The following is a 144,179-nucleotide window of genomic DNA, read 5'->3' on the forward strand; positions in this document are numbered from 1 at the left end:
CTGGTGGGAGTTTTACAGGGATCTTCAGAGGGCTCGGTTTGCCCCAGGTATTTTCTAAGCAGAGAGACAACTGTGATGTGTGATAGATTTTGTTAGATTCCAAACCAGTGAATTAGCCAACTGTGCCATCTAGTGCTCTTAATTTGTAATATGTTTTGTGTGTGTGTGTGTGAGTGTGTGTGCAAAGCCTATTTAAAAATGGTGCTATTGCAGGGGTGCAAAGGGTACACATGAAAAAATGTATTTTTTTTCCTTAGCAACCATAGATAATGATAGTTCCCCTTCAATTCGAAGACGACCACCAAAACATTACATATGGAATATGCCTGCCTATTAGTAGGTATTTTCTGAGCTCTATATACCAGAGCTGCCCTTCCTGTGATGACGTCCTCTGTCCCACCTACAGAGGGTTTAAAACCATCATTCCACGGAAGCCATGTCTCTTTTTGCCTCTCAAGATGGTAAGATAAGACCCTCTGTGTTGGTATCTGAGAATATTGTGAAAAGAGTTTTTGAGTCACTGCAGTTCCCTTGCCTTTCAGGCTGAAAGATGGCTTGCTGCTTTCACAGAATCAGTGACTCCTGATTCAGCCTTTTTCTTCTTTCTTCTTCAGCAACTTGCGTGCGCTCGCGTTGCAGGCTGCTGCTTTCCTATCTGTGGTACATGAGTCGACTGCCTGTGCTGTATTGATTTAAAGGAGTGAGTTGTTGTCTTTTTCCAGCCTTCACTCATATGGGAGCACGTCCTCCACCGGGGCTAGGCTCTGCCTTACCCCCGCTGTCGAGCGACTCAGCTGACTGCCGAGTGGCAGTTTAAATATATATAAAAACATATATATTTGTTGTTGTTGTTGTTGACTAAATACCCTTGCTGGCACATCTGCAGTGCACACGCAGTATTCCCGCTTGCCTGTGTTGTGCAGCAGCTAGGTAAAAAAACCCAAAACAAAACAAAAAAAAACAGCAGGCCTTGTCCTCCACAGGCTGTATTTTTACTAGACCTGCTGTAGAGTAAACCTGCCCACCTCGGTACATCGGGCCTTCGAAAAAATCAACAACAACAGCAGTGTGCTCTCCAGTAATATTGTTTGTATTGTATTATTTTGTTGTACTCCGTCCACAGATATGCCCGCTGCGGCTTCGGCCTGTGTGTCCCCTGGTATACGCTACACGCTGACCAGGTGCGTGACTGCATGTGGTTAGGACAGACAGGCATGGCTGCATTAGCTGCCCCCCGGTGCTTTGGTACCTCGGTGCACGCTCAGCCTGTGGTACTTCGGTCCCTCAGTGCATGCGGTACTTGGTGCACACAGTGTGCATGGTGCTCAGTGCACTCGTTGCACACGGTGCTCGGTGCACACAGTGTGCATGGTGCTTAGTGCACTCGTTGCAGACGGTGCTCGGTGCTCTCAGTGCGCATAGCGCCCCGGTACGTACAGTACCCGGTGCACGCTGTGCTCGGTGCTCACAGTACTCGGAGAGCACGGTGCTCGGTACGCAGGTGTCTAGTACCTCGGTGCACGTGGTGCCTCGATGCCCTCTGCTTGTAGACGGTGCTCCACTCCACTGTAGGCTACGCGCTGGCCCGGTCGTGTGACTGCATGTAGTCCAGGCTAGACACCGTTGTCCAGTTGCTGTGAGAGAGACTGTGTAAAACAGCACTCTCTCGAGTTTTCTGGAGTTCCCCTGCAATTTCATTGCTGGAAGTTGGCTTGCCACTTCCCTGGAATCAGAAACCCTGCTTCTGTGAACTCAGCTATAAACGCTGCACAATTGCGCTGTCTTTACTCTTTTTCTTTTCACCAGCCTACATCGCTTTGTGATTGCAGTCTGCTTTTCTAACCTCAACCGCTTGCTGTTTTGTGTTTTCCTCTGCTATTGCCCCCATGCCCCGCTGTGGAATTGACTCCGCTGGATTGTCTCGGCCCGCCCTCTCGGTGCGCTTAAAAAATTTAGTTCACCCGCGTTGCTGTGGTGTCTGTTGTATTTACCCTCATAGCTTTGCTGTTGTGTGCGTGTATGTGAGGTTTTCTTTTACTGCCTTGCAGTTGAAAATAATTAAAATACAAGCGCAATTCTTCCACCGGGACCCAGCTCTGTTGTTGAGTGGAATCCGCCAGCTTGTTTCAGCCCGCCTACTCGGTAAAAAAAAAAAAGAAGAAGAAAAAAGCAGTTACACGCATTGCTGTGGCGTCTGCTATTTTACCCTCACAACTTACTGTTGTGTGGGGTGTATGTGTTTTTTCTTTAATGCCTTGCAGTTTAAAAAGAAAAAGTAGTAGCAGCCTGATTCCTCCACTGGGACCCAGCTCTGCTGTGTCCCTGTGACAGGTTGTGAGCGGTGTAGTGCAAAGGATGTACAATGTACAAACAGAATTCTCCCAAAAATAATTATTTTATTATTACAACAAAAATAGCACAAAGTAATCCAAAATCAAAAAATAATAATCCACCTTTCTACCAGCGATGGTATCAGGGTAAAACAGAAAGGGTCCAGTCTCTGGAAAATAAACAAAAACGACACTCCTCAACCACGATCCTCCGTGCACGAAAATGTGCTCTTCTCCTCCAGGGTTTGTGGTGCGTGCGCTGTGCTGTGTTGTGCTGTGCGGTGAGGGCGTGCTCTGGGGTTTGTGCTGTGTTGTGCGGTGAGGGTGTGCATTGGGGTTAGTGCCGGCTTTGTAGCTACAGCCTCCCGTCCTCCGGCTCCTCTGCAAAATACACAAAACAAACACGTAATAAAAACAAAACACAACAACTCCGGCTGGTCGTTTAACCTCTCAGCGCAAGGGGAGGTTTTGACGTAGCTGCTTCCCCTTTGTATCCAGCAAACTCCTCCCTGCAGTCAGCGCGTCGCCATGGTTTCTCCAATAGAGGGCTGCCCCGCAGCTGACCGCAATGGAATCGTCCTGAGTACTTGCAGCTACGTGCCCCTCCTAATATGGTCACCTTCCGGTTTCCACCTACCACCGAGGGGTCGGATCTAGGAGGCAGCTTACCTTCCCCCTTACACAGCGCCCTTTCTAATCGGGAGGGAGATTTACAGCATCGATCCTTTCTCTCTTTATCACAGTCCCGTTGTTAAGTTGAATCAGCCGGCTTGTTTCAGCCCACCTACTTGGCATGCTTTGTCACCCGCCTGGCATGGTGAATGTGTTTCTACCATAGCTGAATTGCTAGTGTGTAAGCCTCTATTTTTTGCTATTACTGCCGTTGCAGTTAAGAAAAAAAACAAAACAGTACATTTTTCTTCCTGCCTAACACGCCGCAGCTCCTTGAGCCTGTGCTCCACTCTGGCATACGTTACACGCTGCCACGTTGTGTGTCTGCACGTGGTCCAGAACCAGGTTATCACCACGCTGCACAGTGTGCTCCCCTGTACTGCTCTCCTGATTGCCTACCACAGCCACTCGAGCCTGTGTATCCACCCTGGTGTATGCTATGCGCTACCCCGAGCTTAGCACCACAGCATGTCAATAACACCTGCACTCGGTGCCCCCGATGCTTCGGTGCACCAGTACTGTATTCTACCTCACTCAGTGTCCTCGGTGCGTCTGCAGCTTTGGTGCCTGAGTGCTTCAATACACAGCTGAGCCGTACGCAGCGCTGGGAGCCCCTGGTCAGGCAGCAGGCTCAAGCCCTTGCTGTGGCCCCAGCTCAGCCGATAACGCTGGCCCCGGAGCTGACCCCGCCTACACCGATGGTTGCCCCGGATGTTACAGAACCGGATTTCAGCTTTGCTGAGGAGGACCATGATGTGATTATGTCGCAGCCTCATGGGAAGTTGGCTCCTTCCTTCAAAAGCAGCCCCTACCTCCCCTGACCATTACTTTGGACCAGCGGTTGAGGAATTGCTGCAGCGCTCCCACCGAGAAAGTATATTTATATAAGGTTGCCACATCCAGTTATTCTGGGCCGAGACTGGCCAAAATTTAAAGAATTAATGCAAATAACGTAAACGTGGCAGAAAAAAAGAAAAAGGAACGAATTGGTGATGTTTTTCCTTTTCAATCCGATATGTGTTCTCCTATTTTCCGTCCTAGAAAAACAAATAAAGAGAGAAGGACCAAAAAATGGGAGGGAGCATCAATGAGATGAGGCTGGGGTCTGGTGGGAGAATGGTAACAAACGCCAGTCAAAGGGGGTCAGAACGCAGTGTGACCGAGAGGACGAGGTTACTGGGCCATCCAGGGCAGAGGCTACTCAATATATCGAACATGTGGCACTCAAGCACGGACATAGTGTGGGGCCAAAGCAATGACCCCTCACTAGCACTAGAACCGCCACGGTAGTCATTTTGATGGTTTTCAATTTTAATTACTCTGCGTGTGTTAAAGATCCACGGTTGTCTGTTCTTGACCTTTCCTAAATACATGTATTAAATACCCTGACTGTGTTTGAAAGTCAGAATCACAAAAATAAAAAAGTTATAAGCACTTCTACCTAGAACCGCCAAAAGTAGTCATTTTGATGGCTTGTTACAATACATGCTTTTATTGTTAGTATAACCGATAATACGCTATTTTATTATATGTATACAAGCCAGTTTGTTATCTCTACCTCCACTGAGTTTACAGCAGTATGTATTTGAATAGAATATTGCTCTTGAAGTCTAGATATGTGTTATCCAAATGTCTATTGTAATCCTATCATTCCTTGGAGAACTGCCATCATTTTCATATTGAAGCTGTTTTAAAATGGACCCGACAAAATGACTACCACTAGTGCTAGTGCACGCTTGGGGACAGGTCCAGTCTATTGAAGGTAAGGATGTTAAAGGCGCTGGGGCGCTAGTATTCACTTCAACAGTGTGGAGTAGTGGTTAGGGCTCTGGACTCTTGACCAGAGGGTCGTGAGGTTCAATCCCCGGTCTGGGACCCTGCTGTTGTACCCTTGGGCAAGGTACTTTACCTAGATTGCTCCAGTAAAAACCCAACTGTATAAATGGGTAATTGTACGTAAAAAAATAATGTGATATCTTGTAACAATTGTAAGTCGCCCTGGATAAGGGCGTCTGCTAAGAAATAAATAATAATAATAATAATAATAATAACTCCAGATGTAAAAATGAAACCCCTTCCCAGGTACCAGATTTTGAAAATAATAATAATAATGTTTTCAAACCTGTAATTGCTATAAAATGTTAACATATGATGAATAAAACACAAATAAATCACCTAAACTGTGTTTTTCATTAACCCTTTCCTGTGTACTACATACCGATATTCAATCTAGAGATAAAAACACGTTTGTTTTTTTTTGAACAACGAAAACAAAAAAGCTGCTAATAACGATAGTAACAATAATAATCAGTAAACAGTAATTATCAAATAAAAATCAAACAACATCAAAACGTGTGCCATTATCGACTTGCTCTGTGCCATTTATTGAAATGTTCAATACAACAGAACCCTGGGTTGCCTTCGCAACCACTGCACATATTTCTTGTGTCTTTTCTTTTGTTTTCATTTTCGTAGCAGACCCTGTGCCTTTTTTACAGTCTCTGCTTCCCTTGTGTTGGACACCGTGTAACAATTATTATTTTTTTTTTTGTTCCTGGGTAGTAAGTGTTATTTCCTAATTGCTTATGCCTCAAAAATATAGAAAATGGCTATTATTCCCCACAAACTTTGCTTTTGTGACCAGGACAGTGATATTTTGAAATTTACCTATTTTCCAGAACATTCCAGATAGATTCAGTGCTGAGTAAACTTGGAGTAACTTCTAGAACTTTCTAGAACTTTCCAGTAATATAAATAGTAGTATAAATACAGGGGCCTTAAGCCCACCAGTTCAGTTTAGTTCCAGCTGCCTAAGTGGATACATATCTGCATTTTTCTGAGATGGCATCAAGAGGCTGCAAGCATCCGGCAGACGCATTTTGCTATGTCTGCGGCCAATTTATCAAGACAAGAGCGAAAAAGTACTCTGGGAAGCATCTGCTAAGATGTGTGAGGCCTACAAGGCATATTTCGGCATACCTGTCGGGGATCAAGACAAACCCTGGGCACCTCATTTCACCTGCGAGCACTGCAAAAAAACTCTGGAAGGTAAGATGGACAATTGTTGGACAAAAGTTAACAAAAGCATGTAACTAACAAAGTAGAAACGCTAAAAGAAAATGAAACTGAAATCCAGAGGATCGCTCTATTGTTGCATTTCTGTTATTGTTATTATTAAAAAAAACTGTTCTGGTTTTAAACATCATTGTATGCAACAGTAACTCCAAAACTATTCTGAATTGCTCTTTTTCATTTCTTCATTTCCTATCTCTGCGGTGTAAATACCTGTCTGTATTTAGACACAGCTCTCTCTGCATCAACAGAGTTTATTGGAATTGACACACAGCGCCTAGCTAGGGATGGGTCTGTAGCTGGACAACATATCCAGAGACTAACAAATAAAAACGTCAAGTCTCTGAAATTACTGACTATGGCAAAGTGGTGAGTGGATACAGGTGAGTGTACAATACACCTAGATTACATTCAGCACAAAACCATCATAAGTGGATTTTATTGTATAACAGATTTTTAATTTACAGACTTAGCCGCGGTGCCATGTCTGTGGCGCACTCAGTTTCGGTTGCGGTTGACCTATCTTCAAAAAACCCACACTGCTTTAAAATAAACTTAATACCTTTTAATCTTTTTGAATCCCTGTTCCCTTTCAATTTGAAGACGACCACCAATTACATTATACCAGAGCTGCCGATAGGCCCCTTCCTGGGATGATGCACTCGGCCCCGCCTACCGAGGAAATAAAACTGTCACCCCAAGACGGTACGATAAGGCCTCTGTGTTGAGCTGAGCGTATTGATAGAAAAGAGCTCCTTGAGTCGAATCGAGTCGATTGTATTTCCCTTGCATTCATGCTGAAAGCTGGCTCGCCGCTTTCCCAGAATCAATGAATTTGAAAAAGACTGAGCCTTTTGCCTTTCTGTCTTTCAGCGGCCTCCTCGCTTGCATGGTAGGCCGCTCTTTGTTATCTGTCTGTCGTGTGTGAGTGTCCTGTGCAGTCACCCGCGAGTGGTTGTCTATTTCTTTCTGAGAGTACACAGTTCCTCCACGGGGCTAGGCTTTGCCATATCCCTGCTGTTGAGTGACTCTTCCAGCCGTGCTCTCCTCCATGGGGCTAGGCCTTACTGCTTGATACCCACTGCTACAGTGCTAGTGCACGAACGCACAGTGCTGCATGGTGCGCGGTACTCGGTGCTGCATGGTGCATGGTACTCGGTGCGCACGACGCTCGGTAAGCATGGTGCACACGGTGCACAACGTACTTGGGGCTCCAGCTGGACTGCAGCTATCAAGGGTTGCCTCTCACTGTTTCAACAGGGATCGTAGGTCACCCTCTTATTGTGCCAGAAACTATTGGGTCTGATGGCCGCAGCCATATTGGCCATTCAGCTGGGTCTGCTTCGCATACAATGCGTTCCACCTCAACACCAAACGCGACAGACACTGTCGGCTGGCTGTGTCTTACGTGTGCTCGGCAGCCCTACGCCTGTGGAGAACGACCTCTCACCTGCGCGAAGGTGTGCAAATGGGAGTAGTGTTAAATTGCCAAGTGGTGACGACAGACGCCTCTAACTTGGGTTGGGGGGCTGTCTGGGAAGGCAGAGGAGTACGCAGATCCTGGCCGGATCGCTGGACATCCCTGCACATAAACATGCTGGAGTTGCAAGCAGTCTCCCTTGCTCTCCACCACTTCCTCCCGGTGCTGAGCGGTATGCATGTGTTGATCCGGATGGACAACACGACAGTGGTGGCATATGTCAACCACCAGGGTGGCCTACGGTCCCTTCAGACTATTGACATGGGTTCAGAGGAACTTGCTGTCTCTACGGGCGATGCACATTCCTGGTGCGGTGAACTGGGCAGCGGACCTCTCCAGGAAGGGTCTGCATCCATCAGATGGTATTTTGGGCATTTAGTTTCAGCTGCAGGAGTCTCCACCGAGCCTGAAAAAGTTTTGGCAGTGGGAAGCTGGGAAACTCTGACCTCTGTAAAAGGGTTGAGGTCATTTCTTGAGTTTGCTAGTTATTACAGGAGGTTAATTCATGGCTTTGCCAAGGTTGCAGGACCATTGCATGACCTGGTGAACGTCTGCAATAGCCAGGGTGTCACTAAGCTGACCCCAAGTCGTTCGGAAAGCTGTGGGCAGTTGACTGCAAACGAGCCTTCATGGAATTGAAGCAGTGTTTGACTAAAGCGCCAGCGTTAGGTTTTGCTGACTACAATAGACCTTTTGTAGTGGAGACTGATGTCAACCACCAAGGATTAGGTGCAACACTCTCGCAAGAACAGGGGGGTGGGCACCAGGTAGTAGCTTATGCTAGTAGGCGGTTAAGACTGACAGAACAAAATGACCGAATTTCAGTAGCATGTAGTTGGAGTTGCTAGCCCTTAAATGGGCAGTGTCAGAAAACTTGAAGTTACCTGATAATGTCTAAATGTGTTGTGTTGATGGACAACATCCCGTTATGCCATCTGCAAACAGCAAAGCTGCGGGATATAGAGCAGCGGTGGGTAGCTCAGTTAGCTCTTTTTGACTTCATTGTAAAGTACAGACCCGGTAGGAGTAATAGGGCTGCAGACGCGCTGTCCAGATATCCTGTGGGGGGAGAAGCACAGGGGGGGCGACCCGGATGAAGGCGACGTAAGCTTGTTCCATATTGAATACAGGGGAAGCACTGTAGAGCCAGAATTGCGTGAAGGCCTGTGTTTTACTTTAGGTGTAGAGCAGATGCAACTTGTGACAAATGAGGGTTTAAACGGTCAGCAGATGGCGCCAGAGGCACAGACACCAGCTCTACCAGGCTACTCCAAATTAGATATAAAGTGGTTTCAGAACTCATTCAGCTTTGAGTGAGTTTCGGAATTACTGGAATGCGAAAAAGAAACCAAAAAGTATGGAAAGGAAACAAATCAACTGCACTACTCGTTTGCTACTGAAGCAGTGGAGTAAAATCCAGGAGCGAGATGGGCTGCTTTATCGGGCAGTGCAGAATACTAGGTCTGGTGAGAGGTGTCAGTTGTTGTTGCCTGAGTCTCTATTAGAAACAGTTTTAAGGAGTCTGCATGATCAAATTGGACACCACGGAATAGAAAGGAGGTGTTTCTGGGTAGAAATGTGGGGGGGATGTAGAGAAGTGGGTTAATCAATGTCACCGCTGTACCTTTCCAAGTTACCACACCCACGTACACATGCACCGATGACCAGCTTTCAAGCCTCCCGTCCACTAGAAGTAATTGCCATTGATTTTACTATGCTAGAACCAGCTAGTGAGGCGGAGGGGTAGCGCTATACATCAAAAATAGTTTTGAAGCCCAGGTGTTAAATCTGGAAGAAAAAAAAAACTCAATATGGGTCAGAATAATGGACAAAAATTCAAAAGGCATAATAACAGGGGCATGCTGTAGACCGCCAAATTCAGGCACGAGCAAAATAATCTGTTATACAATGACATTAGAAATATGTGCAGCAAAGGAGAAGCCATATAATGGGGGATTTCAACTTCCCCCATATAAAATGGGAAAACCCGGTGGGGAGCACGACAGACAAAATTGAAATAGTGGAAATGACAAATGACTGCTTCCTAACGCAATTTGTCAAGACACCGACTAGAGGGGAGGCATGCCTTGATTTAGTCTTTTCAAATAACGAATACAGAAAACCATTGGCAAACTCAGACCACAACATGGTCTCATTTGAAGTGCTTTTTAAAACCCCAAAAGTAATGACTAAATCTAAGGTTTACAATTTCAGGAAGGCAAAATATGAAGGAATGAAACAGAGACTAACAAAAGTAGACTGGGGTAAAATAGAGAAAACATCCACAGAAATAGGATGGGTGTTTTTTTAAAAAATGTAGTACTAGAGGCGCAAAACAATTACATCCCAAAAGTAGACAAATCTAAATCTAAAACAAAATGGCCAAAATGCTTTAATAGATCAATTAAAAAAGAAATTCAGCGAAAAAAGGGACTTTACAGAGCGTTTAACCACTTCAACACCATCACGGACACCAAATGAAAACCCACTTACAGTACCATGCCGTATCTGCGTATGTCAAGTTTCCCATTCTATTCTATGATCGGCTTCTCAGACTAGCGTTTCAGGTTTCATTCTCTAAGGCAGTGCTGGAACTGTGGAATGTGCAATGAAAGTCGGGGGAGGGTCAGGTGACATTTGTATCCAATTGCGTGTCATGTAGCGATTCCAATCTAGCTGTGGGCATTTAGAAGGCTGAGATATATTGCAGGAAGCCATTCAACTTTTACAAGTATATACTGTTTTAAATTATTACTGTTTTAAATTATTATTTTTATTATTAGTTTTACTTGTTTAGTTGTAGTTTATATAGTTTTTAGCGAAAGCTAAACATGGCAACTTACGTGGTTTTTCTATAATGAGCAACGGGAGTGAAGTTGGTTCGGAGGATTTCGATACCAGCAACAGTGATGCTGACTTATCACTCAGCGATAATGATGAAGAGGATGTGGAGCCAAGAAAAATACAAACTGTACAAACAGAAGAGCATGCAGCTACTTTACAGGTAAGCCAGTTGCAAACGGGAAGCTGTTTGGTTTGAAATGGCAATACTGTCAAAACATAACTCTGGCAGCCAGATCCATCACAATGCCTGTGCAAAGTAGCTGTGTACACGCACTTGTGACTATCCCTCCAACACAAGGGAAGCAGAGACCATAAAAAAAGGTACAGGGTCTGCTACGAAAATTAAAACAAAAGAAAAGACACAAGAAAAAATACTGTTATTAGCAGCATTTATGTTTTCATTGTTAAAAAAACCAAAAAAAAACATGTGTTTTTATCTCTATATTGAATATGGGTATGTAGTATACAGGAGCATAAAGGGTTCATGAAAAAAACAGTTTAGGTCATTTATTTGTGTTTTATTCATCATATGTTAACATTTTGTAGCAATTACAGGTTTGAAAACATAATATTATTATGGAAGCTGCTATGGAAGCTACTAGAGACTGGAAAATGCTGGCAGATGTTGGTCAACGGCTTATTTTTCCACCTGAGATTGCCACCACTAACCTTCGACCAGATATTGTCTTGTGGTCTGGATCAGCACGCCTTGTTCACCTGGTAGAGTTAACAGTGCCATGGGAGGATGCTGTAGATGAGGCGTATGAGAGGAAGAAACTGCGGTATGCTCAACTAGCCACTGAAGCGGAACAGCGAGGATGGAGAGTCCGGGTTTACCCAGTGGAAGTGGGTTGTCGAGGATTTGTGGCACACTCTACAACCCGGTTTCTCAGAGACGTCGGATTCAGTGGCCAGGAGTTGCGTTGCACAGTGAAGAACTTATCTGAAGCAGCAGAGAGGAGCAGCAACTGGCTGTGGTTGAGACGGAAAGATTCTGGATGGGGATCTCAAGCACAATAGAAAGAAAAAAATGCAGATGTACAGGTAAGTAAGCTGGGCTGAGTTGAGTGGGGGATGGAGGGGGGTGATGCTGGGACGCCAGAATCACCGTCGAGCCCTCTCGAGGTGTCGTGGGCTAGTCGACGAAACACTGAGGATGGAAGGTGCCCACTTGAAGACCCCAGAGATGTACCCTACTTAGCTCAATCCAGACGGTTGTCATTCTGATGCGCTGGGGAGGCCGCACTGTGGTTGATCCCCGGAGCCAGCATCGCAGCAGTTGTGTGTGCTGATGCGCCAGGGAGGCAAAATAAGCTGATCCCTGGAGCCAGCATTACACTTCAGCCATTAACACCAGACAGAAGGATATCTACATCATCATATGGAAGGAAACGTAAATGGATGGAGACACATATGGATCACATTAGTTTACTGTAAAACTACGTCTTAGTTGGTGCTTATCTTGGCGAGAGCCGAGTTCAAATCAGCATGAAGTTTTAACATCTACTCTCGTGTAATGGAAATCATTATTTTCAAAATCTGGTACCTGGGAAGGGGTTTCATTTTTACACAGAGATAGTACTTGGAACTACAAACACAAGTCTAAAAGGAAGTTAGAAAGGCCAAGAGAGAGAAATGAACATTGCTAAGGGGGTAAACCAATTCCAAAAAGTTTTTCCAATATTATAACAGCAAGAGAACATTCAAAGAGGAGGTAAAATGTCCAAGAGGCAAAATTATAGACGAAGAGAAAAAAATAGCAAATATATTAAATGATTACTTTTCACAAGTTTTTACAAAGGAGGATACGGACAACATGCTCCACATGTCAACCTGTTCCTATCCAGTTTTAAATAACTTTAGCATAACAGAGGCAGAAGTGTTAAAGGGACTAAGAGCTCTTAAAATAAACAAATCCCCTGGACCGGATGAGATCCTCCCAATAGTACTCAAATAAATGAAAGAAGTTATTACAAACCGCTAACCAAGATCACGCAACAGTCTCTTGACACAGGGATTGTACTGACAGACTAGATAATTGCAAACGTAATACCGATCCAAAAAAAGGGAGACAAAACCAAACCAGGTAACTACAGACCAATAATCCTTACTTCTATTATATGTAAACTTATGGAAACTATAATGTGATCCAAAATGGAAAATTACCTATATGGTAACAGTATCCTGGGACACAGTCAGCATGGTTTTAGGAAAGGGAGATCGTGTCTAACTAACCTGCTTGTTTTTTTTGAGGATGCAACATCGACAATGGATAACTGCAAAGTATACAACATGGTTTATTTAGATTTCCAGAAAGCTTTTGACAATGTCCCGCATAAAAGATTAATTCTCAAACTGAACGCAGTAGGGATTCAAGGAAATGCATGCACATGGATTAGTGGTTAACATGTAGAAAACAGAAAGTACTGATTAGAGTAGAAACCTCAAAATGGAGCGAGGTAACCAGTTGTGTACTAAAGCGATCAGTATTAGGTCCTCTGCTATTCCTAATCTAGTGGCAAACACTGTTGCAGCAGCAAAGATCATTCAAAATGATCTAGACAGCATTCAGAACTGGGCAGACACATAGCAAATGACATTTAATAGAGAAAAGTGTATGGTATGCAGGCAATAAAAATGTGTATTAGAAATTTCATATGGGAGATACTGAAATTGAAGAAGGAATCTATGAAAAAGACAAATGACCAATTAGCTTCCATTATCATACACCAAGGACAGGGTGTTACTTCAGGACACTATGTGTCTGTTCTTGCTGTGGGTGCTACTGGAAAATGGGTACATGCAAATTATGCACTTATTGAAGTCAAACCATGGCCAAGAAATGCAAACGACATGTATATGGGCTTTTATGTAGACATCTAATGCTTTAGAAATGCCTTAGCCTAAGTTCATAACACCACTATATCAAGGAGAATAATGTTTTTTTCCAGCATTAAAATGTGTTAGTATACCACCCTTTAGCACTGACATGCATATGTACCTTTTGAACCATTCATAATATTGTAGTTTTGTACCTACGTAAATATCAATATATCAATACCTACCAAAATAAACATATTGTTTTCACCACTGATGCAACTAAAAGAATACAATGTTTACACTTTCAATACTGTCCAAAAGTCCCTTCTACCATTATTTTACTTTCAAATCTTTTCTCATTTCTCTTATATTACTCTACTTATTACTCTCTTGTAATATCTGTCTGTCTATTTACCATACATTCTCGCATATCTTTCCCTCGCTTTATTCATTATTTGATGAAGTAAAAAAAGAAGTGATATCTATAACAAAAAACAAGTTAGAAAAACGCAACAGCCATTAAAGTGGTGATATCAAACACAAAAGCCCAAGTTAGGAGAAGCAATTGGGGCAAACTTGTCAAGAATCAAGCAAATAGGCACAATTGGAAAGGTGCTGGGGCCCAACATTCACACAATTGTTGCTTCTAACTTGGCTTCTTTTTTTCAATCGCTCCACTTTTGCATTGTGACCATTCCCTTATCAGCTCAAAAGTCACATCTGCAACAAAAAACATTGACAATGCACAACCAAAAAAAAGGCTCCAACACCCCAGCCCTGGATCTGCAATGCCTGCCCCATCAACTGTCACTTCCCATACACTTACCTTGCATTCTCATTATCGCTTGCACTCGTTGCCATTATTGGTCTTGTTCATCATCTTCATTGTAGGAAATACACTGCTTCATACTCTTTGAGGTATTCTTGTATGTGTGGGCTAAACGTGTGTCCATGTGTGCCCTGATCTACCTGTGCCTTACCTGCATGTTGTCCATGTGTCTTCCCAAAGCATACTTGTCTGCGCCTGTGATGACGCCTCTCCCATTCCCTGTCTGTCTTTCTCTCTGTAGTAGTGCTTGTAAGAATAACCAAGAACACTTCAGTCTGTGTTGAGCTCTTTCCTTGGCACATATGTGTCTCAGCATCTTTATTCTGGTTAAACCCAACTGATAAGGGAATGAGCATTTCAAAGTAAAGTGGAACAATAAAGTGGAGCGATCAAAAAAAGAAGCCAAGTTAGAAGCAACAATTGTGTGAATGTTGGGCCTCAGCACCTTTCCAATTGTGCCTATTTGCTTGATGCTTGACAAGGTTGCCCCAATTGCTTCTCCTAACTTAGGCTTTTGTGTTTGATATCACCACTTTAAACGGCTGTTGTGTTTTTCTAACTGTTTTTTTACATTGACAATGTTTTTGTTATAGATAGAATACTGTAGGTTATATTCACATTAAAAAACATGCATTGCAAAAGGCAGTCAAAATGATTGCTTTGGCAGTTCTAGGTGGGCAGGATTATAACATCCTTATTTTCGCGATCCTGTCAGGGTATTTAATACATGTATTTAAAAGTCATAAATGGACAACCGCATAACTTTCAGACACGCAGAGTAATTAAAATGTGAAAACCTGAAACGGTCAAAATGAGTGCCGTGGCAGTTCTAGTGTTAAAGTAACACTGTGTTACACAATTATACATTAACATAATGTAAAAAAAATAGTGTGTCACCCCCCTTCTAATTTGTGCTTGTCACTTTCCTCTGATATTCACATACAGCATTCATTTAATACCCAGTTCCTTCACAAATGAACTGCTCGTCAACTCTATGGTTATGCAATATAAATGCGTGGGAGCTGCAGCTCTCAAACTATGGTTTGTATAAAACCCTTCAATCCAGCTTCCTACAGTTCGGCTCAGGTGGTTAACGCCAACTGGTTGGTCACAATACCATTGATTTTATTTCACAGTATGCAAACGCTGCAGATAAAATGCTTGACACTTCCTCCTTAGGTCTGTAAATAAAAAAGAGAAATGGTTAAGTGTAACTTTTATTGTACAAAGATGTACTACAAATACTTACAAGGGGAAAGACACACACAGGGGTCTTTGATGTTCTATTTAAAACTAAGCAGATATATATTTTAAAAATAAAACACATTATGTAGCCACATGTAGTTTTCATAAAGTCATACCTCACATCTGTCAGGACTGCTACTGTTCTCATATGCAATTACTTGCTCCCAACCTGGAAGTAAGGTTAGTGGTACATCTTCACAGGACCATAGTTCACACCACTGATTGTAGCTAACAAATAATTCCATCAATGTTACATGTTGTGCACGTCCATTTGTTATATGCAAATGTGCAGTTTTGAAAGAAACACATGTTGAACATGACTAGGTAGCCCATTCCATACACTCACCACTCTGTGTGAAGAAGTGTCTCCTACCCTCCTTCCCAATGACACACAACCCCTCCTCCAATACCCCTTCATTCTTAAAGCTCACATACATAACTGTTAGAACCCTCTCACACGCACATCAAGCAGGGGAAACCCCATGCATTGCTTCACAAGTCGATCATTAATCTGGGAAGAGCAAAACATGAACCTAAATGAACAATTTATTTGTTAAATGTATCAGTGTTTATAGAGCAAAACCTTTACTTGAAATTAGTTAACAAAAGTTACATATTAATAATGACAGATTACACAGGGGATTATTTTAAAAAAAAGTTGTTTCTTCTTATTGATTTCTTGGCCCCCTTAGTTCTTCAATTTCATTTAAGTAAAAAAAAATACTAATTGGAAGAAGAGCATTGACCTACAACGATAGTAAGTTGAAAAGGTAAGTACAGTTTGAAGAAGGATTCAGTAATACTCTTACTTTGACACTGAAAGAATGTGTTTAGGCATTGTATTTGTGCATTTATATATTTGTGTATTTATAAATTATGTAATAATAGTTTGTCAGAATAAATTCAATCTACACTCAGTAGTCTGTCCAGAACTCCATTAAGGCCACATTTTGCTGATCCCTGGACTGGCCTAATAGTGGGGTTTTACTGCACAATTATTAGAACCTCAATCCATGCACCTTCACTGATGTATTCAGTTTCTTAAATTCTCTATCCATGCATCTGTACACAAAAATTCAAATAACACAATTGACCCTCCACATATCATAAGCATGACATGTAACAGCTCTGCACGTCTTCCTACCTTCACGCATCCTCCATCTGTGCACATTAAAATACCATGCCCAAGCTCACTGCTAAGCATCCATGTAGTCATATCATGAGCCTGCACATTCATATCATTAGTCTGTGCTATTCCACATCCACGAATCAACCTCTGCATATTCATAGTCTAACCGGGAGTTCACGGACCAACCCCCACATATTCAAGTCAGTGTCCAAATATTAGAATATTATTGACAGGAATCCCGCTTCATAAGCAGTGTTATGGAGGCAAAATCTGCAACACACTGCACTACAACAGCTCCTAATGACCAGGCACCTGGTGAGCTCAAGTGGACACTTGCAATCTGTGTTGTTCAAAATTGAGCTGAAACCCTGTTTATTAGAAGTGAAAATGGGGGGATGGGTAAAAATCTGCAGTTCCTCGACTTAATAATTGATCTGGAGGTGGAGCCAACAACAGGCCCCAAGCATATAAATAATAAGCACTACATTCATTATATCAGAAGGAAGACTTTGATAGAATTGGAAGAGTTTTATACCATTTTAGTAACTTGAACAGGACATCAGAATGGCAGACAATGTGTACGAAAATAAAACTGAACTAAGAAACATGATGAAACAAAGCACCAGGTAAAATCTCTCTTTTTTTTTTTTAAAGTGTAAAAACCTCCTTCCTCTGTGAGCTTTTGAGGGGAGCGGTGTCACACTTGATTTTGATTATTATTTTCATTATAAATGTCCTGTGTATTTATCAGTGTTTGTTTAAAAAAAAAAAAACAGGGTAATTAATGCAAATAATGAATTCTGGGAAAATATTGAGACTTATATTAGGGACGTTAAGATGTTGCTGTTAACCTATAAAGCCCTAAATGGATTAGCACCTAGTTATTTGCAGGAGTGACTGACCCCATATCATCCAAATTGCAGTCTTAGATCACTGGTTGCGGGGCTATTGGCAACAAAATTAGCACAGGAGAAAGGGCTTTTTCATACAGAGCCCCAAAATTATGGAATGCCAATGCCTTAGTTCATCAGGGAAGCTGGGACTGTTACAGTTTTTAAGTCAAGACTGAAAAAATACTTTTATAAAACGACTTTCTTATCTTAGTGGGGTTTAAGGTAACTTTTAAATTTCTGCTTTTTAACATTTTTTTTTAATGTTTTATTTATTGTATTTAATATGTAGCAGTCATGTGTTGACATGCCTGGGGACCTTTATACACAGGTATTGTGTTGTGTAAATGCTTTTTATAATGTACTGTACTTTCTAAATGTAATAAATAAATAAATAAATACATACATACATTTTGGGGAACAGACAGAAAAACATCTCACCTGCTTTGCTGCAAATCCCAAAAGCAGTCAGACTGTTTAAAGCTAAACGTCACTGAATCTGCTGGGTCATCCAAACTTTAATCAGAAACAGAAATGGAAGTACGACTCCTATAGCATAGCAGTTTCACCCATTCCAGGTTTTATTACGAACTTGATTCGCCACAGTGTGGAAGTACTGTAACAAGTTCGTATGTGTCTTTGTGGCAATGTGGCCACGCCCTTGTGCGTAGTGTGTGTTATATGTTGTATGTTACGTGTTGCGTGTAAATGTTGGTCTATAGAGATGGTACACGGGATATAAACGGGTCTGTGTTTCACGTGTATTTAAAAATGTAGATTTGTATTTAGGCACGAGGATGGCACAGATCACTTCACGTGCTGGTTAAAATGTAATGGGTGGTCATGGGAGTACACTTAATTAATTCACGTGCAGTTGTACCGAGATTCCAATTGAATGATTGACTAGCAATCGAGTCTCGGTACAACTGCATAAAAGCAGCATGTTTTCACTCACTCGGGGTTGGGTGTTTGTGAGTGGAGAACGGGTGTAGAGAGGAGGAGAACTGAAGAGAAATAAAGTAAATAACAATTGCTACAGCGTGCTGGAAGTGCCAGCACGGTACTTGTTTAAACGTTCGTCCACTTGTTTTGTGTGTTAGTACGTTTTGTTTGTCTTTTTATTTTGGCGTGAAGTGCCGTGTCCTGTTTTTGTGTTTGCTTATTTTGTTTATTAAATGCTGAGCACAACCAAGTGCTCAGCTTCACCAACCTCACTGTGTCTGTCTGTTTCTTCCGGGTCTGACGTGTCACCACTCAGCCAACCTTGTGACAGTCTTATTAACCTCACAGTAAAACCAGGACTGGATCAAACTGCTTTGCAATGGGGGTCTTATTTCCATCTTGCCTAAGGTATTGTTAGATTTTACTTTATTTTATTATTTCTTTGACCCATATTACCAGTATTTATAAGTCACTCACAAAATACTTAATTGTATTTGATCTCAAATGAAAAGTGCACATCCTTTTGTATCTATACAAACTGTTTGCAGACAGTGTTATTGGGAAGCATGTCTATAGGAAATGCCATGCATATACTTAAAGCTTTGAGAAGCAGAGGAGCCAATCAAAACACTGAGCTTGCTTGCTGCTATTAATGTTTCTAACAACAGCAATCTATATGAAAGCCATAACCTAAAAATCCCAACACAAAATTAGATCAATAAATAAAATCCTGCTTTTGTAAGTAAAGAAAAAGCTTTGTATTGTTTGAATTTGAACACAGTTTAAAGTGAAACATGCAAGGCTGTCGTCCAAGTGCAGAGAGTAGCTGATGATGTAAGCTTTGTGTAAACACAAAGTTGAAACAATTAAGGACATTCAGGCACAGTGGTAAGTTGTTGAAAGTTGGTATTGCCAATAGTATTTCCAATGCACACGTTTTGAGATGATTAGTCATTTTCTTTAACCCAACATGGTATATCTGGGAAAAAAAATGAGAGAAGGGCTTTCACAGCACCTGAGCTGCACAGAGAGATGAGTTTAGTTAAGTGTCTGTTTATGTGCCATGATTAAAACACATCTTTTGTTATATGAGACCGGACAGCATATTTCTCATTTGAACCTGCCACCGTTAACAGCAATCAAAACACACAATATTCACTTTTATTTATTTTTTCCCCAGGAGTCATCCAGACCAGAAAGACATCACATCTCACAGGTGAGCAGTGTTCTGTTTGTATTTTAAGACATCACATCTCACAGGTGAGCAGTGTTCTGTTTGTATTTTAAGACATCACATCTCACAGGTGAGCAGTGTTCTGTTTGTATTTTAAGACATCACATCTCACAGGTGAGCAGTGTTCTGTTTGTATTTTAAGACATCACATCTCACAGGTGAGCAGTGTTCTGTTTGTATTTTAAGACATCACATCTCACAGGTGAGCAGTGTTCTGTTTGTATTTTAAGACATCACATCTCACAGGTGAGCAGTGTTCTGTTTGTATTTTAAGACATCACATCTCACAGGTGAGCAGTGTTCTGTTTGTATTTTAAGACATCACATCTCACAGGTGAGCAGTGTTCTGTTTGTATTTTAAGACATCACATCTCACAGGTGAGCAGTGTTCTGTTTGTATTTTAAGACATCACATCTCACAGGTGAGCAGTGTTCTGTTTGTATTTTAAGACATCACATCTCACAGGTGAGCAGTGTTCTGTTTGTATTTTAAGACATCACATCTCACAGGTGAGCAGTGTTCTGTTTGTATTTTAAGACATCACATCTCACAGGTGAGCAGTGTTCTGTTTGTATTTTAAGACATCACATCTCACAGGTGAGCAGTGTTCTGTTTGTATTTTAAGACATCACATCTCACAGGTGAGCAGTGTTCTGTTTGTATTTTAAGACATCACATCTCACAGGTGAGCAGTGTTCTGTTTGTATTTTAAGACATCACATCTCACAGGTGAGCAGTGTTCTGTTTGTATTTTAAGACATCACATCTCACAGGTGAGCAGTGTTCTGTTTGTATTTTAAGACATCACATCTCACAGGTGAGCAGTGTTCTGTTTGTATTTTAAGACATCACATCTCACAGGTGAGCAGTGTTCTGTTTGTATTTTAAGACATCACATCTCACAGGTGAGCAGTGTTCTGTTTGTATTTTAAGACATCACATCTCACAGGTGAGCAGTGTTCTGTTTGTATTTTAAGACATCACATCTCACAGGTGAGCAGTGTTCTGTTTGTATTTTAAGACATCACATCTCACAGGTGAGCAGTGTTCTGTTTGTATTTTAAGACATCACATCTCACAGGTGAGCAGTGTTCTGTTTGTATTTTAAGACATCACATCTCACAGGTGAGCAGTGTTCTGTTTGTATTTTAAGACATCACATCTCACAGGTGAGCAGTGTTCTGTTTGTATTTTAAGACATCACATCTCACAGGTGAGCAGTGTTCTGTTTGTATTTTAAGACATCACATCTCACAGGTGAGCAGTGTTCTGTTTGTATTTTAAGACATCACATCTCACAGGTGAGCAGTGTTCTGTTTGTATTTTAAGACATCACATCTCACAGGTGAGCAGTGTTCTGTTTGTATTTTAAGACATCACATCTCACAGGTGAGCAGTGTTCTGTTTGTATTTTAAGACATCACATCTCACAGGTGAGCAGTGTTCTGTTTGTATTTTAAGACATCACATCTCACAGGTGAGCAGTGTTCTGTTTGTATTTTAAGACATCACATCTCACAGGTGAGCAGTGTTCTGTTTGTATTTTAAATAACGAATTGTTATGCAATTGTATGTAATCCACAGCCACTTGAATGATTTCAAACACCATAATAGCAATGGGAAGAGATTTATTCTGCACCTGGGGTAGAGCCAACAACTAACCCCTAGCAAAGCTCATACACAAATTACCTGAACAAAATATATTCTGTAATTTATATAATTTCCCTTCTTAGCACAACATACCTGGTCTGGAGAACCACTTAATTTATTTTAGGCAAAAACATTTTGATAGATATATTTCCACAATCACATGTAAAAAGCCCTTAAATGTGTTTTAAGTTGTTAGTTAAATAAAATAAAACCTTAAAAATGTGTAAATTAGACACCAATTTACCAAAAAATAACAACCTGGTTTAATATAGAATCTGCTGCCTCGGAAGGCACGGGGGCGCTGGGTTTAGCAGAATTCCTGACGGTGGATTCCCTCTGGTAGGAGGTCCAACTAAGGACCCTACATGCCCTAACTGCCAATGCAGGATAACAGAGGCCCACCTAAAGAAAGCTTATGCAGCTGAAGCACAAGTTACGCGCCTGGCCAACACGACAGGTCTCCTCATGGCCTACCTGGATGGCCTCTCTTTAGCCCCCCCCACATTATCAAAGTATGTGGATGCCATCCTAGCCCCCTTGTGGCTGCAAGGAATCAGAGTGTTGAACTACCTGGACGACTGGTTGATCTGCTCCCAGTCACAGGAAAGAGCAGTGGTCCACACGGCGATCATGACGGAGCATCTGGCGAGACTGGGTCTCACCCTCAACGATGCCAAAAGCCAATTAATACTAGTGCAAAGTACAGTTTACTTGGGTCTCCAGCTGGACTCCCTTACAATGCGAGCCTACCGGTCAGACGACAGAATAGCCGCCATTCACAACTGTCTAGCCCTGTTTCAACAGGGATCGACAATACAATTGGTGTTGTGTCAGAAATTACTGGGTCTGATGGCCGCAGCTTCATCAGCCATCCAGCTGGGGTTACTCCATATGCGCCCGATTCAAGCGTGGCTAAGTGCCTTCCGGCTACATCCCAAACGCGAAAGATGCTGTCGGCTGACCATGTCTCGCATATACTGGGAAGCACTGCGCTGGTGGAGGCAAGCCTCTCACCTGTGTGATGGTGTAAGAATGGGAGTGATCTACAGTCGTCAGGTAGTGACGACAGATGCATCCAACTCAGATTGGGGTGCAATCTGGGCAGGCAGAGGAGTCTGTGGTTCCTGGTCAGGTCGCTGGACAGCCCTGCACTTCAATGTGCTGGAACTGCGAGTGGTTCACCTCACTTTCCAGCATTTCCTTCCAATGCTCCAGAGGAGACATGTTCTTGTCTGCACGAACATGTCAGTAGTAGCGTATGTCAACTGCCAGGGAGCACTTCGGTCCCCAGGGTTGCACCGCCTAGCCTTTTGGCTTTTGACTTGAGCAAAAAGGAACCTGCTATCCCTCCGGGCTGTTCATCTCCCTGGAGTGGTGAATTTGGTGGCGGACCTCCTCTCGAGGGAGGGTCCTCACCCGTCAGAATGGCGACTCCACCTTCAGGTGGTAGAGTGTATTTGGCAACATTTCAGGAAGGCCAGAGTCAATCTCTTTGCCACGGCATAGATGACTCACGCCCACTATGGTTCTCCCTCCACCGCTGCGGCAGTCCACTAGGCGTCGACGCCCTAGCCCAAGAGTTGTCCAGGACTCTCTTGTATGCATTCCCGCCAATACCATTGCTCTAGGCCTTCCTAGAGAAGGTCCGGAGAGAGAAGGCGACAGTTCTCCTTGTGGCCCCCAGATGGCCCTGGAGAATCTGGTTTTCAAACCTTTGCCAGCTGCTATAAGGCCAGCCCTGGGAGATCCTGCTACGCATGGATCTCCTCAGTCAGGCAAGAGGCACTCTCTGGCACTCAGAACTGGGCAGATTTCAACTGCGGGTCTAGTCCCTGATCGGGACCGTCTGTCCGCCTTAGGGCTCTCAGACACAGTTGTCAGTACACTGCAGAATGGTAGGGCCCCCTCCACAAGGTCATTGTACTTCTATAAGTGGAGGTATTTTCAAAATTGGTGTATGGCCAGAGGTCATGAACCCATCTATTGCCCTATAGCAGGGGTGCACAATTCCGGTCCTGGGGGGCCAGTGTCCCTCCTGGCTTTTGTTCCAACCTTGCCCTAAATTACTTAATTTGACCAATTATTACCAATTATTTGTCTAATTAAGTAATTTAGAACACAGTTGGAACAAAAGCCAGGAGGGATCAGGCCCTCCAGGACCGGAATTGTGCACCCCTGCCCTATAGCAATCATTTTACAGTTTCTGCAAGACCTGCTAGAGGAGGGTAGATCCCCTTCTACGCTGAAAGTGTACCTAGCAGCCATATCTGCATGCCATGTCCCCATTGACTCAGTGTCCCTGGGTGCTCATATACTAGCAACCCTGTTTTCTGAAGGGTGCTTGGTGGTTATGTCCCCCTAGAAAGGACGTCCTCCCCAAGTGGAGTCTAGATGTGGTATTGGAGGCTCTCACTAAGGCCCCGTTTGAGCCTATACATTCCATAGAATTGAAGTGTCTCTCAGTGAAGACAGCCTTTTTGTCAGCCACCACCTCTGCTAAGTGGGTTAGTGAGCTACAGGCTTTGTCAGTGCACAGTGCCCATATGCATATTTGGGATGATGGAAACAGGGTATCGTTATGCACGAATCCCACTTTCCTGCCTAAGGTGGTTACGGCTTTCCACGTAAACCAATCGGTGGAATTAGAGGCTTTTCACCCCCCTCCTTTTTCTTCGGAGGAGGATTGGAGATTGAAAGCGCTGCATCACTCTGACCAGCTCTTCATCTGTCATGATGAGAGGACCCCGAGTCAAGCCCTCTCGAAGCAGCGACTGTCCCACTGGATTGTGGACACCGTGTCGACTGCATATTCCAATGCCGATCTACCTCCACCTGAGGAGTGGCTACGTCATGGGCCCTCTTTAGAGGAGTTGTATCCACTGAAATTTGTACTGCGGCTAGCTGGGCTACTCCACATACATTCACCAGGTTCTACTGACTCAATGTGGTAGATCCCTCTATGCCTTCATTAGGCACACATGTTGCACGCTCGCACCACAAACATTAGTTTGGTGGTAGCGAGACGTCCCTCGTCTGCTGTCTCTGCTCACGCTCCCTCGCAACGGCTTTAATATACTTTCCCAAAAGTATTGTTGGTCGTCTTTGAATTGAAAGGGAATGTTAGGTTACAGATGTAACCCCGGTTCCCTGAAAGAGAAAACAACAACAAACCTTGCAAGGTCGCATCGCTCGCATTTGTGGGTTTGATGCAAAAAGAGAAAGTGATCTCCATGGAGTGACTACTTATTCCCTCAGTAGGCGGGACCAAGGACGTCACTCCCAAGAGGGGCCAATCGTCAGCTCTGACATAAAATGCTCAGTAAGTACCTGACCTGTGGCAGGCATATCCCAAAAGTATTGTTGTTGGTCATCTTCTCTTTCAGGGAACTGACATTACATCTGTAACCTAACATTTTTGTTGCTAATGAATGCAAATGTTTTCCTCATTATTCCATGAGGTATGCGGTTTGCTCAGAATTTCTGTGTGACTCGCTCTCTTACTTAAAGGGGAAGCCTCCTGTACAGCTGTGACAAAGTTTTGCATCACCTAGAATTAAGATTGAGACAATTTAAAAAAACATAATTTAGATATTTTATTTAACATCATTTAATCAAAGAAACAACAAAATGATGTTGCAAGTCTACCGGAAACCATAATAGTAGTACAGTACTTCATGTTAGATTTAGGTTTTTGTTAAGTATATTTTGTTACCAATATGTTAATGTAACATTATTCAAGAGGTTTCATTCAACTTTATGAAGCAAATGTAGTTAATTCTATAGGGCAATGGAAAACTCATGGCCATAGCTGTACAAATAGATCTTATTTATCTTTCTGATAACTTTGACTGATGTGTTTCTTTTCAGATACAGTGTTCTCTTCTAAACTTATGAGGCTACAAAGTGATGTTTCCAATCTAACAACTCCTGGTAAGTGTGTGTCTGAAGTGTGACAAATGAGGTTTACTTGTATTTCTGCTATATTACAGTTACTATTAGCAGTAGCAAGTTTTGGTTCAATGCAGTAAGCAAACAACCTAAAACATCTGGGGTTGCTAACTATTTCAGATTTTTGCAGAGAAAACTAGTTTCCAAAAGGCAAAAGAAAACTTGAAAGAGGAATGCAATAATGCCATATGTCAGGGATTGTTCCTATTCAAGATAACGGATCGAATATTTGAATAAAGAGTAAGATAAAAGACAAAAAAGACCAAGATAAAGTTTGTAAGGAGACCAGTTAGCCCAGAACAAAAATACTGTAAAACCTCCATTTTCCACACTATTTGGGACCAGAGGGTGTTTGGAAAATGGATTTGTTCCAATAATAGAATAATAATAATTGAGAGGAAATGCCACTCCCTGAAGATAAACACATAACTACAATACAACTTTCTAGCCATTAAATGTATATTTTACAGTAATGTACTACAATAACTAATAAAGGAGAAACATAGCAATTAAATAAATAGTGAACACAAAATACATTATAGTGTGTTAAATGTTTAGCTGCGTCATGAAATAATTCAGTCAGAAAATTATATATACCTCTCATCACAAAGAATGTAACAAGCAAATGACAAGCTCACATTTTTTGGCATTCAGCTTCAAGCTGGGTAAGTTGTATTAATTGTGGATGAAAAAATCACCAATGTTTACTTTGTTTTAGCTTTTTGAAGCATTTTGATGTATTTGTCCTACATGTTTTAAAAGCAACAGCTGTTGAATCTCTCTCTTCTTATTGCTCAAGCCAGACCATACATTTTGACAGCATCATCTCTGCCTCTGAATGACTCAGAACATTGTCATTATCCATTTCAGAGTCTGATTCCATCGCTCGTGGTCAAAGGTGACAGTGTTTACAATTTCGTCATCTAGGGTCAGCGTATTCATCTGTAGCTAGGTGTCCAGACGTCCCGGTTTTCCAACAAAGGTCCCAGTGTCCTGAAATTTTTCTTAATCTTTAAAAAGTCCCAGTTTTCAGTCACTTCTTGTAGTGCGACACACTCTAAATACCTTTTGTCAAAATAACATAAACAACCACTTCCTATATAACTTAGTTTATGGCACCTGCAGTGAAAACAAAATGCAATAAAAAGAAGGTACTAGGGTAATCAAGAACATTATTTTGTAAGTGATTAACACAGACATACGTACTTACTCCTCAGTGCGCCGTGCGTTTTCATGTAGTTTATATTCAATATGAATCTACAATTATGTGTAATATGGGAATTTTGTTTCTGTTCAGTTCTGGCAGGATTTAGACCAGACACGATGGTATTTGGGGGGAACACAGCTGGCTGACACACAAAACAAAAATATAAAACCCAAACAGAAAGTGTCCACCATGAAATCCCGAGTGTCCTGTGCATGAGAGTGCTCTGTAATCCACACGGGGTGTGCTGATGTTGGTGAAGGGAAGGTAGTGCTCTGTGATCTGGAACTGGCTCCGTGGCTGCAGTCCCGCGCTCCTACTCCGCCTCTGAAAACACACAACAAACACCACGTAATCCAAAAAACACAATGCTCTGGCTGGTGGCTCAGTTTCTCAGCGCAAGAGGAGGTACTGACGTAGCTGCTTCCCCTTTGTACCCAGCAAACTCCTCCCTGCAGTCAACGCGTCGCCATGGTTTCTCCAATAGAGGGCTGCCCCGCAGCTGACTGCAATGGAATCGTCCTGAGTACTTGCAGCTACGCGCCCCTCCTAATATGGTCACCTTCCGGTTTGCACCTACTGCCGAGGTGGCGGATCTAGGAGGCAGCTTACTTTCCCCCTTACACAGCGCCCTTTCTAATCGGGAGGGAGATTTACAGCATCGATCTTTTCTCTCTCTATCACAGTCCCCTTCCTTCATTTTCCACCGTACGCTACAATATTAATTTGGCCATTGTAAATCATTTCAGGAACAAAAACGCAAATAACGCAGTCTCCCATCATAGTCCCCGACAACCGCTTTATAACGGGTTAGCACTGTATTATTATTAAACTCAATAAAAAGTAGAAATACAAATATATCACAATATGGCAAGTTAAACTAATTAGCCACATATTATACACCTGGTAGTGTATTGAAATTAGCTAGCTGCTTAATAAAAAATACTGAGGAGGGCTATTTAAATAACCATTAAATAACATATATTTAAATGGTTTAATTAGTCTTATCAATTATTTAACAATGTGTCCCGGTTTTGTGCTTTGAAAATCTGGTCACTATCTGTAGCCATTTGTCAACACCCTTAGCAGTTCACTTCCTGTGTCTCCAGTGTTCCCACATCAAAAGGACAAAGTTTACACCAGCTGCAGGTGCTCCCTTTTAACCTCATCCAATGTGTCGGCAAGCATACAGGCAGCTTCTAGAATTGCTAAAGATTTCTAAAATTGCACCACTGTTTCAGGCTCATCTGCTTTATCTCCCAGCAAATGTTTTCGCAGCAGTTCCTTTCGATAAAGGTGTCTGCATATTTCAGGCACTCCTTGGTCCATGGACTGGATTAATAAGGTTGTGTCAGGGGGAAAATACACATTGTATTGCACCATCATCTGTTGATAAAGTGGATCTGGGTGTGCTGGTGCTGTCTATCAATGATGCCGCTTTCACTTGTAGCCCCTTCTTTGTCAACTTTCACCTCACTTGCAGTTCAAAATACCCAGAAAATATTGCTGAAAATAGTAGCATCCATCAAGGCAATTTCGCACAGCGAGGATGTGAACCTGCGCTTTATGACTCACCCTGCATGCCAGGTGAGCCATAAAATTATATATATATATAATATATTTAAATTAAAGTAAGCAATGAATAATGTCTCAAAGACATCAGAACAGCTAACCTTCTCCCATGACTTTTCCCAGTCATGGCTGTAATGACCACGTCATCTATATAGGCGGCTGTGTATTCTGTGTGAGGATGTAAGACCTGGTCCATCAGTCTTTGAAACGTAGCAGGGGCTCCGTGCAATCCAAAAGGCATCATGCAGAACTGAAACAGTCCGTCTGTAGTTTAAAAAAGCTGTTTTAGGCTTCGATGAACTAGCCAATACCCCTTGGTTAGATCCAGAGTAGATATATACTGTGCCTTGTGATGGTGTCAACATTCATTGTGTGTAGGGGAACAGCCTCCGGGTATCGTGTTACATAATCGACAATGACGAGAATGAACCGATAACCCATGTCTATATCCCCTAGAGGACCTACAATGTCTATGCCAATCCGCGCAAAGGGAGTCACAACAACAGGGAGAGGAATTAGAGGAACCGGAGTCACCAACTGGCACTCTGGGCACTGGGCTCTGGGTTCAATAATTACGCACAAACTGGTATATTCCAGGCCAATAAAATCGGGTGGTCAGGCGCTCCCAGGTCTTGTCTCTCCCCAGGTGTCCTGCGACCGGGATGCTATGCGACAACCGCAATAGCTAAGATCGGAACATTCTGGGTACCAACAATTGCTGGACTACTTGTCTCGGTCCCGGTAATTTGGCCACACAATAAGGATCGCTCGACCAGAATGTGTGGATGTGTGTGGCAAAGTGGTGAGTGATAATAGGTGCGTGCAGTGCGTACAGAAACAGACAGACAATGGTTTCCAGGTGCAAGGGTTTTTAAAAACATAAGAAAGTTTATAAACGAGAGGAGGCCATTCAGCCCATCTTGCTAATTTGGTTGTTAGTAGCTTATTGATCCCAGAATCTCATCAAGCAGCTTCTTGAAGGATCCCAGGTGTCAGCTTCAACATTATTACTGGGGAGTTGGTTCCAGACCCTCACAATACTCTGTGTAAAAAAGTGCCTCCTATTTTCTGTTTTGAATGCCCCTTTATCGAATCTCCATTTGTGACCCCTGGTCCTTGTTTCTTTTTTCAGGTCAAAGAAGTCCCCTGGATCGACATTGTCTATACCTTTTAGGATTTTGAATGTTTGAATCAGATCGCTGCGTAGTCTTCTTTGTTCAAGACTGAAAAGATTCAATTCTTTTAGCCTGTCTGCATACGACATGCCTTTTAAACCCGGGATAATTCTGGTTGCTCTTCTTTGCACTCTTTCTAGAGCAGCAATATCCTTTTTGTAACGAGGTGACCAGAACTGAACACAATATTCTAGGTGAGGTCTTACTAATGCATTGTAAAGTTTTAACATTACTTCCCTTGATTTAAATTCAACACTTCTCACAATATATCTGAGCATCTTGTTGGCCTTTTTTATAGCTTCCCCACATTGTCTAGATGAAGACATTTCTGAGTCAACATAAACTCCTAGGTCTTTTTCATAGTTCCCTTCTTCAATTTCAGTATCTCCCATATGATATTTATAATGCACATTTTTATTGCCTGCATGCAATACTTTACAGTTTTCTCTATTAAATTTCATTTGCCATGTGTCTGCCCAATTCTGAATGCTGTCTAGATCATTTTGAATGACCTTTGCTGCTGCAACTGTGTTTGCCACTCCTCCTATTTTTGTGTCATCTGCAAATTTAACAAGTTTGCTTACTATACCAGAATCTAAATCATTAATGTAGATTAGGAATAGCAGAGGACCTGATACTGATCCCTGTGGTACACCACTGGTTACCTCGCTCCATTTTGAGGTTTCTCCTCTAATCAGTACTTTCTGTTTTCTACATGTTAACCACTCCCTAATCCATGTGCATGCATTTCCTTGCATCCCTACACCGTTCAGTTTGAGAATTAATCTTTTATGCAGGACTTTGTCAAAAGCTTTCTGGAAATCTAAATAAACCGTGTCGTATGCTTTGCAATTATCCATTTTCAATGTTGCATCCTCAAAAAAATAGATAATTTTCCATTTTGGATCTTATTATTGTTTCCATAAAAAAATAGGTAATTTTCCATTTTGGATCTTATCATAGTTTCCATAAGTTTACATATAATAGAAGTCAGGCTTATTGGTCTGTAGTTACCTGGTTCAGTTTTGTCTCCCTTTTTGTGGATCAGTATTACGTTTGCAATTTTCCAGTCTGTCGGTATAACCCCTGTGTAAAGAGACTGTTGCATGATCTTGGTTAGCGGTTTGTAAATAACTTCTTTCATTTCTTTGAGTACTATTGGGAGGATCTCATCCAGCCCAGGGGATTTGTTTATTTTAAGAGCTCCTAGTCCCTTTAACACTTTTGCCTCTGTTATGCTAAAGCTATTTAAAACTGGATAGGAACAGGTCGACATGTGTGGCATGTTGTCCATGTCCTCCTTTGTAAAAACCTGTGAAAAGTAATCATTTAATATATTTGCTATTTTTTTTTCTTCGTCTATGATTTTGCCATTTGTGTCTCTTAGACATTTAACCTCCTCTTTGAATGTTCTCTTGCTGTTATAATATTGGAAAAATATTTTGGAATTTGTTTTAGCCCCCTTAGCAATATTGATTTCTATCTCTCTCTTGGCCTTTCTAACTTCCTTTTTGATTTGTGTTTGCAGTTCCAAGTACTCTTTCTGTGTACTTTGTTTTTGGTCCCTTTTAAACGCTCTGTAAAGTGCCTTTTTTCGCTGAATATTTTTTTAAATTGATCTATTAAACCATTTTGGCCATATTGTTTTAGATTTAGATTGGTCTACTTTTGGGATGTAATTGTTTTGCGCCTCTAGTACTACATTTTTAAAAAAACAGCCATCCTTTTTCTGTGGATGTTTTCTCTATTTTACTCCAATCTACTTCTGTTAGTCTCTGTTTCACACCTTCATAGTTTGCTTTTCTAAAATTGTAAACCTTAGCTTTAGTCATTACTTTTGGGGTTTTAAAAAATACTTCAAATGAGATCATGTTGTGGTCTGAGTTTGCCAATGGCTCTGACCTCTGTTTTAGTTATTCTGACTTCATTGTTTGAAAAGACTAAATCAAGGCATGCCTCCCCTCTAGTCGGTGCCTTGACAAATTGCGTTAGGAAGTAGTCATTTGTCATTTCCACCATTTCAATTTCGTCCGTCATGCTCCCCACCGGGTTTTCCCATTTTATACAGGGGAAGTTGAAATCCCCCATTAGTATGGCTTCTCCTTTTCTACACGCATTTCAAATGTCATTGTGTAACAGATTATTTTGCTCAGCGTCTGAATTTGGCGGTCTATAGCATGCTCCTATTATTATGCCCTTTGAATTTGTGTCCAGTATTCTGACCCATATTGATTCTGCATTGTTTTCTTTGTCCTGATTTAACACCTGGGCTTCAAGACTATTTCTTATGTATAGCGATACCCCTCCGCCTCTTCTGTCCTGCCTGTCTTTCCTATATAGTGTGTACCCACTAATATTATATTCGTCTCCATCACTCTCAGACAACTAAGTTTCTGTAACACCTATCACCTAAATGTGCATTGGTTGCGAAGGCAATCCCGGGTTCTGTTGTATTGAACATTTCAATAAATGGCACAGAGCAAGTCGATACTGGCACAAGTTTTGATGTTTGATTTTTATTTGATAATTACTGTTTACTGATTATTATTGTTATTATCATTATTAGCAGCTTTTTTGTTTCCATTGTTAAAAAAAAAAAAAGTTTTTATCTCTATATGGGTATGTAGTACACAGCAGCATAAAGGGTTAATGAAAAACACAGTTTAAGTCATTTATTTATGTTTTATTTATCATATGTTAACATTTTATAGCAATTACAGGTTTGAAAACATTATTATTAGTATTTTCAAAATCTGGTACCTGGGAAGGGGTTTCATTTTTGCATCTGGAGTTGAAGTGGTTAAATAATTAACACATTTCAACAACTGCGCAGTGACGCAGCGGGCTAAGGCTGTGTGCTCTTCAAGGACATCATATTGCAAGTTCAAACCACGGTCATTTTTTATTTATTTTTTTCCTGCGATATGTGCTGTTTTAAAACAGAAATAAATTGTTTAATATGAATGGTGTGGATATCAAACTGCTTGCATTCCCTGGTTTATTTTGACGTTGACCAACATGTGGAACACGTGATTGGTAGATGTCCAGTTATTTAGCTTTTCTGTTTGAAAAGTCGCACACTCTTAAAAAGTAAACGGAAGAGGAAGAAGAAGAAGGAGGAGAATAACAATTGTACCTTAGTTTGACGACTTATATCTCAGACTTTTGATACTGGTACAGATGGTAATTCTAAGTGATTTAGTTTTGCTGCTGCAATATGGTAAAAACAGCAAAACTCTTGGAGCTGTATAGAGACTCTCGGTAGTTTCAAAACAGGTTTTTCTAACTTGTACGAGGAACTACCGTTCCTCTCAATGAGCACTTGCTTCTTCAACCGCCTGTCCCGCAGTTTATACGGCATATTGAAATCAATATAATATAGCCGACAATTTCGTCTGGGCTTTGTAGTAAAATCAATATCATTGTGAAATAACGTATTATAATCCTGTTGAGTGCTTGAAACACTGATGAAAGTCATTCTACACATTATATATTATTATTATTTACACTACATTTCTCAAGCAGAATGACTGTGCCACCCTGAGGTTGATGGTGCAGAACAAAAATGTGCGTATTCTAAGCTCTGCACAGATCAGTGACCATCGGGACTGATGCTAAACGAAAGCCAGAGACTGTTGCATTTTTACAATGCAACAAAGTACGGTGTGGATATACTGGATCAAATGGCACGGCTGTATTCTCTCAAAGGTTGTACTCGCAGGTGGCCTGTGTCCTGTTTTTTATAATGTTTTGGACCTGGCAGCCATCAACGCTTTGGATTTGTACAAGGAGTGCACCGGCAACACAATCACGAAAGCCGGCTGGCAAATGCCCCTCAACCTTCAGCCAGCGCTGCACCCACTGGCACAAGGAATAAAAGACAATGCCAGGTTGCTAAATGCAATAAAAACAGAACTTTTGATGTCACTTTTAAATGCACTGGTACATTTGAAAAGCGTGTTTTCTGCATAGATTGTACTTAGAAAGCTGTAATAGAACCCTGAACAGACAGACAGCCTTTGAACTCTGTTTCACTCAAATCGCTTTCACGTTGCATAAGTTATGTTATATTTTTGTTTTATGCTATTATTATAACTAGTTATTTATGTTTTATAATTTTATATGTGCATACAGCTTTCTACACCTGTTTACACAGAAGTTTATTGCGTAAAGTTTATTTTATTACAGTTTTTCATGTATTTATCTTGCTCTTAATTGTATTATTACTTGTACTGTGATTCTTGAAATGTATTTTTGTTTACGACTGTAAGTCACCCTGGTTAACGACATCTGCTAAGAAATAAATAATAATAATAATATGTGCTCTTTTTGAAAAAAATGTTTATGCTCTGAAAATGTTATGTATGATGTTCGTAAATAAAAATATTAAGTTTTTATCTGATTGTTTGTTTGTTCACTTTCATATCGAAGCCTTTTTAAAATGGAGCCACACATTTTGCGAGTGCGGCGGTTGTATGTAGTCTCTGCGGTTATGGTGTTAATATCTATAAATCAATTTTGTTTTTAAATATTAATATATTAAGTGCACAACATCAAATATTATTTCAAACTATTAAAAAATATGCAGAAAACAAATAATATTTGAAAACATTTCACTATATGTATTATTATTATTATTATTTGTTTACTTAGCAGACGCCTTTATCCAAGGTGACTTACAGAGACTAGGGTGTGTGAACTATGCATCAGCTGCAGAGTCACTTACAATTACGTCTCACCCGAAAGACGAAGCACAAGGAGGTTAAGTGACTTGCTCAGGGTCACACAATGAGTCAGTGGCCGAGGTGGGATTCGAACCGGGTACCTCCTGGTTATAAGCCTGTTTCTTTAACCACTGGACCACACAGCCTCCTCAAGTGTAAGTGTAGCAAAGTGGTTAACAGTGTACAGGTGCAGAAGTGATGCTTAATCAGCAGACAAGACAATAATAATCCAATTAGAAAGGCTTTTAATATTGTAATCTAGGTCTAGTGACCTCAAACAATAATCCCAGGCAATACACAGCAATGTATATTGCATTGTTCAAAATAAAGGGTTTGCAGTCCCAAATAATAAACACAGTCCAGTTACACACACAATATACAAACACGGTCACCAGTCCTGGGTGCGCGCTGCATTGCTCATGGTGCTAATACAATTATTATCGTGACACAGGTGCAGTGATGTCCGGGTTCGTGCTGGCCTCTGGCGACAGCTCCAGAACACGTTAGCCATCTACTAATAACAACAAGTTACAATTAGAGACGAGACAAAACAAACAAAACACTCACGTACGATATTTTTAACACAGGTCCTTCCGGGTCATTTCCTTAACCATAAACAAAGGAACAGATCATGTCGCTCTATCCCCTATTTGTACTGTCACGCATGACCCCTTGGTAAACGATTGCAGCCACTCCTCTGATCCGTGGCTGCCACATCGTTTCCCTTCCAGGTCGATGATCACAGGAGTTCCGCCCCCTTTCTAGATGACCGACTTCCTTTTAACCCTGGGAATAAATTGTCAGGCCATCCGGTCCAGAGTACTCTGTTCCCTTTACTTAGCGCCCTCACAGGTCGGGAGGGAGATTTACCACCAAGAATCATTCTATTTCTGTTACATATCCCACCATTCAGAGTGGAGCCGAAGGCTGAATCTACCTTTCCCATTACTCCCCCCTCCCGGGAAAAATAATCTTCATTTTGATGGTCTTTCCCCGCATGGTGTACAATGTGGTATATGAAGGGCTACAACGCCAGATACCACCGAGTTATCCGTACATTGCTGTCCTTCATTGTGCTTAACCACTTGAGTGGGGCGTGGATCAAATGAATGACAAGATCAAATGAATGTCCCAGCAGGTAATATCATGAGTGAGTAGCCTATTTAATGGCCAAACACTCCTTTTCTACCACTTGAGTAGTTGCGCTCCTGAGGGAGCATCTTTTTGCTGATATACAATATCAGGTGTTCTACTCTGTCAACTTTTTGGGACAAGACCGCACCCAAACCCACATCTGACGCATTGGTGTGGAGGATGAATCTTTTGGTGAAATCAGGTGTGATGAGAGTGGGGGCCTGGCAGCATCTTCGCTTAATAGTATCAAACACCCCCTGACACTCTACTGACCACTTAATTAGATTTGGTTCACTCTTTTTGGTGAGGTCCACTAAATGGTTAACCACTGTGGCATACCCAGGGATAAAGCGGCGGTAATAACCAGCTAATCCCAGTAGTGACCTCACCTGAGTCTTGGTTTTGGGGATTGCTGCGTCTACCAAGGCCTGGATTTTGGTGACAATGGGTTTCACCCTTTCATTACCCATTAAAAATCCCAAATATTGTGTCTCTGTTTCAGAAAACACATATTTTCTCAAGTTAGCTGTCAACCGGGCTGCCCTTAGAGACTGAAGGACAGCCGTGATCTTAGCCAAATGCTCACGCCAGGTGGAGCTGTAATCACCACATCATCAATATACGCTGCCGCATATTCACGATGTGGGTGTAAGACCTGTTCTATCAGTCTCTGAAAGGCAGCGGGTGCACCATGTAGCCCAAACGGCACGGTTGTGAAATGGAACAGCTCTTCAGGAGTTGAAAATGCAGTTTTCTCTCTAGAACTGCGGGTTAAGGGGAACTGCCAGTGTCCCTTCGTCAGGTCCAGAGTGGAGATAAACCTAGCCGTTCTCTAGAGAAGCTTATCGACCCGAGGCATGGGGTACGCATCGAACTTGGCAATAGCGTTTACCTTACGGAAATCAGCGCAGAAGCGGTTGGTGCCGTCTTTTTTGGCCACTATCACAATTGGACTGCACCACTCACTCCTAGAAGGCTTAATCACCCCAAGTTTGAGCATCGCCCATACCTCTTTGCGAACGCCACTTCGTCGACTTTCTGGGATCTGGTAAGGTCTCTCCCGTACTGTGACACCTGGAGAGAAAATTTCATATTCAACAAGGTTAGTTCTGCCGGGCAAGTCAGAAAAACCATTGCTGAACTCCTCAATAAGCTTACGCAGTTCCCGTTGCTGATCTGGAACCAATTGTTCCCCCATCAAAATGATTTTAGTGCTAGGGGTCACTAGACAGTGGCCTAAATCATCCTCTATGTTGCCTGGGGCTATAATCAAGACCTCCCTTGCCTGCCAGGGCTTTAATAAATTTACATGATAAAGTTCACGTTCATTACGGCGATCGGGCTGTCTAATTTCATAATTCACCTTTCCTATAGCCCGAATCACTTCATATGGCCCCTGCCATTTAGCACACAGTTTCGATTCTGAGGAGGGAAGCAGCAGCATTACCTTGTCTCCTGGTCGAAAGGTTCGAATTAGTGCATTTTTATTGTAATGCTGCTGTTGCCAGTGATGACCCGATTTGAGGTTGTCCTGGGCCAAACGACCCACAAAATCCAGGCAATCTCTTCGTAGGAGCACATGCTTCACTACATTTTTGGACGAGCCACTGCCAGTAGTGCATACTGATAAATCATCTCTTGATCACTCGTTTTATCACCAAACTCCTCAATAATGCGATCCAAGTTGTTATTTTATTACTATAACATCTCAAAAAAGCTCTGCAACTGTCTGATATTCTCTCAGCGCTGGATGTGGAAGCAGCTATCTTGTTTGTGTATGTCCGTGTTATCTATGTGGTGTCGGGTCTATCAGTATTCATGAGATACACCCCTTTTTTTTTGGCTCCTCTCGGCTCCTATCGGTCTCACTCGGCCATTGAATGGTTTTCTCGGCTTTTTCCGGAGAAAAAACGACTAGAGACCTGTTTTTTGTGTCTTTTTGATGATGTCGGACAGGGTCCGACATTGGACCGGAAAGGGAAAATTGCGATGTCGGACCTGGTCCGACATAGGACCGCAAAGGGCTAATCTCCATTTGTGACCCCTGGTTCTTGTTTCTTTTTTCAGGTTGAAAAAGTCCCTTGGATCGTGTGGCAAAGTGGTTAGGTGCAAGTGTGCAGGTGCAGGAATGCAGCAGTGATCAATGAACAGACAGACAACGATATTCCAGGTGCAATGATATTTAATTTGTAATTCCAATGGTCTGATGACACAAAAAACAGTAAATAATAACGATATCTAATAATAACAAACAAGAATTCGTTAGACTCAACAAACAAAACACTCATGATTACAACACAGGTTCAGCTTTTAATCATAACAAAGAACAGATCACTTTGCTACGCCCCCTTTTGTACCATCACACGTGACCGCTTGATAAACAATTGCAACCGCTCCTCCAATCCGCGGCTGCCACATCATTTCCCTTCTGGGCCGATGATTTAGTGTACCGTAGCTCCGCCCACTTTCTAGATGACCGACTTCCTTTAAATCCTGGGAATGAAGTGTCAGGCCAAACAGTCCAGGGTTCCCTTTACTTAGCGCCCTCACAGGTCGGGAGGGAGATTTATCACCAAGAATCATTCTGTCTCTGTCTCAGGTCGACATTGTCAATACCTTCTTTGTTCAAGACTGAATAGATTTGATTCTTTTAGCATGTCTGCATATGACATGCCTTTTATACCCAGAATAATTCTGGTCGCTCTTCTTTGCACTTTTTCTAGAGCAGCTATATCCTTTTTGTAGCGAGGTGACCAGAACTGAACATTGTATTCTAGATGACATCTTACTAATGCATTGTAAAGTTTTAACATTACTTCCTTTGATTTTAATTTAACACTTTTCACTATATATCCGAGCATTTTGTTGGCCTTTTTTTATAGCTTTCCCACATTGTTTAGATCAGTTCTCAACCCTGTTCCTCGGGGACCCCTGTGTCTGCTGGTTTTCATTCCAACTGAGCTCTCAATTACTTAACTAGACCCTTAATTGAACTGTCAATTCGCTTAATTAGACATGTTTAATTGTTTCTAGCTCTTAAACAGTTGCAGAGTTCAAGTTACTTATAAAATGTTATAGCTAACTTCAAATCTGCAACTGTTTAAGAGCTGAAAACAATTACAATAATCTAATAATCTAAGCAAATTATCAGGTCAATTAAGGGTCTAGTTAAGTAACTGAGAGCTCAGTTGGAATGAAAACCAGCAATAATTTTAAAAAATGCTCTTCCCATGGTCTTACACCTCCGTGTACATTTAGCTTGCTTTTTTGGAGCAGCTAGCGAATCAAATAGCTCTATATTTCCCTTCAGTTCAAGCTTTCACCTTGTGGTTGGCTACATGTTGGATCCACTTTACATGATCAGTCTTGTATTCGCTCAAAACAGACAGGTACTGTTATTTTGTTATGTACACAGAAAACAACCTGTACAAGTATGTGTGGCAAGTGAAACACTTTGTTAATAAGGTTTGCTAGTTATATTCCTGGATATTAAGAGTTAAGACATTTTACCGTCGACTTGTTTATTGTATAACTGTGGGAAATGGTAATTAGTAGCAGGTGTATAGCAGGTGTGGTGTGGATGCAGTAATCCCAAGAACAAACAGACAACAAAGTATGGGTGAAATGGTTAATTTAATGATTATTAATCCAATGGTCTGCTGACCAGCCAGCAAATAATAATGAACTGGCAATACACAACAATGTGTATTGCACAGTAATCAAAAGGGCTGCAGTCCCGTAAATAATAAGCACAGTACGAAACACACACACAATTAGACACACGATCACAGGTCCAAAGTGAGTGCTCTCAGTGCTTGTGGTGTACAATATAATACGTGCTATACTTGTGAAGTGCTGATAACAATGTTAATCGTGACTGTAATGCAGTGTGATCCGGTTTTGTGCTGGCCCTTGGCGACAGCTCCGGATTTGTGTTTTAGCCATCTAGTGCTATATAACAAAAACACAGACAGTTACTAAACAGACACGAACAAACAAACAAAACACTCACAAATATTTTCCCGTACGCTTTCTCGGCGTCTCACACGGTCCTTCCAGTCTCTCAATAAAAACCAAGCGAAGGAAAAGATTTACAATTCTCCGGCCCCTTTATGCGATCATGCATGACCCCTTGGTAAACGATTACAGCTGACTCTATTGCCTGCAGCTGCTACCTCGTTTACCTTCCGGGTCAATATGTTCCCGCAACGGAGTCATGTCTTTTTCCAGGCTGACTGACCTCATGACCCAGGAAATGAACTGTCAGGCCAACCCGTCCAAAGCCTTTCCCTTTCGCTGCTTAGCGCCCTGTAACAGGGCGAGCAGCCCTGTATATTGTTTGTTTGTTTATTTTTAGAACGAGGGTTCATCCTCCGCCCCTGTGCAGATTATTGTTTTTGTGTATTATGATTTACTGTATTTGTCGGCGAGCGCCGTATGTTTTATTGTTTGTATTTTGACAGCGTAGCCAATTTGTTTTGTTTAGCGTGGATGGGTAGCCCCATCCACAAGATAATAATTAAAACTTGTGCAGAAGGTGCAGAATTAATTAGGTGATTTAATTTATTGCTAATCGGGAGATGGTCACCTGTTATAAAAAGCCTGCAGCTCTCTAGCTCGAGGTGGGTGTTAAAGAGGAGAGAGCGAGTAGAGAGACGGAGAGCGAGAGGAATTTATTTAAAAACCGAAACTAACTAGCGTCAGTGAAGGCGATTGCCCAGCCTGACCTGGGTTTTGTTATTATTTTGTGTTCGTGATTTGTTTTTGTTTAACCTTTTATTTTGCTCTGTGAGCGAGTGTTTTCTGTTTAAATATTTTATTTATTTTTGGATTCTTTAAATAAAACGGCGCCCGCGCCACTGCACCATACCTTTTGTTTTTGTTGTCTCTTCTTCTGCCGTGACGTCACCACTCAGTCATTCCTGCCACACGCCCTCACAGGTCGGGAGGGAGATTTACAACCAGAACTCATTATATTTCCGTCACAATAACGTTAATTTATTTGTGTGTATTCTCAATCATTTAACGATTCATGATTTAATTGTTCAGTGTTTCATTTTCATTGTTATATCCAAAAGAAGTATGTAGAATAGTTGCACGTGTGTACATGTTACATTTGTTGTTGTCTTACTGTGAAATGTGCATACCGATGACAACAATGTTCCCCTTAGTGCTTAATAATAAAGGGTGTTCATACATAATTAATTACTTGGACAGGATTTTTCCTGCATATCTTCTGTTTTAAACAGAGTAGCTATGCAATAAGAAATATGTAGGTTATGGTAAATATATAATGCTTTGTCACAAAAATGTTTTTTGGTATTACCTTTCAAATATATGATGTAGAGCCCTGGAAATTATTATTATTATTTTTTATTAAGTTAAAAACACCACAAAGTTGAAAGTGGAACAGAACGGAGAAAAAAAGCAAGTGGCATATTTGATGGAGCCATGATCTTGGTTAGCTGCAGAGTTTATTTCAGACAAACATCGCATTAAGTTACTACATTGAATGTAAGGACGCTAACCCACAGAGATTGTTGGGAAATGTTGCCGTTTTGAATTGTTTACAAAGAAATAAATTTGCAAACTCAAACTGAGGCAAATGAAAGCTGCAACAGAGAAAAGAACAAAAAGAATCGGACTGCTGTCATTTTCTTTTAAAGCTGCAACATAGGCATTGTTGTTTCTATAGACAGGAAGTATTGATACAGACAGATAACCTGTCACATTGTTTTCCCTTTGAGTGCCAAGTTATCTGGAGTTTACTGTAAGACCTATGAACACCAATACAATAGACCACTTGGCTAGAAAAAAAAATGAACAGGTATTAATCGGTATTTCAATTAGTTCGACCCTGGAACGGAACAAAATAAAAATGTAATCATGAAATGTTCATGTTAAAGTAAATTAATTAGTATCTTAATAAGTGCAACACTATAAATGATATATTATTTTTACTAATATTTATTTGGCACAAAGGCACAGCAACACAAATGCATTATCGCAAATGCATAATGGTATAATGTTCTGCGTGTCGCCATGGCAGCCTGAGACCTGTGCTTTGACCTGCGTTTTGTGATTCTGTAAAAAAAAAAAAAAAAAAAACTGCCGGCTTTGCAGAACGTATCTGTGGTTTGCGTTAACAGGTTGAGCAAGAATAGTCTCAATCTGTCGTCACGTCAGAAACGGGTTCATGTACACAAACATAGGAATTATTGAAAATGTCACTGCACACTTGTGTAGCTGTGGCGGCACACCGGTTGGGACACTCTGCTTAAGTATTAAAATGTAATATACTTTAAAATACCGCACATTTCTCATATGCTTTGTAAATGTACATTAAGTACACTGTTCATATACTGCTTTTTCACAAGGGTTTATGGAATTGGTGGTCACCTTAGTCTTACTAAGTGCATCCATGAGGTGCACAGCACAGTATTATGGGAGGAGAAATGGCCTTGACCTGAATCAATAAGTTGTTAGGACTTTTAAAATTGAATTCTCTGGTAATATTTATTTATTTTATTATTTTTATTTATTTATTTCTTAGCAGACGCCCTTATCCAGGGTGACTTACAGTCGTAAACAAATACATTTCAAGAATCACAGTACAAGTAATAATACAATTAAGAGCAAGATAAATACAACGACTTTGGTTCTAGCAAGTACAAGTATGACAAAATACGATTCAATAATACAGCAGATAACAGTGTCAGTGATAGTTACATCAGGATATAATTAAATACAAAATACTACAGATTAAATAACACTTGACAGATTACAGTACTCTAAAGTACAGGATTAAATGCAGTAAAATAGGGGGCAGATAAGAGCAAGTAAAGCGCATTTAAGGAAGGGTGATAAGTGTCCCGGGGGAAAAACAGAGGAGTTCTACAGGTGCTTTCTGAAGAGGTGAGTCTTGAAGAGGCGCCGGAATGTGGTCAGGGACTGGGTAGTCCTGACATATGTAGGAAGGTCATTCCACCACTGCGGGGCGAGGGTAGAGAAGGAGCGGGCTCTGGAGGCAGGGTAGCGTAGCGGAGGTAGAGCCAGTCTTCTAGTGCAGGCGGAGCGGAGAGGTTGAGTGGGGGTGTAGGGAGAGATGAGGGTCTGGAGGTAGCTGGGTGCAGTCTGGTCAAGGCACCTGTAGGCTAGTACGAGAGCCTTGAACTGGATGCGAGCGGTGATCGGGAGCCAGTGGAGTGAGCGGAGTAGTGGAGTTGCATGGGAGAAGCGAGGCAGAGAGAACACCAGGCGAGCAGTGTTCTGGATGAGCTGGAGGCAGTGTTTGTTTACTACAGTTTCAAGTTTATTGGAAAATCAGGTGAAAGTGAAACTCTCTAGTAATGGTGGTATTAGCAACGTTGCTCATCTGATGACACACATGGGGGCTAGCCTTTGTGTTGTTGCTACGGTAACAGTTCTGATTATATATTAAATGTAACATCTGCCAGAGAGCTTTGGCCTAGCCAGGAGTTTGAACACATGCCCCTGAAACCTTATTAAAAGCTTGACAGACAATAACTAATTTGCACAATTTGGCCAGTACTGTCTGTTTACTGTAGTTATGCCATCCAAATAGTTGTTATAACTTTCTTTAATAATGAATGTATTCTTGTAACGAGACAGTATAAGATTAAAATACTGTGATTGTTCACCTGCTCCCAGGAAGATGGAACAAGCTTACAGTTTGATATTTGTCAACATATACTGAATATTTGCATAAGAATGTTAAAATATAACCTAGCCCCAAACTTCCTCTTATTTTTGAGACAAAAGTATCATTTGAACAGGCTGCATTTATCGGGAAGTCTTGTTTGTAACATTTTGTGGTTTTTATTGCATTATAAACATCCTCTATAATTCTGAAAACTGCAGTGTTTTCTGGAAATGGTTTGTGAGGTGCAAGATGATCTAAAGCATGACACCCTAGATATATAAATAGCAGCTTGTTAAACTAATTCTGAAGTTGCCTGTTGAGGTGCTGTCTTTGTCATCTCACTCCCGGGTAACGGAATCTTTCATTCTTTCTTACATTAATCAGGGCTGGGTCCTGCCCTGTGAATAATGTTTATACGGTGGGCCTGGAGGGGAATGGGAAGAATCCTCACTTGTAACCAGGGTGAGCTACGGGTTATCATTGTGTGTAGACCGGGATACCTACAACTTTAGGGTAAGGATTCATTTAGAGGATTTTAATCCCACCAAAGTTTGTTTAGTTTGTGTTAGGGAGAAGTCTCCTGGAGCGGGACCTCTCTTTTAGTGGGAGCAGCGCTCGGCCTGAGCTTGGCCACCTTTTATTTCCTAGTTGTTTTGTGTAGTGTTTTGTTTGGCTTTTTGTATTATGTACATCTGTGTATATCCCATTGCTGGTACCCTACTGACAGGCATCTACCAATGCAACCCATTGTAAATATGGTAATAAAACCTGGATACCTGAGCAGCGTTTCAACATCAAAACCCTCTGTGTTTCTCTCGGATACCCACACCTTAACAGAATACCCCTGGTACACTGTAATTGCTGCCGGTTCTAATAAACACGACTAGATTGAATTAGTTAGCTCCGAGACCTTTCCTGCATTATGAATGAATAATTGAAAGTGAAACTATTAAGTGTACTGGTATACATAGGAATAATTGAAATAAACCCATTTAGGCAACGTTCTTAAAAAGTACAAATGAGATCAATGGAAAGTGCTGCTGCTATCAAAGCATGTTCTGTGCTGTGGGTCACACTTATGGTCTAACAGCACTCAGTCAGACCCTGGAAATCTACTTTTCCTAAAAAACAAAACCAGCAAAAGCCCTTCAGCAAAGCTCAAGTTAAAATGAGCTACACCGTGCACTGCTAACCAGCAAGCTCTTCAGCAAAGCTCAAGTTAAAATGAGCTACATCGTGTACTGCTAACCAGCAAGCTCTTCAGCAAAGCTCAAGTTAAAATGAGCTACATCGTGTACTGCTAACCAGCAAGCTCTTCAGCAAAGCTCAGGTTAAAATGAGCTACACCGTGTACTGCTAACCAGCAAGCTCTTCAGCAAAGCTCAAGTTAAAATGAGCTACACCGTGTACTGCTAACCAGCAAGCTCTTCAGCAAAGCTCAGGTTAAAATGAGCTACACCGTGTGCTGCTAACCAGCAAGCTCTTCAGCAAAGCTCAAGTTAAAATGAGCTACACCGTGTACTGCTAACCAGCAAGCTCTTCAGCAAAGCTCAAGTTAAAATGAGCTACACCGTGTACTGCTAACCAGCAAGCTCTTCAGCAAAGCTCAGGTTAAAATGAGCTACACCGTGTGCTGCTAACCAGCAAGCTCTTCAGCAAAGCTCAAGTTAAAATGAGCTACATCGTGTGCTGCTAACCAGCAAGCTCTTCAGCAAAGCTCAGGTTAAAATGAGCTACACCGTGTACTGCTAACCAGCAAGCTCTTCAGCAAAGCTCAAGTTAAAATGAGCTACATCGTGTGCTGCTAACCAGCAAGCTCTTCAGCAAAGCTCAAGTTAAAATGAGCTACATCGTGTGCTGCTAACCAGCAAGCTCTTCAGCAAAGCTCAGGTTAAAATGAGCTACATAGTGTGCTGCTAACCAGCAAGCTCTTCAGCAAAGCTCAAGTTAAAATGAGCTACATCGTGTGCTGCTAACCAGCAAGCTCTTCAGCAAAGCTCAAGTTAAAATGAGCTACATCGTGTGCTGCTAACCAGCAAGCTCTTCAGCAAAGCTCAGGTTAAAATGAGCTACACCGTGTACTGCTAACCAGCAAGCTCTTCAGCAAAGCTCAAGTTAAAATGAGCTACATCGTGTGCTGCTAACCAGCAAGCTCTTCAGCAAAGCTCAAGTTAAAATGAGCTACATCGTGTGCTGCTAACCAGCAAGCTCTTCAGCAAAGCTCAGGTTAAAATGAGCTACATCGTGTACTGCTAACCAGCAAGCTCTTCAGCAAAGCTCAAGTTAAAATGAGCTACACCGTGTACTGCTAACCAGCAAGCTCTTCAGCAAAGCTCAAGTTAAAATGAGCTACATCGTGTACTGCTCTTGCGCAAATGATTTTATCACAGAAAACAAAAAAACGACCATCTGAAAAGGGTATGATGTACTGAGTTTGACCCTTACATTTCTTTTTAATATTTTTTTCACAATTCAGCTAATTTATGTGACTTCAACTGATGAGCAACAAACTGGGTTATCTAAAATTGTAAACAAATTGTAATGCCCTCAAGAGAGCTGGGGTCCCCTTTAAGATCTTTGGAGGACCTGTGTGATGGACAGGTGACTGGAACGCTGATTGGACGGGAGGTGGAGGCTACCGAGAAGTCTCCTCCAAATGGATTCTCAGGAGTGACAGGGGGTGGGGCAGTATAAAAGGGCTGCGGGCTGGATACGAGGGGGAGAAAGAGATGATAGGTGAACTGATGACAGTGAACGATTGACACAGAGCTAGAACTAATCAACATACACCATTACTACTATCGGCCGCGACACCGGCAGTTTACCATCGTGGTGCGATTCTCCCCCTGGGACCTTACTGAGGGAAGTGAGGAAGAAAGGGAGAAGACGGACTGCTTCTTTGGGCTGAGTGACGGAAAATAGAGAAGGGAGGCCGGGCAGGAGTCCGAGTGCCGAGGAGCTGTGGTTTCAGTTCAGAGAGTGTGTGTGTGTGTGTGTGTGTTTTGATCCTTTTCCTCCCCCATCCTTCTGCCTACACTGTGCTCTCTCTCCCCTCTTGTTATTCTAAATAAACACGGGCTGTCACCCTGATTCTATAAGGGCATACCAAGAAAAGTTACAATATATATACGATTTTGTGGGTGAACTACAGTTTGTCTTGTAGTGATTTGTGCAGTAGTCAGTCACAGCATTGACAGCATACCATTTTCTGGCGTTGAACGGGTACGCGTACAACATTCTGACAATGTACCACTTTCTGGCTCTACACCATCGGTACTGTTGCTTGCGCTAATAAGATGTAAGAAATTGATTTTAAAAACCTTGGTTGTCACTCCTTTAATGGAGAACCATTGATATTGTTGCTAGTGCTAATAAGAGGTAAGAAAATGGTTATTCAAGTGGGCCAGTGAAAATGTTGCTAGTATTAAGAAGCGACTGTATTTAATGGTTTGTTTAAAATGTACAATACAATACAAAAGAGTCAGGACCGTTTGCGTTGTAGTTTGTTGTAGCAAGAATACACAGAGCACAATAGACAATAAAACCTTGCAGAAACCAAAAAGCCATATGCGTGTCGTAGTGACATCCAACATAAGCAATCAGTACAAGAATGGGGTTCTTTTAAGACAGGATTTGAAAATATTAACAGATTCAGTCTAACAGTTATAGGGAAGTTGTGTGGCAGAGCGGATCTCTGCCTGGAAGCAATGTGTTGGGGATTGGCAGGGATAGAGTTAAATTCTGTCCCTGGCAGATAAATATGTAAAGATTTCACTTATTTAAAAAGGTTGTAGTCTCTTTGATATAGACCTAGACACAAGATTTGAAGTTTTTAAGAACGTTCTTGCCGATATTATTAATTACGGAAATAAAAGAAAATTAAAACAAAACAAAAACCTAACTCACACATAAAGTACTAACTAAACTTTGTTCCATTCTTAAACTACCAAACTGGACAGCTAAGCTGTTTACCAGTCATAAGACATCAAACATAATAACACAAACAAAAACGTTATATATATATATATATATATATATATATATCTATATATATCTATATATATATATATATTAGCTCAAAGAGCCAGCTGCCCAACGTTTCGATATGTTGTACATATCTTTTTATATATATATATATATATATATATATATATATATATATATATATATATATATATATATATATATATATATATATTTTAGCTCAAAGATATATATACACACATACACACACACACGCGTTAACTTTTGTTTAAACCACACAGTTCTCTTCACCGTGACAGCTTCTCACGCAGACTGCAGACTGCCCGAACAAATATTTATCTCTGTTTAAATACTGCCTGCTACAGACATCAATTAATTTAACAAAAATAATTACACCTGTGACCCACACACATTTATTTGGCAGGGACAGGGTTAAATTCTTACCAAAAATAATCATTTGGAAATCATCTTTAGTTTGTGTAGTTTTTATACTTGCTGTCTGTCCCGTCTCCGTTCCGCTCTGAATGACTAGGGGTCACTCAGTGGTCCCTAATAGGCTACTGTAGTTTCACTGTCAGTCATTTTCATCCTGTTTTGACAAATCTCGTTGACTGAAGCAGTGCTAGAATGACTGTGCACTTTCATTTGCCAGCTACAGCGCCTGTCATTCAAAGCACCTACTTTGAAATTAGCGGGTTAAGGTGTAGTTAAGCTTTTGCTATAAGTGTACGGTGACTAGTTTGATATTAAAATGGGGCGCAAGAGGAAAGCACTTAATGAATATTGTGCACAATACCCTGACCGACCACAGTCTCACGCGGCAGGATGAAGCGGGCCCGTCTGCCTTGCCTTCCAGTGACTCTGAGTCCAGCTGTGCTGAAGCAGGAGAGGGGCAGCCCTCAGACTCTGAATAATAACTGCAAGTTAGTTCTGTTCAACTATCTCTAGTTTTGTTCTGTGCATATTATCTTTACCTGTAAATTTGTGCTATAAAAGTCTGTGTAATACACTTTTATAGCTGTGGTTTCTGCAGTTTATTTCAGAACATTTTTAAATGTGTGTAGGGTCTTTATCTATCTGTATAGCTCTGCTGTGACCAGACGTTATTTCAATTAGAATGTTGGTAACCATGGTTTTGTTGCATGTTGAATATGTTAAAGGGCTTTCGCTAAATGAGACGTTTCTCACTGGCATTTTTTTTTAAAGCATGAAGGTCGATTTCACCCATTCTCTGCTTGAATGGAAAAATTAAGATCGAAAAAAACTATAAATTCTTTAATCAAAGTTAATCAAACAAAACAAGTGCGATATTAAATGTATGGAATGAAAATGTGCTATGTGACAAAACTGTTATCTGAATATGGAATGGTAATGTAAGCCTATAGAAAATGTACAATTTAATATGAGTTTTTGTCTCAATATGGTCCATATTCATAAAATCTAAAATAAACATCTGAACTGTCTATAGGGACTGTTAAATTAGCACATGAAAGATGTATCTGACAGTACTTCTTTGTGTTGTTTTCTAATAAGGATAAAGGTCAATGCTTTATAAACGTGGCCCTGCAGTATGTTTCCTCCACATCTCTTGGAAAGCCTGTGAGTCATTTTGTATTCTACAGAAAAGGCAAATGATTTATCTTTATTTTTTATTCCCTGTTTTTTTTCATGGGTACCATTGTTTCAGGCAAGTTGCTTATATATTCAACCCATCTATATGCCTTGTTTTCATCAGGCATTGAGGTTCTGCTTAAACATTTACAACTGCAAATTAAATTGTTTAATTAGTTTTTCTCAAGTTAGTTTAATGTAAAAAAAACTAAATATAGCTTTTGTAAATTGTTAAGTAAAAATCAAGATGAAATAAACAGCCTACTTTTTACTAGCATACAGAATCTATTTGACTAATATTAAAGTGTGTAGAGGGCTGTACAGCCAGACTTGTCTAGTAAATGGTAATCTCTGATTGTGGAAGGGTAGTGGGCAATTCACTGACACACATGGGAGACAGAAGGTTTTGTTGAAAACACCGCACTGGTGCCCAGTTTTATTATTTTCTGTTTGATTTATTTTAGCCTGCAGAGGGCGCTGCTGTCCGTGGCCTGAATACCGACGGTAAACAGGACCAAAGTAATACCAATACCGGTAAACAGTCAAATGCTGGCGCACTCACAGGTGCTCTGAAATAATAATAAATAACAAAAGGCGAAAGAAAAAGGTAAAATAAAACACAGTAATAAAACTACAAAATAAAGATGCTTACGCAGTGCCTCCACTGCTGCTAAGTCAGCTCAGGTCTCCGTCCTACGCTATGCACTATACACTCGTGATGGCCTATTTACATACGTCCCCCTCGGGTACGTAACAATTTATTTAAATTATAATTTTCTTTATTTAACACTGGCTGTCTTCTTCAGCCGTGCTTGCCTGTTTCGTTCACGCTAGCCTCCTCAGCAAGCGTCTCTGGATAACCCCTATCTTGGCCACCCGAATGCATAACCAAGCGCAGTACTTATGGGCCGAGCAATCGCCCAAGGCCCACCTCTCAGCCATTCACAGAGAGAGAAAGCCAACACACCCTCTTCCCCACCTCTCCGTGTCATCGCCATGACTGGCAGGCGGATCTTACGAGGCTACTGCCCTCTTCCTGCAGAACCATGCATGCACCAGACAGCACAGATCTCCCCTGTTACACTGACCAATACATTTTTGTGGTTGGCTATCCTAAGGAGTGTACTGTGAAGAGGCCTGGCATTGCCCAAGTTATTTCTACCTCGACAGATTGCAAGGTCATCACCACTCTGTTAACAGTAATAACTAAATAATAACTAAAATTATATTTAGTTAACTGTAATAATAACTATAACTAAAATTAAACTAATAAGTATAACTAACTATAACAAAAAAAACATAACTAAAAAAACACGGGTGTTATAACGTTTAGGGGTAGTTGTACTAAGATGGGCCAGTCGCAGCAAAAACATACCGCAATTTGCATTTTCATTATGACAATTTGCAAAGTGCACATTTTGTCATATGTACTAAGAACAAAAATGTTAATGAAGAGAGCCGCAATATACTAATTTAAATATTATTTGCGTCATCTTAACGAGATCTCTAGCGAGAGTTGTGCGACATTGTTTCAAATCAAACAGTGGCATCTGTACTGTTTTGTTCCATTTTACCTATTTTAATACTGTTATATACAGTAAATATATAGTTTAAATATAGGCAGTTTAATCCCATCAGATTCTATAGTGGGGCCCCAACCTTCACCCCAAAAAGTTTTTCATAATCATACAGCAGCCCTTTGCTAAGCCGGACATGTTTGTCCAACATAAGGAGGTGTCGGGTTTAAAACCAATGCAATAAAATCACACACACATATACTGAGCATCAAAAGAAACTTATCACTTATATTTAAGCATCAAAAGAAACTTATCACTTATATTTGAGCATCAAAAGAAACGTATCACTTATAATTGGATAAAATTCACTAAATGTGATTGAAAAATGACAAACTCTGTTGATCTTGGGCAGGTGTTGTGACTCTTGGTCTCCCAGTTCGTGGCCTGTCATTAACAGTGTTTGTCTGTTTATACCGTCTTGCCAGGTTTGAAATTGCTGGCTGTGAGCGCCCAAGATGGTGAGCCACAGTACGCAGCCCTAGTCCAGCCTCCAACGTACTGATTGCACAAAGGCGCTGCTCTCTTGACAGACATGGCATATTGTTTTTTTTTCTTTGATTTTCTTTATTGCTTTTATTCAAGCTTGCAAATCAACAGCTAAAATCTGTCTTATTCAGAGACTCCAATATGGCCGGGTGCCAGCTTAATGTTTTTTGTTTGATTTCCGTACAGAATCCCATACTAGGATTGTTTCAGATCTATACACAATGTGGTTGAGTGCCTCCTTCTTGGTCAAACAATGGTTAGATCATTTATTAGGAAGTCCAACCATAGTCCTTTGAAAACACATGCAACAGGCTCTGAAAGTTGTGTCCAGCCACATACAAACCCTTCCTGGGAATACATATATACAGCACTTGGCTTGTGGCTTGTCTTGTCTATATCTTGTCTATATTAATAACTATGTGCAGTTAGAAAACTTTTGAGGCCTCAGCTCATTCATTCAGCGTTGTGTAACTCGTTCTCATTATTTTTAGCAGAAGCCTCATTGCGAGGGTGGCAATGACAATCGCCAAGGGCTGCCGAGCCTGCATCACCCGGGGAGGCCAGTTCGCCCTTGCCTGGAGAGGCCTGTTCACCATCGCCCGGAGAGGCCTGTTCACCATCGCCCGGAGAGGCCTGTTCGCCATCGCCCGGGGAGGCCTGTTCGCCATTGCCTGGGGAGGCCAGTTCGCCATCACCTGGGGAGGGAGGCCTGTTCCCCACCACCCAGGGATGCCTGCTTGTCATCGCCCGAGGCTGTGTTGAGTCCAGCAGCAGCAGTTGCGCTGCAGGAAATTCTGGGGCCAGAGCCCAAGAGAAGGGAACTACAGAGAAGGGGGAGAGGTGAGGAGACCACCTCCACCTACAGTAGTTTCACTACCATAGGATGCAGCGGTGCTGCTGCTGCCGGACTGTCCCTCACTGAGAGCAGTCTTACCGCTGCCAGCACCATCTCCCGGGTATGCCTGTTCGTCACCACTTGGGGGTTATTTGCTGCTGACCCCTGGGGATTTGCTGTGGCCACTGGCGGAGTATGCCACACCGCTGTCAGCCTTTCTGCTGCCAGCATTACCACTGGAGGAGGACCTCGCTCCGCTGTCAGCGGTGCCACAGGCAGCATTCCCATTGCCAAGATTGCCCTGGCTGGAGGAGCCAACCGTGGCACTGTCAGCATTTCCGCTGACAGCATTTCTGAGGCCAGCGTTACTAATGGTGGCACTTCCGCTGTCAGAATTGCCCCAGCTGGAGGAGCCAGCCTTGCCTCTGTGAGCGTTTCCGCTGACAGCATTGCTGTGGGCGTCTTTGGGCCCAGTGATGCCTCTGTTCCTGGCCCAGGACACTGACCAAGACTTTTGGGCTTTTAACCCTTTGCGGTCCATTGTCGGACTGGGTCCGACATTGCAATTATTCCTCACAGGTCCTTTGTCGGACTGGGTCCGACATCATTATAGCAACGCAATAAACGGGTGTTTAGTCGTTTTTTCTCCGGAAAAAGCCGAGAAAACCATTCAATTGCCGAGTGGGAGCGACAGGAGCCGAGACAAGTCGAAAAAAAAAAAAAAAAAAAAAAAGGCGTATCTCATGAATAGTCATACATGGTATCAGGTATCAGATAATGGGGCAGTCATAGTAAACAAGCTGGCTGAGTGCATCAGCACACAGAGACTATCATGGACATTTGTAGAGCTTTTTTCAGATGTTATAGTAATAAAATAATGACTTGGATCGCATTATTGAGGAGTTTGGTGATAAAACGAGTGATCCGGAGATGATCGATCGGTATGTACGACTATTATTATTATTATTATTATTATTTATTTCTTACATAGCTGAACGCTATAGCAAACGAAAGGGTGGGGCGGGGCTGGAGATGCCTAGTGAATGCTTTGTTGATATGCAGGGCAATTTAAACCCGTTTGACTGTGAAAAAAAATACTTTTAAACAGCGCGTATAAAATTAACTGCGCGTGTGAAAATTAATTAGACGCGCACTTAATAAATGGACTGCAAAGGGTTAAGGTGGGAGGTGGCCGTTGAGGCCATGTGTGCTGCGCACAAGGGGGGAGATATGTGACGGGGTACTCCCCGCCCCTGTGCGTATTTTATGTTTTGTGTTATTTTGTATTTGTATTTGTTGTATTATTATTTAAAATGTATGGTTTAGTGTGTAAAAACACAGTGTTATGTTATTATTATTTACAGTCTGGATGGGGTTACAATGCCACATCCAGATAAACTCGTGAGAATGCATGGTCAACAGTGAGTGATTATTGACAACACATATGAGAAACCCTGTGCCGAATGTGGTCGGGGGATAAACTAGGTAACTGATAGTCAGTTAATCCCTTGGCCACAATATAAAAACAAGCAGCTTTGGCTGAATGGGGTTGGGTTGTCCAGAGGAGGAAAGAGACAAGTAAGAACTGATATACTGAAAGTAAACAAATGCTACTCGTGCTGGGTAAACCAGCATGATACTTGTTCATGGTGTGTTGTCTGTTTGTTTTGGCCATCATGCCTTTTATTTTGTGTCAGTGTGTGGTTTTGTTTTGTTCAACCTTTTTATTTATTAATAAAATGTGCAGCAGCGCTTACCTCGCAATCCTGTGCGTCGATTCTCTTCCTGGTCTGCCGTCACCACAAAGCCATCTCTGTTACAAGGTGATGTCAGGATATGCACAAAGTGATGTGGGGTGCAAAACCCCCATAATGCTAAATCGTGTGTTTAGCCACCGTAAAGTCTGATTTTACCGGTCGCTAAAAATGCAGCGTATGTAAAGAATTGTGTTCACCTGGCGTTTTGCACCTGCTGTCAAATTTGCACTTTGCCATCATTAATCCATTATAACTATATTGAAATGCATTCAAATGAAGAAAAGAGCATGGAATTTGGCAGGATCTGGATATTAACCGGGCGCCAACATTATAATGTAATGCAAGGATTTTGCCTTGCACTTAGGCATTTGCTGACCCTCCAAAAACTTTGCACCTCTTCTTACAAGGTGCAAACCATTGTAGAAGCGAGTAACTATGAGATGCATAAAAGCACACACCTGCAGAGACCAGTCATTCGCTTCAAGATGGCTGCTGTGTTACACTTGATGTGGTGACACTTGGCTCTTGTTGAGGAGAGGCAGGAACACGTTCGGAGGAGAAGGGCAAGACGAAGAAGACCCTGCATATTCAATCCCAGGGTCACTTTGTTTTCAGATGCCGGAGGATGCGGTGCTAAAGCGTTATCGTCTCACTCCACTGGTCATCCTAGACCTAATAGCTGAATTGAGGGATGAGCTAGTCCCCAACATCTATCTAAGGACTGCTGCTTTCCTTTCAGACCACAGTTGGAATGTGTGGAGAGATGGCCCAATCCACCTTTTCCAGAGCGCTAGGCAAATTTCTGGATGACATGCTGAAAAGGGCTAGCCAATACATCTCATTTCCTAAGGATACTCACATAACTGGTGTTGGCTGAAGCTTTTCCAAACAACTCTGTTTCATGCTGAGTGACTTCTGCCGTAAGGACTCTCAGCTCCTTCTCAGAAAACTTTTATTTATTTTTTTTTCATGTGGACTTTGCTACCCTTATATTTGACATATATTTTTTGCTTTGTATTTTCGTGCTCCACAAATGTTATACAGCGTCTACTGCTCTCTGTTCTCCTAACTCTGTAAGTGCGGCCACTAAATAGACCGATGCGCTCATTGAGACCCTCAGTATCATAATTGCGGCTCATTATTTGTGCGTGTTGAGTAAATTGCATTGCTCTTAATTTACATAAGGCGTAGTGCAAAATAATTGCCTGGCTGCAACGCAATTTGAATTTTGCATCTGCAATTATTTGCCCTGTACCTATACTTACATCACCCCGTTTTGCGTTTAGGTTTTTTTTTTTTTTTAAAAAAAAAAAGGAACATCATTTCTGAGAATTAGCTATGCTGAAGGATAGTCTATATATTTGGTAAAAGTAAAACATAAATAAATAAATACATTAATATAAATATTGAAATAAATGAATACATAAATGAATACACAGACATGTATGTGTTTATTTATTTATGTTGATATTTATTTATTTATTTTTCACTATCATATAAACAATGACATTTAATATTGTATTAAACGAAAATAAATATTCAACAGTTCTTGTTCAATTGTATATTAGTAAAGATTTTTGTACAAAGGTTGTCATGCTTTCATATATTTTTACTTTCAAATTAAAAAAATATATTGTAACGACTCGGACAATTGCTTTGTTGCAGGACTTGTTGTCTGTTCAGTTTGTCTCATCTGTCTATGTTACATGTATTGTAAGGGGAACGGGACGGGTCATGTCGTTAGTGAATGGGGGGAATGTGTGTTGTTGTTTACGGGGGTTGCAGAGCATTTGAGAATTCAACACCGTCTCCCTTTTTTTTGAGACGGGGCTCAAAAAAAAAAACAGCAATAAAACCAATACAGCCTGTCTCCAGCACTCCTCTAAAACCCCAATACCTTTTAAAATACTAGTTTAAAAACACAATGTGTCGGTGTGCCCCGCCCCTGTGTTTATTTTGTGTTATATGTTGCGTGTGGTGTGTTAATGTTGGTGTATATGTATTGATGCACGGGGTATAAATGGGTTTGTGTAACACGAGTGATTTAACATAGATAGTTGTATTTAGGCACAGGGATTGCACAATCACTTCACGTGCAGATAAAATATGTAATAGTATGTGAGCACAGGATTGCACAAATTAGTTCACGTGCCGAGATTCAAGTGAATGATTAATTAGTAATTGAATCTCGGCACAGCTGTATATATATAGAGGCACGAAGCACTCACTTGGGGCTGGGTGTACAGTGAGGAGGTATGAGAGAGAGCAAGAGGAGAAAATAATTATAATTATAACAATTGCTACTTCATGCTGGAGGTCCAGCACAGTGGTACTTGTTTGTTTCGTTTCGTCTGTTTGTCTGACTATTTGTTTTGGCCACTGTGCTGTTTTATTTTACAAAGTGTTTTTGAGTTTTGTTTAAATCTTTTATTTGTTTTGTTAATTAAAACGCTGAGCGCCGTAGTGGCTCAGTTTAAATCCCAGTCAGCTGTGTTGTGCTGCAGCTCCTGATCTAACATGGGGATAGTACAAGGAATTGGTTAGTAAAGTTTAGTAGATCCTTGTGGCAAAGTGGCTGCTGATTGGAAACAGGTGCAGAGGTGATGCAGTGCAGAAATAATCACACACCAGGAAACTGTAATCCGTTTGGAAAAGGAGGTCTTTTATTTATAACTCCCGGTTTGGTGACCAAACAATAAACCTCCGGCAATACACACCAATGTGTAAAGCATGAAAGAAACAATAATACATGGATTGCAGTCCAAATAATACACACACGTTATCCGCCCCACAATAATACAAAACACGGTCACCAGTCCGGGTGCATGCAGTAGTGCTCGTGGTGGGTGATAACAGTCAAACAGTGACTGTGGTGGAGTGTTGCTCCGGGTAGTCCTGACCCAAGGCGACAGCTCCGGAGACGTGTTAGCCGTCTAGTGAATTCACAAAAACAAAAGACAATTACTGACAATGACAAAACAAACAAAAGAATCACAAACTCTTTTTAGTTTTTAAAGGGGTTTCTCCCAGTCCTTCCAGTTCCTTGTATTTCGAACCAAGTGAAGGAAAAAATTTGCGATTCTCCATCCCCTTTATGCTATCACGCATGACCCCTTGGTAAACGAGTGCAGCTGTCTCTACTATCTGCAGTTGCTACGTTGTTTCCCTTCTGCGTCAATACGTTCCTGCAACAGAGTCTCGCCTTCTTCCAGACTGACTGACTTCCCGGCCCGGGGAAAGCACTGTCAGGCCAGCCTGTCCAAAGACTTCTCCTTTTGCTGCTTCGTGCCCTCACAGGTCGGGAGGGAGATTTACAACCAAAACTCATTGTATTTCTGTCACAATCCTCCACAAGAATAAAGAAAGATGGTATTTGGATGAGTGTTATTAGTGAGGATGGATGTGTGAGAGGGGTGGGAATAACATTGGGGGGGTGGGGGGGGGTGGGTATACTAACATACAACCGATGGAATATAAGATGTTTTGTATTAACATAGTTTTAAAAAATAGATTACTAATGATAAGAATTAAACCTTATCTTATGTTTAATTATTTTCTTTGTTGCACAGGGATAAAACACACAATGTTTCTGGGTGATCAGGAAACAGTTTGGATCCCACTTAAAATAGAAAGGAACCATCTGCAACAACTGGGTCTGTTCATGCAGCGGCAACTTCAGAGCTTGTTGTAAGTGTCCTGCAATAGGTACGATAGAATGTAGGTGATGGACAATCCCAAGATAAAGATAAACACACACCCTGGCGGGCGGTGTATACATTGTTCTGTAAGCTCAGAATCAACGCAGGGTTAATGAACTCTTAAAATTAAGTTGCAAATAGCAACTTAATTTTAGACATCACTCATATCATATCAAGCTGTTCTTAAGTGTAACTTCTTGTTATATGGGCTTCTGCTGGCCTTGGTGAAGTGAAGAAGAAATGCAGATGTTCTCACATCATGTATCACGGTTGGGAAATAAGACCAAATTTGGTCAAGGACATTATGTAAGCTAGCTGTATATATGTGCTGTATGAGGTAATTGCTCAGGTTAGCTTAGCTCACAAAACGAACATCTCTGATGCCATGAGAGCTGAGACATATACTATCTGTGTGCCATGGCAGCTCAGAAGAGAAACATGTACACTGATGCCAGCTCAGAACACCATTAATATTTGTTTATTTAGCAGACGCCTTTATCCAAGGCGACTTACAGAGACTCAGGTGTGTGAACTATGCATCAGCTGCAGAGTCACTTACAATTACGTCTCACCTGAAAGACGGAGCACAAGGAGGTTAAGTGACTTGCTCAGGGTTACACAATGAGTCAGTGGCTGAGGTGGGATTTGAACCTGGGACCTTCTGGTTACAAGCCCTTTTCTTTAACCACTGGACCACACAGCCTCAACTGAGGCCTGTTTGTGAGATCAGTTATGTATTGCCTTTGATTTGCTTTGTTCCTGAAATAAAACTTGATTAAAAGTTAACGGAAGACAACTGACATTATTTTTAAGAAGAAATCGAACCTTACATGTGTGTGCTTTCTTTGGAGTGGGAGGAGCTTTCCCTGATCACCTGCACTGTCGGCCATATTACTCAACAAACCAATACATTTTGACAGGTCAGTTTGAGTTGTACGCTTGCTCATATTCACAGTATTAGTGAAACATCCTTTTTGAAAGGCAGCTGCTTTCATTACTATTTTTCACAAATAAATTGAGGTCCGCAAAAGTGCTTTCATGTGAAAGGATTAAGTCTGCATTTTTACATTTTGGTCTACATGCGGACCAGCGGACCAGTTATTTGAAGCCCTGACTATATGCTAAAAGGAAATAATGTGTACAGTCTGTTTTGGCGCCATCATATTTAACCAAAATGCTATGAATCCTATTGACTGTGCACCACCAATCCCGTTTAATTTACACATCACAGCCCACCAGAAATAGTATGCAACATCATGTACACTCGCCAATCATTTTAACATTTTTCAAATTGCTTCCCACCCACCTCGTCTTCGTATTCTGGTGTGTTTTTTATATGTACATCAAGCAAAGTTGGCGACTCAGTGAGTGCAATAATTTGCGTTAGAAATGGGTAGATTAGTTTGCTACATGAGGACCAGCACTGGTATTTACATTTACTGGAGCTGAGGATGACCCAAAGCCCCAGTACACTATTTGTCAGGAGTCTTTGTCAAACAAAACTCTTAAACCTGCAAAATTGAGATGCCATTTATCTACAAAGCATTTAGAATGTGAAAAAAATAACTTTTTTTTTAAAAAAAGAAATGGGAACTTTGCCATCAGCACTTTAAATGCGCAAAATGACAACATTCCTTGATGAGCTGGAAGCAAAGATTTAAGCCCAGGAATCTCATTAAGTTAGGTACGTTATATAAATACTTTTTAACCATTAGCGGTCCATTTATTCAGCGCGTCAGGTCCAATTTATTTTCACACGTGCAGTTTATTTTTGACAAGCTGTTTAAAAGTATTTTTTTTTTACAGTAAAACAGGTTTAAAAGGCACTGCATATCAACAGGACACTCATTACTGCATCTCCAGCCCCGCCCCACCCCTTGTTCGCTGTATTTTTCACATACCTCTATCTGTATTCATGAGATACGCCCCTTTTTTTCGGCTTCTCTCGGCTCCTATCAGTCTCACTCGGCCATTGAATGGTTTTCTCTGCTTTTTTTCCGGAGAAAAAACGACTAGAGACCTGTTTTTTATGTCTTTTTGATGACTCCGAGTTACCCGAGTTATCACATGCGTTATTGTCACAAAGACGGCCGGAGTGGGTGGCGTCAGACCAGATGCAGGAAATAAACAGACAGAGAGGTGTGGTTTGATGGAGCTGAGCGAATGGTTTCGCTCAGCATTTAATAAACAGCACAGAAAATAAAAGGTTTTAAACACAAAACAGGGCACGGCACTTGCGCCAAAATAAATAGACGAACAAAACGGACTAGACAGTGAACAGACAGACAAACAAAACACGGTGAGCAGATAACACTTATATTTACGCTTTTTCACTTTTAGTTACTCCTTCTCTCTCTCCCGTTCTCCACTCACCGAACACCCAACCCCGACTGAATGAAAATGTGCATCTATATATACTGTTGTGCTGGGATTCAATTACTAATTAATTATTCACTTGAATCCCAGCACGTGAATTCATTACGTGCAACCCCGTGCTCACATATTACATTTAACCAGCACGTGAAGTGATTTGTGCCCTCCTCGTGCCTAAATACAAATCTACATTTTTAAATACACGTGAAACACAGACCCGTTTATATCCCGTGTACCAATCTATACACCGACATTAACACACGCACGCAACATACAACACATAAATGCACACAGGGGCGGGGCGCATTGCCACAGTTATACTAACGATTTTTCCCAGAGATACTTGCAAGGACAAGACGTGAATTTGCTGCAGACGGTATTACAGTCAAATTGTCAACGATTTAAATGATAAATCCATCTAGGTATTCTTTCGCATTTGATTCACACAGTACATATACCTCTGGCAGGTATGCAGAACAGGGAGAGAAGCGCTTGACAAGGGAAAAAATGTGCTAGATGTCAAAGTGGATATAAGAATGGCAGTAATAAAGCCAGTTTTCTTGAAAACATTAAAAGTAGGCCGGACATTTCCATCAAAGGATTTCAAAAATCTGGAATTAATCTGATGTGATCAGAAACCCCAGAGGCAGCGTAAACTGTCCTTTACTGTAGCAGGGCTGTTCTTTTTTATGTGAAGCATTTTTGGGTTATTATTTTTTTTTCTTTTAACAAGGGTTGAAGTAAGTAAAGAGAAAATTGTTTACTCCAAACTTATTAGAAAGTCTTTAACAAAATGGTTGATTGTTATTGTCAATATGTGTATATACGACTACTTAAGACACCCATCGCACCGGTATGGCAAAGTCCATAAACAAAACAAAACAAAACATTAAAATAAATGAGTTCTGCACCATATAAAGCTGAGCTGATTTTACCAGTGCTTGTTAGTCTATTAACCACTTTGAAATTATTTCGAAGCAAATTAAAGCATTTTCGTTTCGGCTTTATAGTAATATAAGTTTTTTCACGTGGCAACACTGTTCTACAAGTACATGATACTGTGATCTTTCTACTGTGTTATGTTGTGAACCATAGCTAAGTTTTAAAACTGAGAGATAGCTTATGCTTATTGTAAAAGTTTACCGGTAACTTAAAATTAAAGGGCCATATAAGAACTGATTAGAAGGCCTTCTTTGTTGTTCTTCAAGTCGCCGCAGTGAAACTGTAGATGCTATAACAACTTACTGTAAATTAGATATTGTTTTAGCAGACAGATTTCATTCAGTAAACATTTATTTGAATGTTTTGGGAATTAAAAGTATAAATGCAAAATTTTTCTTGTGAACATGATAAGTGAAAAACACCCAAGGTAGCAAATTCGCCAACTTTAATACCAGTCAAAATGTCCAGTTATACGGTATCTTCCCACCCCCTACAGCATTTTCGATTGACATTTAGTGATGTAATTTCCTCCCAGCCCGAATTCAGACTTCAGGCCAGCCAAGGAGTGAAACCGGACTGGAGAATTGGGAGCCAACTCGAGTAACCCAAGTTCTGTGGTTCATGGAAATGTGGTATAACTGGTGGTGAGAACAAACGAAGGCTTGACATTTGAAATTCAAAGGTGCATAAAAAAAGGTGCATAAAAACAAGTAGGTAAGCAGTTTTATTTTACATTTATGAAAAAAAGAATACATCTAGCTGAAGCATAAAAATAAATAAGTAAATAAAGGTGCATATCTAGTACAAAAATAAATGAACAATGAATTTACAACAGAGTGTGCGATAAGACATATCTTACCAGTATATGTTGTAAATATTACTGTAATTTTAGATTTCACATTAGTGGAGCTGAGAATTGAAAATGTTTTAATTTGCACTGTTGCACAGTTGAGAATCCTGAGGCAAAGCGCACCAGCTTGAGGGCGGGGGAAGGGCTTTGCATTGGAACATCACATCAGGTGCAAAGCTTAGGTGCAGACAGAAGTAAGACATCACTTAAAGCTTGATCTCTATTAGATTACATCATCCCCACCTGCAGGGGCAGTGTATACATTTGAGGAGGTCAAACCTTCAGCCCAAGCACGTTCAGTGCTTACACATTCCTACAGAACAATGTGTGCAATTATTTAAAAAAAAAACACACACACACATAATGAAATATATATTAACAATATATATTAACATCACTCTTGGACTGATACACTAATGACCCAGTTGTGTCAATGAGTTTTGCAGGTGTGAATGCTCAGTAATGACTCAGTTGTTTCAATGAGTTTTGCAGGTGTGAATGCTCAGTAATGACCCAGTTGATTCAATGAGTTTTGCAGGTGTGAATGCTCAGTAATGACCCAGTTGATTCAATGAGTTTTGCAGGTGTGAATGCTCAGTAATGACCCAGTTGTTTCAATGAGTTTTGCAGGTGTGAATGCTCAGTAATGACCCAGTTGTTTCAACGAGTTTTGCAGGCATGAATGCTCAACAATGCTGTTAAAAAGCCAGGCTTACCCTCACCTGGACCCTATGTATATGTGAGGAAGAAATGGAAAAATCAGATTGCTGCCAATCACTGCGCTGAACTCTAAAATTGTGATTTGCTAAATAAAAAACAATGACAATAAAGTGTCTTAATGAATTAGTAGTGCTTTAGAATGTAAAGCCTATAATTACCCAAAGCCTGCAAAGGATCGGTGCCATGAAGGAGGGCATGTAATGGAGACATTCGCATTTTGTGGATAGGAAACTTATCACAATATGACCTTATGTTACCACCTTTAAAAAATCAACTTGGTTCCAAACAGAGACAAGTAAAAAATATTGCAGATTTGGGCAAAAAACACTATTTGATTTTTCAGAAATATACGTTGATAGATGAAATGGTAGTTATATTAGTCCAGAGAGGATAGACAAAGAGGAGATGCAATCCCTTTTATTGGACTGTTGTGGGGTGGCCCCACCCCTGTGTGTATTTCGTGTTTTATGCTGTATGTGGTGTGTTTCATGTTGTCTGTTATATGTGGATATAGTGGTGCACAGAATATAAATTGGGCTATGTAGCACAAGTGTTGTAATATGTATTTACGCACAGGGACTGCACAATCACTTCACATGCAGATAAAATGTGTATTCGTATGTGAGCACAGGGAGTGCACAAATGAGTTCAGGTGCTGGGATTCAAGTGAATAATTAATTAGTACTTGAATCCTGGCACAACTGTGTATATAGGTACACGTTTCTCTCACTCGGGGTTGTGTGTTCAGGAGTGGAGAACGGGATAGAGAAGGAGAAAATAATTAAACAATAAATAAATGCTACGCATGCTGGAAGACCAGCACGATACTTGTTTGTTTAGTGTTTGTCCACCGTTTGTTTGTCTGTCTATTTGTTCTGGCCCTTGTGCCCTTTTGTTTTGTGTTTTGTTAAGTCTGTGTGTTTGTTTCACCGTCCGTTTATTCTTTAATAAATACTGAGAGCAGCCATTGCGACTCAGCTTCACCCCGTATTCACTCCATGTGTTTCTGTTCCGGGTCTGACGTCACCACTACTGCGGTCTTTGTAACATGGACTAACTAAACAAAAATGAATCACAAGCTTTCAAAAATCCTTTCCTGCTTCCACCTGAAGAAGAGACCTTTGAGGTCTTGAAAGCTTGTGATTATTTTTTTGTTTAGTTAGTGTAATAAAAGGCATCACATCTCATTCTCTTTGTCTATCAGAAGTATATACAACCTAAGTTAGATTTTTGCCAAAATGTAAATGTTGCATTTCAGAGGGGGCAATTTCCCACCGCATAGGCACCCATTCATTAACAGTGATGTCTATTGACTTTCTTTATTCCATTGCACACGTACTCCTTTGCACGTAGAGCTGCAGTTATTGATCTCTGCTGTGGTTTCATTCTGAAAGACAAATAAAGATGGGTTACTGCAGATGAAACAGTCAGAGATAATGGGCAGAATTATTGTATCGAACTCGTGGTATAATAACGAGAGCTTTAGTCGCAAGTGATTTTCAAACTAAATGTGTTAATTAAATCAATCCGTTAATGCTTTGAAATTGAGTCGATGAGGAAGTTATGAATGCATTTCTCATTAAAAAGCTTAATTGTCGCAGGTCACGTATATCACTTCCTGTCTCAACGACTAAATAAGGGGAACTCGTTAATAAAAATGCATGTTAACGAGATCAAGAAAAATGAATGGAAGCATAATTTGCTGTTACAGAAACTACTAGCATACAGCAAGATGGCTCTCCCACCAGCAAGCAGCAGCCAAATGGAAATAAAAAATAATGGGAATATCTATTTTGTGTATAATTTGTAAACTTAATTTACAATTGTGCAGAATGTGCATTTATTAGATAACTTAACATATAAAATGCTGATTTACGATTATCTGGCATGTGGGTAAAAATCTGACGCCACAGATTAAAAAATGTAAACTTTATTTATTTATTTTTTGGATGCCATCTATGTATGTTGGTTGAAATTTGTTTTCTTATAAGAACAAAAGAACATAAGAAAGGTTACAAATAAGAACATAAGAAAGTTTACAAACGAGAGGAGGCCATTCAGCCCATCTTGCTCGTTTGGTTGTTAGTAGCTTATTTGTTTATTATATATTTATATTTGTTTATTTAGCAGACGCCTTTATCCAAGGCGACTTACAGAGACTAGGGTGTGTGAACTATGCATCAGCTGCAGCGTCACTTACAATTACGTCTCATCCGAAAGACGGAGCACAAGGAGGTTAAGTGATTTGCTCAGGATCACACAATGAGTCAGTGGCTGAGGTGGGATTTGAACCGGGGACCTCCTGGTTACAAGCCCTTTTCTTTAACCACTGGACCACACAGCCGCCTTATTGATCCCAGAATCTCATCAAGCAGCTTCTTGAACACTTACAGTATTATAAGATGTTATAATGTATGCATACAAATGTGTGAAGGTGAAAGTGTGCACTGTACATAAAGTGTGGGGGGAGTCTGACAACATTACAAATACCTTTAGGCAAAATCCATGTCAATGATCTTGATCACTTTACTTATTCCATTGGTTTGGAGACAATCTCGTCCGTGGCAATAGATCTTTTGAAAACAAGCCCTGACAGCCCCATATTGCACTTTTTAACTATTAGATGAAATGTTTACAGAATACTTAACAACTGCTTTTAGGACCATGCTGCATGATTTGTTTATTATTAATAGCGTTATACTTAGAACATAAGAACATAAGAAAGTTTCCAAACGAGAGGAGGCCATTCAGCCCATCTTGCTCGCTTGGTTGTTAGTAGCTTATTGATCCCAGAATCTCATCAAGCAGCTTCTTGAAGGATCCCAGGGTGTCAGCTTCAACAACATTACTGGGGAGTTGGTTCCAGACCCAAATCACGCTTTTATTTACAACAAAGTGAAAACATAGAAATTAAAACGTGATTTGTTATGATTTAATGATAACGCTAATGAATGAGTCACGATTATAGCAGTAGTTTTTACGTATTCTGTAAATATTTAGTCTAATGGTTAAAAAGTACAATGTGGGGCTGTCAGGTCTTGTTTTCAAAAAAATATTGGCAAGGACATTATATACAAACCAATGGAATACCATGTGTGTATGTGTGTGTGTGTGTATGTGTGTGTATTTAATAGAGAGAGAGAACGGCGTTTGCCCCGATTCTGTAGAGCAGAAATGGAGCACTGAAATACTGCACTGAAATGATATTCTGAAGACATGTCTTGCCCCGTTATAGAGTGCCTGCCTCATCATTAACATATTCGCCGAAGCGACATCATCAAAAAAACGCAAAAAACGGGTTTCTAGTCGTTTTTTCTCTGGAAAAAGCCGAGAAAACAATTCAATGGCCAAGTGGGAGCGACAGGATCTGAGACAAGCCGAAAAAAAAAAGGGCGTATCTCATGAATAGTCATACTTGCCCCTGGCATCAGATAGGGGCGGCCATAAGGAAACAAGCTGGCTGTTACTGAATCAGCGCACAGAGAATATCACGGACATTTGCAGAGCTTTTTTGAGATGTTATAGTAATAAAATAATGACTTGGATCGCATTATTGAGGAGTTTGGTGATAAAACGAGTGATCAGAAGATGATTGATCGGTATGTACGACTATTATTATTATTATTATTATTTATTTCTTAGCATATGTGAAAGCTATAGTGAATGAAAGGGTGGGGCGGGGCTGGAGATGCCTAGTGAGTGCTTTGTTGATATGCAGGGCCTTTTAAACCTGTTTGACTGTGGAAAAAAATACTTTTAAACAGCGCGTCTAAAATTAACTGCGCGTGTGAAGATAAATTGGACCTGACGCGCCTGACACACACTTAATAAATGGACTGGAAAAGGGTTAACAATTGAACACAGTATAAAAAGCAAAGTAGTCCTAAGTAACAACTGCGTGTGTTTGGACTGACACAGAAAGAGGAAATCAAAGAAAGAAAAGTAAAATAAAAGAATGACTAGGATGAGTGAGGGGTATTTTTCTCTGCTGTACTCCATTGCTAAATTATTGTAGTTCACATTTAGAGGATGCCACAGTGATAAATAATTTGCTTTATTTATGTATTCATTTAAGATTGAGTAGTTTGGTATGTAACTATTCTCAAACCACTATTTCCAACATCCTTAAATTTACAGTTTGGAGGTACTGTAGAGCTATAACTACGTTACTACAAAAACAAATCCATAATTTAAAAAAAAATGATTTAAATAAAAAAATCTGATTTAAATCAAATAATTACGATTTTTTTCTTTTTTTTTCCTTAATTAAAAAAATTGACCTTTTGAAAATCCTGCCCAATGGACCTTGTAGAATTGGGGTATTATAGTGTGCTAATGTCCTGCAGTGGAGACGGACACACACTTCCCAGAGTGTCTGCACTGGAGAGCCAGGCTGGTTCACAAGAACAGCGTCAGAGCTCGTTGCACCTGTAGGGTTCAGAATCATCACAGCAGATGCAAAGCATGTTGGGAGTTCTGGTTTGATTGCTGTGACTCTGGGAATAGCAGTGGATTCATTACGTTGTTTTATGTTAGTAGAATTGTTATTGTGTATTAACTGTTATTGGTTATGATGGATGATGCTTGAAAAGTTGTTTTGAAAAACTTGAATATTTTGGTGATCCTGATCATGTTTGTTGCCCTGAAGAGATGAAGCCAAAACGTCTGTAACAGTTTTTGAAGACATCAAAAGGAATTTGCAGAGTTCTTGGGATGTTCTCACTCAGGTTCGTCCAGACAGAATATATTCTCAGGTTACAGTTTAACTAACCAGCATATTACAGTTTTTGACTGGTGTTATCTGAAACCCATCACTATCTCTTACCAGCTTATAGTGGTCTTTACACAATAGATAGATAAACTGAAAGAAACCGCATGGATATTTCAATTTTGGTTGTTTGTGATGCCAGTATTCATGTCTCACCATTATGATTTCCATTGGAACTGTAGAAGATGTAAGTTCTGAGCTGTCCTTCTGTTTGTAGATGCGTCCAAACCATTTCCTATACTCCATTCTCACCTGGTGATAATGAAAAAGAATCAACAATATGCCAGCGTGACGTTCAGTCCCCAGGCTGGGGAACATGGGTTTCTACAACATTGACTGAAAAGACTGATATTGTATTGACTGTGGTACCAGTATTATCAGTCACTCTGCAGAAACCCATTCAGCGTGCTTCCTGTCTTGGCAGTCACCATTGTGCAAACCATTTTTGGGGATATAATGAAAAACAAATTACACACAGTAATTCTGCATTGGTCGTTAATAGATAGTTTGTGGGGTACCATGGAACGATGAAATGGGATGGGATGGAATGACTATTCAGGTGGGGTAAAATTGCCCGTAGATGCCTCACTTCCAATGCATTTATTCATCAGTCCCAGTAATAGTTGCAGAGCAGTATATAATGGTCATTGCAACTTGCAGGACCAGTGATCCAACTCAAGGGTATCCCTGCAAAATACTGGATAGTAGCATAGCATAGGTAGATGCAGACAATGGCTTCTTACCTGCTGGTTTAGCACACAGTGCACCAGGAAAATAAAGGGACCCTGCAGTGAGTTAATAATGACAAACACAAATCTGAAGAACTCCAATCCTTGAAAGAATCCCAGGATCCAGCTGCAGCCCATGATGAAGCACTGTGCAATGGCTTTGAAAGTCAGCAGTCTAAAGAAACACAAATCCACAGAATTAGGTCACATAGTCCAGTAGAATGCAGTTCTAGTGAATGTGACACTAGGTCAAATTGTCCAGTAGAATGCAGTTCTAGTGAATGTGACTGTGATAGTGTGCGTGGATGATTCACAGATGGACACGTGAGTCACACAGCTGAGTTGCAGGGATATGGTGGGCGGATCGAGACAGTGAAAATGGTGGACTTCCACAACCGGGTGTAGTACAAATAATAGATTCATTTATTAAATGTAACCACAATAGAATGTGGCACCCAGAAAACAGGAATCATTGGAACAGCAAAACAAAACTATTTACAGTAGGGTACCTTAGTGTGGCAAGTAAGGGGTAATATGTCTTTAAAGCAGAAAAAAAAGAGATTTTAGGGAACTCACCACCTTTTGAAAAAAGAAAAGCAGATTGCCCCCTGGAACAATGGAGAAAAATGTAGAACTACTGCCTACTGTTTGTGGTGAGTGTTCTCTGCATTTTATTAATATGTTGTGGCCACTGTTTTATATGTGTGTGTTTTATGTGTGTAGTTTATAAATTGCTTGGCTTGTTTTTAATAGTTGCTAAGAATACACTGCGATGCCACAGCATTTATGAAGAAATTGTTTTTAAGGAGAATTTTATTGTGGTTGATTAAATGCTGATTGCTTTGCCAATGCATTTTTTCACTTTAGAAATCTGGTTGCACAATGTTTGTAGATTGATGTTTGTGTTATATTGCACATTGTTATCTTAACATATTAATATGCATTTTTAATTTTGATATTAATTCATTTATTTGTTGTGTGTAGTGTTCTTATTCTGTGTGGCTTTCTGTGCTTGTGTAACTTTGTCAGGAGTTAAGAGACATTTGTGACATCCTTTGACTCATACAGCAACTTTATATTAAGTCGTCTCAGCATTCATTTGACTTCTTTTAATGAATGAGTGGTGGCCCTGTATTATATAACATAAAGGGAGCCCCCATTACATTAGTAGCAGGCATCTTCCAGCTCTTTGTAGCTTTGTATTGCTCAGTCCTATCCTAGGTTACCCTGGCGGATGGCGGGTAAACCATTCTCCATTTACAGTTTTCAACCACCGCCCCCACAGTACAGAAGATCATTAACATTAATTAGAAGGCGAATCATGCAATGTGTATTCCCTGTTTGTGTATTCTTTTGTAAAATAAATGGTTCAATATTGATGATGTACCAGAGAACAGAATTCAGCAGTGTACTTCAGAAGTAGTCAGAGATAAGAACATAAGAAAGTTTACAAACGAGAGGAGGCCATTCAGCCCATCTTGCTCGTTTGGTTGTTAGTAGCTTACTGATCCCAGAATCTCATCAAGCAGCTTCTTGAAGGATCCCAGGGTGTCAGCTTCAACAACATTACTGGGGAGCTGGTTCCAGACCCTCACAATTCTCTGTGTAAAAAAGTGCCTCCTATTTTCTGTTCTGAATGCCCTGTTATCTAATCTCCATTTGTGACCCCTGGTCCTTGTTTCTTTTTTCAGGTCAAAAAAAGTCCCCTGGGTCTACATTGTCTATACCTTTTAGGATTTTGAATGTTTGAATCAGATCGCTGCGTAGTCTTCTTTGTTCAAGACTGAATAGATTCAATTCTTTTAGCCTGTCTGCATACGACATGCCTTTTAAACCCGGGATAATTCTGGTTGCTCTTTTTTGCACTCTTTCTAGAGCAGCAATATCCTTTTTGTAACGAGGTGACCAGAACTGAACACAATATTCTAGGTGAGGTCTTACTAATGTATTGTAAAGTTTTAACATTTTTGAGTCAACATAAACTCCTAGGTCTTTTTCATAGTCTTTTTTTGCGTCAACAGAAACTCACCTGGTGTCTTTCACTTTGGACACGTCCGTGTTGAGGCCACACATTTGCGATCTTAAAGTCCAGAGAATTGCAATGAAGAGAATGGTGTTTACCTGCGGGGCAAAGGTGTGTACAGTTTAAATCTCTTCAACACCTGTTCATTTTACAAAACTAGAACAAGCAATTATAATAACAGAATTCAAGGGGTCTATTCAGATGTACTGTGAATACCACCATTGTTTAAATATTAAATAAGGATATGTGGAATCTTGAGAGAGGCTTTCATTCAACACTGGATGGGCATGATGGTGCACAGGGGCTGGGCTCAGGGACGGGTGCTCATTTTCTTCTTGGCTCAAGTTTCTTGTTTATTTTTTCAGTGTTAAATAGTGGAGGCGGAAGTCCATACTGTATGCCACTCTTTGTCTGTCCAGTTATTATTATTATTTGTTTATTATTTGTTTATTTAGCAGACGCCTTTATCCAAGACGACTTACAGAGACTAGGGTGTGTGAACTATGCATCAGCTGCAGAGTCACTTACAATTATATCTCACCCGAAAGACGGAGCACAAGGAGGTTAAGTGACTTGCTCTTCAGTGGTTGAGGTGGGATTTGAACCGGGGACCTCCTGGTTACAAGCCCGTTTCTTTAACCACTGGACCACACAGCCAGGGGTCACACAGATTAAAGTTACTCTGGACATTCTTTGACACAGGGTTATAGAGAGCGCCTCATAATCTGTGGGAATGTGGAGGCTGTCTGTCACACTTGAGATTATGCATACATCATGAACATGGCATGGATATCTACTTACAGCGATTGTGACACAAACAGGACCAAGAAAACTCCAGGCAAATCCTCTGTCATGACTCAGCCAGCAACTGAGGAGCACAATAACAGTAACGATTACACCTACACTACTTTCCCTTGTAAACGTTTGCCACTTATTTTTGCACTTTTACCATGATTTTTCTATGATTATATTATGCATTTACCTAAGTTTAGCCTGGTTTGTCAATTTTTTAAAATATACTTTGCCATGCTTTCACTGTGCTTTATTACTCTTTGCTGTTCTTTTACTGAGGGAAGCTTTTACAAGGGTTAATTGCCAACAGGAACTGGAGCACAGTTTATACAAGAAAATGCAAGTGCACTACAAACAAAAAACAATTATTATGTCAAAGAATAAAAAGCTATAACATTTGCGGCTGGTTTCACAGGCCCTGATTAACACTCATCTTGGACGACCTACTGTATTGTTATTTTAGGTCAGGTAGTCCACAATCAGTACTAATTGGGGTCTGTGTAACCAGACGTTAGATTGTTTGCTAGTTTGTAAGTTAATAGACACCACTGCTCTGTATAGTCTCTGTATATTCAACACACACATTTTGAACAATGCTAAACCCATTTGTAAACATTAAGAGTGAACTAAGAGAGTTGTGAGAATCGTATGCTAATAATGGGGTTTAGACAATATAATGTTTGGTTATTACATTATCACACAGCACCTGTTAAAGATAAAGAAGTTGAATTAATACTCACAATGTGTCGGTCCCATACCCCTCCGTAAAGACTCCAGCAGACACAGCCACGATGAGAGCAGGAGAGCCGTACCCAGCCAGCAGCAGGTACCTCCTTCGCAGCCCCTGCCTGCTGCTGTACTTCACCACATTCAGGTTTCTCACCAGCAGGTAGAGCTGAACTCCCTCCAGGCACATCCAGGCAAAACTGGCCGTGAAGAGGTAGTGCAGGAGCCCAGCTATGACTGCACACAGCACCTGAGAAAGGACAGGCAGGGGGGCAGGTCAGCTGAGGGTTAAGAGATATAAAGCCTCCCGTGTGATGATACCATAGACTGCAGAAAGGCAGGAGTGACTAGCTTCAATATGGGACAAACGCAGGTGGTGAGACACGTTGGTTGATAGAAGTGAACACATCCAGAAAAAGTCTGTCATTACCAAACTAATCATTTCAGGGGATCAGCCTGATTGCCCTTCTCTGCTCCTTCTCAAGTGTCTTCTTTTATTCATAGTGAAGTGAACTGAACAACACACAGTAGTCTAGCATGGTCTAACTAAAACTACCTAGGCTTGAATACTGCTATTTTGTCCATGTAACCTAACATTCTGTTTGCCTTTTTGTTCTCCATGCTGGTGAGATTGTAAGAAGTTTTCAGACCACAACTCCCCCAGATTCACAAAGGTAACCATGTCATGTTACCTTTCATTTGAGTGTTGTTGAGGCAATGGTAAATCTGGAAAGCTATGTTCCCTGTTTCTCCAGGTTTTTGTCATTCATTACAAGTTATTCATCGTAGATGCTGATGTACTGTAACAGCAGACACTCAAGCAGGAAAACACCACATCAGCTTTATGTGGAAAAGTAAACTAACCTTTAACCTGGCATTGCTACAAACTATACAGTCAAAGCGCGTGCTTTTTAAAGTCTTCTATTGTTCTGTTTCCCATTTGTTTTGTAACCTGAAAACCCCTCTATATCAACACAACCACAACCCTGCACTGCAGGCAGTGACTCACCTTCTTTTCAGTTCTGGACACCCCAACTAGAAACAGGAAGTGAGCCAGGAAGAGACAGACACTCAGGTGCAGGTGAATGGTGGTGTTGGCTTTATGGATTGAACAGCAGAATATGAATGTAAAGATAGCCAGGCTGAGGCAGACCAGGGATGCGATCACTGCAATGTAGTTGATCACTGTCAAGGCAACATTTTCTTGCATCTGAAAAAAAGACAATAACATTTTAATCAAAGTTTTGGAGTTTCTAAAAATGGCCACTTGGGAATATGTGAGGCATTCTTGGGATTGTTCTCTAAAACAAGCCATGTATGTCTCATCTGGCCTGAGGTGAAGGTGTAAGGATATTCATTGTTTAATGACTGCAGTTTGGTAAAGTAAAAATGTTGATCTCACAAATTCATAAAAATTCACAAAACATGGCTCAGCTTACACTTTGTCAAAGAGGCTGTGATACATGTGCCCCAATAGGCTCTATTCTCAAAACTGTAAGGATTGTTTTGTGGAATATTTTGAAGGACTGTTTTGGCTTAAGTTAAAAAGTGGTGTGAAAACTCAGTAATCTTAATAAACTCAAAAAGCTTAATCTCAAAAAACATTTCATGAAATTCAAACTAAAAAAATATTCTTTAAAATGTGGTGATTAGGACGTAATGGCTTCTCAGTGTTATGTCTTTTACATGGAATTTTTTCTTTAGTTAATTAAAAGCTGGTCTTTGAAAATATGGAACAATGTGTCTCAACTATCAGTTACATTACTGATGAAACCTGTTGTTTTTGTATCAAACCGATTTTAATTATTACTAGTAAGTACACACTTGGTTACTTTTGACTTTCAAGGTTGTGCAGTTGCTGTGAAAATGATTTCTGTGTAAGGTAACTGTCTACAGACTCTAGAATACAGATTACATTTGCTGCTTCTTGCGATAATGAATGTGTTTCTTCTTCTAAACACGTACCTGTTGGAATATTAATATTTATCCAAGAACTACTGTTTCATTTGTGTGATGTAAATACCTGTGATTCGTCTAGTGCCATTAATACAGCGAAGCTGGAGAGGTGGTCACAGCTGCACACAGTGTGTGTTTGGTTGGAGTGTAACTTTGTGCAGCCTTCGGTGGACCAAGAGCTTTCCTTCCCTTTGTATTTCCAGTAGACACATATCGTCTCCTCTTTGGTTTTCCTTAACTAGAAAGAACATTGCAAAACTGTTAAACCACAAACTGTGTACATTAACAACCCTCTGTGTCTACAAGGGCTTCCATGATTACAAATATTTGTGAACTTCAGTAAACCAAACTGTACACTTTACACAAGTGCCAAATTAACTTAGTGGGTGGTGTCTGAGTTTAGCTCAGAGAAACTAGATTAATTTCTATTGCTTTTTTACATTTCATTTACTAATGTATGATGTTTGCCAGGCCCGTGCCGAGCACCGAGTACAAACGAGTACTTGTAACAAGTACTTTCCTGAGTTCAATTATAAAACAGCTCATGGTTCCAATACTACAGTGGTTACAGTCAATCTCAAGTATAGAGGTAGAGAGCCAATCCAGGGGAGAAGGAGGACGGGCCATCAGCTACTGCTTTCTTCCACTGTGCATTTTGTTAAAAAGCACAGGAATAGTAAAGTATCCCTCCTGTAAGAGGACAGTGTTTTATCTTAACAAAGGTAAGGGGTTTCTTGTGCTGTTAAACAGGGTACTTTTTCTTGTGGCGTCTTTAAATTCAAGACCTCTGTAGCAGGGTGATGAGAGATGAAAGGAGTGAAATCTGGCCTCCAGACTGGTGGAGGCACTAGAGGGGGCCCCTGCAGGGCCTCACCAAGATGGAACATGCCTTAAGCATAAAGGGCCAAATATTCAAACGTCTTGCGTGTGTCGCAAGGGGAGTTGTAGAGATTTTTTCCCGCAAGTCCTTTTTGGAAAAAAAGTAGCACTTCTTTCGTAAGTGCTTTTCCCACAAATTTGGGGGAGGTGTCATGAATAATTCCGTAAATTCACCACCACGAGCTAAATTGAAAAGTTAAATTGCTCTCAAATTACAATGTTGCATGGAAATCACATAAGAGTGGTTACACTCCTCTTAGTTATTTCGCAGGAAGTATTTCAGGACAATCTCTGGTTCTAGTTAAAGAGAGAACATGGCATTGGTTTGACCCATAGTCTCCGCTGTAGTAATATCTAGCTATATCTAACATTATCAGTGCTGTGAATGCAATAGAACCTGCAGTTTATAGAGATTGCAAAAAAAAATTCTGTACATAAATAAATAAATAAATAAATGAATGAATGAATTAATTAATTAATTAATACATTTCTGTTTAGGCTAGATAGTTGTTAGCTTGGTTTGTTTTTATTCTCTATTATTTCAATTCTATTCATTAAAAAAAAGAAAGAGAGAACCAGACCGTTGTTATTGTTTTTATATATTTTTTGAATTGGGGAAGTTAGCAGGGCAGTGTTCCTGCGTGGGGGTAGGGGCACAGGCAGGCATGAACGTGTTTAAGTTCAACACTAACCCTAAATAAAATGTTGTTCCTGTTATTAAGCAGTAGTATAATCGGAAGCAGTGGTATTTAAAAGTAACAGAAGCCAGTTTTCACTTTAGTGAAGTAGGCTACTATATTTGTTTTAATTAAAAATGTGTTGTTTATTGAAATGAATGTTCCACTTTCATATTGAAGCTTGTTCTGTACTACTCATTCAATCAATTTACTTATATCGTTCAAGACGTTTTTCAAATCAAGTAAGCTTATTTCATTTGTGTATAAAAAATGACAATAGAGTCGCAGTCCTTCTTTCGCAGCCAGTGTCATCTTTATGGCACGTAAATGGTAAAGTAATTAAATGTCCCTGGCAGTGGACTGTCTGTGTTTAGCGCACGCAAGAACTTGCAGAATGGATAAAACTGTGTTGAGAATTGTAAGAAAACGCTTTTGAGAGCAAAATATTTAATGACATTTTTAACTTTCACAGCTGAAGAGGTGCTGCGGCTATGCCTCGTCAAGCACAAATAATGCGTCTTCATTTTGCAAAAACTTGCGATGGTTATATACCGCGAGAGAGAGAGAGAGAGAGAGAGAGAGAGAGAGAGAGAGAGAGAGAGAGAGAGTTGCGGTTGATTTCCTGTGATAATTCATGTTAATTTATTAATTTCTGCAGCGCTGAGATAATTGCAGTTTGTCCGCAACTCTTTTAGATTTCACTCACTCATTTGACACAAAACATTCGCAACTCAAGCAGAGTTGCGAGAAAGATGAGAAAATTTGCAAGATCTTTGAATATTTACCCCAAAGTCCAGTTGTGACAGCCATCTTGGGAACGGCGGAAGCACAGTTGCTCCTGGTTACACTGATGTCAAAGCCGGATTAGGTCAGAAATGTAATCAAATAGCGATCGGCTGTGACAAATTAATAGAGGCGGGATCTGGGGTACATAAGGGGTCAGTGTGGAATAGCAGGGGGCTGAACTTTGGAAGACATAAGTCTAGGCAGAGACGGGACAAAACAGAAATAGAAATCGAAACCGAAACAAAAATACACAGGTTGGAGGATAATGTGTTGCTTTTCTCTGGGATGGGAACTGCACTACAGGGCGAGTCGAAGACGTGGTGGAAGGGGGAAGGCTGAGAGACAGAGGCACCCCGTACACAACAACACTGCTGGTGAGCGAGTGAGAGCCCTGACGAGCCCTGGACTACACGAGGGAGACGGCAACAGAGCAGTTATTTGTGTATATGTGTACTGTGCTTGTAAATATATTTGTAAAATTGAATGCACGTGTGGGGTTTCCACGTGCATTATCCTATCATTGTTAAATACAAAGTATTGAAACACAGTGTGACTGGACTTGTGTGTGGTTATTTATTAACACCCCTAACATTTACACCCTCCTTTCCTTGTTTTGGTTGAACTAAAATAATCTTGTAGCATTTGAAAATGATAATCCTTTTTAAGCAGGTGTTTGTGGGGGCATTTTTTTAAGTTTAGATCAGGTGTCTAATTTTTATACTGTCTTGGTAGTTTCTGTATACACCGAAACTTTGTGTTTGTAAAAAAGCAGTAGACTTTGAAAGGACAGGTTTTTTTCCCCACCATTTTGTGTGGGCTGTTTAACAGGGCAGCACATTTATTTTACCAAGTCCTTTTGTCACCAAATGTTTTTAAACTGTCTGTCTGTACATTGTAAAGGTTACAGGTTTCTATATATTGCGCTTTAATCGCGTTTTACAAAAAATAGCCATTATCTTTTCTTTTCTGAGTTGTCTCTCCACCTGCTGTATATAAAAAAATACATCAATGAACACCTGAAACCCCCCAAATAACTAATAAATCATAACATCTTGCAGATTTGTTGTTTTCTGTGAGCACACAAGAACCTCCCCATCACAATAACCCAACGGAATCCTCAAATAGCTGGTAAATAAATAATAATAGATATATCTTGCAGATTTGCATTCTGCTCTAAGTGATCTCATCACACTTCATCACACTGTGTTCATTAAGCACAGCCTCCATCCAAATAAACAACTGAAATCCACAAATAACTAGTCAAGAAATAATAATACATTCCAGACAATCAAGAATGAAGCATTACATTAGGACTTCAAAACTATCATCTTTGTTTTAAAAACAAACTCATTATTGGAGAAACAGATTCCAGAAACATTCAAAATGATTTCAAACACCATAAGCAGTCATGTTAAAAGCAATTAAAATTAAGATACTTACTCTTATTATTTTAAAACCTTGATTAGCTTTCATTAAGTGTTCTCCACCTACCTCATTGTGATGGAAAGTTAAATGGACTGGCTCTGAAAGTTTGTGGTGATTTCTGCCTATAGTGGCAGTAACCACTTGTGAGTTTAACTGGATAGATGATTGATTCTTGTAAAAGCTCCCCTCCAAGACAGACTCCATCCCAGTGTATGAGACAAACCCAACTGTTATCTGACCTGTGGACACAAGCAGTTTAGGATTGGGTTTTTTGATTTTAAGGTTTTACCCAATATACCTCCATTCACCTGAATGGAATGTTTAAAATGTATGTCAGTAATGACACCCCCCAGTTAGACTGTAAATACAGAATCAGAGCTATCAGTATCATGACTATCACCATGATGACTTGGTTTACTGTGTATGTAAATGAGGTACAGACAGACAGGTTCTTCTGTTAAAATTCTGACACCCTCAATAACTTGTGTTCCTAATAAAGCGGCCAACAGGTGTAAGTAAGCAAGTGTGATATATGGACGTTTGACAGACAGTCTTATTTTACAGCAATTGCACAGTCCTGTCTTTAGTGAGATACAATCCTTCACAAAGTAAATGCAGTACTAACAGGGAAATGGAATTGCTAGAGGTATATTATTAGCCATTACCTTGCTTATTCTCTTCCATAAGTTTTCCCAGCTTAATCTCCAGTGTGTTATTATTGGCTCGTAACTGTTCCTCTGATGTGTTGTGTTTGAATGGTATAATCAGCAACTCCATATCTTGAAGGAAAAGGCAATTTGAAGTAAGGGAATTGCTAAGTGGGTTTCCTACGAAGTAAGTTTTGTTGAACACATTTTACATGAAAATAACAAAGTTCATACCTGCTTGGAAGGAATGACCGGAGCATCATTTCCATGCCATTCCCATAATCCCGTCATGCATCTTTACTTACCATATAGTTTAAAAAATGTGAATGCATTTGTATGGTTGGGTACTGACCCAGCACTTTCCACACTGTATATACCGCACCTCTGGACAGTTTAATTGAATGTCACCAAAGAGCACAGAAATGTATCTCTTAGAAAATGTATGAACGAGAGGAAGCCATTAGACCCATCTAAACTCATAGTAGCTGATTGATCTCAGAACGTCAAGATAAGTGTTTCTGCCGTGACTAGGCAGCCCATTCCATACCCTCACCACTCTCTGTGTGAAGAAGTGTCTCCTTTCCTCTGTCCTAAGTCTATCTCTACTTAATTTCCAACTGTGTCCTCTGTTCCTGGTTTCTGTACTGTGCTTAATTGGTTCAGGTTAACTATGTCATTCCCTTTCAAGATTTTAAATACTTCACTCCCCCTAACTCTTCTTTATTCTAGGCTAATAGATTCAGCTCTTCATAGCTCAGTCCTTTAAGCCCTGGAATTAGTCTGGTTGCTCTTCCTTGGACTCCAGGACAACAATGTCCCTTTGATCCTGCGGTGACCAGAATTGGACACAATATTCTCAGTGTGGTCTCACCAGTGCATTATACAACCTCATCATAACCTCCTTGGATTGATACTCTACAGTTGTGTCTGTATACCCAAGCATGCTGTTTGCCTTGTTGATTGCTTCCCCGCACTGTGTAGTTGCTGACAGCAAAGAGTCTATTACAACACCAAGGTCTTTTTGTTGCTGTGCCTATTCTAGTTCTATCTTTTTATGTTCTAGTTCTATTGATAATGGGTAAAGGACTCCTCCTTACCTAGATTGTCTGAGCGCACATTTTTCCTTAACAGAGCATCAGAAGGCTCAGTCAACTGCAGCACTGCCCTCTCTACAGTGTCCAGGTATGCTTCAGCTGCAACAGACTTCTCACCTCTGGTCAGGTTATTCCACAAGGAAGTGTCATTCAGAGCAGAGCTTAAAACAACAGCCACTTGCTGAAAGAAAAGAATAAATGGAAGTCCATTAATCCCTTAAGGAGTCGTCCAGAATTATCTTCTTTTTCTGAAAATGTACAAACTGCACACTGGGAGGAGGGGGGCTTGTGGGCTGTGTACAGTATTTGATAATGATGACACTTTTATGAAGATTAAAATATTCTGACTCCTCACTGCAACAATGCTACAGCTACAATATGTCACACTTGTCAAGATATTCTTACACTTCATTGAGAAAAGGATCCTAACACTGGCACAAAGTTTCTTCACATAGCGCAGAGTCTGTGGAACAGCATCTCAGCCGCAAGCTCAAGTCATTTTTCTCAGTGTATATGTTTAAATCGTTTCTTATCAATTTCCTTTTTGATTAAATGTGTTTCTTTTTCAATGGCGGATTTCAAAAGGGTGTTTTCTTTTTTCGTTGTACTTTATTTCCCCAGTATGTAAATACATGCACAATTCATTAAAATCTGTTTGAGACATCATAGAAACAGCAGTCAATAGAACCTTTCATACAGTACCATACTAAAAAAATAAATACAACCAGATTGAAAGATTCTGCCTGTCATGCAGCACATGCGAAACTGGACTAGAAAAACAATTTTCTCCAATTTGTTTGTAGTTTTTGTCTCTTGTACTAGATGAATAAAACCACACTTGACAAATGTTATTTCAATATAAAATGAATACACACAGAGATGTTATGGTATGAAAGTAATATACAATTCACTTTAAAATGGCTTGAGCTGCCTCTCTCGGTGGACAGAATCGTATGAAGAATATGCGACGCCAAATACCCCCTGTGTTCTGCACATCGGCAGAGACCAGCAGAAGAATGGAAACAAAGTGTTTGTTGGTCTTAGTAGGTGACTAGTAGGTCAATCACCTAGTAGGTGATTGATCTCAAAAGTAAAGGGTATCAAAGGAACCAAGTGATTCTGCCTCAATAACATGACCAGGTAACCCATTCCATACCCTCACCATCCTCACTGCTATAAAGAATATTTTTCATAAAGCTATTGACCTGTCAGAGTGACGCTAGGAACATGGGAGTGAGGCACGAGCATGGAGCTGACCTTCAGCACAGGTAGTGATAGTGCATTGTGACTCAATTTTTAGTTGTAAATAAAGTTTATTGTTAAAAGGGAGAAGCTGCAGCTAGCTCTCTAGCTCTCAGCTGCAGGCGCTGTCTGTCTGAGCCGAGGTGGACAAGCGGTGTGAGTTTTAGGAATGTGGCTTTCTGATTCCTGTCATCTCACGCCGTTTCTGGTCGAATTGGGTCACCCTCAGGCTTAATAGGCTATGTTGAGGCCTGTGCTCTAACTGACTAAACAACAAAGCAGTCATTCGCAAGGCGAGTGAGCGGGGAGAAGTGGACTGGCTTTATGTTCTTTAGTCCTGTGCAGCAGAAGGTACTGAGAGTTCGTGGGTGGAGGGAGAGGGTTCAGGTTTAATAAGCTGTGTTCAGCTGCACTGATAAGGGTAAGAGAACTCTGATTCTGACCTGCACCTGATATCCAGATGTAAAGTTAGTGGAATTGAAGTTAGTGATGAGACAAAACCAGGCTGAGGAACTGTTTAGGTGACTCAATGTCCCTGTCTGTAAAAAAACAAAGAAAAGCACATATTACTATTTATCTTAATAGCAACAGAATGGAAACAGTTGTTTTTTTAACATTGGGATGCTTACACAAGCACTCATTTCCAATATGTATAATCAGTGGCAGGCCTTTGTTAGTGTCTATAGTGATCACACACTATACTGGTGAACAGTATGAAGGGGTGTCTATAGTGATCACACACTATACTGGCGTACAGTATGAAGGGTAGACAATAGGGCAGGTATGGTGAATAATTGGGACCCTCCTACCTTTGTCTGAAATGTCACATATTTGCATGTTACCATCACCTGACCATCTGATACCTCTGTTTATTAAAACAGATAGAGAGAGGTGTTGGGCATTATTTCTTTTTGGGATTATAACGCTTGCTAGGGATGTGCAGAGTCTCAGATTTTCCAAGTCATTCCCTTTAAAATGTTTTAAGTTGCTAGGTATCAATTCAAATGGAATAACACTCCCTAAACACAAAGCTTTCCCTTGTTTGCCCTTGTCTGCGCAATTATTGAGTAGCAATCAATAACAATCTGAATGAGTGGTTTAATATAGAAACTGTCGTGATCAAACCAACTCAAACCACTTACATTTTATCTGTGATCATTTGTTTTCCGTTTCATATATAATCATTTTGATTTTACTTCCTGATTTTCACTTTGCTCGTTTCCATAGAAATGCGTCAATCTCAGTGTGAGCAACATCTCTGCAGTGAATTGTGGGATTGTAGTCCTGGATAAGATTTTACCCCTGATTAAGCTTGACAAACAACTACATCTCCCAGTATACAAGCCCGGTAGATGATTAATTTAGGACGATTAGCTCTGAAGGTAAGGATAAGGAAATGGTACGTGACGAATCGGTGGCATTTGCTAGTTTTGCTGCATGTTGTGTTACAGTTTACAGCACCAGTAACAATGTCAGCACCTTGGGTGAAAGAAACGAGCCTCCAAGCAGCTTTTAAATCTCTCAATGCAGATTCCATTGCCGTGGATTGATACTCAATTGTATAGATGAGGACAAACAAAGGAAAGGCTGCTTTTCTTTTTGTGAAATTATCACATTTTCAACAGGTTCATTTAATACCTGCTGACAAAAAACACATAATCTGCATACAGTACCGCTATTTAATATATACCTCTCTGAATAGCGCTTAATTGTTTGGAGCAGTATAGATGTTTTTTAACAAACTGATCACCTACATTAATTGGAATATTGCAGGTTTTCCCATCTTGGATCTTTGTTAAATCTGAAAAAACAAAACAGCACGAGAATAAGTTACCAAGTAACAGGAACTAACACAAAATATAATTAGTGGAAAGTAGGGCTGTAACGAAGGGTACATTTTGACCATCAACGGTTCGGAACACATTACCGAACGAAGGTTCGAACCTTCGATGGTACTAATTTGCATAGTTTACTAGTGTCCGTCACCGTAGCTACTAAATTATATTTTATTGAAAATCTTATTATTTTACAGGTAATCCATATAAATGGAATAAAACATCCACATGCCGTTTAAAAATACGTTATATAGAACAGTAATCATGTTTTTATAATTACACGTATACACGTAATTGATGCTGCTTGAGATACTTACTGATACATATACAGTCGTGTAGGACCATAATGCAATTTGCTGCTATCGATTATCGTCTGTAAATTATCACGATAATCATGATTATTGGCTAAATCAATATGTAACTGTGACAGGGCAGAAGCCCTGCTGCTGTAAGTAGCAGTGTTGTAATCGAGTCACAAAAATTGGGACTCGAGTTGAGTCACAAGGGGGTAAAGACTCGAGTCGAGTCGAGTCACAGAGTTTGCTTGAGTCGAGTCGAGTCACCTATCTGACTCAAGTCAATTCGAGTCATTAGTTCTGACAGTTCGAGACAGTTTGATTTGATCAGATTCATTTTACAGGAGATTAGCAATCTGCAAGTAAAAAGAAAAGAACATTGCAATTACAAATTGACAATTATAAATGCACAATAATGTGGTCATGCTTGCCCCACTGATGTGCACCATTAAAGGTCCAAGGTTTCTGCCTTGTGTTTTGTCTCTCCGTTTCAGTGAATTCACGATTCCTTGGCCTATTTATAAGCAGATTTTGTTATTGACCATACAGAGGCCCTTTTACCTATGCTCAGTTGGGTTCGATGTACAATAATGGATACCACAAAACAAAAGAATGCATTTAACCCTTTGAGGTCTTATGTCAGACCTGGTCCGACATTGCAATTTTCCCTTTCTGGTGCAATGTCGGACCCTGTCTGACATCATCAAAAAGACGTAAAAAACAGGTCTCTAGTCATTTTTTCTCCAGAAAAAGCTGAGAAAACCATTCAATGGCCGATTGAGACCGATAGGAGCCGAGAGAAGCCGAAAAAAATAAATAAATAAAAGGGGCATATCTCATGAATACAGGAGTTTGGTGATAAAACGAGTGATCAGGAGATGATTTATCAGTATGCACTACTACGAAGAGGTATTATTATTATTTGTTTATTTAGCAGACGCCTTTATCCAAGGCGACTTACAGAGATTAGGGTGTGTGAACTATGCATCAGCTGCAGAGTCACTTGCAACTACGTCTCGCCCGAAAGACGGAGCACAAGGAGGTTAAGTGACTTGCTCAGGGTCACACAATGAGTCAGTGGCTGAGGTGGGATTTGAACTGAGGACCTCCTGGTTACAAGCCCTTTTCTTTAACCACTCAACCACACAGCCTCATATATTGTGGCGAACCTTGGTTCCAACAAGCAGGGGCTTCTCATAGTTAAACAATAGATATGCGTGTGTGTATATTTACTTATTTACACGTAACTCAGTTATTATTTGTTAATATTATATTGAAATACCTGAACCTAATTTGAATACATTTGAACTCATACAGACACACCAATAGTGATGGTTGTTTTGTTGTTTTGACATGTATTAATAACGTTTGTTAATATACTTTTATGGGGGGGGGGGGGGGGGTTGCCATGACGTATGAGGTAGGATCGGACGGGTTCGCCTATCTGATAGTGTCTCCCTGTATTATAACACCTCCAGTGGCACTATCATTAGGGAGACAGGATCGGACGGGTTCGCCTATCTGATAGTGTCTCCCTGTATTATAACGCCTCCAGTGGCACTATCATTAGGGAGACAGGATCGGACGGGTTCACCTATCTGATAGTGTCTCCCTGTATTATAACCCCTCCAGTGGCACTATCATTAGGGAGACAGGATCGGACGGGTTCACCTATCTGATAGTGTCTCCCTGTATTATAACGCCTCCAGTGGCACTATCATTAGGGAGACAGGATCGGACAGGTTCACCTATCTGATAGTGTCTCCCTGTATTATAACACCTCCAGTGGCACTATCATTAGGGAGACAGGATCGGACGGGTTCGCCTATCTGATAGTGTCTCCCTGTATTATAACACCTCCAGTGGCACTATCATTAGGGAGACAGGATCGGACAGGTTCGCCTATCCGATAGTGTCTCCCTGTATTATAATACCTCCAGTGGCACTATCATTAGGGAGACAGGATCGGACGGGTTCACCTATCTGATAGTGTCTCCCTGTATTATAACCCCTCCAGTGGCACTATCATTAGGGAGACAGGATCGGACGGGTTCACCTATCTGATAGTATCTCCCTATATTATAACACCTCCAGTGGCACTATCATTAGGGAGACAGGATCGGACGGGTTCGCCTATCTGATAGTGTCTTCCTGTATTATAATGCCCCTTGCTGGATTTTAATACAGTGCAGTCTGTTTATAAGAATCACATCCGTCCTGGGTGTTTTGATTATTATAAGTGGATGATTCTTAAAAGCGGACCGATATGATTACTGTGGTGCAGAATCAAACTTAGTATGAGAATGATAAGAGTGTGTTTCCTGGCGGCAGTGTAATGGGTGGACCACTAGATGTCACAAGTTCCCGCATGTATACACGCCGACAAAAAAAACACAGCTGCTTTCCTTAACGAATTAAGGATAATAGTTAATTGGTTAACTGCTTGTTAAAGTTAATGACACCTTGATAGAAATGGCTTAGCCGATAGCTTGTGATGGGGGGTATAGAGGCGTAAGGAAGCAGAAGTAACAAAACGAAACCAAAACTCGAGTAAGAGATCTAGTGTTTGTTCCACATACAGTACTGTTAGTTAGAGCTCCAGCTGAGAGCTAGGATTATTTGGTTTGTTTTATTAGTGGTTATTTCGCCACCGCATTGTAAGAAAAATAAAACCAACACCAGTTTAAAACTGTAAATCAAGACTCCAGCCTGATAATTTACACTGTCCTCGGCCACTCTGTTGCATTACAGTTAGCAAAAGCGTGCCATCAGCAGTTTAAATACAGTATACAGATGTCAATGGTGCTCAATTACTAAGGACAATACATCAAAACAAGTCCTCATGGGTAAGCAGCTTGTTATACGATCATGGTTATGACGTATGCTTACTCAAGGCTGCAGAATCCTATTTTACTACAGTATACTTGAGAAGTGATCGTCTCGTGAGGGTGCCTAGTTTAACTGCCGTGCGGTGTTACGTGTAATGGACTTTGAATTAAAATGACATTACAGTACAGTATTTTACTGTCAGGACGACCACTACATTTAAACATCTATGGCTTATTAATTTTCTGTTGCGATGCAAATCTCACAGTTTTTCATAAAACGGAGATGCAAAGCTCTGCAATCCCCCCCTCCCACCCCCTCCTCACCGCGCTGCGCCGTCTACCTGCATATCACACAATAACACTGTATGTATTCAATGAACGTGTATTCACTTTATTGAAACACACTTTCGCTAACAGAGAACACAAAAAACATACCTGCACAATGCAGTGACGCAGTCACGTTTGATTACAAACAGTGCAGTGTTTCCTGCATCATTGCACTATCCATGCTGCATACGTGCCTAATCACGCGAGATGTGATCAAATTCAAATTCAAAAATGGCTTTTATTGGCGGTACACGTCATAGCACTTGATCAAGTACCGTATTACATGTAGTCAGTTTGCCCCAAAATGATTCTTATAAGCGGATTGCTTGATTCTAACAAGCAGATTATTTTACATTGGTTGGTATAGGAATGATTTGGTCCCAGTGGTTTTGATCACTATATGCGGTTGATTTTTATATCAGCGATTCTTATAAACGGACTGCACTGTACAACAACTTTTGTTTCAGTAATAGGCATTATACAAATCAAAAGATCAAATTTTGCATGTGAGTGACATTTAATGTATGATTTATAGTATTCACACATTGTCAAACGGTTTTTGTTACAGAGAAAAAAATGAATAAACATCTGATTGCCTCCCGGCAAACCTTCAAGGTTTAGAACTAGCTTTGAATTCCTGGCTAGCAAACGAACCTTCGAACCTTTGAACACAGCCCTAGTGGGAAGCGTATTCTGCTCTAGTAAACTCCAGTGAAAGGTGTCTTCTATTTACGTACCTTCACACCGTGTTTGATTGAGTATCCATCTCAATCCAGTATTAGGAAATAATCCAGGATTACAGGAGCAGGTGTAGCTTCTGACAGTGTTGGTACATTGTGCATTCGGACCACAGAGCCAGGGGGTTTGGGCGCACTCATCAATGTCTGCATGAAAACGCATTTGTAATTTCAGTTAGTATCCACTTTGTGTTTCCACTCACAATACTCTCATTGTGCAGTCAGTTTTCCATAGATGAAGGTCTAGTGTACAGCTGTGTTACCAAGCATCATTATACAGCACAATAGTGGTTAAAAGATAGTGTCAAATATTAATATTTCATGCAATATTACTATTAGCGTCATCTTCACTGTCCTGTGTGACTTCTGTGGAAACTAAACCGAAGGAGACAGTCGCACGTGTGCAGTTTGTTGATTCGTCCAGTATTAAATGCTTTGTTAGTTAGGATTAAGTTAAAGGTTATGGGTTAGGATATGATCCTGTGGATGCTTCTGCAGTATTTGGTTCTGGACAAATGGGACACACTTGTGGCGTCTGTTTTAATGCAAATTTATGAACGAGAGGAGGCCATTCAGCCAATCTAACCTTGTCCGGTTCCTAGTAGCTGAATGATCTCAAAACTTTGTCAAGTTGGGTCTTAAAGGATCCAAGGGATTCTGCGTCAACAACATGACGAGGTAACCCATTCCAACCCTCACCACTCTCTGGTTGAAGTATACTTTAGTGACCTAAGTCTATCTCCACTTAATTTCCAATTGTGTCCTCTGGTCCTGGTTTCTGTATTGTGCTTAAAGTATTGGATAGGGTTAACACCTTTTAAGATTTTAAAGACTTCAATCATGCCCCCCTTAAGTCTTCTTTGTACCTGAAATGTAGTTTAAAACCCCACCTCCTATTTCATTAGCATTGACTGCTATGAATGTCATTTTTTGTATTGGAAGAGATTTGAATGTGATTTGTACTTGATCATATCAGGGAGCTTGAAACATCTGCGTCCATACGCATACATGTGGTGCATGTATCAATTCTCATTAAAAGAATGTCCAGAGATTTGTACGTCAAATAAATAAACAAACAAACAAATAATAATATTTGTATTTGCTTGCGATTGTAAGTCGCCCTGGATAAGGGCGTCTGCTAAGAAATAAATAATAATAATAATAATAATAAAGGATTTGTTTTACTCTTTGGCAAATATCAGAAAGAGCTTCATTTTTGGATATTTTCTCTCTTTTTAAGATCTGCGCTTGAGAGTGGTGACACAGTGGTGGATCTAATGCAATGATAGTGTATCTGCAGGATAACTGAGCGTGGTGCTTCTTGTGCTTGTTGTGGGCATACAGTATTTCACTGTATTTTTCCCATCCGTCTGATAGAAACAAGTTTGCTGGCTGTGACAGGATGGAAGCCCTGCATATGTAAATAATGTGTGTTTGCATATATTGTGTGTAACTAAAGATGGATTATTTTGTATTTGAGTTTGGCAGGGATTGGGTTAATTCCATTCCTGACACATCCACGTGGGGAATGTGGCTGGGTCTTGATGGTCCAAAAGAATGTGGAAAGATTAACTGCTACTGGACACCACCTGTAATGGAACTTTTTTGAGAGAATCGTAGAATACAGCTTGTAAAGTCTGCATCATTAATACGGTCAGAGGTTAAAACTAAGTGGCACTGAAACCGTTAATGTCCATTGGACACTTCCTGTAATGGAACTTTATTTGAACTGTTTCAAAGCATGTGGTCTGTATCATTGACATGGCCCCAGTTAGAACAGTGTGGCAGTGAACGGGTTAGTTTTTACTGGACAACAAGGATAATGGGACTAAGAAAACCAAAGAATTATTAACCCTTTAAGAACCGTATTCATGTAAACATGATCATACGGAAGTGTCATTCTGGACCTGTGATCGGGTAAACACAGTAAATAGCACACTTCATTTATTTGATGGGCCACCATACTTTGCAGTGCAGGTTGTAAACACATATTATTGGATAGGGGCGGGATTGCATTTCACTGCCTGATTTGTTTGTTTTTTCGTGTGACGTCACTGAGACGGACATTTGATTTTTAAGGCAGTTTACAACAGCACGCAGAAACAAAACAGCCCAGGAACTTGTTTAAAAAAACAGGAAACACTGTAAATCCAATGCATTTGACTTATAATTATATTAGAACATTTATTCTGGCTCATGTGTTTTAATATATATACTGTATATGTTACAACATTTATACATATCAAGGAACGAGTGGATATAAGCAGATAATGTTTCATGAACTATCAGGTACGTTTTTTTGTTGTTTTTGTTGTTTTTGCAACACAGAGCAGAGAGGGATAGAAATACACTGTCACATACAGTAAGCATGATCAATAATTATAGGCGGAAACAACAGCAGAGATATTTCAGAACACAGACAGGGATTATATTTAGAACATGTAGAAATACATCTGTATGACACATCCCTTAACAGAGGCTGGCAGTGCTTATGGGCACACTGTGTATAATACATGCACTCAACTGAGCTGAAAGAGAACAGAGCTCCTTACCTGTATAGCAAAAGAAGGGGAAGCGGTTGCTGCAATTCACATCTGCCCATTGACCCTTCACTAAGTAAAGCATGATTACACAGTTGGCGTCATTCACTTCTTCCCGCATCCTTGGGCTCCCTTTTTGCCAGTGCAGAAATGATGAAATCCCTCCGTCAGACCACTTCCAGGGTGTCTGTTTAAAAAAGCAACAGCAGGTTTAAGAGGTGGTGAAGGTGGCTTCTCCGCCCCCTGATCCTGGTGCCCCTCCAGCTAAGCTGTGTATTGGAATTATTATCTGTTAGGATCCCAAGCCGAAATACGACTCCATGGCCATTGGGTCGACCCTATTGACTTGGGGTTAATTGACATTTTTAGAAAGCAAAAATCTTTTCGTGTTGGCTTGGGGTTGTCTTGCGAATGATCCCATCACAACACAAACAATTCACTTTATTCAGAAAATCATGTCGAAGTGAGACTACTCTGAATTACCAATCTGAATCTTCGTCCCTTTGTGTAAAAGTGAAACTAGTGAAATACAGTCTTCTAGCACTACAGCCATCTCAAGCACTATCAGTTAGTTACCATGAGGGGGTGTAACTGAATGAGCAGCGATGACTTCTGGAAATGATGCTACTGAAGATACGTTTTTGTTGCTGTGCCTGACTATTTTGACGTGATTAATGCTGCTCTCGTTAAAGTGGGCCACAAGATAATGCGATGCATGAAAAAAGAACTGAACCAAAAATATGCAAATGTCACCAGGGCTGTTTTGGAGATTTATTTACACATGTGTAAAGAATGCCAACTAAAAAAGCAACATGCTAAGAAAGGGCAAGTAGTGAAGCCTATGTTTTTCTGATGTATGAATTCCTACTGCCAGGTACATCATATCGACATGCAGACAGAAAGGCATAGAAAATTCTCTTACATTTTAAACTATCAAGACCACCTGACAAAATTCAGCTTTCTCCGTTCTTTGAAAACCAAGTGAGCTAAAGAAGTAGCTTATGTAATCATTGATATTTTTAACATAATTGGGGCACCTTGCAGACTTCAAAGTAACAATGGTCAGGAACCTGCCAATAAAATAATTGAAAATCTAATAGAAGTGTGGCCTGAAGTAAAGATCGCCACAGTAGAACAGGCAAACCAGGATGTCAGAGACAGGCGCCGCAGGGATGAATCAGAACACTGTGTAGACGGCTTGCGTTTTGTTCAGCTTCAGAAAGATAGTGGTAATCACACTGGAATATAGCAATCTCCATATCAGGTTATGTTTGGGACCAGAGCTAGGGTTGGTTTCGCAGATGCAGAAATCTTGACATCGAGGAAGACTTGGAAAATGTCCTTCCATCTACCACTCGGAAGTAGGGAATTTGAGTTAGAGGGGGTTTTATTTTATTTTGATTTGTTGTTTTCCTTCAAAAACAATAAGGCTTTTAGTTTTCTAGTTTTTAACTTTTTCGGACTAGTTGTGGACAAAATTGCCATGTCATCTGTGCTGTTCAGGAACAGGAGGAGGAAGAGTTTGGATCTCAGGTTCTCTGTGACTGGTGCAGCAAGAAACAAGTATACAGGGTTCCCAGAAGCAGCAAAGAGAGCACCATGACATCCAACAATAACAAGAAGTTCAAGCTTGCAAAAAGAGGTGGACTGTCACAGTCAGAATCCCAGATGTGGACCGAGGTAGAGGTGACCCACGAAATGTCATGGCTGTGGTCCTCCAGGAAAAAGTTGGAAGGAGAACCGTTTCTCGCAGGGATTGTTATCTAACTCTAAATGTCATGGTAGCTCAACGACCTGCTGGAAAGTAACATTTCTGCCTCTTGTTACTATAAGTATTTAAATTGTTTTCTTTAATTTAGAACATTTTTATTAAGTTGATAACATGGCAATAAAGGCATTCATTCAGCTTTACCGTCTAAGAAAATAAACAGGGTCTATGGGTAGAATTGTATATAGTTTAAAAAAATATAGTTTTTGTGTAAGATTTATAATTGAGTGTTTAAAGTTGTGGATGAACATATGCTAAATAAAATATGTTCCTTTCTTAAAGCAAGTTAGCTTTCATTTCTCTTCACACAAGAAAGTCTTCAGTTTCAAACAATATTAATGTAGTATTTTGATGCAGAGGTATTCAATTACATTCACTGGAGGGCCAGATAAGGCAATGTCCAAATCTTGGGGGGCCACGAGGCACTCATGATGTGCAATGATACGATTGAAATTATACGATTTCTGATTGGCATTTAATAATACATATACAAAGCACATATATTTATCACTGTAATACTATTAAAACTACATGCTAGTAATCTTAATTTTATTAAAACTATTCAATTAAAATGGACATCTAATTCCCTTTCTTTTTCTCTAAAATTCTGACACTCGCACACACCGGCTTTGTTTTTGAAAAATTACTGTGCAACAAGCATGCAAGTGAAGGATTGAAAGCACAGCAATCAGTGGCGGTGGCATGGCAAATTCACCATGACAATGGTGCCGGACTTTCCATGATGAGGGGGAGGGGAGGGGACGGGGGGGGGACGACTGAACAGAGAATTGTGGGGGCTGCACCCCACTTTGTGTGGCACGCGTAAATACATTCAAATTTTCCTTGTCAGAAGTGGACCAGGGTGAACAGCAAGCATTTAAACAAGCCTTAAGGAAAGATAGAAGTTACAGGAGAGGAGTCATTATTTGAAGTTAAATAATAATAGTAAACTGTAAAACAAATATTCCCAGTTAGGTTATGGAGTGTACTGACACAAATGGGAATGAATGTGCATACCGAGCGTGTGACTAAACTAAAGTTTATTGATTGAGGGCAGCTTACATACAGAGTGAGTTGTAAACAAGGAAGGAGAAGGGTTATTACCAGATAAAGTGCAGTGATCATTTGTTCCTGTAAATGTCGCTTGTTAGGGGACGCAAATACCCTGTAGATAGCGGCGACCTTGTATCTGCAACAAATTTGTAATGAAGGGCAGCTGACCAAGGCCCCCAACTATTTTTACAAAACCTTGCCTTCTTCTTCCTGAACACAATTAAAAATTAAAAAAAATGAAAAAGCATGGCCACAGGACTGAATTTATCACTGCTGTGCACTACGTTCTGTGCAGCTGGATGTCTTTGAGATCTGTGCAGTTTGTGTCATTGTGACAGAGATCGAATGATTCTTAGTGTTAGATCTCCTTCCCAACCTGTGAGGGTGCTGAGTAAAGGGAACAGAGTACCGTGGACTAGATGGCCCGACAGTTCATTCCCAGGGTTTGGCAGAAATCGGCCATCTAGAAAGGGGATTGAGCTACAGTACACTAAATCATTGACCCAGAAGGTTAACGGTGGGGCATCCGCGGATTGGAGGAGCGAGTGCGCTCGTTAACCAAGGGGTCATGGTTGACGGTATGAAAAGGGGACATAGTAAGGTGATCTGCGCCTTTGTGAATGATTAAATCGAACAACCAAAAGGAGAACCGGTGTTGTGATACGTGAGTGTTTTGTTTGTTTTGTTTGTCGCTAACACGAGCCGGAGCTGTCGCCAAAGGCCAGCTCTAAACCCGGATCAACATCACTGCACTTTGTTGTCACGAAAGAACTGAATTCACTACGAGCACTAGAGCACGCACTCTGGACTGGTGTTGGTGTTTGGGTATGTGTTACGTGTGGGTGAACTGAAACGGGACTGTTATTATTTCGGGGCAAACCCACGGATTATGAATAAGCAATACACGCTGCTGTATTGCTTCATTAACATTATTATTGTTTACTGCTGTTAACCATCAGGCATTGGATTATACAATTAAACCTTCATTGCACCTGGATTATAGTTGTTTGTCTGATTATTGATCACCTGCACCTGTACACTGTTAACCACTTTGCGGTCTAAAATTACATATTTTCAAATACAATGGAAAGTGAAAAATATCATAATGAATCTAAAGCTCTGTATTTTTTATTTGAAAATAAGCCATTTTTACGGGAGTTACTTTTAATCATGCTGCATTTTAAGGGCTCATTTTTTTATTAACTGTGAACAAGTAGCTTTCTAATATATGAAATATTTCCTTTTTAGGGGTTAGTAAATATAACTTGAATATTATTATTATATTTAGTGTTGCTGTTTTTCTGTGTTTTTCCCCTTTATGAATTCGAGTGATCCCTGCTAGCCATTTAGTAGTATCAAAAATAGACAACCCGCCTAGCATAATTTTCTCCTGCAAAACGTAATTTTAAAAAGCCCTCAGGATGCTGATTGAAGAACGCTGGTATAGAGGCTACTTGCTTTACCATTTTGTTTTTGCACTGTTCCTTTTTTGTGTATGTTTATGAATTTGGAATGTTGATATGTGCATGCTTGTAGCAATATTGATTAATAATTAAACATTACTTAGCGCACTTTTGTAATAATAAATAAATAAATACTGTATTACTTTGAATTAGCGCCGCTGTGTTTATTTTAAACCGTTAAACGGCTGCAGCACTTAATTAAAGGCAGCGTTTATTCGAGGGCGGTGTTTATCAGAAATACTATGGCTTTTGAACGGTGCAGTGTTTTATTACATGATTTAAGGCATTTTAGAAATGGCGCCATGAGAGCCTCTGATCTGCAGCAATATACTCTTTTGGGAGCTTGAATACTGTACATTTACTGACAGTTAACAAGAGCCTATTAGGTGGGAGTTGAGTGGTCAGGGGAGTACTGTACCAGTGAATCAGGAGTGTGTATTGGTTGCTATTGGGCGGGACAAGTAGAAGAGAGAGAACTGTAGTTGAGTGTGATGCAGTTGTTTTACCTCTGAATATCGGTTTGATTTCTGTTAAAACTAAAATATATCCTACTTGTTTTTTTGTTTTTTTTCTCACTGTAATTTACCTGATTGTTTGTAATTTCTCTGTAAGACAAACTGAAACTAAATCTTCTCATAGATAGTAAGCAAGTTATTTTTATATACAGTATTTGTATAGGACTGAGTACAATTCCAATTGAATTAAAAACAAAACAACTAAACCCCCTACAAGAAGATATCTTCAGCCAGCTTTCGGATAGCGCTTAGAGTGACCGGCAAAACTCTGAGTTTAAGTTTTCACCATCCAAGCTGACGATGAGGTAAACAGACAGCCCTCATTTTATCCCCTGCTGTGTTGGCACTAAAATCTGCTGGGGAAAAAAAAAGGCGTGAAGGACTGCTGTGCTGTAAGTAGTTCATCTTCGGTTGTCTTTCGGGACTGTACCATAAAATACAATTTGCTTACTAAGGTGTGTGTACATTAGTTTGTATTGCATGCTGGATTGAGGCTGCAGTCTTATCAGGGGCATCACATGTACATAGCCAGAGTTGCACGTTTCTTTCTTTATTTTTTGAGCAGGGGTAGAAAAAAAATAGCTTTATGTTTCTTTATTGAGAGCGGTGCTAATTCAAGGGCGACGTTAATTCAAAGTAATACGGTGCATACATAAATAAATACATCGGGCGGTTTGATCATTGTATTTAAAAGCGTGGGTCTGCAATGTATTCATTACCGTGTTAAGTTTAAAAAAATATATATATATTTCCAAAGTAGCCCAGGTTGACACATTTAGAGCTACCCTGGAGATTAATCCAAACTAGTGTCACTTTAACATGAAGGGATGAAAATTCAAATCAGTAATTCAAAGTAGTCTCACTTTGACAGGAAGGAATGACAATTCAGACTGGTAATTCAAAGTAGTCTCACTTTGACAGGAAGGAATGACAATTCAGACTGGTAATTCAAACTAGTCTCACTTTGACATGAAGGGATGAAAATTCAAATCAGTAATTCAAAGTAGTCTCACTTTGACAGGAAGGAATGACAATTCAGACTGGTAATTCAAACTAGTCTCACTTTGACATGAAGGGATGAAAATTCAAATCAGTAATTCAAAGTAGTCTCACTTTGACAGGAAGGAATGACAATTCAGACTGGTAATTCAAACTAGTCTCACTTTGACAGGAAGGAATGACAATTCAGACTGGTAATTCAAACTAGTCTCACTTTGACATGAAGGGATGAAAATTCAAATCAGTAATTCAAAGTAGTCTCACTTTGACAGGAAGGAATGACAATTCAGACTGGTAATTCAAACTAGTCTCACTTTGACATGAAGGGATGAAAATTCAAATCAGTAATTCAAAGTAGTCTCACTTTGACAGGAAGGAATGACAATTCAGACTGGTAATTCAAACTAGTCTCACTTTGACATGAAGGGATGAAAATTCAAATCAGTAATTCAAAGTAGTCTCACTTTGACAGGAAGGAATGACAATTCAGACTGGTAATTCAAACTAGTCTCACTTTGACATGAAGGGATGACAATTCAGACTGGTAATTCAAACTAGTCTCACTTTGACAGGAAGGAATGACAATTCAGGTCGGTAATTCAAACTAGTCTCACTTTGACATGAAGGGATGATTTTCTGGTATTGGATGTTCTTTAGATCGGCTTATCAGCTTCGGGTAAAGTGAATTTTCTCCGTCAAGACAACCCCAAGCTGAACATGAAAAGGTTTCAGCTTTATAAAGTCAACCTGATGGAGATGGGGTCGTATTTCGCCTTGGGATCCTAACACATCAATTAGAAAGAGCTGGTCCCTCCATAAGGATTTAGGAGTAAATAGCACGTCATTATGATTAGTATGTTTCTGGCAAGGGATTATCAGTTGCTATTGCTGGTAAATGTAGGGGAAGATGGTAGAGGAGAGGAATTCTCCTCAGGGCTTCATTTTTGAAGTGCTTGCACATGTTTATTCACCTCATTTGAACCTAGCATTTTGTTATGTACCTTCACTTTACCGTAAACAGGAACACTGCCATTAATCCTAACTTTGGGAATGCTTTAACTGCAGCTTCCTGACTCTTTAGGTCTCATTCCTGACACTATCTTGTCACAAACTGTAATTTCACTGTACTTTATCCATCTTTATTTCTCTTTTCTTGTACAAAGAGATTGAACAGCACATAGTGTAGTTATGATTTACCTATTCATACCGGTGATCGGCACATTCAACTACTTTTCAATTGGACCATTTAACTAGATTTAATCACCTGGTTGTGGAGCTAACACCAAACCCTAACACAGAAGAAACCTCACAAATCAAAATAAATAATAACTTTGCTACCTTTTCCAATCACAACTGGATAAATGGTTTTAAAAATATCTCCAAAGTGCAACTTACTTACGGACTGAGGAATATCCGTGTCCCCTGGAAGAATAAACACTCGAGCTGTGATACTGCTGAGCCTGTCACAGTGTAAACACTAGCTGTGTAACTAATGTTACTGAGCCTGTCACAGTGTAAGCACTAGCTGTGTAACTCACGTTACTGAGCCTGTCACAGTGTAAACACTAGCTGTGTAACTCATGTTACTGAGCCTGTCACAGTGTAAACACTAGCTGTGTAACTCATGTTACTGAGCCTGTCACAGTGTAAACACTAGCTGTGTAACTCATTTTACTGAGCCTGTCACAGTGTAAACACTAGGTGTGTAACTCATGTTACTGAGCCTGTCACAGTGTAAACACTAGCTGTGTAACTCATGTTACTGAGCCTGTCACAGTGTAAACACTCTAGAGCCTGTCACCGTGTAAACACTAGCTGTGTAACTCTGAGCCTGTCATAATGTAAACACTCTGGAGCCAGTCACAGTGTAAACATTAGCTGTGTAACTCATGTTACTGAGCCTCTCACAGTGTAAACACTAGCTGTGTAACTCATGTTACTGAGCCTGTCATAGCGTAAACACTAGGTGCGTAACTCATGTTACTGAGCCTGTCACAGTGTAAACACTAGCTGTGTAACTAATTTTACTGAGCCTGTCACAGTGTAAATACTAGGGGTCAATTGCAACGAACTGAAAGCTGCGTACTAACTGGGGATGATCCCGTCATTAGTACGCAGCTCCGTACTAAACTAGTACGCAAGTTAAATACCAATTGCAACGAACTTGGCGGCTGAAGTTAGTCCCCAGCTGCATACTAAAAAAGGTCTCAATTGCAACGAACCCAAAAATAACTGTTGCTGCCCTCTAGAGGATACTAAGTACGGGACTAACTCAGTCTAACTCTTGCTATGGACTAAGAATTTTAGTATCGTACTAAATGCAATAGTGGAAGACATGTGAAAGTCCCAGAATGTACTGGCAGTTTATTTTTGCTGAAATAATAATGTGCGCATATAACATACATATATATATATATATATGTCATCACTATATTTTAAGCATCTGCTTCCTGTACGGGTATTGTAACACAGTGGGTAGAATGTGAGTTAAGTGTTATTTTACGTAGTAGGACCTGGGGGCACATTGAAAAAGAAAATAAACAGCGCTGTTCTCAGGGTGTTTTTAGAAATCATTATCTATGATACTTCTTCGGAATACCACCCCTTCCCTGTTTTGTTCTTGTTGTGGTCCAATGAGAACGGTGTCGAAACAGCCCGTGTGTGTTGACCACGGTTATCCTTTACTCCCTTTAAAACAGCCTGGGCCGCACCGCACGAGCTGCAACTGTCTGTATCATGTATAAATCTAATGTTGTAATCAAAAACAGAATTAGCTTTGCTAGTTTATTTCATGGCATTGCACTTGGTTGAATATTTTATAGGCAGTCCGTCCCTGATATGGAGTATTTTACCATGCATATTCACTGAGTGTACAAAACATTAGGAACACCTTCCTAATATTGAGTAGCACCCCCTTTTGCCCTCAGAACAGCCTCAATTCGTCGGAACATGGACTCTACAAGGTGTCGAAAGCGTTCCACAGGGATGCTGGCCCATGTTGACTCCAATGCTTCACTCAGTTGTGTCAAGTTGGCTGGTAGTGGATCTCTACTCTGAATAGCTCATCCCACAGATGCTCAATTGGATTGAGATCTGGTGACTGGGCAGGCCACTGCAGTAAGCTGAATTCACGGTCATGTTCATGGAACCATTCCTGGACAATCCTAGCCTTGTGGCATGGAGCATTATCCTGCTGAAAAAATCCATTAGCAGATGGATACACTGCTGCCATGAAGGGATGCACCTGATTGGCAATGATGTTCAGATATCCTGTGGCATTCAAACGTTGCTCCACTTTTATTAAGGAGCCCAATGTGTGCCATGAAAACACACCCCACACCATCACACCACCACCACTAGCCTGCAATGTTGACACGCGGCATGATGGATGCATGTACTCATGTGGTTTTCTCCATACCCTAGTCCTCCCATCAGCGTGAAACAGCAAGAACCGGGATTCATCAGACCAGGCAATGTTTTTCCAATCCTCCAGTGTCCAGTGTTTTCCTTCCTTAGCCCACTGCAACTGCAGTTTCTTGTGTTTTGCTGAAAGAAGTGGAACTCTGTTAGGTCGTCGGCTGCCATACCCCATTCGTGTCAAGGTACGACGAGTTGTGCATTCTTTTATGGGTCTTTTGACACAAATGTTGGGTCAGTTGACTAACTGTAGCCCGTCTGTTGCTCTGCACAATTCGTGTCAGCCTCCTTTGGCCTCTTTCATCAATGAGCCGTTTTCGACCACTGGCCTGCCATTGGCTGAATGTCCTTTGGGTGGTGGACCATTCTCGATACACATGGGAAACTGTTGAGCGTGAAAAACCCAGCAGCATTGTAGTTCTTGACACACTCAAACCGGTGCGCCTGGCACCTACTACCATACCCAGTTCAAAGGCACTTACTGTAAATCTTTTGTCTTGCCCATTTACCCTCTGAATGGCACACATACAAAATCCAAGTCTCAATTGTGTCAAGGCTTAAAAATCCTTCTTTAACCTGTCTCCCCTTTATCTACACTGATTGAAGTGGATTTAACAGGTTACATCAATAAGGGATCATAGCTTTCACCTGGATTCACCTCGTCAGTCTATTTCATGGAAAGAGCAGGTGTTCCTAATGTTTTGTACACTCAGTGTATATCTTAAATAAAAAAAAATATTACGTGCACACATTTAAATATATGTTAGAGCCGAATTAATATTTATGTATAAATGTTGGCCTATTTGTAACATTGTAAAAATGATTATTAGCTCATAATATCGTAAAATACATACATTACTGGTACAAATATTTCAAATGTTCTGATTCAAGACATCCCGCCTTGCGTCGTGTCTGACTCCCTTTAAAAGGATAAAGCGGTTCTGATAATGAATGAATGAAAGAATGATTCGGAACCCCCTTCAGTTCCTGTTTGGTAACAACAACAATGCTTGATCCTTAGTACCGTACTAAAGCTGGAGATCAGCTCGTCTCCAACTTTGTTCCGCTTGTTTTTTCGATGCAATTGGTACGAACTCAATTGGTAAACACTAGCTGTGTAACTCATGTTACTGAGCCTGCACCAGCTGCAGTACAGAAGATGACTCTTTTTAATACTAGCCTTCCAGTTGTCACGATGCAGCCCGATCCAGATGCGTCCAGCCGAAGCATTTTCCGTTATATTGTACAGGTGCTCTGCTTCTTCCTTGGTGTACACAGTGACCAGGTCTGTGTAATTGCTTCTGCAATGGTTCTGCGCTTCAGTCCAGGTCTTCGGAGTTGTCACTAAATGGTATTGTGTGGTGTCACAGGAGGGGACTGTACAGAGCGCTGGAAAAAGAAAATACTGCTTAGAAAAGCTGTTCATGTATAGAAAACAAAGGCTACTATTCAAAACATTTCTTCACACAGAGAGTGGTGGGTGTATAGGAATGGACGCCCTCAGATGAGTCGAATGGACTCCTCTCATTCATACATTTTCTTACGTTTTTTTATATTCATGTATTAACTTTCAAATGAACATAAGAAAATGTAATATTTGATGAATCTCTGAAACCCATTAAGAAGCCTGTCTTTCTTTCATTCTTTCCCTTCTGAACCTGTTGTGGATTCTGCTGTAGTCATGGGTCCTTTTACGATGTAATATAAAAAAAGAAACAAAAATTTGTTTCCCTCATAATGTCCTGATGTTGATCTTATTGTGTTTATTTTTATTTTCCCTTTGTCTCCAGCAAAGCCCATTTATACTGTTTCCACACTTCAGCAAAATGAATCCAGGAGTTGAATCTGCAATCAAATCTGGGAGTAGTTAATGCGGCTTTGCTGCCTGTTCTGTTCACACTAGAAACTAATCCCAGATTTGATGCAGTTTATTTTTATGATGCAGTCTATTGATCACTGATGAGCACATTGCTCTTGATTGAAAATATGAATGTGATGATTGTTTACTGCTATCAGATCATGCATTCATCTGTGTTTCTTTTTCTTAAACAGGGAGAGGAGTTTTATTTGTAATGTTTATTGAATGGCATTCTATTAAAATACTAGCTTCCTGATGTTTTTATGGTGTTAGTCTATTTAATAAAAATATCACACTGGTGTTAGTATGCTTAATAAAAATATGCTTTGTGTAATTATTATTTTTTTGTAAGTTAAAATAGATTTCTCTTAAACCTATTTTTTCTCAATTAATTTGCTGGCCACACTCCCCCACAGGTGAAAACAAGAATCAAATGTTTGGAACGTTATTAATTGCAACTCACCAGTACATGAACCATTTGACAAGGTGAATCCAGCTTTACAAGAACTGTCTGCCAAGGAACAGCACCAGAGCAGCAATCCCACAATGATACCTGAAGACAAGGAAATGGAAAGCACGTTTAGACACACTGCAGCAATATGGATAGCACAAGAGATATGAATTCACACTCTCAGGGAATTCGTGTTCAGTGAATTTGTACTATAAGAAGTCATCTTCAATAAGAAACTGCTACGTTTGTCTGGAGCCATGTAGAAAATGTGGTCAAGCATGCTGGTGTATTGAACCTGATTGGTTTCAGGGTTCAGTTCCTTGTGTGACAGCTTTTACATTTCTGCTGCCATGCTGGGTAAATCACTTCAGTGATTTGAACAAGGAGCTGACTTACATTCTTTTGTAAGTACTAAAAGAAATGTAATTAAATACAACGACAAACATTTCTACTAGAAGTCCTTCTCAGTGTCTTCAGTGTGGAAGTATTGTATCAAACGTTGTTCTGGTGTTGTTTCATCAAGGAGTCTTCTTCTGTTTTGTAAGTGTTACCTGAGGTTTCTATTTGCTCAGTACACCATTGGAGACACTGAGAAAGGGTTGTCATTGAATTTATTACATTTCTTTTAGTATTTATAAATGAAGCACTATTGAGTGTTTATAGTTCTGCATGGTCTTTTCTGTATTACACACAGCACAGATGGGAACAATCTTACCCTTATTAAATTTACTAATATTAAAATAATAGGGATAAGCAAGGTTAAATGTCCCCTCTGCAGAAAAGGAGAGCGCGTCCACGAGAGAACCGCACATAGCAAGCACAAGCCTCCCACACAGACAGTGGCCTGCCACAGAGAACAATCACGCGTGCATTACCTGAGCCCCTTGAAGCCAATGGGAAGCACCATGTCTAGAACTCATTTTAACAATCTTAAATTCATTTTCATTAGCAAAGAGTAAGTAAAAGATACGAGTTCACTTTACAAGCAGTGTGCACCCCGCTACCCAAAATTATATATCTTACTAAAAACAACAACAAAATGTATGTATGATAATACCGATTTCATTCTTATACCACTCCCCGACTCCTGACAAGTAGATACAAACAGGTAAGTGAATAAAAATTCATTTATGGGATAGTTTTTATATCTAGTTATAAAAAGAAAGTTCATAATTTTTTAGTTGCAGTTTCTTTTTTAAAACTACTGTGTGTGGGTAATCGTCAGAGAACCGCATTCTGAATGAGTCATGGAAAAACACAGTCTATTGCTACACAGTCAGAGAGAATTCCGTTTCTCCATCACACTCTCAGCTTCGGAGGAGTGTTTGTGTATCCGAATGGGTACTCGGGACTCCAAGTGACCACAACATGCTGTAACATTTATTTGACAAAGGTTTTGAAGTCCTGAAGTATATGTGTCTTTATTGTGTAATCTATCTGTGAAGAACAAGAAGTTTTACGATTGTGATCATGTCATTTAGGATTCATTAATTGTTATCTGGGCATTTCTGTAGTTTTTGTGACGTATAATACACTCAAATTCAATATTAGGCTAAATTGGTTACTGTAAAATGCAAAAAGCACTGCAGGCAAGCATCCCATTGGTCTCTGAACCTTGGTGTTGTAATAGATGCTTCCCTATCAGCAACCAGAGTGTGGGGGAGCAATTCAAAAAGGCATACAGAGTGCTTGGGTATATAGAGTAGACGACAAATCCAATCCATGATTTTGTTTATTTTCTATTGAATGCTAAACACATGAATAAATAACTATAAAAAGCCTAAAATGCAACAGACTGATTTGTTGCTTGTTAAATAATGAGTTTACATTATTATGCATTCATTATGTTCACAAGGTGGCCCAGTCTATTGTTAAGTGACATAGACAAATGTTCATGCTGTAAGGATTTTAGATGGTATTCTTATATGAATTACATGGAGAACCACCACATTGTGTGCAAATCCTCAATTCACCATCAAGTGACTGTAGTAAATACTGAAGAAACAGGCAACACTACCTCTAAACACAGCTACGGGCTGAAACGGATGCTGAAACACTATAGCTATTAATAATAGGGTCAGCATGTAACTGCTTTTTGATTCAGTTTGTTTTCTTACATTACATTTTTAGCTGTTACTCATAATCTGCCTATGTGTATTCAGCTGATATTAGATATAGCCTTGTGGCAGGGCAGAAGAGAGCCCTCTCTGTAAAGAGGGGCCGGAAAGAAAGGCCCTGCTTGTGATAAATGTATTGTGAGGTGTGTTTAATATGATTTGTGATTTAAATGTATTATTGTGGGTTGATTTAAAAGTAATGGTTTATTGTTATTATTGTTATATTATTACGTCACCACTTGAGCCAACCGGTCACAAGCCTACATCAGTGTTTTTTATAGAAGGCCATCCGGGTCAAAAATGCATTATTTAGTACACTTTCTCATTTGACTTTGGTACATGTTGTAATTATAATTACTATGTGTACTCATTTGGCCAATCAGATGGCTGAAAATGAAATGAGAACCAATTAATTAAAAGAAAATAGTATGTGTAATAAATTATCCAATTAAAAGTCGCCTTGCATCTGCCATTCCCGCCCAATTTGTGATGGTATATGGAATTGGCATTGGGTAAAGTCTAGTGAAAGATGGTGTAGACATGGCATTCTGCATAAAGTATTATTATGTATTTGCTTCTAGTTTTCATTTCTATTATAAAGTTGATAGTTGAAAAAGTTTAGTATTTTCATATTTTGATAAGGCTAACAACAGATGTAACACAAGAAGTAAAGACTTAGCAGTTTCCCTTTTCCTCCCTCAAAAGCTAGACATATGCAGCTTCCCGAACCGTGATGTCTGGGCACACAGCCAGAGTTGACATGTGTTTAACCAAGATGTACAGAGAGAAGGAAAGCAAGCCTATGTCTGCAGCATAAATGTGAAAACTGATTACCGCAGAGAACAAACCAGTTTAAACTAGCTTTTTCAGCTATAGAATGAGTGCATTAGGTTTTCTTAAGTTCATAAATGTATAATTGTGACGTGTGATAGAATATTCTAGAGGTTTTGGGCAAATTCCCCCCCTGAAGCTGAAGGTGTGTATTAACAGGGTGGATCAATACTGATTGGAAAAGAGTAAGGGAAATAGGAGGGGAAATGCTAAAATATTATTTAAGTATTTAGCATAATGTTTCTGTTTGAATCGTCAGTCACTTCCTTTGACTCCACATGACGTCTGTGTTGTAATGCAAACGTATGCATTAGGCCATGCTGTGACCTGCGCGTCTTTGCTTGCTTGTATCTAATGTTTATACAATTGTATTTACTATATTTCTTTTGTGCATATCAATTATTTTTAATAAATCATTTGTTGATTTACTCTCCCTACAATGGATAGACCCGGAACCTCCGAGACGAGCATCAACCGGCAGTTTCAGAGTCTTAGGAATCGTTTTAATTCAGCGGTAACCCCACTATAACTAATATGTAATTTTAAACAAGTGTTGAAAGATCTGACATTGAATCTAATATTAGCTACAGTAACTCAATATTTTGGTGTAAAACTGAAATAAATATAATTAGAAAATAAAAAACGATTGTGCACATCGTTAATACAAACTGAACCGTGTCACGATCAACAATGTCTGTCTCAAGAAGTCGGCAGCACTCCGCAAAGCTATATTTGCACCGTAGAAGAATATCTCTCTCTGCCATGATTTGCAATTTTCTTTATTCTTGATTTTTTTTAAAGCACATTTTATGTCTGAAATTGAAAACATTTTATCCTGAAGGTGATTGGCTGCTTACGCTGCATGACCCGCCCCTATGTAGAAAATGCATAGTTAATTTACATTTATTTAGAACGCGTATTTTTTTATTCTGATTGGACCAAATCAATACGTGTACTAAATATTTGAACACGTACTACTAAATAACATGTTTTTCACCCAGGTGGACTTCCATAGGTTTTCAACCTGTGGTACACGCACTAGTACTGATACGTGACATGCTTGCAAATGGTACGCACTGGCAGGTGTTCTTTATGACGACATGATTCCTTCATGCAACAGACGATAAACCTTCAATCACACCATTGCAATGTATCAATCTGTTTGTACCACCGAATCTCAGAGAAATGAGAAATTATGATGCAGGGCTCCAGACTGCGACTAGAATATTTACAAATTAGACAACAAAAAAGTGTTGACAACTGCTTTTTAGGCACACCAATGCTGCCTCTCCCTTTAAACGCATGAGTTAATGTTTATGAAAGCGACATGACGTCACTCTGTATAAAAAAACGCATGGCACATGTTTTAATAAACTGAAGTGCAAGAAGGACGTTAACAATTTGATCGAATATAAATGCTTGTAAATGCAGAGAGGTATTAACACCAGCAGAATAGGAGAACCCCAGTTTCATGCAACAGCAGTGACCAAACGAGTACTGTTGTGTAAAAATGTAGCTTAAAATGAACAGTTGCATTTAAGAAATCTAGAACAAGAACAGCGAAAACAAAAATAAAAATACACTTCAGATTTGTGTGTTGCACACGGGCCATGAACTAAATTTCCTGGAAACTTATAATAAAGAAAATAATTTTGGGCTGTGATGCAGCAAAAATCTGAACAATCAAACCAAAAAAGGAAGTGAAAAGGTTTGTGTATCAAGCTGAAAAAAGTTATTTTTCGTGAACTCCAATAAACTAACAGTCAAATCGTAGAGTGCCTAAATAAAGTTTTGAGTCAACACAAACAGATTTTTATCGTCTGTTGCATCTTGCATCCCAGATATAATAGATGTAGTTACATTGTTTATGGTCAGGAGTTTAAGGATGATTTAATTGTGCAGCAGATTCCCCAGTTAGATGAAGAGCTAACAATATCTCTTCAGCCAAAGAAGCAGGCACAGTAATTTAAGAGTACTGTTACCATAAACAGGGTCAGCTGTTTATTTCTCAAACTGACCATTTTAAGGAATGTGAAAGCAGAACGCACATAAATACTTGGGACTGCTGAGAAAACAAATAAATAAGGAAATTAAAAATGAAATGTACGCCATTCACTAAATTTAGCTCTCAAATTGTGCTAATGAGAATATCTAAAATGTATGACGATGTGCTAGCTGTGGTTTATTTAATATCGTAAATTTAACAGAATTAACTCACTGTGAAACTTGTTTTCACTGAAAAATAAAAGGTAGCATGTAAATCATAAGAGCTGTCTGTATTACATGGCAGATGAAATTTAATGTGAATAAAGTCTTGCACACAGGGCACAAAAAGTACAAGTACAGAATGAACAGTAACGAAATAGAGGAGGCTATGTATGAAAATGACTTGGGGGTAGTAGTGGATGAATCTCTTAAGCCAACCAGACAGTGTGGAGAAGCTATAAAAACGGCAAATAGAATGTTAGATTATATAGCCAAGGCAGTTGAATTCAAATCAAGAGAAGTTATATTAAAATTATACAATGCACTGGTACAACCGCACCTAGAATATTGTGTCCAGTTCTGGTCCCCCATATCATAAGAAAGACATTGAGGCATTGGAGAGAGTACAGAGGAGAGCAACACGATTAATTCCAGGATTGAAGGGTGTCATATGAAAGACTAAAAGTGCTTAATCTGTATAGCCTAGAAGAAGGAGAGCCAGAGGTGACTTAATAGATGTATTTAAAATTGGCAAGGGGTTTACAAAGTAACAGCTGAGAATTATTTTTCACAGGTAAGAGAACAGAACCAGGGGTCACAGGTGGAAGCTGAAGAAGGGCATATTCACAACCGAGGGGAGAAGGAGCTTTTTCACAGAAAGGGTGTTGAACCATTGGAACAGGCTGCCGGACAGAGTTGTTGAAGCAGAGACTATGGGATCCTTCAAGAATAGACTGGATGCTGTCATGAATAATACTGTATAACCCTCTCTAACCTTTAGCTAGCCGCCTGGAGGAAGGGCGAACCGTTTAGCCACAAATTCCTAGAGGTTTCATTTCCCCTAATAACCTCTCCTGAGTGTTAACGGACAACGCTTTCATTAAGTGAGCGAGCATGGGTGGGCCGAATGGCCTTTTCTCATTCTCAAATTTCTTATGTTTTTATGGTCTTACATGCTGTCAGATCAGGACTTCACTAACACTGAGCACAGGAGCTGCAGCTAATTCCCATATTATAACTAGTCTGTACACACTTAAAGGTACGATCACCAATTCCATACACAACACTTGCAAAATATTTCAAATATAAACATGCTGAGTTCATTGCAGTCATCAGCTGCATAGATTAACCATTCAGCAGAATGAGGCAACAAACAAGTGAGTACACAACAAACCTGGTTGTAATGGTCTTGGTTTTACAACAGCAGTTTAAGATTGGACATAGTGACTGGTACACCTGGTGGTCCATGCTGGAAACACTGGTACTTGAGATGAATATGTTGAAACCAGGTGTACAGCGACCTTGTGGAGGAGGCCCTAGCATTTTGCAGTGTACTGACGACCGCGTCTGAGAGCTAAGGTGGACAGACGGTTCCGTTCAGGGGCCAGACCCACAGTTGGAGTCTGCCCGGTTCTGGGTGCCAGAGAGTACCTCTCGCCTGACTGAGGAGATCCATGCGCAGCGGGATCCCCTAGGGCTGGCCTTGTACAGCTAGCAAAGGTTTGCAAACCAGATTGTCCTGGGCCATCTGGGGGCCACCAAGAGAACCGCCTCAATGGTGGAGGGAGAACCACAGGGGGCAGTGAGTCGTCTCTGCCGTGGCAAAGAGATCTACTCGGGCCCTCCCGAAACCGTTCCCAAATTCGCTCTACCACCTGATGGTGAAATCGCCATTCTGACGGGTGAGGACCCTCCCTGGAGAGGAGGTCCACAGCCCAATTCACCACTCCAGGGAGATGAACAGCCTGGAGGGATAGCAAGTGCCTCTTTACCTAGGTCAGTAGTTGAAAGGCTATGTGGTGCAACCCCAGGGACCGAAGTCCCTGGCGGTTGACATATGCTACTACTGACATGTTGTCCGTGCAGACAAGGACATGTCTCCTCTGGAGCACTGGGAGGAAATGCTGTCTTTTTTATGATTGTAGCCAAAAGGCATTGAGCCAGGCTTGGATCGGGCGCATGTGGAGTAACTCCTGTTGGATGGCTGATGAAGCTGCGGCCATCAGACCCAATAGTTTCTGACACAACACCAATTGTACTGTGAATCCCTGGTGACCATCTGGTACCTCCTCTCCCTCAAGAACCCGTTGAGGTGTCAGGATGGGGCGAAGGCACTAGATAGTATCTTTTTTTGGCACTAGATAGTATCTCGAGTAGATTCTGCGTTCTACGAGGCGAATGGCTTGCTTGAGAATAATGTTTTTACTTCATGTGGAACTGCAGCGCGTGTACGGTGGCGAGCACCCAAGAGTCTGAGGTGCAATTGTGCCAGTATGTGCCAAAGCTGTCTGCGCACCACTACGAGACCCACCAGGCTTCTACCCAGGGCTTGCCCTTGGAAGCCTGAAATTTGTAGCAGCGTACCTGAGACCAAGCGCAGCTCTGAGGCTACCAGTTCAGGGAGGAGCACCCATCGCAGGATGCCATCCAGGTACGCCGTTAGGAGACCTGCTGTGTTGGCCAGGCGCGTTATCTGTGCTTCGGCTGCGTACACTTTTTTAATGTGGGCCTCTGTGATCCTGGATTGGCCATTATGGCATACAGGGTCCTTGGACAGACCTCCTACAGGATGGGCTCGCACCAGGGCCGCTGTGGTGGAATCCACCGGCAGGAATTGCGCTAGTCCCAGCGCCCCCATGTTTGAGACACTTGGCGCTGAGGTCTGTCGGTGTCAGGAAGACTGTACCAGGAACACCGGAAAAGACTGGGGGGTCGAAGCTTGCGCCAATCTGAATACAGAGTGGTGTTGTTCAGGCACTGCCTTCCAGGGAACCTGGAGGAAATTGGAGGCTCGCTCCTTAAGCGCTCAAACCGAGCTCGATGGAGGGGTAACACCAGTCTCCGAGTCCGGTTACTTCCTGGACCTCAGTCTCCTGCTGCTCTAAAGAGTCCCCATCCCAGGAAGCCGCGATCGGGATTGCGTCCTGTTCCGCCTCACTATGCACATATGCACCGATCCAGGGAGCAAAGCACCAAGGCACCGAAGCACCGAGGCTCTGTGGCACCGAGGCACTGAGGACACCGAGCGTCGGACACCGAAGCACCGAGGCTCTGAGAAAACGAGACATCGAAGAACCGAGGGCACTGAAGGCACCGAGCACTAGGGGCATAAGCACCGAGGTTACTGGGCCGGGTGCATGCAGTCTGGTGGCCGCATGCAGTCACACAACCAATGCTGCTTGCAGCGGTGTGGAGCACTGCCTACAGACAGTATCAGTTTGGACTGGGTGCAGTCACACAACCGGAGCAGCGCAAAGCTTACAGCGACACGGAGCACAGCCTTCAGACAGTATACAGAAAAAAGCAGAAAGAGATTTTTTTTGTTGTTTTTTTAGACCTAAGCACCGAGGTGGGTGGTCAATGTATGCGAGTCTACGCTACAGTGGGCTGTTCAGACCCAGAGGAGGAAGCACACGTTGTATTTTTATTTTATTTTATTTTTTTGAAAAAACAAACACACACACAGCAGAAGCTGAAGGGTAGGGTATACCATTTCTTTTATTTAGGCCACACACACAGAGTGGGCGGGAAAGGTCTACTATCTAAATACAGTGTTTAAACATTAAAAAAATTGGAGTGACCCTGTCATTTTACTTATTTTTAAAGAGAAAATTGCAATGATTGAAGCACTGATGATATTTAGAACTGTTTATATCAAACAGAAATCATTAATTATATTTCACTGTTTTTTGACAGAAAATGTAATTGCAGTTTCTCAAACAATTTTGTTCACAGAAAAACTGAAGTAAACTTAATTAGATTTAGCTCTGTACCTAAAAAAAGAAAACCCTTCAGTCGTAGGTTATGCAGCAGTTCTTTGACAAACATTTCAATGAGAAGTCTTAAAATTATTGAGAAAAACGTCTTACTGTTTAAAACATTTTTGAACCCGTGTGTAGCAGTGTTTTAGGTTTGTATTGCTTTAAAATAGGGTCAAATTTAGTATCTATTTATGAATGTGTTATTAAAGGTTTTTCGATTATTAGTTACTAAGTTACATTAACTTTCTTTAACCACGGTAGTGTTATAGTATTACTTTCTACTGTTGTTGGAACATTTTATAGAAGAGGGTATTTCAATTGCATGTTTTATTAGTATTATAAATAAAAACAAAAACCCTATTATAAAACCCTCAACAACATTGGTGCTCAAATTATGCCAAAGATCCCCTTTTCTCAAGAAATTAGGTAGGCATTTACTTCTATCTTTTTTTGTCAAAGTGTTTGTCTACTTTCCTGATGTTTGGTTTCACAGACCCCGATTAATCTTGGACTACCTCATTTTAATTTAGGTAAAGTAGGGTTAGTGCTGATCTGGAAAGCAGACTAACGTTTCGGCTTGTGCCTTCATCAGAGCACCTGCATGTTGACACACAAACGTGACCTAGCACCTTGAAAATAGCTCTGCTTTCACACCTGATAAAAGCCTGTCCACAATATAGATAGAATGGTTTCCTACCTGCTTTCACACAGTAAAAGCCTGTCTGTTGTACAGAGAGAATGATTTCCTACCTGGTTTGCAGTGAGCCTGCATGTCTGCAGTGTTTTCAGGAGCTGCTTTGCGCACGTCTGCAGGAAACTCTTTTAAGCAACTGGTCTTGTTAATGTGTCCACAGTTTCCTTTTATAATATTGTGCTCAAGTTCTCTGCAGAACAAGGAACTCGATGCAGTCTTAGCATGATTCAGCTATATACAGCATTGTGACAGAGAGCAAATGAATCAGTCAACAATCCTTACCTGTGAGGGCACAGTATAACAGGAACAGTGTGCCCCGGACTGGATGGGTTGACAGTTCATTCCAGGGTCAGTCTTAGCATGAATCAGTTATATACAGCACACATGACTATTTCTCAGATTCATGCAGCCCTGTTATGTGCGACCACTATGGTCTATTTAGTCTGTCTATTTGGTAGGGATATATACAACAATACAGCAACATACAATTGTCATGATTATTGTAAAACAATATTTAATCACTACTGTCAGGAAAGGGTGTACTTTCTATGCATATATAAATTATGTCAGTGAGAGAAATTATACTCTGAATGACAACCATATCTTTAGCCACACAAAGCAAAATAGAATACACTCAAATGAGGCTTTCCTCAGTCCGTTCACACTTTCTGTCTTAGTACATCATAAAAGTCATTCACACAGGTAAACAAAGTGACGTACACAAATTGTGGAAACCTTTGACCTCCAGGTCAAGGGCACAGCAGGCCCTTCCTCTGTTTTTTGCCTTTCAAAGTAGGAATAGAGCTGATCCTCTGATTTGGAAACAATTTTGTACAAATACAAGGTTAGGTGTGAACTTGGCTTGTGCCATTTATAAAGCAACAATTACAGATACTGCAATACAGTATTCTAGATGCTAGACTCAGTGACTGTTTAAACGTTACATAGTTTAACAATACCTTTCCTCTCTACCTGCTGAATGTATTTGAAATAAATACTTACAGATTTAAAAAATAACAAATGTTATGGTAAGATGTATTTATTTTTATGTTGTCAGGATGGGTGTGTGGCGTTACTTGATTAAGCCAAACATTTCAAATGCTGGACCTAACTTAGGACAGTTTTTTTAGAACTGCCTAGAAACCTATGCGATGGACCAAATGGCTTACAAAACTATCACTCTTAAAAATAAGGCAGCTGTCATTATCAACAAGATATTGCTCAAATGCAGCTTCCACATCCAGCTACTTGACCACAGTATGATGCAACAATAACAACATTTGGTGGAATGCCAATACAAATCTTGCATTGCAGAGCCTGTCGTAGTGAAGTGCAGATAAATGATTTGGCTGTAACATCACTGATTTTGTACTTTACAGGTTACTAGAGACAAAAAAAAACTATTGTTGAAGAACCCAATAACCTAATGCAAGTAACAATTTAAAAAATGTAGAAAGAAAAACAGTGTAATTTCTAATGATGTTGTTTTATTTTGATGTACAGTATAAATAACAATATAATTCTTGTCATAGAGGCCCATTACTCCCTTAACTACGAGAGAATATATAGAAGAACCTTGGGAGATAAAATACTGAAACTCCCCATCCTCTCTGAGACTCCAAAGATAATTGCTTCTTTAACACTGTTCTCTCGTGATTGTAGACTTTTTACTATTCTTGACGTGTAATACAACCTTACAAAGTTACTTAACAAATATCTGCTGTATTATTGAATTGTGGTTTGTCACACTTGAGAATTATTGTATTTCTTGTTCTTATTGTATGACTTATATTGTAACACTTGAATGTATTTGTATTTGCTTGCGATTGTAAGTCGCCCTGGATAAGGGCGTCTGCTAAGAAATAAATAATAATAATAATAATAAAATCAATGTTAATGATCTTCACTCAGCAGGTGTTACAATACTGCAATGCTGAAAGGACCTTTTTCTTGTTGCTACAGAAGATTCCTGCTTGTGCTTTATTTTCATCAAGTCACAGTTCTTAGGTGCATATATTTTTCTGCTAGGAATCTTCCAGAACTCTACATCTGTAAAGAAGCAGTGTTTAACTTAGCAATGGTGTGTGGTAGTCTTATTAGAATCACAAACAGTGGACAAGTGAACAGCTGGACAAGAAATTAAATATAACTTTTAGATACTACAGAAGCATTAACTGAAACTGACATTTAATTTAAAACTACTGATATGCGCCAGCATACATGTCCCCTCCACATCCAGTACGTACTCAAAGAGCAATTCAGTAGTTCGGGACAAACACCAATAACAACACGTTTTAGTAGAAATATTTATTGAGGAGAATGGAGAGTATGCAAAATTACACAGAAGTATGTTATATATACACATTCATTTCATCAAACCTAGCTTGGTTTGAGGGCTCGCTGCCTGGCCGACTGGATGAGGCTGAGACCCCCATAGACAAAACCTACATTTTTTAAAGGGGTGGAGATGGGGAGGTAGTGGGTTACCGCAAATAAATGCAAATGCAAATAAGAGGTAAGTGAAGAGGGTATTTATAGTGCTAACAATCTTAATTAGCTAATGTGAAAATTGAATGATTAAAAAAGAACAAGCAGGTCTCGATGCCGGGCAAGGTCTACTATCTAAATACAGTGTTTAAACATTAAAAAAATTGGAGTGACCCTGTCATTTTACTTATTTTTAAAGAGGAAATTGCAATGATTGAAGCACTGGTGAGTACTGGATATAGCTCACTTTAAGGTTTAGACAACCTTTAACAAGGATTGTCGGCGCACAGGAGAGGAAAACAAAAGCCAAGTTTGGGAAATAAACCTCTGGGAATCCATGGCTGATCCAATTGCCCTTCCTCCAGGCAGGCTACTAACGCTAACAGCATATCTGAATAAACCATTTTTAAGATCTACATATTTGTTTTAATATAACCTTAACCCTTTGCGGTCCATTTATTCAGCGCGTCTCAGGCGCGTCAGGTCCAATTTATTTTCACATGTGCAGTTTATTTTAGACGTGCTGTTTAAAAGTATTTTTTTTCACAGTAAAACAGGTTTAAAGGGCACTGCATATCAACAGGACACTCAGTACTGCATCTCAAGCCCCGCCCCACCCCTTGTTCGCTGTATTTTTCACATACCTCTTCATAGTCGCGCATACCGATAAATCATCTCCTGATCACTCGTTTTATCACCAAACTCCTCAACAATGCGATCCAAGTCATTATTTTATTTCTATAACATCTCAAAAAGCTCTGCAAATGTCTGTGATATTCTTTGAGCGCTGGATGCAGAAACAGCTATCTTGTTTGTTTATGTCTGTGTTATCTCTGTGGTGCCGGGGCTACGTGTATTGCTCAGATTATTGAATGGTTTTCTCTGCTTTTTTCCAGAGAAAAAACAACTAGAGACCTGTGTTTTATGTCTTTTTGATGATGTCGGACAGGGGGGAAAATTGTAATATCGGTCCTGGTCCGACATAGGACCACAAAGGGTTAATAATCCCCCAAAATAATAACTAGTCGCTTGACAAGGGTGATGTAGGTGTATTGGCAGTATTAGATCTGGTTTTTTTAAATTCGGCTGATATTTTGGGCTTGCTTGGACAAATTAAACCTGAATGGGCTTCCCCGCAGTGGCTGCAAATGTGAAGGAAATGGCAGGAAGAATAGCAGCAGACTTCTTTGTTGAAATTGAGAATGTAATGTTGTGGCCATGACTGTCTTTAGATCTGGAAGGGATGAAGGAAGGGAGGGAAATGCGTGGGAGGGAGGTAGGAGGAGGATTGCGAGGGAGGGACATGAGGGAACGGGGTGGAGTGTCGGTAAGGGAGCAGGAAATGGTGGGGTGAGCAGTGGAACCGCATACAGAGCATGCTAGGAGCCGGAGACCTGTGAAAAAACAGAAGAATATGTCTTGGTCCAGGGCTCCCCAGTAGATCCTCTGGTTCCATTGTTCCAGACGGGCAGCGGCTTTGGCAGAGAAGGCTTTGTGGTTTTTGAAAAAATGGGAGCCTATGACTCTAACTGACAGATCTAAAATGATGGACAAATAATCATTCAGCTCACGCCGGCGGTCGGGATAGAACTCACAAATGATGTCCCTGAAATGGCTGAAAGCTGAAATGAACTCGGAAATGGTGAGTGTTCTGAAAAAGCGGGGGTCGGTTTTAAATAACTGAGAGGTCGGCGCACTGAACCACCCTGGTACTGACAGAATCTAATATGTTAACGAGTATGGAAACTAAGTTAATATCCGCACCTGCTAAAATCTGGTTACGTAGGCAAAGGGACACAGGGCATTTCAAGGAGAGGCAGGACCACAGCATTTTTTACGGAAAAAACGGAAACTGCAGAGAGAGGGAGTAAAGGGTGGTTATCAAAAAACTGGGGTGCTGGGGGGACTTTGGGGGTGCTGGCCGAAAATGCGGGATAGGAGGGAGCGACTATTGGGGCCTGCTGGACGCCCATAGCTGTGGGGAAAGAGGAGGAAGAGAGCTGGGCCCGGCTGAGGTCGGAATGCGGAACCTGCTGGGGGGGCTTGCTGGGAACCCAACATGGAAGGAAGAAATGCAGGAGCTTGCTGTGAGCCTGGGAAAGAGAAGGATGCAGGGGCCTGCTGGACCGCTGGGAAAGAGGGAAGAGTGGACATCCATGTGCGGTGAAGAGTAAAAAAGAGCTGCAGGGCCCTGTTCGAAACCTGCAGCTGAAAAGCCAGAGGGAAGGAATGCAAGGGCCTGGTGGACCTGCATTGGACAGAGAAGGGACCACTATGGGGGCCTGCTGGACCCTCACAGTGGCCAGAGAGGTCACTGCAGGGACCTGCTGGATGCCTGCAGTGGGGGTTGGGGGGTAGAGTTGGAGGTACAGGGGGTGCGCTGAAACCCTGGGATGTATCGCGGGAGCAGCCGCTTCTGACTGTGAAACAGTCTCTGGATCCAAATGCTCAGAAACTGCTGAATCAGCCTTAGATTGACTGGTGCTATAAAGTTAATGCAAATTAAGCAACAACTAAATTTTTGATAAAAAAAATATATATATCAGGTTTATTATATGTTAAGCTAAAAATAAATCCTGTTTTTTCAACGTAGCTAAAGTATGCTTAGGCTAACTGGGATTGAGTCAAGGGAATAGGCCTACTTTAAAAATAACCGTCAGCCTTGCATTTCTGAGATCTTTCGAAGACACTGGCAGATGCTGTTAACACTGTGCAGAATGAAAGTCTTTTCTGAAGGATCCAGAATATCATCATTAAAATCCATAATAGTATTTAGTAACAGAAACTGTATTCTCCAACAATATCTTCACACGTCACTGTGAACTACCAAGTAAATATAGTACGGTCAGTTGCGGTCATGCGCACAGGTTTTTGTTTGTTTGTTTGTTTGTTTGTTTAGACAAAATCATAATAAAAATGTAATATTTTAAGAAAATAATTACATCAATAACAATATAATAAATAAATACAAAATAAAAAAGCTTTTGTACATTTATTTTATTTGTTTTTCATTTGCCACATGTCTTCTGCCCCACCGTTATGGTGTCTATGACCCTTTCAAATAGCACAAATAGCAAGTATTTTCAAGTTACACCGTTGTTTTGATTTCCATTTTTGGAGGTAAAAAAAGAAAGAGGTGTAATTTCAAACCCCAGACTAAATGTTTTGTTTTTTGTAAGAAACCAAAAAAAAGAAAGTTATGGTAATTTTAACCAAAAAATTCAAATTTTTCAATGTTCTAATTGTGAACGAAAAATCGGAAAAATGAAAACACAAGACCATATTAGATTTTTTTTAAAATTTTCAGGAAAAGTTCTAAAAATTGAACTGATAAGCGTTACACGGACACTCCCTGCTAATGTACAATACCAAAAGAATCACGCCCTCTACCTCCGGGGGAAAGATCCGTCCCTAGTCCTACTACGTCAGAGGCATCAGTCTGCAGGATAAAATGTATGAATCAGGCTCAATTTACATACTCATTTATATTAGTTTTAAGGTCAATTTAAAAACCTGTCCTGTCTCAAATGTGCACAGTATGCCTCTTTACATTTCATAAATTCTCCTTTTTCTTTTGGCAGTTGGAATATTAGAAATAAAGGCTGGTAAAGGTAAACGTGTACAATGTGCGAAGCTGAAGGAAATGCAACAGGTGTCGTAACCAATACCGCCTTCCCGTACGATACTACCTCCCGGAGGTATTATAATACAGGGAGACACTATCAGATAGGTGAACCCGTCCGATCCTGTCTCCCTAATGATAGTGCCACTGGAGGCGTTATAATACAGGGAGATACTATCAGATAGGTGAACCCGTCCGATCCTGTCTCCCTAATGATAGTGCCACTGGAGGCGTTATAATACAGGGAGATACTATCAGATAGGTGAACCCGTCCGATCCTGTCTCCCTAATGATAGTGCCACTGGAGGCGTTATAATACAGGGAGATACTATCAGATAGGTGAACCCGTCCGATCCTGTCTCCCTAATGATAGTGCCACTGGAGGGGTTATAATACAGGGAGACACTATCAGATAGGCGAACCCGTCCGATCCTACCTCATACGTCATGGCAACCCCCCCCCCCCCCTCATAAAAGCATATTAACAAACGTTATTAATACATGTCAAAACAACAAAACAACCATCACTATTGGTGTGTCTGTATGAGTTCAAATGTATTCAAATTAGGTTCAGGTATTTCAATATAATATTAACAAATATTAAGTGAGTTACGTGTAAATAAATAAATATACACACACGCATATCTATGGTTTAACTATGAGAAGCCCCTGTTTGCGGGAACCGAGGTTCGCCACAATATATGAGGCTGTGTGGTCGAGTGGTTGTAACCAGGAGGTCCCTGGTTCAAATCCCGGGTCACTCACTGACTCACTGTGTGACCCTGAGCAAGTCACTTAACCTCCTTGTGCTACATCTTTTGGGTGAGAAGTTGTTGTAAGTGACTCTGCAGCTGATGCATAGTTCACACACCCTAGTCTCTGTAAGTTGCCTTGTGTGACAGGGTCTTCCTCGTGTCACGCGTGTGGGTAGCCGCTGTTCAATCATACAGAGAGACAGAGGTGGTGGTGTTGAAAACGCCGGCACAGGCGCGCAGGTTTTATTCACAAACAAACAAACAAACAACGAAAGTAAAATAAAGATGGTCATGTGACGTTACCAGCGATGGTAACGCACAGAGGACCAGTACATCAAGCTGTACAAAAAGTGCAAAATAAAACACAATACCATAAACTATAAATCAAAGGTGCCGTGAAAACGGCAGGCCTTGCAGCAGCCCTGAGCCATCTCCCGCGGATGTTTTTAACCTGACGGACACTCGATCAAGACCCGCCCACCTGCTGATTGAGGTCCAGCCCAGCCAATCACCTGCTGCCCTTCCCCTCAACCAAGCCTAGCAGGCAGCAAGTCTCAATCGAGCGTCCGTCTGTAAACAATAATTCAATTAAACAAATCAGCTCCCAAAATGACACAAAATAAACCCATTCCCCATACAAATTATATAACCAACACTAAATACACACGTGCAGGGCACTCGCCCTGCTACACCTTGAATAAAGGCGTCTGCTGAATAAATTATATATATACATGTATATATTGTAAAAGAACTCACCCACTTGGGTTCGTTGCCCCTTTAAAAATACAACCCAGGACACACAAATGGATTTTTTTCAGCGCGGTTGCGCTATTTTTTTTAATAAACACAAACGTAAAACAAAGCACACAAAATAAACACCTAGCTCTTTCTGAGCACTAACTACACACGCAGGAACCTAACTATCACAGGACGGCTAAGCCGTTTCCCTGTTCCACAAAACTTAACCACACAGGTTTAACACTGTACCTTTTTCCTCGGGACTGCCAGGAAGCAGAGCACTCCTTTCTGCCTCCTTCTCCTTAGCAGCCCCGAGCAGACTGCCTGCTCTCCTTTTAAACCCCGCACCTGGGCCTAATTTCCAATAGCGCCCAGGTGCGGATGATAATTAATAATAAAACAATTAAACAATTAAACAAAACAATAAGACAATTGACAAAACTGATTAATTGAAAAAGCAGAAACAATCAAACAAAAAGGTGCATTTCTTTCGCAGGGAGGTTTTAACCCCCTCCCTGCTGTCTCTCACAACCCTCTATCTCACAATATATATATATATAAATACTTTTTCAGCTCAAACCAAACTTTTCCCTGTGATTCTAAAGCAAACGGGTTATATGCAAACAAGCAAAAAAAAGAATGTAGCGATCCTGGGGGAGGGAGGGTTAGGATAGTGTATTGCAGGGGTTGCAATGTGTGTGTGTGCGTGTGTGCAGGGGTTGCAATGTGTGTTAATCCTCACCGATCCAAGCGGCTCTGAACTCAGGATATCTCTCCTGGGTGTCTGTACTTTAAGGACTGGACTCTCAACAAGCTGATAAAGACCTTTCTCAAAAACGGCAGCGAAATCCCAGCAGGGAGCAATCGAGAATCCCTTTTTATTTTTTATTGCAAATCCATATCAGCAGAACCTATTTTTCCACCCAAGAAAACTCCCCAGCCGCGCTCAGCTATTCAGCGGCCCAGGTCAGACAGCAGGCAGAGCGTCTCAGAGCAAGCTACTCCCGCTGCAAGCACGTCATTATACCATCAAGCCACTCCAGCCAGCGAAACTGAACAGGAACATTCTCGCATTTTCAATGAAATACAAGCATTCATGCAACTATGTCAATACCAAACTCTTAAAATACCAAGCACTTTGGATAAACGGGCGTCCAACATGGAGCGAGAGAAGCAAGGTTCCGCAGTTTCAGCATTTTCCTCCATTCCTGCCACAAACGCAGCTGCCGTAGCAGCTACCATCACTTCTGGTTATATACCAAACTCAGTCCCCACAGTAGAGCCTTCGGTCTACAACCTTGTATCTGCAACAGCATATGGTTCCGTCGCCTCAACCACTGCTCGTCGTCACTCAATATCCCCACAGAGCCGGCGCAGCATAAATAGAAGGTAAGGGGGTTAATCTGGTTTCTCTGTTACTGGCTACATCTGAATTTCTGGACCATAGAGTGATGGATTGCAGAGATTTATCAGTCATGCTGAAATCCAGAGAACCCAGATTACTGAAAATTGTAACCTGGGAGAATTCGTCCTTGCCTTCACTATTACAGAGATGTGCTGTGTTCAGCATACCCAAACCACAGACAAGTACTGGATTCTTATGAATTCTATACAGTGGAGCCATCTGTCAGATATAGAGGAACTATGTTTTTTGATAAATATCATATGAGAGATACTGAAATTGAAGAAGGGAACTATGAAAAAGACCTAGGAGTTTATGTTGACTCAGAAATGTCTTCATCTAGACAATGTGGGGAAACTATAAAAAAGGCCAACAAGATGCTTGGATATATTGTGAGAAGTGTTGAATTTAAATTAAGGGAAGTAATGTTAAAACTTTACAATGCATTAATAAGACCTCACCTAGAATATTGTGTTCAGTTCTGGTCACCTTGTTACAAAAAGGATATTGCTGCTCTAGAAAGAGTGCAAAGAAGAGCAACCAAAATTATCCCAGGTTTAAAAGGCATGTCGTATGCAGACAGGCTAAAAGAATTGAATCTATTCAGTCTTGAACAAAGAAGACTACGCGGCGATCTGATTCAAACATTCAAAATCCTAAAAGGTTTAGACGATGTCGACCCAGGGGACTTCTTTGACCTAAAAAAAGAAACAAGGACCAGGGGTCACAAATGGAGATTAGATAAAGGGGCTTTCAGAACAGAAAATAGGAGGCACTTTTTTACACAGAGAATTGTGAGGGTCTGAAACCAACTCCCCAGTAATGTTGTTGAAGCTGAAACCCTGGGATCCTTCAAGAAGCTGCTTGATGAGATTCTGGGATCAATAAGCTACTAACAACCAAACGAGCAAGATGGGCTGATGGCCTCCTCTCATTTGTAAACTTTCTTATGTTCTTCTTATGTTCTTATGATTACCACAAATTATTTTCAACAAAAGCAGCAGCTATTTTGGCAACAGACAAACACATCATCGACTGGGCACAACCTGATTTAGACCTATTCTATTCTGGTCTCAGAGCCAACGCATGCAGGGTCTGTGGTTCCACTGGCCGCTCAACCTCGCTCTGCCGGAAAGCTGCCATAGCATCAACCTCCTCCAGGTCAGCAGTCTGTAACACTCCTCCCTGTTTCTCTAACAGAATCTCGTTTTCAACAGGTTTTCAACCGGACTCACTCAAATCCCTCCCCCCTCCTTTCAAAGCACAAAGCTCCATTCTGCTACTCAAGAGCCCAAGACAGTACAATCTCTTATTCAAAAACAGATTAAAAAGGATTTATGGTTGGCCCATTTGCAACTCCCCCATTTCCATTGGCGACTCCAGGATTCTGAATGTGGGGGCGAAGGGGTGGCAGACAGTATAAGTTATTTTTCGTAATATTTTTAAAATGAGAAAACACATCTTTAAAGTAACAGTATCCTACATCATCTGAATTTGTCTGTTGTCAGGACTGCAGACAAACTTGTTCAAACAGCATCAAGGTCCAGGTTTTTAGCCAAGTCACTTTTCACAGCCAAAATGGCTAGATCAGAAAGACGGTCATTGCCCATTTGGTTTCGCAGATATGTCTTTAAATGTTCCATGCATGAAAAGGTACTCTCAGCAGCAGCACTGGATGGAGGAAAGGTAATGGCAATTTCTATTTCAGGCAGTGAACTATCTGCATGGAAAACAGAATACACCATTAGTTATCACACTATGTTCTATCCAAGGGAACATACTTAACCAATCCCGATTAAAACTTAAGAAATATGTTCCGTATTTTGTTTGTGGATAAGATCTATGATGGAATTGATTTGGTACATCAGATATGGCCTGGGAAATATCAGAAGGTCCAGGTAGTTCTCTCTGCCTTGTTTCTTTGACACTAGAAACTTGAGATTGGCTCTCTATTCCTTGTGAGGAAAGGACTAGTAGATTTGAATCACTTATGTCTACATCATCTTCTTCACTACTCACATCTTGGTCAGTTTGTGTAGTTGGAGCATTTGATGTTGTGGCAACAGCACCTCGTTCAGAATCTGATTTGGGGGGGTTTGTTTTAAAAGTCATGAATCAGACGGCTCATTGTATATGACTTGTATGCAGTCTCATAGGTTATTCTGTCTTCCTCCTTCTGCTCACACTGCCTCTCTCTGCTGACTTACACCTCACCTGTTTCTCTCCTCTCTACTACTCTGTAATTAAAAACATAAATAAACACACACACACACACACACACGTAAGGAACATGTCACTCACATAAACACTATCATGAAAGAAATAGGTGAAAGATTTAAAAACAATAATATATTAAGTTATTTTGTCTTTTGATGTGTGTTCTGAAGTCTACAAGTGGATACTGTATATTTCACGGAGCTCCGTAATTAAGTATTTTCCAAGAATGCAGTTAACAAATACTGTATATTTCTACAGTGCTTAAAAAAAAACATATAGAACATGGTTAAAGTAGTAAACGTGTTAAAATATTGTTAAAATCAACATACTTATTTACTTATTAACCACCTGACATAGTCCATATAAAAATGAAATCTAAATACTACTAATACGGGCATCCTTTTGCAAATAAACTATGCAAATTCATATATATGTGCACATTTTTATGTTTTTTTTCAAACTGAAGGATTGTATTGTGGGATGTGTAGTTGTTAGTGAAAGTTTTAGGTGGGGAGGAAGACACATTTCAGGGGTGGCAGGCGCCACCCCTTGGCGTCGCCACTGCTGAGACTGGTGACACTGATGCTACAGCTGCAACTTGTAAGACTGGTGCTGCTACTGCTGGGACTGGTAAGACTAGTGCTGCTACTGCTGGGACTGGTAAGACTAGTGCTGACACTGCTGGGAATGGTAAGACTGGTGCTGACACTGCTGACACTGGTAAGACTGGTGCTGCCACTGTTGGGACTGGTAAGACTGGTGCTGCCACTGTTGGGACTGGTAAGACTGGTGCTGACACTGCTGACACTGGTAAGACTGGTGCTGCCACTGTTGGGACTGGTAAGACTGGTGCTGCCACTGCTGGACTGGTGCTGACACTGCTGGACTAGTAAAACTGGTGCTGACACTGCTGACACTGGTAAGACTGGTGCTGACACTGCTGGACTGGTAAGACTAGTGCTGCTGCTGCTGGGACTGGTAAGACTAGTGCTGACACTGTTGGGACTGGTAAGACTGGTGCTGCCACTGCTGGACTGGTAAGACTGATGCTGCCACTGCTGGGACTGGTAAGACTGGTGCTGACACTGCTGGGACTGGTAAGACTGGTGCTGACACTGCTGACACTGGTAAGACTGGTGCTGACACTGGTAAGACTGGTGCTGACACTGTTGGGACTGGTAAGACTGGTGCTGACACTGCTGGACTGGTAAGACTGGTGCTGACACTGCTGGGACTGGTAAGACTGGTGCTGACACTGCTGGGACTGGTAAGACTGGTGCTGACACTGGTAAGACTGGTGCTGACACTGGTAAGACTGGTGCTGACACTGTTGGGACTGGTGAGACCGGTGCTGACACTGCTGGACTGGTAAGACTGGTGCTGCCACTGCTGGGACTGGTAAGACTGGTGCTGACACTGCTGGGACTGGTAAGACTGGTGCTGCCACTGCTGGACTGGTGCTGACACTGCTGGACTGGTAAAACTGGTGCTGACACTGCTGACACTGGTAAGACTGGTGCTAACACTGCTGGACTGGTAAAAATGGTGCTGGGACTGGTGAGACTAGTGCTGCTACTGCTGGGACTGGTAAGACTAGTGCTGACACTGTTGGGACTGGTAAGACTGGTGCTGCCACTGCTGGACTGGTAAGACTAGTGCTGCCACTGCTGGGACTGGTAAGACTGGTGCTGACACTGCTGGACTGGTAAAAGTGGTGCTGACACTGCTGGACTGGTAAGACTGGTGCTGACACTGCTGGACTGGTTCTGACACTGCTTGGACTGGTAAGACTGGTGCTGACACTGCTGGACTGGTAAGACTGGTGTTGACACTGCTGGACTGGTAAGATTGCTGATACTAGTGCTAAGACTGATCGGACTGCTGAGACTGTATGATGCCACGATTTAGAAGACTTTAATTTAAATATATAGTTTGCCAATCCTCCTATGACCTGATCTATCGAAACGCTGTAACACTTCCTCCCGGGACACCTCCTTGTCTCTGTGGACATATCAGGGCAAGGCCATTCAGTCTATTTTCACCCATACTGCTGCGAGACCAATCAAACATGTCGAAAGGATGCACTGTTAGTTTTACACTTGGGACGGGGCAAAAAAGGCTTTTTTTGTTTGTTTGACAACCAAACCAATACACTTATCATATATACTCATCAACACAGACAATGTTGCTTTAAATTTACAAAAATACACTTGTTCAATAAAACAGCTTCTGGTGTACAGAGGTCAAGGTTGAACGAGGCGCACTGTTAGTGTCACATTCATGCTGAAACGTAGCTGCTGTTTACTTCAGTATCCAGTGCGTTGTTACTGAACAAGCTGTTTGAAGATGCTGAAACCGATAAAAATCACCCTTAAAGATCGGGTCTATGAGTTGGCAAAAGCCATTCAGGTGACAAAGACTCAAGATAAACACATTTTTTTGTTTTTTATTATTACTACACAGACGTATTTGTAATTTTTAAAGTAAAGTAAGTTTGTATATATTGATTGATGGCACTGGTGAGCCTGTAACATCCATAGAATATAAAATACTTCCTGTGTTAACTGTTATTCAATAGTACTGTTTGTGCATCTTATAATTTTAGCCTTCTATTTAAATTGCGGAATAACGCAGATTTTTATTTATGTATTTTTTATTGCGGAAAACTAGGATACCTGGTCATAAACCACAATATTAACCAAGATATGCCTGAATTTTTTACTCTTAGTGTCACAATTTCTTATAAAGCTGAAAGTGAATAATGTAAGAAATCACAGAATCAGCATCAATGGAGCCCATATAAATAAAGCAAACACAGCTGCCAGGATTACACATTTTCTACAACACATCAGTATTAAAAATAGTGCTTCCTTTTTTTTCTCTCTCTAAAGAAAACATTTGGACAGCTGAACAGTGAATTTATGGATAGAATTGCCTCCAATTCTTCTAGCCCATAGCATCAAATACAATGCATGAAAAGTACTAAAACCTAACAGATATGAATTGTTATATTGGAGGAGGGGGAAGGCGTTACCATCGTGCAAGAAAAAACATTGATTTATCAATACGTATCTCAGCTAAACATCACATTGCACAGGACTGTCAGCAGAAAAACAACATTAATATAAGAAATACAATCACTAAACATTCTTACCCAGAGTTGGCTTCTTCTAAAAGAAATGCTATAGACAGTTGTACTAACGAGAACAAAAAATGGGATTGGATCTGAATTCACTGGAGTCGGATCATGTGAAGGTGTTGTACTAAGCAGATCTGGATCAGACTCCACTTATCCGTAATCTTGATCCAATTCTGGAGCTACACACGGCGTAACTAGGGAAACTGACCAATGAGATGTCTGTGTGGCGCGAAGTTTCTATACAGTCTGAGATCACAATAATGTTACGAAGAAATGGCAAATAAAAATAATAATAATATGAAAACATGTTGATTATGCCACTCTTAAAAATTGAAATGAGCACATTATTAAAAAATAAATCTTTAGATATATTGTTGTACTTTTTATTTTTCTTTCAAAAATGTAAGTAGTTGAGTTTTACCGAGGCGGCCGCCTCGGGTGCCTCAATGTGCGCTACACCCCTGCTTTAGTAGTAGGCTACTCACTGTCAGCAATGTATTGTATGTTTCTTTGCTAAGCTCCGATCGCTCATCTCATATACCTGCATATAGATGACAGAAAAACAAACCAGTGTTTTTATTTAGTAGATTACATGGGGGGGGATTACAGCTATGGCCAAAAGTGTTGCATCATGCCTTATAGAATTAATAATCTTACGTTGACATATTGAAATTACATATCGCTTTGTAGTTTTCCAAAAATTGAAAATGTGACATTTTGAAATTTATGAAATACTGTACTACTATTGTACTTTCTGGTATACTTTTGAGATGTCATTTTGTAGTTTCTTAGATTGCATGATGTTAAATAAAATATCGAAATTATGTTTATATAGGTTTTTTTTTTTTTAAATTATGTCTGCATCCTAATATTCTACTAGGTGATGCAAAACTTTTGGCCATATATGTAAATTTATATTCGAGTACATAGCCTACGGTGTGGTACTGACAACTACTGTACCGCGGAGTGCATACCGCTCCTGTGTGTCCAGGTGCATGCTTTACACTGTGAAAATGCCCAGCAGTGCTGCACCACGCCTGTCTGTCCCGGGCTTAACTCGGCGGGTAAAAGTTTCAGTCTTTGGCTCTCCGGTTGTTTAAAAAAAGCTACTATGGATTTTTAGATGGAATTTATATGGATTTTTAGTGTCCTGTCTTTATTTGTTCAGAATTCTGACTAAAACCAGGAAAAGTGAACATATTACCCCTGTTTTGGCCTCTTTACATTGCCTTCCTGTGCAGTATAGAATTGATTTTAAGATTTTGCTGTTAACTTACAAGGCCCTGAATGGATTAGCACCTAGCTATCTGCAGGAGTTACTGACCCCGTATCTTCCAAACCGCACTCTGAGATCACAGGATGCAGGGCTCCTGGTTATTCCTAGCGTCAACAAAGGCAACACGGGAGGTAAGGCTTTTTCTTGTAGAGCTCCTAAATTATGGAATGCTCTACCTTCGTTTTGTCAGGGAAGTTGGGACCGTTACAGTTTTCAAGTCAAGACTAAAAACGCACTTTTATAAAATGGCTTTCTTATCTTCGTGGGTGTAACAGGGGAGATCTGGACTGACTATCTGGCACATGCGTGGTACTGCAGGAAGAGGTCAGCAGTCTCATAAGATCCGCCTGTCAGTCATGGCGATGACAGGGAGAGGTGGGGAAGAGGGTGTGTTGGCTTTCCCTCTCTCTGAGTGGCTGTGAGGCGGGCCTTGGGGGATTGCTCGGCCCATAAGAACAGCGCTTGGTTGTGCATTCGGGTGGTCGTGTTTGGGAATATACAGTCATGCTGGCAGAAGAGGACCAAAAAAACAAGGACCAGGTAAGCCCGGCTGAGGGAGACAGCCTGCCTTAAAATAATTTAAAAAATAAAAGAAATAATTAGGTACCCGAGAGGACGTGTGTAGGTATACGGGGAACTCTGGCCACCCCAGTGTATAGAAAATAGTGGAGCGTAGGTCGGAGGCCCGTACTGACCGGCTTAGCAGCAGTGGGGGTACTGCGTAAGCAGCACCTTTATTTTGTAGTTTTATTACTGTGTTTTATTTTCCCTTTTCATTTCACCTTTTGTTTTCATTATTATTTTGAGCACTTGTGAATGCGACAGTGTTTTACTGTTTACCAGTATTGGTATTCCTGTGGTCCTGTGTACCGTGGTCGGTACTCAGGCCACGGACAACAGCGCCCTCTGCGGGCTAAAAAACAAAACAGTAAAAATAATAAAACTGGGCACCAGAGCGGTGTTTTCAAATTAAACTTCTGTCTCCCATGTGTGTCAGTGAATTGCCCACCACCCTTCCACAGTGGGTTTTAATCTAACTTTAAAATTGCTGCTTTTGTATTATGTGTATACTGTTATTTAAATGGTCTGACTGTGGCAGTTGTATGTGTGACATGCTATACAAATATATTGTGGTTTGTTCTTTTTTTCTGCTATATACTGTACAGTTCACGGGACGGGAGCCAGGCTACCTCTTGGAGTTAGCAAAGATTGAATCACATAAGAGAGGGCCTGCCGTTTGCTAAGGCCGAACATATAGAAGGGGGTTCCCCGTCGTTTGGGGGACCAGACACACAGGGGAGATCGCCTGCACATAAAACATGGACACACAGGGGAGATCCCTTGCACATAAAACATGAACACACAGGGGAGATCGCCTGCACATAAAACATAAGAGGGGGGTCCCCGTAGTTTGGGGGACCATACACACAGGGGAGATCGCCTGCACATAAATAGAGGCTTGAGAACCTGAAAGGAAGGAAGAAAAGGGTGAACTCTGGCTTGGAGAGCTGCCCTCAATGAGGTGAATTATAGACTTCCAAAGCTGGGACGGAGACACACCCCCAGAGAACCTGAAACGAGAAGAGAGACTCGTGTTACGAAGAGAGAGCTTCTACAGCGAGGTTTAGCAAGAATAAGCTTTGCCCCTCAGATTGTGAGGGTAGTGATAGATCATGAGATGCTAAAAGGATGGGTTTGGCTGGAGGTCCCCTCTGACTCGTGGAGAACCCTCCTGTGGAGGTTAAGGAAGTAGAGCTTAACCGCAAGCGCTGGAACCCCTCTTGTTTGTCAGGTCTCCTCAAAGACAGAACCCCCCCTTCTATTATGTTGGGCTTTTGAAGAGGCGGAAAACCCCATCTCTATATGTTCTAATAACTACTAACTCCATGTTTTTTTTTCCAGTTCATGAGCCTCTTCGTATGTCAGGTCACCTCAAAGATGGTGGCCCCCCTCCTGTTTGTCGGGCCTCCTCAGGGACGGAACCCCCCTCCTTCCATGTGCTGGGCCTTCAAAGAGGCGGAGCCCCTCTCTTCATATGTTTCATCTGTTACTAACTCCATGTATTTAAACATCACCTCGGCGGTCTTGCTCACACCCCATGAATAATACCTTAAGATAAAAATGTAGCAAGAAACTGGAAAATACCATGTTTACTGGGTTACTTTTAAAGCTAGTTTAGGCAACATAATATTGGGCTACTTTTGGGCTGGCATTTGGTTGACTTTGGTCTACAAATGTATTTAATTTCTGGCAACCCAGGACACAGGCAAGAACGGTTTAAGTCCATAGTGTTTTTTTCTCTCACTACAAAAGAAACCCCAAAAAACACAAGTAAAGGACATAAAAGTTCATTTCTTTTTTTTGTTGTTTTTAATTTAGTAGTCACCAATTGATTTTACCCTGTTTTTCTCCCAATTTGATTTATATTTTTAGGCTCATCTCACCACTACCACCCCTGCGCTAACTCGGGAGTGACAAAGATGAACACCCATCCATGGTCGACAGTGGAATAGCCTGGACTCGAACCGGTGACCTCTAGGCTATAGGGCACATCCTGCACTCCACGCGGAGCGTCTTTACTGGATGCGCCACTCTGGAGCCAATTCCTTTTTTTGTTAAACTACATTGTTTTGTTCTATTGAATGCAATGCTACTACTGGTCCGTAGAAGGAAGCTACGAAGTTTTTAAAAAAACATTTATTTATAATTCTGCTGCTATTGTATATATTAGTTGCTGGACTTTCTGGTAAACTAACAAAATCACATAACAAAAACCCATTAGCCTGAGCGGATGTTATATTATTATTATTTGTTTATTTAGCAGACGCCTTTAACCAAGGCGACTTACAGAGACCAGGGTATGTGAACTATGCATCAGCTGCAGAGTCTCTTTAACCACTGGACCACACAGCACTTGCTTTTGTACTTTATTGCCTGTGACTGAAGCTTTTTTTATATCTGTGATCCATATTGCATCATTTTGTGTTCTATGTGCCCATGAATGTTTGACTGTTAATTAAAATGATCATTAACAACAGTGAAATTTAATTATTATCACTCACATGTGATTTCTGTCATATGGTACAAGGCAATAAAGGCATACACAGTTTAACAAGCCTCATGACCAGCAACTAAAAAAGCCTACATAAAGTGCTTAGATATCTAATTCAATTTGAAGATGCTTACTCATTATTATTGATTGGCACTGAAAAAATGAGTAAATTGAAAATAAAGTAAAAGTTAGGAAACATCATCTTGCAATTAACAGGTTCCTACGATGTCGTGTTAGGTGTACTCACCTATTTCAACCGTTGCATATGATTTGTATCAAATTAGCTTAACGCTGGGCTTGTTTGTATCCTAATATATCATAAGGAGCTCAAAGCAACCTGCTAACACGTGAGTGAGTCTCAACGGGGCTACGGACCATCCTGTAGTGTATGAACTATCCTTAAGAGTGCAGAAAATATAAACCGTGTTCACAGCGCTGTATTGGTGTGTAACCATAGAACTGTATAAAAACAATATACAGTGGCTCTCAAAAGTATTCACCCCCCTTGGTCTTTTCCACATTTTATTGTGTTACGACATGGAATCAAAATGGATTTAATTAGGAGTTTTTGCCACTGATCAACACAAAAAAAGTCCATAATGTCAAAGTGAAAAATAAAATCTATAAATTGTTCTAAATTAATTACAAATATAAAACAGAAAATAATTGATTACATAAGTATTCACCCCCTTTGCTATGACACACCTAAATAAGCTCTGGTGCAACCAATTGTCTTTAGAAGTCACATAATTAGTTGAATGGAGTCCACCTGTGTGCAATTAAGGTGTTTCACATGATTTCAGGTTAAATACACCTGTCTCTGGGAGGTCCCACAATTGGTTAGTCCATTTCCTAACATAAACTACTACAAACTAATCATGAAGACGAAGGAACATTCAAAGCAAATCCAGAATAAGATTCTTCAAAAGCACCAATCAGGGGTAGGATATAAGAACATTTCCAAGGCATTGAATATTCCCTGGAGCAAAAGTAAAGTCCATTATTAAGAAATGGAGAGAATATGGCACAACTGTGACTCTGTCTAGAACAGGCCGTCTTCAAAAACTGAGTATCCGGGCAAGAAGGGCACTAGTCAGGGAGGCCATCAAGAGGCCTATGGCAACTCTAAAGGAGTTACAGTCTTCCATGGCTAAGCTGGGAGACACTGTGCATACAGCAACAAAACTGGCCTTTATGGGAGAGTGGCAAAAAGAAAGCCATTGTTGAAAAAAACTCACATCAAATCTCGGCTAGAGTTTGCCAGAAGGCATGTGGGAGACTCTGAGACCAAGTGGAAGAAGATTCTGTGGTCTGATGAGACCAAAATAGAGCTTTTTGGCCTCAACGCTAAGCAATATGTTAGGCTCAAGCCTAACACCGCACATCATGTGTTAGCAGATGGGCTTTGTCTTACAACCTAAGAGCCCATATTGCAGCAAACACCTGGACAATATTTCATGTTGGCTTGGTAGATCAACTTGTGCACACTGAGTCAGGAAAGGCAAGGAGACAACATGATAATGATGATGAGAATTCACTCTTCTCTTCTCTGAGGAGGAGCCTCCTCTTTCGTTGCAAAGTATTGCGACTAAAGATCTGGCCACTGACGCCATCCAAGATGCTCTACTGAATGCAAAAACCTTAGGCCAAAACCAGCTGGAAAGCTTAGTTGAGAAACGGCTTGTGACAAAAGAGGGGGAGCCTGGCCACATGCACTTTCATGATCCACTGCCAAAAAATAAAGCTCTAACTACGAAATTTCTACAAAATTGGTAATGAATTCAAAGGAAAGTCCACAATCATCAAGGCAGACAGAAATATTCTCCAATTATTTATTACAGCATATGAAGCTGGCAGGACTGTTAATTTTCAGCACATTATGAAGCATGAGTTAGACTGGCATTAGCACAGACTAATGGCAGTCTATGGACAGGGATGAAAGCAGTACTGGCAGATGCACTGACTGCTGATGTTCACTGTCCACCATCAGTGACCCCTGCAGACATTAGATGTCTTGTGATAGATGCACAGGCTTTGGTGCAAGCCATTGGAAAGCCACCTGGAGCTAAGACATTTGGGGACCTGGCCGATATATTCATACAAACCATTGTTAGGATGGTCACAGACTTCCACAGAAGGCAAAAGCAATACAGAGGTACAAGACCCATCAGGATGGTGGTGGAAGGGCAGGGATATGCCTCTTCCAAGTAATTGGAAGGATTTAATTGCACTGCCTGAAAATAAAGAGGATCTTTATTTTCAAAGTTTCTATCTGAGCAGCTCATTGCACAAGCACCACATGACAAAATGCTAATTCTGGCTTGTGGCTTTGAAGATGAAGCTGAAGTATGGTTCTCAGCAGAAATGGTTGACACCAATCAGTGCTCATCAGGAAGATGCAGACACAATAATTATTTTACACAGTGTCCAAAGTGATAGAGACAGTGTTGTTGTTGCACCCGGGACAGAAAATGACATGTACACAGCTTTAGATGAAAGCTGGCACATCAAAGAAACCTAAATATTTTCCTATTCATGATATTTGTGAAAAATTACAATTCACACCTGCAGTTTTGGAAACTGCTTCCATTCCATGCACTGACTGGTGTGATACAACATCTTACATTGCTGGTCACAGCAAGAAGACTGCATTGAAGGTGTTTAAGAAGCACCATCACCTTCTGATGCACCTTGGTGTGAATGACCTTACTCCGGAAAAGGTGAAAAGTGCAGAGGAGTTTATTTGTAAATTGTATGGCCTGTCAGAGATCCACAGCATGGACAAAGCACGTGCCTTTTTGTTTACACGCTTGAGGTCATCACAAGCTCTACTCCCAACAAGTGATGCTCTGATGTTACACATACAGAGATCTCATTATCAGTCTCACCGCTTAAATCCAGTGAGTCCTTCCCCAACTGCCATGGGATGGAAAAATGAAGATGGATATTTGTTGCCTCAGCTAATGTCACTGTCACCCGTACCAGAAGATTACATTGAGGCAATAGTCGGTCACTGCAAAACTGGATGCAGGAGTCCAAGATGCAAGTGCAGGACAGCACTGCTGTGCCAATGTACCTGACAATGAATAGTAAGTTACAGAAGTGTTGTCAAATAGCTGTTTGAAGATGTGTCATGTAAGATTTTACTATAAGTTCTGAGAGTTGTGCAATTTTGGTTTAAAATGATGCGAGCTATGTAGTGCCTTTTATGGTTATCCACTACAATACAATATCTCTGTTACCCCTTGACGGACTAAATAAATGTATAAATGTAACAATAAAGTTGTGCACAACATTTTGACATCATTTGAACATGTTTATACATCTTATTAACTTGTACAAAACAAAGATTTTTTTTAAATTGAAAAGAATACTGTTATTTTGTCTGCTTCGTAGAGGCATTAATAATCAATGTAAAGTTTGGTAACAACCATATTTGGATTCAAGACACCCAAATAGTTTTAAAAAGACGTGCTCAGTTCTTCTCAGTGCTGTAAAAGAGCAGGCTGGGAATGTCCGCACTCCACTCCAGCAACTACCCCACTCCACTCCCCCGCTCCCTATACAATTGGCTCGCTCCACTCACACTCTCCGTCCCCAGCGCAGGGCCGGATTAACCAATGTGCCAACAACATCATTCACCATAATATGCATAGGGCCCCCAAAATATGGGTTAGCGTAGGGCTCCCACACTCTTTAATCCGGCCCTGGGAGGGAGCTAGGTGAGTGAAACTGTTTTGTTTGTAAACTTTATAGTGAAGGCAAATGCCCAGCCTGTATTGTTTTTTTGGGGGGATTAATAAACATTTGGAAAAGAAGTGATTGGTTACGTAGGACCTACTTCTGGGAGTTCTGGAAGAACTCAAAGTGCTAGCAGCCTTACAGACTGGATGTTTCTATGACTCGCTGTGGCAAAGTGGTAAGTGGTACGTGCAGGTGCAGTGCAGTAATCCAACAAGAAACGACAGACAAACAAAGTACAGGTGAAAAAGGTTTATGTTTATTTTAATCCAGGGATCTGATGATCAAACAGAAACAAACAATGATGGCTGGCAATACACAACGATGTGTATCGCACAGTAAATGATGATGGGTTGCAGTCCCGTTTACAATGAACAATATTCCCACAAGAACAATAATCCCAATGGAAATACCCAAACACAGACACGGTCACCTCTCCCAGTGAGTGCTGTAGTGCTGGTAGTGAGTTTACAATGTTATTTAGTGAACAGTCAGTGCGGGTTTTGTGCTGGCCGTGGGCGACAGCTCCGGATCGTGTTTAGCCGTCTATTCTAAATACACAAGACAAACAAGACGCTATAGACAGACTGACAAAAACAAACAAAACACTCATGTTCTTTTAACACAGAATAGTGTACTAGGAACAGATTACATCGCTTTGTCCCCTATTTATACTGTCACACATGTAAACGCTTGCAGTCGCTCCTCCAATCCGCAGCTGCCACATCATTTCCCTTCCGGGTCGATGAGTTAGTGCACTGAAGCTCTTCCCTCTTTCTAGTTGACCAACTTCCTTTTAACCCTGGGAATGAAGTGTCAGGCCAAACAGTCCAGGGTACTCGTTCCCATTACTTAGCGCCCTCACAGGTCGGGAGGGAGATTTACCACCAAGAATCATTCTATTTCTGTCACACTCACATGTTTTCATTGTGCTCCTTAATTAGAGCTGTGAAAGTGGAATACCTGACCCACCGGAAGTGAAGCAATACAATATCTTGAAAGAGCGATCAGTACACGTTTCCAATAATAGCTTTGAAAAAAAATATTAAATACACTTTTACCTTTTATACAGAAATGTAAAAACAATTCTGCTATAGCAAATAGATTTCTGCTGTATATTGTTATACTGTATTTATATTGTTTCCCCATTAATAAACAATAAGAGGGTAGGTTTTAAAATTAATTAAAAACTTTTGTAACAAATTAAATTTCAAATGGTTCAAAACTGACTCATCATTGCGAGAGTAATCTAGAGCTGCTGTGTTAATAACCATTGCATTCAAATTCATTCTCGTATTCATAATTACTGTTAGAGTCGCTGCTGCATTTTTACCGAATGTAGGGGTGTTTTGTTAATTTAGTTATTTTATTAACGTTAGTTTTCAGTTAGTTTATCACCCTAAGGGGTGTTCTCTTAGCTAGAGACTACTGTACACCAATTACAAATACTATCACTGACGGTTATTCAACCACTATAGGGAACTGACTATTTAAAAATATTTTTGATACTACAATATTGGGAAGGAGAAGACTGGTCTTACCCATCGAGTTATAAATACATGCCTTTCACATTGTTCGGTATGGAAGCATATAGCTGCCATGTAGAGCAAAAAAAATCAGCACATATAACTTTAGAACAAAATAATGATTGCGTTATTACATAATAATTACTACATTTTACCAAAATAAAGATTTCGTTCTTATGTTGTATACGCTGATTTTTTTTTTTTTTTTTTTTTGCTCTACATAGCAGCTATACGCTTCCATACTTACTAAACCCCTCACAGGCTATTTTTTCAAAGAAGCTTGCCACGGCTACTTTTCAGCAGATCTCAGCTGTTAATAAAGAATTTGCTTGGTACGACATATATAGTAGCAAGTCACGTGAGTTTACATCACAAATGGGCTCTTCACTGCTCAAGTCTCATGGTACAGCTTTTGAACTTGTTGCCATGCAAAAAAAAAAAAAAGAAATTTGGTCCATTTGCACAGATTTTTAGCATAAGAAAGCAATGTTTTGGCTGAGTGTTTGTGATACGTGCTGCTGCATCACATTGTCATGACAATGGAGATAGAATGTGGAGTTTCTAACTGCATGTAAACCAAGTCAATGACTGCTGTGTGTTTATGTATGTTTATGACTAAAAGAAATCAAGAACAAGTGTTATACAAGTTGCTGTATTTCAAATTGAAAGTTTGAGGCATTTACATTCAAAGTAGGATATTTGCAAGGTAATTTGTATGTGATGCAGTAAGCAATTGAGACATACTGTACATGACAGGAAGTACACACCCGTCTGGGTTTGTTCTTCTTTAAATTCATAACTTTAAACACTCATGGCTGGTTTCACAGATGTTGATTGGCACTAATCTCAGACTACCTAGTGGTACCTTGTGTAAGGCAATCCTAGACTAGTGTTATTCAAGGTCTGTGAAACCAACGGTCCGTCATGTGATGAAGTAATTTATGAATTGCTGTAGTATGTGTACATGTATTTATAATTTAGAGATCAGGCTATCTCAGAATAATAATAATACATGTGCAGCAACCATTCTGCCTGTGTTTTCTTACCCAGCAAAGTCAGTAGATAAATCACATTTCACAATTTACTTACACTGGAGCACAGCTGGCTGCCCAATAAAAATCTGCCACTTATTTTAAAAGCTTTTACTATTAAAACCCAAAGTATAGCTTTTTTCAGTAAAATAATGTGTCTTAAAAAGGCTAAACGATTAAACCATGCGTCTTTCTTTTTTGCTAATATTTTAAAATTGGAAAACTGTGTGCTTAACTCAGGTACTTAGATGGCACATGGTCGCTTCAGGCACATCATTCTTTTGAATATGGAGCCCTCAGTGTTTCTGATAAGAGAGTGGCAAGGGGATGGAATAGGCTACACATTGAGAAGTATTCTTTCCCACTCAGATAATGAGAGATTGATGCATGCTTTTCTATCTTCTAGAATTGATTATTGTAATGTCCTATTCTCTGGTATTCATAGCAATCTTATATCTTGACTGCAACTTCTACAAAATGCTGCACCTAGAATTTTAACCGGGACTCAGATGAGATCACATTACTCCTGTGCTAGCATCTCTGCACTGGCTTCCGGTCCCATTCAGGAATGATTTTAAGGTGTTGCTTTGAACTTATAAGGCATTAAATAGCCTTGCACCATCGTATTTAAATGATCTTTTTTTTAACACTAGAACAACCACGTTTATAGGCATACCTAGAACAACCATGACCGGTCAATTTGACCGGCTTATTAAAAACAACATAAATATTATAATGAAAGGACAAACAATTGAATATAAGTCGTAGTTTTATTCAGGAACGTCATATAAAGCATCTACACAACCGAAACATTGTAAATAAACTGACATTTGAACAGAAATGTGTTTATATACAGACATATTACATTAAGCGCAACCTCAAAAAACAGCAAAAAAATAAATAAAAAAATATTTGAAATTAAATGTGTATATACAGGCATATCATGTACATACAAAACTGTACAACTGAAACGATGTAAATAAGTATAAAAAAAAATGTAAAATAAATGGAGTTATATTGCCTACATAACAAAGCACATATACGCAATCAAAGCTATGCATTTATATACCGACATACTATAATCGAAATTACATGAATAAATAAACATTTGAACAGAATGGGCTTCATTTACAATCGTTTACAAAGTCAAAGTGCTGGCACAAATCACACAGATCCTGTGCTTTTCAACATATGCAGTGTACTTACAACAGACTGTCTTTGGGCATTTGGCACAGCTATCAACAGTAACCCAGTCTTCTGGCACCAAATGCTCCATGGGCATATATACTAGTGCAATGAAAGCTTCTAATTCCTCCAAGGGCATTGACCAGGTATAATCTTGTAGAGAGAGAGCCGTGCAGGTACAATACCACACATCAGAGTGAGAATCCCACACTCCCTTCAACATGCTATGGAAGGCAGGGCAGTCTGAGCTGCTCAACATGAGAGAGAAAGGGCTGCCATGCTTTGTAAAATGTACCAGTAGACCCCCTGAGAGTGTATTTTATTTTTTATCACATCTCTAATCCAGTGAACATAAGAGGGTGGGGCAGCTTGTTTCCTGCCAAACAAGATGAGGCGCCTGGCTAGTAAGGTTGCGAAGGCCAAGGTGTTTGACTGCAGCCCAGATAAAGGCACATTATCAGGCATCACCCCAAAAAGCACAATCAATGAGGTGGGATCAATCGACACTTGTAAGGTCTGAGAGAGGGACTCAAACACAGAAGTCCAGAAAGGAGTCAACCTGAGACATGACCAGAACATGTGAATAAGAGAGGCACGAGCTAGTTTGCATCTGTCACAGGTTGGGTCCAATCCAAGATAAATTCTGGCTAACTTGACTTTGGACAAGTGGAGACAGTGTAGAATCTTGAATTGAATCAGCCCATGACGAGCACTGACTGAGGATGAATGCACACAAGCCAGAATAGATTCCAAATATCATCTTGTAGCAGGGCAGCGCCCTGCCTGTAAATAATATTGTTGTGTGGTGATTTGGTGGTGGTTGGCAGGGATGGGGTTAATTTCCTGTCCCTGCCAAAATACATGTGAGAATGTGGCTGGAGCTAATTGAATTATTGATAATTAGGCTCCAGCCACATGCTATAAAAAAGGGGAAAAATCCTTTGTTTGAGAGAGGTGTTGGGTGAGTGTTTGTTTGTGCTCTCTGTAGATTTTTGAAAAAGGTGTAGTGAAGGCTAATGCCCAGCCTACATTTTTGTGTTTTGTTTAAACCTTTTGTTTTGGCCCTTGCGCTGGTTATTTTGTTCTTGTTTATTGTGTGCGAGATTTGTTTTTGTTTGACCTTTTATTTTGGCTCGGTGAGCAGTGTTTTGTGCAACCTTTTGATTTATTTTTGTTTATTAAACGGCGCAGAAGCGCGTTAACTGCAATTCCTTGTCTCTGGGTCTCTCTGCCTGCCCAATACCATCTGGGCCCACGACGCTACCCTGTCACATATGGTGTCAGAAGTGGGATAGCGCCCCCTAGAGACTCGGAGCGGGATTGTAGTAAAAAAAAAAAAAAAAAAAATGGGAAGGAAGAGCTGCAAAAAACAGCAGAAGCGGCAGCAACCGCAGCAGAGGAAAAGATGGTGGTCCCGGGCGCCCACTCAGTTTGGACCCCCAAACTGGGCAGCTGAGCAGGAACAATGGAGGGCTGAAGGGGCCCCCATGTGCGAGGCCTGTGGAGAGTTTGGACATGACCGGGAGGACTGCCCCTACGGTGATCCCCAGTACGAGGAGGCCTGGAACCAGGGCCTGGTTGGGGACGCCGCCGAATGCCCACCGCTCAAGCCTGCACCAGCAAAGGAAGAGTGCCTGCTGATCCCATCACCATCACCAGAGGAGATCAGCTGTCTCCGCACTGTAGAGGCGTCCTGCTGGTGCCCCATCTGCAGAGAGCGGGGGCATTCCCTACTCAACTGCCCCCTCCCACCAGAAGAATGCCTGCTGCCTTTGCATCCATCACTGCCACCAGCAGAGGGAGAGAGCCTGCTGGCCCCACCTCCGCCAGCAGAGGGAGGATGCCTGCTGGTCCCACTGCTGCAGCCAGAAGGGGAGGAGCCCCTGCCGCCTTCGCAGCCAGAAGGGGAGGAGCCCCTGCCGCCTTCGCAGCCAGAAGGGGAGGAGCCCCTGCCGCCTTCGCAGCCAGAAGGGGAGGAGCCCCTGCCGCCTTCGCAGCCAGAAGGGGAGGAGCCCCTGCCGCCTTCGCAGCCAGACGGGGAGGAGCCCCTGCCGCCTTCGCAGCCAGACGGGGAGGAGCCCCTGCCGCCTTCGCAGCCAGACGGGGAGGAGCCCCTGCCGCCTTCGCAGCCAGTAGGGGAGGAGCCCCTGCCGCCTTCGCAGCCAGAAGGGGAGGAGCCCCTGCCGTCTTCGCAGCCAGAAGGGGAGGAGCCCCTGCCGTCTTCGCAGCCAGAAGGGGAGGAGCCCCTGCCGCCTTCGCAGCCAGAAGGGGAGGAGCCCCTGCCGCCTTTGACATCAAGAGGAGAGGAGCAGGAGCTACCTCCACAAACACCACCATTGGGAGAAGTGGAGCTCCTGCTGCCGCCTTCATGGCCAGGGGCTCCCCTCCCGCCGTCGCCATCGCCTGGGGATGCCAGTTCGCCATCGCCTGGGCCTGCCTGCTGCTCTGCATCGCCTGGGGTTGCTTGTGTCTCCCTTGCTTCTCCTAGGGTTGCTGCTGGTCCTGCGTCGCCTCCCGAGGGTCCACTGCTGCTGCCGCCGTCGCCTCCCGAGGGTCCGCTGCTGCTGCCGCCGTCGCCTCCCGAGGGTCCGCTGCTGCTGCCGCCGTCGCCTCCCGAGGGTCCGCTGCTGCTGCCGCCGTCGCCTCCCGAGGGTCCGCTGCTGCTGCCGCCGTCGCCTCCCGAGGGTCCGCTGCTGCTGCCGCCGTCGCCTCCCGAGGGTCCGCTGCTGCTGCCGCCGTCGCCTCCCGAGGGTCCGCTGCTGCCGCCGTCGCCTCCCGAGAGTCCGCTGCTGCCGCCGTCACCTCCCGGGGGTCCGCTGCTGCCGCCGTCGCCTCCCGAGGGTCCGCTGCTGCCGCCGTCGCCTCCCGAGGGTCCGCTGCTGCCGCCGTCGCCTCCCGAGGGTCCGCTGCTGTCGCCGTCGCCTCCCGAGGGTCCGCTGCCGCCGTTGCCTGTGGTCACTACAGGCTTAGCTTTGCTTGGGGTCGCTGCCAGCCCTTCATGGCAGCAGGAAATACTGTGTTTGGAGCCGCACAAAGGGGAGCTACCGGCTACGAAGAAGGGGGGGGAGATGAGGAGACCACCTCCACCACAGCCCCGACCACCACCCCTGTGCCATAGCCCGGCGCCTGGGGGTTGGTTCCCTCAACCTGGGCTCCCAGACACCCAGGCTGCATGTCTGGAACTCTGGTCGCTGGGCCTGACTCCCAGGTCGCAGCACCACCAGGCACAGGAGGTCGCCTGGTCTCCTGCTTCGCTCCCCCTGGTTGCCCAGACGTCGCTCCACAGTCGCCTGGGCTCGCACCTCTGCCTGGGGCTGCAGCCGACTGCTCGCCTGCCTGCGCTCCTGACGCCCCATCCACTACGCCTGGGTCCTCTGTCGCCGGGTCTCGGTCCCGCCAGGAAGGCGCCGGACTATGGACTAACCCTCCCTCAAGGATGGGAGAGGAAGGACAGTAGGGGACTTGAGGGAGGGTGGATGGCTTTCAAAGGGGGGGGGAGGTGGCCGTGGGGCCATGTGTGCTGCGCACAAGGGGGGGGGGAAATGTAGCAGGGCAGCGCCCTGCCTGTAAATAATATTGTTGTGTGGTGATTTGGTGGTGGTTGGCAGGGATGGGGTTAATTTCCTGTCCCTGCCAAAATACATGTGAGAATGTGGCTGGAGCTAATTGAATTATTGATAATTAGGCTCCAGCCACATGCTATAAAAAAGGGGAAAAATCCTTTGTTTGAGAGAGGTGTTGGGTGAGTGTTTGTTTGTGCTCTCTGTAGATTTTTGAAAAAGGTGTAGTGAAGGCTAATGCCCAGCCTACATTTTTGTGTTTTGTTTAAACCTTTTGTTTTGGCCCTTGCGCTGGTTATTTTGTTCTTGTTTATTGTGTGTGAGATTTGTTTTTGTTTGACCTTTTATTTTGGCTCGGTGAGCAGTGTTTTGTGCAACCTTTTGATTTATTTTTGTTTATTAAACGGCGCAGAAGCGCGTTAACTGCAATTCCTTGTCTCTGAGTCTCTCTGCCTGCCCAATACCATCTGGGCCCACGACGCTACCCTGTCACACATCTGCAAAATTTTTTTCCCAAATCTTGTTCCCACAAGGATTTTAGCGTGGATAGAGAGGGGCAATGCAAAGACAACATAGTATTATACATTGTAGCTATAACTCCTCTACCATCTGGACAGATCTCCAGTATGGAATCAATACTTGACCAAGGAGGTCGCAGAGGAAATTGAACCAATTTATTGCGCACAAAGTCACAAATTTGCAAGTAACGAAAAAAGTGTGTTTGTGGTAAATTGAACTTTTGGACTGAAATAAAAAAAATGTTCTAGAAAGTTATAGAAATGCGTTCGAGTCCATCTGTGCCCTTGCCCTGTAATAACCTTTACTGCTACTGTTCATCTAACTTGTTTTGTACGGCTTATCTATCCTGTTTTTGTTCATCTAACTTGTTTTTGTACTGCTTGTTTCTGTACTGCTAACTTATCTCTTGTTTTTCTCAGAATGTTATGGGAAAAGGGATAGCTTACAGAAATAATTCACAGGGCGAGCCTCGAGAGAGTGATCTGGCCAATTACTCTCTCGCACGCGGAAGCCTTACTTGGTAAGCTATAAAGGACGGGTTCCCCCCCTGCTCTGGTGAGAGTCAGCCGTGGGGATATGCCAGTCCTGCTCGGTATTTTTGGAGACAGCTGCTTTCTCTTACCAGGGTCGAGGGGCTCTCCCGATCTGCTTGGAAGGGCAAGGATTAGTTCAGTTGCGTCTCATGGGTTGTATTGATCTGTGATTAATATAACCTTTGTTGAGGAGAGTCGGCCGTGAGGATTTGCGCAGTCCTGCTCGGTAGTTTTGGAGACAGCTGCTTTCTCTTACCAGGGTCGAGGGGCTCTCCCGATCTGCTTGGAAGGGTAAGGATTAGTTCAGTTGCGTCTCTATGAGTATATTATATCTCTGATTAATATATTCTTGTATGTGTGTTTGTCTATCATTGTATCAAGGGTGTGAAATAAAGCGGACCTTATTTGGAATTACTCTGTGTAGTAATTGTCTTATTTACCTCCACATCAACTTCCTTCTAATTTTAAAGTAATTAAAATTTCACACAACATTATTGGCGTTGTCGGCAGGACTCTAAAAGGAAGTTTGGACGTAAATAATCACAATGTTTAAATGCAAGAATAAGGAGCTTGAGCCTGAGGTGCTGCCTGAATGGGATGAAACCATTTATAGTGATGGGGCACTAGAATTGAGAAAAGGCGGAGGGCTGCCAGAATCTTGGTTTAAACTATTGAAACAAGCAAAATACAATATGTCTAAGGACTAGTTATACGGGTTTGTAGTGCTTAACATGTACGGGCATACTCGGATTTATGTTTTATGTTTGTTTTTGAGAGGATTTGTTACACCTGTTTTGTCTTTGTTTTACTGTTTGGTTTATAAGTCACGATAAGGGGGCAATAGGATAAGCCTCTTACTTAACTGTTCACATTAGGTGATACAGATAAGGAACAATCAGACAATAAGTTCCAGTTAAGCCCAAATAGCACATACAAAAGTGTAAATTAAATGTGCAGTAAACCAAAATAAAAGTTTATGCTTCGTTAAGCATAGCTTTAAACACAGAATATTGGTAAAAACAAGACAAAACTAAAAAGTGCTGTTGTTTGTTTGTTAGTTTTGTGTTTTGTTGGGAGTCTGATCAACTCCAAACATGTTAGAAGATAATATTGAGGGTCATCAAATGGATGACTGGAGAATATAGAACATAGACTATGTTTTAAAATATGGCAAAAAGGGAATATATATATATATAGAACAGTAATGTATACGTTCATGTAACAGGAGCAGGGAATGTGCGTGTGGATGTGGGAGATTACTCTGAGTTTTTGGATTTGAGCACAGATCCTATTATTAGGCAGTGATGCAGGAGACAAAAGCAGTGTCACTCAGAGCTACGCGAGTGATGTGAAATGGGATGTTTGCACACATGTGTACGATGTGTTTTGTTTAGAGTGATGAAAATGTTTTTGACAGAATTAATGCGGCCAGCAAGTGAGGTAGAGTGGACCAACAAATAAAGTCTTGTTTAATAGGCTCTAGTAGGGGAGTAAAATTAGATTTAAAAAGTGTATTGTACGAGTGGGTAACTGAAATACCCAAGTAGGTGAAGTTATTGAGTGCAATTTTGAAGAGGAAGTTATCAAGGGGGCATCGATGGGCAGCTGTATTGATAGGGAAGAGTTCACTCTTGTGTAAATTGAGTTTATAAACCGAAAAACAACTAAATTGCTCTAATATAGCTAATGCATGGGGGAGAGAGGACATAGGATCTGAAATATATAAAAGTAGATCATCTGCATATAGAGATACCTTCTGCTCTCGACCCCCTCGAATTACACCCTGAATATCCCGCTTTCCATGTAGAGATATCGAAAGAGGTTCAACGGCAATGGCAAAGAGGAGGGGTGAGAGAAGGCAACCCTGTCATGTACCACGGTGGAGAGTGAAGTACTCAGACTGCGTGTTGTTTCTGCGAACTGAGGCTGATGGGGAGGATTACAACAGTTTGATCCATGAAACAAAATTGTGACCAAAGCTAAACCTGTGCAGAGTAGCGAATAAATAATCCCACTCAACATGATAGTAAGCCTTCTCCACATCAAGTGAAACAACAACCTCAGGCAAGGGGGAAGTCGGAGCATATATAATGTCTACCCTGTACAAACCACGTCTGGTCAGAGGAGATTACAGACAGGAGAACTGATTCAAGCAGGTGTGCTAGGATCTTAGCAAGAATTTTAAAGTCTGCATTAACCCTTTGCGGTTGCAATTTTCACTTTCTGGTCCAATGTCGGACCCTGTTCGACATCATCAAAAAGACTTAAAAAACAGGTCTCTAGTCATTTTTTCTCCAGAAAAAGCTGAGAAAACCATTCAATGGCCGAGTGAGACCGATAGGAGCTGAAAAAAGGGGCGTATCTCATGAATACAGATAGCCCCGACACCACATAGATAACACGGACATAAACAAACAAGATAGCTGCTTCTGCATCCAGTGCTCAAAGAATATCACAGACATTTGCAGAGTTTTTTTTAGATGTTATAGTAATAAAATAATGACTTGGATCGCATTATTGAGGAGTTTGGTGATAAAACGAGTGATCAGGAGATGATTAATGGGTATGCACTACTATGTAGAGGTATGTAAAAAATACAGTGAACAAGGGGTGGGGCGGGGCTGGAGATGCAGTACTGAGTGTCCTGTTGATATGCAGTGCCTTTTAAACCTGTTTTACTGTGAAAAAAATACTTTTAAACAGTGCATCTAAAATAAACTGCGCATGTGAAAATAAATTGGACCTGACGTGCCTGAGATGCGCTGAATAAATGGGCCGCTAAGGGTTAAGCAGAGATATAGGATGGTACGAATCTCATTCAAGAGGGTCTTTATTCTGTTTCAATAGTAATGATATGGAGGCTTGGGGGTAAAGACAGAGACAAAAAAGATTCTGTAAACACATCACTCAACAAAGGAGATAGACTATGGCTAAATTTCTTATAAAATTCTATGGGCAACCGATCTGGTCCAGGAGATTTACCACTCTGCATTGATCGAACAGCCTGAGTTGTTTCATCTGGAGATAATGGCTCCTCTAGGTGAGCTTTAGATTGTGGATCAACAGTCGGAATAGAAAGGTTCTCAAAAAAAGACTCAATTAATAAAGGATCTAAGGATGATTCCAATGTGTAGAGAGCAGAGTAAAAATGTTTAACCCTTTGCGGTCCATTTATTAATCGCGCGTCAGGCACGCCAGGTCTAATTAATTTTCACATGCGCAGTTAATTTCATACGCGCTGTTTAAAAGTATTTTTTTTCACAGTCAAACGGGTTTAAATGGCCCTGCATATCAACAAAGCACACACTAGGCATCTCCAGCCCCGCCCCAGCCTTTTGTTTGCTATAGCGTTCAGCTATGTAAGAAATAAATAATAATAATAATAATAGTCGTACATACCGATCGATCATCTCCAGATCACTCATTTTATCACCAAACTCCTCAATAATGCGATCCAAGTCATTATTTTATTACTATAACATCTGAAAAAAGCTCTGCAAATGTCCATGATAGTCTCAGTGCGCTGACGCACTTAGCCAGCTTGTTTACTATGGACGCCCATTATCTGATACCTGATACCATGTATGACTATTCATGAAATACGGCTTTTTTTTTTTTTTTTTTTTTTCCCGACTTGTCTCGGCTCCTGTCGCTACCACTCGGCAATTGAATGGTTTTCTCGACTTTTTCCGGAGAAAAAACGACTAAACACCCGTTTATTGCGTTGCTATAATGATGTCGGACCCAGTCCGACAAAGGACCTGTGAGGAATAATTGCAATGTCGGACCCAGTCCGACAATGGACCGCAAAGATCATTAATCTCCTGCTGGTCTGTTGTAGGCTGGCCAGATGGTAGATTAATTTGTGGGATCAGATGTGAGGCTGACGACTGGCGTAACTGGTGTGCCAAAACTTTGTTGGCCTTGTCACCATGTTCATATATTGCAGATCGAGATTTAGTCATTAATTGTTCAGCCTGTTTTGTGGAGAATAGGTCAAATTCAATTTGCAAGGACAATCTTTGTTTATAGAGGTCTGGATTTGGAGAGTTAGCATGCTGTTGATCTAACAGTAAAATAAGGTCAGTTATTTCAGACATTCGACCTTTATTTGCTCTAGCATTGAACAAAATTATTTGGCCATGTAAGTATGCCTTTAGGGTTTCCCACAGAGTAGCCGAGTATATCCCAGGAGTTGAGTTTGTATCCATGAAAAGGTCTATATGGGAGGAAATAAACTGGATAAAGTTCTGATCTGACAGCAGGAGGGGGTTAAACCTCCATGAGTGACAGGGTTTTGTTTGTTTGGGAAACATTAGCTTCAAAGTCAAGGGGTCAAGGGGGAAATTACAATGCTGTGGTAAGTACACGAGTGAACCATGGGAAGCAAATTTTTATCTATGAAAAAATAATCAATACGGGAATAAGTTTGATGGACTGGTCTTGCTCTTATTGTATGACTTGTATTGTAACACTTGAAATGTATTTGCTTATGATTGTAAGTCGCCCTGGATAAGGGCGTCTGCTAAGAAATAAATAATAATAATAATAAAAAAAAGGAGTACTGT

General features: G+C 41.0%; 1 protein-coding gene across 1 annotated transcript; it reads right to left on the reverse strand.

The window, feature by feature from the left end:
- Positions 1-60,526: 60,526 nt before the first annotated feature.
- Positions 60,527-108,956, reverse strand: LOC117402120 (adhesion G protein-coupled receptor E3-like). The gene is made up of 18 exons (XM_059008033.1): positions 108,886-108,956; positions 99,234-99,323; positions 98,093-98,301; positions 87,710-87,884; positions 85,158-85,304; positions 80,889-80,935; positions 79,578-79,673; positions 77,896-78,073; positions 76,817-76,930; positions 76,218-76,390; positions 72,452-72,622; positions 71,438-71,638; positions 70,443-70,678; positions 69,712-69,778; positions 68,917-69,008; positions 66,903-67,062; positions 66,316-66,411; positions 60,527-62,778 (listed from the first exon to the last, which is right to left on the reverse strand). The coding sequence occupies exons 1-18, from the start codon at positions 108,905-108,907 to the stop codon at positions 62,698-62,700; spliced, it is 2,355 nt and encodes a 784-aa protein (XP_058864016.1). The 5' UTR covers positions 108,908-108,956; the 3' UTR covers positions 60,527-62,697.
- Between the last annotated feature and the right edge of the window lie 35,223 nt (positions 108,957-144,179).

Source organism: Acipenser ruthenus, chromosome 36 (genome assembly GCF_902713425.1).
Source record: "Acipenser ruthenus chromosome 36, fAciRut3.2 maternal haplotype, whole genome shotgun sequence".
NCBI lineage: Eukaryota > Metazoa > Chordata > Actinopteri > Acipenseriformes > Acipenseridae > Acipenser > Acipenser ruthenus.

Coding starts and splice junctions, on each gene's coding strand:
- LOC117402120 (XM_059008033.1), bottom strand. CDS start 108,907: ATGCAGGCTCACTGCAAACCAG. Junction 76,391..76,816: donor TATGGAAGAGAATAAGCAAG/GTAATGGCTAAT, acceptor TTGTGTCCACAG/GTCAGATAACAGTTGGGTTT. Junction 69,779..70,442: donor GGGTATGGGACCGACACATT/GTGAGTATTAAT, acceptor TGTGCTCCTCAG/TTGCTGGCTGAGTCATGACA.